This window comes from Gasterosteus aculeatus, chromosome 1 (genome assembly GCF_964276395.1).
Source record: "Gasterosteus aculeatus chromosome 1, fGasAcu3.hap1.1, whole genome shotgun sequence".
In the NCBI taxonomy this organism is placed as follows: Eukaryota; Metazoa; Chordata; class Actinopteri; order Perciformes; family Gasterosteidae; genus Gasterosteus; species Gasterosteus aculeatus.
Window position 1 is genome coordinate 16,292,164 of NC_135688.1, and position 143,019 is coordinate 16,435,182.

At 43.5% G+C, this 143,019-nt stretch overlaps 5 protein-coding genes and 5 long non-coding RNA genes across 16 annotated transcripts; 6 read left to right on the plus strand and 4 right to left on the minus strand.

Moving 5' to 3' along the window:
• Nucleotides 1-25,313: 25,313 nt before the first annotated feature.
• treh (trehalase (brush-border membrane glycoprotein)) lies at nucleotides 25,314-32,109 on the minus strand. Of its 2 annotated transcripts, XM_078105258.1 has the most exons (16): nucleotides 31,898-32,085; nucleotides 31,319-31,452; nucleotides 30,913-31,013; nucleotides 30,682-30,829; nucleotides 30,509-30,596; nucleotides 30,128-30,228; nucleotides 29,902-29,994; nucleotides 29,588-29,704; nucleotides 29,247-29,369; nucleotides 29,112-29,161; nucleotides 28,475-28,675; nucleotides 28,160-28,377; nucleotides 27,099-27,210; nucleotides 26,494-26,606; nucleotides 26,344-26,397; nucleotides 25,314-25,962 (listed from the first exon to the last, which is right to left on the minus strand). In XM_078105258.1, the coding sequence occupies exons 2-16, from the start codon at nucleotides 31,399-31,401 to the stop codon at nucleotides 25,825-25,827; spliced, it is 1,740 nt and encodes a 579-aa protein (XP_077961384.1). In that variant the 5' UTR covers nucleotides 31,402-31,452; nucleotides 31,898-32,085; the 3' UTR covers nucleotides 25,314-25,824. The 2 variants fall into 2 exon arrangements, with proteins under 2 accessions (XP_077961384.1, XP_040048607.2); XM_040192673.2 differs by having other exon boundaries at nucleotides 31,319-32,109.
• Nucleotides 32,110-32,595: 486 nt separating this feature from the next.
• On the minus strand, nucleotides 32,596-45,511 carry ddx6 (DEAD (Asp-Glu-Ala-Asp) box helicase 6). The gene is made up of 14 exons (XM_040174581.2): nucleotides 45,316-45,511; nucleotides 43,994-44,581; nucleotides 43,844-43,907; nucleotides 43,334-43,438; nucleotides 42,568-42,697; nucleotides 41,742-41,888; nucleotides 40,396-40,490; nucleotides 39,838-39,960; nucleotides 39,587-39,715; nucleotides 39,220-39,336; nucleotides 38,889-38,952; nucleotides 36,784-36,885; nucleotides 36,495-36,674; nucleotides 32,596-35,575 (listed from the first exon to the last, which is right to left on the minus strand). Exons 2-13 carry the CDS (start codon nucleotides 44,185-44,187, stop codon nucleotides 36,499-36,501), a joined length of 1,446 nt encoding a protein of 481 aa, XP_040030515.2. The 5' UTR covers nucleotides 44,188-44,581; nucleotides 45,316-45,511; the 3' UTR covers nucleotides 32,596-35,575; nucleotides 36,495-36,498.
• An 863-nt stretch (nucleotides 45,512-46,374) lies between these two features.
• cxcr5 (chemokine (C-X-C motif) receptor 5) lies at nucleotides 46,375-49,448 on the plus strand. 2 transcript variants are annotated; one of them, XM_040174593.2, is made up of 2 exons: nucleotides 46,375-46,535; nucleotides 48,207-49,448. In XM_040174593.2, the coding sequence occupies exons 1-2, from the start codon at nucleotides 46,506-46,508 to the stop codon at nucleotides 49,257-49,259; spliced, it is 1,083 nt and encodes a 360-aa protein (XP_040030527.2). In that variant the 5' UTR covers nucleotides 46,375-46,505; the 3' UTR covers nucleotides 49,260-49,448. The 2 variants fall into 2 exon arrangements, with proteins under 2 accessions (XP_040030527.2, XP_040030534.2); XM_040174600.2 differs by lacking the exon at nucleotides 46,375-46,535 and adding an exon at nucleotides 47,070-47,400.
• On the minus strand, nucleotides 49,339-69,160 carry bcl9l (bcl9 like). Of its 5 annotated transcripts, none has more exons than XM_040177651.2 (9): nucleotides 68,816-69,160; nucleotides 58,031-58,104; nucleotides 57,053-57,443; nucleotides 55,422-55,544; nucleotides 54,860-55,040; nucleotides 54,598-54,682; nucleotides 51,938-54,326; nucleotides 51,593-51,847; nucleotides 49,339-51,321 (listed from the first exon to the last, which is right to left on the minus strand). In XM_040177651.2, the coding sequence occupies exons 3-9, from the start codon at nucleotides 57,375-57,377 to the stop codon at nucleotides 50,114-50,116; spliced, it is 4,566 nt and encodes a 1,521-aa protein (XP_040033585.2). In that variant the 5' UTR covers nucleotides 57,378-57,443; nucleotides 58,031-58,104; nucleotides 68,816-69,160; the 3' UTR covers nucleotides 49,339-50,113. The 5 variants fall into 5 exon arrangements, with proteins under 5 accessions (XP_040033585.2, XP_040033586.2, XP_077961189.1 ...); XM_040177652.2 differs by having other exon boundaries at nucleotides 54,860-54,986; nucleotides 68,816-69,159; XM_078105063.1 differs by lacking the exon at nucleotides 68,816-69,160 and adding an exon at nucleotides 68,544-68,779.
• On the plus strand, nucleotides 68,095-70,738 carry LOC144410222 (uncharacterized). The gene is made up of 2 exons (XR_013468155.1): nucleotides 68,095-68,214; nucleotides 69,403-70,738. It is a non-coding gene; the product is annotated as an uncharacterized LOC144410222 (long non-coding RNA).
• A 3,469-nt stretch (nucleotides 70,739-74,207) lies between these two features.
• On the plus strand, nucleotides 74,208-78,769 carry LOC144410230 (uncharacterized). Its single transcript, XR_013468162.1, has 3 exons — nucleotides 74,208-74,512; nucleotides 78,206-78,259; nucleotides 78,568-78,769. It is a non-coding gene; the product is annotated as an uncharacterized LOC144410230 (long non-coding RNA).
• Nucleotides 78,770-78,776: 7 nt separating this feature from the next.
• On the plus strand, nucleotides 78,777-80,073 carry LOC144410235 (uncharacterized). The gene is made up of 3 exons (XR_013468172.1): nucleotides 78,777-78,913; nucleotides 79,002-79,098; nucleotides 79,968-80,073. It is a non-coding gene; the product is annotated as an uncharacterized LOC144410235 (long non-coding RNA).
• Nucleotides 80,074-80,154: 81 nt separating this feature from the next.
• Nucleotides 80,155-82,587, plus strand: LOC144410221 (uncharacterized). Its single transcript, XR_013468140.1, has 2 exons — nucleotides 80,155-80,813; nucleotides 81,154-82,587. It is a non-coding gene; the product is annotated as an uncharacterized LOC144410221 (long non-coding RNA).
• A 6,069-nt stretch (nucleotides 82,588-88,656) lies between these two features.
• cdon (cell adhesion associated, oncogene regulated) lies at nucleotides 88,657-118,843 on the minus strand. Its single transcript, XM_040187090.2, has 19 exons — nucleotides 118,313-118,843; nucleotides 106,550-106,688; nucleotides 105,087-105,362; nucleotides 104,447-104,593; nucleotides 104,131-104,274; nucleotides 103,742-104,032; nucleotides 103,389-103,658; nucleotides 99,916-100,190; nucleotides 99,315-99,489; nucleotides 97,592-97,708; nucleotides 96,813-97,016; nucleotides 96,098-96,279; nucleotides 95,299-95,404; nucleotides 94,211-94,333; nucleotides 93,761-93,952; nucleotides 91,431-91,702; nucleotides 91,220-91,299; nucleotides 89,827-90,089; nucleotides 88,657-89,330 (listed from the first exon to the last, which is right to left on the minus strand). The coding sequence occupies exons 2-19, from the start codon at nucleotides 106,620-106,622 to the stop codon at nucleotides 89,176-89,178; spliced, it is 3,345 nt and encodes a 1,114-aa protein (XP_040043024.2). The 5' UTR covers nucleotides 106,623-106,688; nucleotides 118,313-118,843; the 3' UTR covers nucleotides 88,657-89,175.
• LOC144410243 (uncharacterized) lies at nucleotides 91,966-92,965 on the plus strand. The gene is made up of 3 exons (XR_013468189.1): nucleotides 91,966-92,068; nucleotides 92,141-92,214; nucleotides 92,306-92,965. It is a non-coding gene; the product is annotated as an uncharacterized LOC144410243 (long non-coding RNA).
• Nucleotides 118,844-143,019: the final 24,176 nt, after the last annotated feature.

A 143,019-nucleotide genomic window follows, 5' to 3' on the forward strand; every position in this document is an offset into this window, starting at 1 on the left:
GTAATTAAACCTCTTCTTAAGAAACCTACTCTTGCTCCAGAGGTGTTGGCTAACTACAGACCTATCTCTAATCTTCCCTTCCTCTCTAAGATCCTTGAGAAATCCGTCGCAAATCAATTATGTGACTTTCTACAAAACAATACTTTGTTCGAGGATTTCCAGTCAGGATTTCGAGTGCATCACAGTACAGAAACAGCACTGGTGAAAATTACGAATGATCTTCTACTTGCATCGGACCAAGGACTCATCTCTTTTCTTGTCTTGCTGGACCTCAGTGCCGCATTTGATACCATAGACCATTGTATCCTGTTGCAGAGACTAGAACATTTAATTGGTATCAAAGGAACTGCACTCAGCTGGTTTAAATCCTACTTATCGGACCGATCCCAGTTTGTGCTTGTAAACGGTGAATCCTCAAAGACCACTAATGTTGGTAACGGAGTCCCACAAGGTTCTGTACTTCTGGACCGATTTTATCTACCCTCTATATGCTTCCTTTGGGCGATCTTATCAGGAAACACCGCATAAACTTCCATTGTTATGCAGACGATACTCAACTGTATCTGTCGATCAAGCCAGAAGAGACGGACCAGTTAGTTAGACTTCAAGAATGTCTTGGAGACATCAAAACTTGGATGACCGGCAACTTCCTGATGCTAAACTCAGAAAAAACGGAAGTTATCCTGATAGGCCCAGAGCGCCTTCGAAGCCAGCTGTCACGTGATACAGTTTTTATGGATGGAATTGCTCTGGTACCCAGCAGCACCGTCAGGAATCTGGGAGTTCTCTTTGACCAGGATATGACCTTCAACTCTCATATAAAGAAGACTTCAAGGACTGCCTATTTTCATCTACGTAACATATCAAAAATCAGGAACTTCCTGTCTCAAAGTGATGCAGAAAAATGAGTTCATGCGTTGTCACTTCCAGACTGAACTACTGTAATTCTTTGTTATCAGGCTGCTCTTGTAAATCTCTTAAGCCTCTCCAGTTGATTCAGAATGCTGCAGCACGTGTATTAACAAGAACTAAGAAAAGGGATCATATCACTCCTGTATTAACTTCTCTGCACTGGCTCCCTGTTAAATCAAGAATAGATTTTAAGGTACTTCTCCTCACCTACAAGGCACTTGCTGGTGAGGCACCGTTGTATCTTCAAGAGCTTGTAACACCGTATTGCCCTACAAGGCAACTGCGCTCCATAGATGCTGGATTACTTGTTGTTCCTATGGTTTTAAAAAGTAGGCTGGGGGCCAGAGCCTTCAGTTATCAAGCTCCTCTTTTGTGGAACCAGGTTCCACTTTCAGTCCGGGGGGCAGATTCGGTCAGCTCTTTTAAAGCGTTAAAACGTTCCTCTTTGATTCTGCCTATAGTTAGGGCTGGCTCAGGTTAGTCCGGACCAGCCCTTAGTTAAGCTGCTATAGGCTTAGAATGCCGGGGGAATTCTTAGGACACACCGAGCTCCTCTCTCACGCTCTCGTTCTACCATAATTCAAATTTTATTAATGCACATGACTAATTCAGCTTCTTTCCGGGAGGTTTTTTAGTGCTTTCTCCCCTATCAGGTCTCCGTAGATCGTGGTTTCTTTCGGGACCCTGGTCCTGACACCTACCGTGGCCATGCTGATGCCTGCTGCTGCCATCATCATCATCATCATCATCATTACAGTGATCCCTCGCCACTTCGCGGTTCACTTATCGCGGATTCGCTATTTCGCGGATTTTCATATTGCATTTTTTTTTTTTTTGGTGCATTGTGCTCTGCATTCTGATTCGCTAAAAACTCACTCCCGAGCCGTTCATTGCAGTTCTCCAACGTAATCGATGGTGGCATGTCGGTGTACAAGGATCTTTTTGCAAAGAAGAAAAAAGAGCGACAACAGCTGCCTATAACTATGTTCTTCTCCCGAACAAACACACCTGCACCGCGGGCTTCAGAAGAAGAGAACACTGCAGAGCGCAGTCAGGATGCAGCGGCCCAGTCTGAAGAGCAGTGAAACGGCCTACACGCGAGTCACTGTATTTGTATACATGTAATAGTTGCTAATTGTAAAAAAAAAAAAGTTTTCTATTTCGCGGATTTCACTTATCGCGGGTCATTTTCGGAACGTAACCCCCGCGATAAACGAGGGATTACTGTATTTTAGATATTAATCATATTACTGTACTCATAAACCGACATTAACCTCTCCTAAAGTCTCTGTGCTCTCCCTCCCCACAGGCTTCTGTGGATGGTGGTTCTATCTGATGATGGTTGCCCCTACAGTGGTCCTGCTGTGCGCCTGGCTTACTACTCACAATTACTTGAATCATTTCTGTCAAAGGAATTGCATGTATTATACATTGTTCATTCTGTACACATGGCATCCATTGTAGTCTGTCCATCCCGGGAGTGGGATCCCTCCTCTGACGTTCTCCCTAAGGTTTCTTCCCTTTTTCCCTCTTGTAAGGGTTTTTTCATTTTTTGGGGAGTTTTTCCTGTGCCGATGGTGGGTTTCGGGGCAGAGGATGTTGTATGTGTACAGACTGTAAAGCCCTCTGAGGCAAATTTGTAATTTGCGATTATGGGCTATACAAAATAAAATGAATTGAATAGCCCAGCCATAGGTTTAAATGAGGGCAATACGTTTTTGCAGTGCTTTGTTCACTGTTAAATAGATCTTTAAGCATATAGGGGTAGGCAAAATTAGACATTACGTTTGTCTATTTTCCATGGATACGTAATAGTAAAGATATGATTGTACTCCGCTAGCAGTCGCCGTCTGATGGGGTTGCTGTAGTAGCTTCGCTAGCAGTGGCCTGGTCTATCCTGCGGCAGGATGGAGTCCAAGCCCCAAACAACTTTACAATATCAATATTATGCCTGTTATAATAAAGCATTGATCAAATTTCAACATGATATATATATATATATATATATATATATATATATATATATATATATATATATATATACACACACACACACACATTCATTAATTATAATTATAACGAATTAATCCAGCAGGTAGTGCCTCTGACTCCTTGTAGCGAAAACTTAATGCCTAACTTCTTTTGGGCATGGTAGCTAAAAATCAGGGGAAGTCGTTGATATTATGGCTTAATAATCTCAAGTAGCCTAAATAAAATGTCTTACGTTAAGATAAGAAAGAAATTAAGTAATGTTGTGTAATCATCTTTGAAACTTCAGTTAAGATGGAACAGGCAGATTAGATATTTACTGAAGTGAGCTATTTTGGCAACAGAAAACTATTTTAGTATTTTTTTTAGAGGGGTTTAACAAAGTATTTGAATATTTCTGCATAATGTTGTCCCTGAATAGTCTTGTACCACAGACATGACAGAAAGAATCCTAATCAGATACATTTAACACTGCATATTGAACAATGGAGACAGAAGATTCATGGCGAATAAAATAAAAAATCTAAACATCTAAAGAATATTAATCCTAAGAAGCAGCTGACATTGTTAGCAGATGGTCCCAAAGGCATCCTGCATTTGATTCAACAGCCCAAACTCATTCTTGGCATTAAGCCACACGGGGTATTTCCCTGTATCAAACCAATTTAGATCAAACACATGGAGGATTAACTTGTGTTAACACTACTTGGCTTAAAGTTTAAAAACAACTTAAAAAACGCACCTACCTGTGATTAAGCAGTATTTTAACACTTGGGGATTGTATATGTTGCCTCATTTGGACATGGACCCGTCTCTTAATCTCCTCAATTTACCACCCTGCTGCTTTGCTGTCATGTTTGGAGCTAGAAGGCTGAATCTGCTTCTGTAGTCCTGAGTATTATTCTAGATACAAAGCACACATAGGCCTACTATGTGTTTATGGCCCTAAGCTTTATGTTTTGATGTCAAGTATTTTTCATTATACTATACTGACCATAGAATTACCTTAAATAAAATAATAAATCCCATCAGGTCGCCACGGGTGCGCGGTCGACCGCGGGAGCTAACGAGAAACTTGGTAGGGCTATTTTGCATACTTGCTACTAACAGTTATGGAATGATGAGACGATTCCCTCGCTTCTGAAAGATGAGAGGCTCATTGTTTTTAATAATATTGACTCGTTTTGTGCTTACGGTATGCAGCGTTGTTGTTCCGTTTGGTTACCACTTCACCTCGACTACCAGCGTTACCTAAACCGGTTGCGGAAGCTAGCATTGCCCGAAACCGGTCATTTGCAGTTTTTGGGTGGGTGTTTCGACAATCGTCACAGAACTAAAAACTGAAATGACGGTTGATCACAATCTAACTCTTATTTTGAGTGTGCACTGATATGAATATATTTTGCGATATTGTGTATCGCATTTCAGTAGTCTAGAGAAAAACGTACGTACGTGCTCGTAAACAGCATTGGGTGCCGCACCGTCTCATTCATTCACATTGCTCATGACGTCCACCTTAATTGTCCGGTTGCAAAAATTGTGGGGTTTCCGGGGTTTTTTCGGCGATTGCCACTGAGCTAAAGCTAAAATGTGTCGAGCAAACTGTACATTATTGCTCAATAATGTACCCCCTTGTGACTCACTCTCAACCAATCAGAACGCATTTCATCGCATTTCACGCATTTCATTTCATCTAACCGTATTATAACGAGCCATAATGTACTGTACCTGTTCCATATCAGTGCGCATTTAAAATAAAAGTTAAAAGGTTGCGTGACCGTTAGTTGTAATTTCAGTTTTTACCTCGAACGGTTGCCAAATTTGGACTGGAAAAACCGCAAATGACCGGTTTCGGGCAAAGCGAGCTTTTGCAACCGTTTTAGGGCAACTTTTAGCTAAAGAGGACAATTCCGGTGGACGTAATGACCAATGTGAATGATTGAGATGCTGCGAGATCTAGCAAGGAGACTTGGTATGTTTTCACGCAACGCGGTAATCATCAACTAACTTCTGGTGCTAGGCTAACGAACATGAAGATCCCAATGCTGTTTCTCTGTTGCATAGCAACAAAGCAGAAAAGTTTAACTTTTGACGGTCAAGTAACTCTCGCTCAAATTAACAATGTGTAACAATGCAGATAACCAACATACTTAACTATGAGTACTATAACTTTTCAGGAGCAGTTTATGAAGAATAATTTAGGCAACTAAAGGTTTTTTTCAAACTTTCAATCTTGCTCGCCTTGCTTGCCAAAGTTATTTGGTGGCCTATGCGTTCCCCTTCCTTTGATGACACTGAAGCCTCAAACAGTGGACTTATTATTTATTTTTCATTAAATGATTAGAAAAAAAAATCTGCACGGATAAATAAAACAGGATATTTATAGGACATAGGAAGACCAGACAGAGCAGCTGAGAAACAATTTTACTCAAACACAATTATCCTGTATTTTTATTTAAACTGCTCTCATGCCTGTGTGAATAAGTACCTTTCAGAGTAAATATAGAGGACTTCATATGATTTCCAAAACAAGAATCTTTTATTAAATCCTCCACTTTCTTCCATGCGAGCCGGTCGGACTGTAGAATCTGCGTGTCTGTCAGCGCTCCCTCCTCTAGGACTCAGTTGGGTCTAAAACTCTCCATGAACTTTCATAAATTATTCATCAGCACATATAATGTTGGCAAATTATTTTATATAGTCGGGAAAGATTCATCTTAGGTGCAGAAATTGGGCAGGGAGAAGCTAATGCGTTTATTATGCCAAGATAATGGCATGAAATACAGGCCAGGGGTGGAGAATTTGTAGGAGTGTTTATACTTTATATTCATTGGAGGGTAGCATCTGAATGCCTTGTGGTCACATGATGGCAGATGTCTTTTGAATGAAATTTGTGTGTGTGTGCGTGTGTTTGCACATGTGCACATTCACACACATACAGTCAAACCTTTAAAGGTTCTGCACATCTTCATATGCGCCTTTTCCGGTGTGGTTTCACGTAACAAATAGAACAGCCTAGTCGAGGTTTCACTCCCAAATAAATCCTGTTTGCTTTAACGGCTGTTGTTGAGAACTGAACTGAATAAACATTACACAGATACTTCTTTCTGAGTGGCAGAAAATAACATTAGGGCGAGGAAGATCTATAATAGCTTACTTAGCTTAGAAAGGCAGAGATCCTTCCTAACATTGCTAATATATGTTCCATAATGGCATGGCACTTAAAGAAGACAGGCTAAATTTCAACTCAGGGATGGCTGTTTTGTTGAAAATACGAGACAGGGACTCCATACAGAAGTCATCAGTGTCACATGGGATCCCACAGTTCAGCCAATTGGAAATAAAAGCTTTTCTTTTAGTGCTTGATTTATTTTTTGGCATTCAACTTATTTTGCACTTTTAAGAGTGATACTGTGTTTTGATCTTATTTGTCAAATACTGTACACCGCTGTTTCTGTGACCAGATTGAGGGCAACCTCCATGTTCATGAGCTCCTTTTTTTGCATTCAAATATTATACTTTCAACTTATTTAAGAAAATGATTCTTGGATTTCCAGCACATCGTTCAATATAATAACCCGATGCTGAATGCAGGGCAATTGGGGATGATAATATATTCACATTGTGCTCCAGAAGTGTATCTCTTCTGTGCCTTCCATAAATTGGGGTCAGGTGATATCTGTCACAGCAGAAAATTTGCTTTTTGCTGACAAAGTCATGTTGATTTCTTTATGGAGAGGATAGCCTAAATAAAACCAAAAACAGTCTACCAGGAGGCAGGGAGGAAAATAAATTAAATTGCCTCTCCAGAGCCCTTGTTAAGAATGAAAACCAATCAACCAACCCTCAATTCACAATCACAGCACCACAAAGACTGTAAGGAATATTGATATTAGTATTAACCAATGCACTTCCCTCCCCGGGTCTAACACTATGGAAGAGTTGCAACTGTACCGATATTTTTTTTCCTCATCATGTATTAAATAAATCATAGCTATACAATTTAAATATTACTATGCTTTAACAGGCTCATGGTGTTAGGGACTGGCAACCATAGGGGAAGGACTCAAAAGCAGACTAAGCCAAACAAAATCAGGTGAAGAATATGTCATTTTACTGAGTAGGGTTCAGTACGCGAACAGCCATACAGGCAACGGTATCCTAATCAGCAGGCAAAAGAGAAAACACACTAGGAATTGCTGGTAAGCTCACTGGAAATGGACTGAGACGAACTGGCAGAGAACAAGCGATAGACACAGACCAAATACAAAGGGCAGGGCAAACAACGAGACACAGGTAGAAACCATCAAGGAGGACCGTGCAATCACACGGGAGGGAGGTGCCTTAAACGAGAGAGACACAGACAGAAACAGAAAACAGAAACCAGACAATCAGACAGTGAAAACTAACTACATAGAAGGACTGGGGGTGACACATGGGTGTTGTAAACTGAATGAATAGAAATCCTGATGCGTGAAACCCAATCATTTTCAGAATTCATGTTTTTCATGTTGAAAGTAACCAATACCTAGTAAACAAACACATAACCTAATTCCAGGTTTGAGTGGATATATCTTCTTGAAACAGCCGCATGAGTCATTTCAGAAAGAACTAAGCTGTCAGCACTTTTAACTGTATTCCCAATAGTGAGCTTCGTGCTTGCTGGGCCTAATTTGGGAGTTCTCAGGCTTACTTACCCGTGAAATCGCTTCAAGTAACATGAGCATATATTCAAAGCTATAAGAAGAGGCAATAATAAAGTGCATAGCAAAACCAGTCGCAGAAAGCAGTATATGGAGTTTTTTTGCAGTTAATTTCACAGTAATCAGTTCAGAGAAAGACCTGCAACAATTAAATAGCATGTTGATCAATATGTGCCTCATTGTGGTTGTGCGTATGTTATAGATAAGAACAATGAGCTAGCGTGGGCCATTCTCTTAAGTTCTGAACCAATATAGTACAGTCTAATTCAAAGAAAAGGTTGTTTGGATTTAGGCTAACTCAAACTAAATAACATCAGCAGCGCTGCATAGAAAAAGACAAGATTTGGAATAACTTAACACTATTAGCAATAGCTGGTGTTGCTAAACAAAGGTCATTCAGGTGTGCGTTTCAACCTGTTTTTTAAGGCAGAAGTTTTGAAGCTCACAAAAAAACAGTTTTGTGGTCACTCAGAAAATGTTGTAGCCCTTCTGTTGACAAGCGTCTACAGCCATGCTAACGGCTCTGTAGATGCGTTGAGCTAAATGCAAACATCAGTGTGTTAACATGTTCAAACCAACAATGCTAACATGCCCATGAAAATGCATCCAAAGAGTTTAAGTCATAAAGGAACCAACTAAAGACTGACCATTTCATACATATTCAAATACAGCTTAACGAGTTACTAGATACTTCTGCTGCTGGCCTTGATCTGATGTTTCATTTTAAATCAAGCTATTCAATTTTGTGTCGGAGTTGATTACAGAGGAAAACTGCCTTTCATTTGAAGGGGATCAAGCGTGGATCTTATGTCAGACCTGAAGCCCTGCACAGCACTTTGTAAACAGATCTCATCATCATGCTCATTTGGGAAAGGTAATGCAAACAGACGGTTGTTGATACTGAATAACAATTGGGTTTGCGCTTCTTATCTGGTACACCAGCTAATAGGAGATGGCAGGGATAATTGGTTTTCTGGAAACATTACAACAAATGGACGAGGTCGAGGTAATTCTTTGGGCTTCAAAAATCAGTTCTGCATAACACATTTTCAAACAGCGCCCAAGTAAATCGGAAGTCCTGTTGAGATAACACATTACATTACAAGTCATTTAGCTGACGCTTTTATCCAAAGCGACTTACAATAAGTGCATTTCAACCAACTGAAAAGAACAAGAAACAAGAAAGTTTCATTAAATAAGCCAGTTTCCAACTTAAGATAAGAGCCATTACAAGGACACTTTAAGTGCTACAATTTGTTAGTCTTTTAGTCGAGGTAGAGTCTGAGGAGGTGTGTCTTTAGTTTGCGGCAGAAGATGTGAAGGCTCTCTGCCGCCCCGATGTCATCAGATAGCTTATTCCACCATTTCGGAGCAAGGACAGCAAAGAGTTGTGATTGTTGAGTGTTTTGCTCTCAGTAAGGGAGGAACAAGCAGTTTTGCAGATGCAGAGGGGAGAGTGCGGGTCGGGTTGTAGGATTTGACCAAGACCTGAACTGATCCATTCACAGCATGGTACGTGAGTACCAATGTTTTGAACTGGATGCGGGCAGCCACCGGTAGTCAGTGAAGAGAGCGTAGCTTGTTAAAGACCAGTCATGCTGCTACGTGTATCTACAGGTTTGTATTGTTGCTATAATGTTGGGAGTCAGGGAGAGTTTGCTGTCAAGTCTGACGCCGAGGTTCCTTGCAGTCAAAGTGGGCGTTAACACGGAGTTGCTAAAGTTAACAGTCAGGTCCTGTGTAGGAGAATCTTTTCCCGCAGAGAAGTAGTTCAGTCTTGTCGGGGTTGATTTTCAAATGGTGAGCAGACATCCACTGAGAGATCTCAGGCAGAGAGGCAGAGATCCGTGCCGCCACCTGAGTGTCTGAGTGAGGGAAGGAGAGAATTAGTTGGGTGTCATCAGCATAGCTGTGGTAGGAAAAGCCATGAGAGCGAATGCAACGCAGAGAGAGTTGGTGTAGAGCGAGAAGAGGAGGGGACCTAGGACGGAACCCTGAGGAACTCCAGTAGTAAGAGGACAAAGTTCCGACACAGATCCTACCCAGGTTACCCGGTAGGTGCGGCCGTCAAGGTAGGATGAGAGAAGGGAGAGAGCAGAGCCTGAGACACAAGTTCCTGAAGGGAGGAATTTAAGATCTGGTGGTTTACTGCGTCAAATGCAGCAGAAAGGTCCAGAAGGATGAGGACAGAGGACAGAGAGGCGTCTCTAGCAGTGTGGAGTTGCTCTAAGACAGCAAGGAGAGCAGTCTCTGCGGAATTGCTTGCCTTGAAGCCTTACTGGTGGGGGTCAAGGAGGTTGTTACGGTGGAGATAGGAGGAGAGTTGGTTTAAAATGGCACTTTCAAGAGTTACACCTCTTATCACGCTGCAAGGACTAGGGTGATAGCGGCGACACCTCATCTACCCATAGATCAAGCAGCTTAAACTATTTCTGAACCAGCGCGCTGTCAATCCTAAATGATCTTGAGTAGTGGGGGGGTTGGGAGACAAGGATGAAGACGGAGAGCCACTGGAGGCCATGAGCACCTTCTAAGAAGTCGAGGCCCGCAGGACTCCTCCACCCTTTCCCACTCAACATCGAACCCATTTCTCCTTCATCTCATTCACCTATTACCGTCCTCCTTATCAAAAGTCGTCTTCATTATAATCAGTGAAACAAGAGCATCTCGCCATCTGGAAATAACAGCTCCATATATTTTTTTTAAACTATGGACAATCTTCTATTCTGAATTTATTTAGTCACAGGGGTGCATGGTGGAAAATACAGGATAGACACGGCAGCCAAAGATTCATTTTCATCTCTACATTCAAAATCCCTCTATTTTCCACTGAGACACTGTCTTCAACAACGGCATTAACGGCTGCTTTTGTTAATTTACATTCTGGTTGAAAAGGCATATTATCATAGATCTTACACTGTCACTGTAATTATCTTTAAGAGAATTTCTGTGAGTGGATTTTTAGCCCCTGGTGTACTTTGTATGCTCTGTTGGGGCTTCCCAATACACACCAAGAGTGTCAAGTGCTTTATGAGAAATTGTAACCCTGCAAGTCTTCTATGTTAGGGACACCGTGAAGCAAACAATAGAGGACTGATTGTGAGTAAGAGTGAGACTAATCCAGAAATTGCTCCCTTCTAAAAGTGCATTTACATTTATTTTGAAAAACTCATGAAGAGCAAAAATTTCTCAATAATTTTAATGCTTCAGGTTGCTCACGCAGGTCTTCTTTGTTGTTTTGCACTCCATTGATTGTGTTTGTGATTCTACATCTTGTATAGCATTTGTATCATGTAAAAAGTATGTTAAAGGATCCTTATGTTGAACTGTTTGGGGCTGCTTATGAGGGTCTAACATCTTGGTGAAAATTCTCCCCTTCTCTACAAGAGTGAGATGAAAGGTTGATACCATGATCAAATGTGTATTGATCCTTTTATCATACTGCGGGATAGCAAACAAGTGCATTTCCCAAAATATTGAGTTATTCTTTAAAGGGAATCGTTGTGCTACAACAAAGTTATGTTTTTAGACTCTGTTCCAAGTCTGGGTTTTGTCAATTCCCTCTTGCATAAAACATGGCAATATCTTTTTGTCTCCAGTGTATAAGAACTACGACCTCTACATCCAACACCTTTGGATTGAACTTGGAACAATCCACTATATAGGCAGATCCATTTTTGGGCCAGATCCATTTTTTGGGCAATACTTGAATTGAATTGAAAAATGCAAACATCTTGGTATGAGATATTGAAGAGACCTATCGTCAAAGTAACAGTTGAATTTTGGTCAGGCAGAGAGCTTGGCCTCTCAATTTATGTAATTACAGACAGTAGTTTTCTGATCAGGGATTATGTGAATCATGGTGTGCCACTTTGAAAATAGTCCTCACTGAAGGTTGGGTGATGTTCCATTTTGCATCTTCGGTGGGTAAAAATACTCATTCTGGACCTACTGATTCTATTCGATTGATTAACTGCAATTAAACAAAAGTGTCGGAGCGAAAGAAATTGGGTACTGTATCGTCTTTTATCTTTATCTCTAACAAGATCCCTTACCCTTTTATTCAGTCGATTGTTATGCTATTAATCAATGAACTCCGGCAAATGCGGTTGAAGTTTAGCATTGGCTGAGGTTTGTTTGCCTCACTAACACTTGGCAGGTATCCAGCGCTGGTGTGAAGGTTATTTTTAATCCAAAAGGTTAACCATTTCCCGTAAATAGTTGAATCTGGAGGCCGCTGTGGCCTGTGAGAGCAGGAAATATAAATGTTGTGCCTGATATGAATGTTTATATATCTGTGCGGATGAGTCATGGAAAGTTCAAGTTGAGTTGCTCTGAAGAAAGTGCATTAGGAAATAAGGATAAGAAGTGAAGAGATCTTCTGGCCAGTTGCCATAAAGCCAAAAGGTGAAAACTATTTAATTGTATGCACTCCTAAACTGCCCCTCATACTCCTTTGTGAAAGAGTAACACTGTTGTAGCATAAACAGAAAAGGTCTCTGCCCAGTCTCTCCTCCTGGTTAATTTCCTTGGAGTCTGCTGGGCCAGCCGGTAGGGGGGATCTGACAGAGGACTTCTGACAATCCTGAGGAGAGCTGACACCGCGAGCGCCGGTCACTCCATTGCTTGCGGCCAGATTGGAAAATGCTCAGCATGCAGAGAGCAGATGAGACAAACCAGAAGAGCCAGGAGGATTGTTCGTGCAGTGCTGGCTAAGTTGGAATTGTCTATAAGAGGGACAATGCGAGAACACACTGCCACACAGAGGCTGTAATCCATAGCTCAGTCACAGCTTGCAATCAATTAAACCTGGGGCCACCACAAACTTTACTCCATTTCTTTGTTATTCATAAAATTCTCAGGAAGATAACTAAAACTGTAGAAAAAACCCCCCACAACCATAGCCAAGCAAGGCAAAGATATGGTAAAATGATTTTGTCGAAAATCACAAATGGATATATGAAGAGTAACAATGGCTATTAATATTCGGTGTCTATAAACAAGCAGTTATCACATCCATGGACAAATATGGGAATTTATGGACACAGTTAATTAAAATCCAGCTTGGCAGATTTTTCTGATATCAAAGGTGAAATGAACTCAGTCGCTGTGTGTAGCTTTTAATTGAGCGCCATTTAAAATGCGGCACCAATTGGCAGCCTGTAGCTCACATACAGTATTTCTGTCATGTCTTTGTGATCTTTCACAGCATAATTTACGTTTAAATTTAAATAATAAGCGAGTCCTCTCTTTCAAAGTCAAATTTGGAGGCCAAATTCATGCCTGGCTCTTTTCTCCACTATATCCACAATTCTGCCACATACAATTATGCTGGGATGAAGAAATACGCATGCTGTCATTTGCTCCTATCAATGTCAAATCATTTCAGAGTATCCATAAGTAAATTTTATTCAATCTAATAGATATGGTGTTTTGCTTACAAAACACAATGGTGTGGACATTTATTCAAGGGAATATTTTTTTGCCACAAAGCCTCCAAAAAATGCATAAGAGGATTGTTAAAGAATCATAGCCCAAATTAAATACAACTAAAGCCATTACTTCACCTTGAAGGAGACTGTAGTCTGAGGGAGCTTTTTTTTCTGCAGCGTAAATAACAGTCGGTCAGTATTATGACAAAACAGGATTTTTGTCGTAAGCAACAGAGCCATTTGTTCCGCAACATTGGCCTTCAGTGGTTTAAAAGAACATCTGGAGTTACAGTGAATCTTGTAGTGAATGGGCCAAACCAGTAATCTAAAGCATCCTGGAGTCTTTGATAATTCTTCATGTATCTCAAGCAGTTGCCATTGGTTTTCTACTTCCATCTGGCTTGAAAATTGTTTGCAGGTTCTTGAAACATACTTCATCTTACATTTTCATGACACCATTTACATAATCCACACTACATCATTTACATACTTAGCGGTGTAATTCATCTCAATAAATGTCAACTCTGTATCCATTTCTCACCTTATTATAAAGGTAATGCAGGGAGAGCTTTTTACATCAGCCCACAACTTGGCTAATTCAAGAAGAATGTGGTCACTGTGACTCTGAGGGTAGTTCTAACTAGCCCCATTGTAGAGATCTTAGGAAACAAGGACACACACAACACAGCTTATATTTGGGCCAGCTGTAGCTGTGGCTTTCCAAATAAGCATGACTTATTTAAAAAACGTAAACTCAGAGCCTGGAATAGCTGTGTCGGTTCACAGTAACTGCATAGGATTCTATAACTTGCTGACACTTTGCTCATCCAACGTTATCACTCTGAAATTAGATTTTAGACTATATCATTAGTGGTAGTGTTTACTGTTGGTGGATCACGCATTCAGTTATTCCTCTTATAAGTAGACATTTAATCACTTTGTCTTGCCATATGGAGAGCTGAATTTTGGTTGTGTTGGCATCTGTCTTTTCTCCCTGTTTGTTTTAGGGAAAGGAAACAGAGAAAATCATGTTAAGTACCAAAAACGTATTAAAACATGTCATGAATTCATGTTAAGATGACATTTTTATTTTATTCTCATTCTATCGGATCTCTGCAATAGAAGTTGGGAGTGTAAAATTAGCATGACAGAAAGAGTCACAATAGTCATAATTATTGTGAACAAACTAACAGAATATCCCTTTAGCTGCACGTCACATAGTTTGGCTTTAGGAATGTTGTTTGGACCAAACAAGTGATTTGAAGACGCTTTTTTTCACAAGACTCACGATAATATGATATGATTTCTAATAAAGAAATGCATTAGTTAGAGCTACAGATACTCTAAATTGATGAGGTTAATTATTACGCGATCTGAAGTATTTCCCAAAACAGGGCAGACCCCAAAATGACCACATACGTGTTTTGTTTTGAACCAAGACGTCATAGATGGAAGATGGTTGATTTGGGACTTAAAACACTGTTTTCCTACCAAGGAAAATCAAAGCTTCATTACAACCATCCTTTCAATACATTCCAACAATTGTGAACATCTCTAGTGTGTATTGAATTTCCTTTCAGTTTAACTACTACTTCTAAATTTGGTGAAGAACGTCCTGGCTTTTTTTTTCCAGGATCTCTCCCGTCAGTGCAACTCTTCTAGAGATCTAACTACAGGAACTGGGGGGCGTCGGTGGCGCGTGGAGTAGAGAGGGTGCACCACGCACCGCACGGTTGGCGGTTTGACCCCTAGCTGCTCCATGTCCTATGTCGAAGTGTCCCTGAGCAAGACACCCAACCCCTAACTGAAAAATGTAAAAACCGTGGGTTAAAAATGCAATGTAAGTCGCTTTGGATAAAAGCGTCAGCTAAATGACGTGTAATGTAACTGTTGCTCTTCTACACTTCTATCCCATTTTTTCGTCCTCTTAGTCCTATGTGACTCAATTATTCATATTCTAAAAATTAAGGGCTGAGGTTGTTTCACATTCAAATTGCAGTTAGTGTTAGTAAAAGCCCCCGAGAGATAGAGAAGGTGTATCTCCATTCTCTTTGTTCTTATTTTATACAATCACACCTGGCAATGTGTGGGAGTGGGAAATATAGCCATGTGTGGGAGTCAGGATGTGTTCCGTGCAGCCCTGGCTGATTTTCCTTCAATCTGATGGTGCCCATGTCCATTCTCTGATTAATTAAACATCCTTTAGGGTCAGAGAGTCATGGAAAGCGTTGTAATTCATCATCTGGCTCATGCGTAATGGAGTGTGTCCTACTGCAATCTCTCTCATTAACAGTGATAAACTCAGCCGCGCATTCCAAGGCCTCTCTTCATTTCGGTGGAGACAGGGGAGGCATGTCACAGGGACATGTCTTCTCAAAGAACTGCAGCTATTAGCTTCTGGAAATACAAACTAGTGTAATCACACTCAACAGGCTGTCACTTTGAAATGAATGGAACAATACCATCTCCCCACAACTTCACGGAGTTACATAATTATTTAGTAGAATGACTCCTGGGAATGTTTTCTTTACAGTGGCCTATTCCAAAGGGACACTAAATGTGCAACTTAAAGTCGCATTCCCAAAAAATATTACAAAGAATATTTAGTTGGATGCCATTCATAGCAACTTTTGTCAATACCATGCATGTCATGTGTGTCCGTTGTCTTCTTAAATGAACGGGGACGGATCCAGCGTGGACGGATACGGGAGTAAGGGACATGAAGCGGAAAAGGATAAGAGAACACCAGGACATACAATGATAACTCAGTCAACCTCGCCGCATAAGTTAACATCGGTAGCTGCACGACGGACACCGGCTCGCGGAAGGGAAACAACGAGGAGGTGGATGGGAACAGGCTCTTCTCATGGCGGCAACGTACACTACTTCTGGATCCTTTTATTAAATTAGGAACCTTCCTAAGCAAATTTGACCATTTGTCTCAACAGTGCAGACAGATTAGCTAAAAAGCGGCAAATTCAAAATAAAAACTGAAGGAAGAAAAATATAGCAAAATGTGATTGCAATTAGGGGTTAGGTTTCTTGCTTAGGGACACTTAGACTTGGGACATGGAGCAGCCATGACTCAAACCACCAATATTGCGGTTCCCAGCGTATCCTCTCTACCCCTGCACCACGACTTCCCACAGGAGCACCAAACCAGTGTGTCTGGATTATAATCTTTTGATTATAATTGGCTGCATTTATAAAGATGGAAAAATCATGTTGTTTTCCCATTGTTAATGTTGGGCTTGAAGTTTAAATGTAAAGGCAATTCCAGATGATATTTGCCAAGATTATTGAACAATTTGTTTTAGTGGGATTTGTGATTCAACCCCATACATACATACATGCCTTTATGCAGTCATTTAAATAATTTCCCATGAGCTGTTTGCATTATTGTGTTTATACCCACAATATACCCAGTGGACTAAAATGGAGCTCAATTATCTGACACGAATCGTGGTTCCTTATTTTGTACCTCATCTCGTCTATTGCAACATAATGGACACCTTCACTGTAAAATAATTAACCAGATTTAGATTTTCAGTTTTCCTCAAATCGTACAGAGTATGACGCCCATCTTGTGAAACCGATGACATATGTAAGGGCCAAAACCGCCCTGCTTCAATTGAACCTGGCGCTATAAGTTTGTACAGTTTGTTATCAAATCTTTAATCATGTTCTCACTTGTTGGTAAATGCAGCAATGTGAACCGAGGAGCACGCCGTTGCTCATTGCCTGCTATTTCTTGGCTTCTCCCGCTGAGCCGCGTAGGCGCGACTCAACCGAAACTTCCCCTGCCAGGCAGAGAACAGTCACGGAGCCCCACAGCGATACCCCTGCTGGAATATCAGAGCATCTGCCTCCCCTGCGGCTTCCCTTTCAAATAGCACAAGGCCGAATTCTCCCAGCACTGGCATTTTTCAAAGGCAGAGCCAACGCTTAGGGAATATATTATCATCGCAGCCCGAGCCCATCTGGTGCAGCAGCACCTGGGAGGGTGTTTTGTCTGACTCTCCAGCCCACACCAGTAGGTAACTCTTGCTCTGCAACAAAAAAAAATCCCTCCATCAACATGAATTTTTCATTATTAAAATGTTTTGTTTTTTTACACCTTTTCACTACCTTTTAAGAGGAAGGACAAGTAAAGGTGAGTAAGGTAAATAGTAAAAAAAGTTCTGATACCAGATAATAAAGTTGATGAATGGAATCTTAGGTTATTTCCTTGTTGCCAGTTCAAAAATCACAAAAGCTGTGTCAATCACTCATACCCTCTGATAAAATACGTTATAAGACCCAAGCAGGTTTTCATTTAGAATAGATGACAATCACTTCACAGGCAATAAAAGCTGTGAAGCTCCAATATTTCCTTAAAATGAAATACCCCTCTCTTTCCCTGTGAAGGGTGTTTTGGCAGGATTTGCTGATTACATGGTTCACATAGCTTTGACAAAAGAGGAAATTGGTTTCTTCATTATTCTATTCCTCTGGGATACAACAGGTCTCCAATGGATGAAGATGGTTTTGACCTGACCTTTGTAAATATTTAGATTTTTGCGGTCCCAATGAGGGCAATGAAACAAAGAAACAGTGACAGAAATCATCAGTGCACGTCCTTTGTTGTCTTTCTGGAGAGGAAATAAATTAGCTTCCACATCAAACGAGTTTTTTTAGGTTGTGCATGTTAATCAAAGGATGTTGTGGCTTGCACTGTACACAGAAACACTATTTCGTTCATAAACAGGTACACAAAAAGACTAATTGTGTATTGATTACAGCCAAAGGAAATCATTAATTTGCCTTATATTACACATTGATTTATTTCTCTGCCTGTAATATCAAAGTGTAGAAATAGAGGATCCTCTTTCTAAATGTTCACATCTGTGCCGGTATTGGATGTCAACTCTAGGATGCAGTCATGTGACAAACCCCCAGAAGTAGGATGGAGCTCCAGAGGCCATTCATCGTGTTCTAATATGCTCGTCAGGAAGCCCTGCTACAGGTACAGTATATCCAGCCGTTCAGATAAAGATCAACACCAGGAAGAGTATCTTCAGCCATCACAGGGACATTTCAGTCTTCTAAAGGTCCAGTGTTCCCACAGCGCGCTCAACCAGTAGAATGTTAATACTAAAAGGGTCTGTAAAGACGTATTACATTACGTGACTGCTAACCAACAAGGTGTGGGCTTTATGGTTGGGCAGCGCCCCCCTAGTCTTCAAATATTATTTTAAAAATGAGAGTGTGTTCAGGGGTTCGATGTTTAGATATATTTTTGGTGAGGGCAGGCCAATTCATTGTGTCTTGCCAGATTAAGCCACACCCTTTTCAAAGTTCATTAGCCCATATCTTCTCAAAACCATAAGAAATAAACATGATTTATATGATTCGGGGCGACATTGAACCAATAACAATTCACATACAATTTCTTGACAATCGGACACATTTAGGAGAAATAATTCAGGATTATTAGCAAAAATGTAGTTCGGCGCATTTGCATCCCATGACTGACTTTTTTTGTAGAGCAAACCCAAGAGCAAATGCCAAATTTCAAGTCAATCGGGCATCAAGAAAAAAAACTGACCTAATGTGGTAAGTTTCAAATGTCTCTGAGGCGCTATAGAGATATCTCTTTATACCCAAATGATCAAATTTTTCACCAGTCATATGCATGCCAAATTTAACTTAACTTTTTGAATATGATAACGGCCCCAAAAAGGCAAAATTTCTTAGAGAGAATAATAATTCTATGAAATACAATAGGTTCCTCTACGACTAGTTGTGGCGAGGACCCAAATAAGCTATAAGATTGTTGATCATCAAACATATACTTAGAGCTAGACGGGGGGTGTAAAGCACCTGTGTCCGCATGGGTCACTCGTCTTTCAAGGTAAGAAATGTTCTCTTCATATAAATTCTACCTTTATTAGTGGTAGACTGAATGACTGAATATTGACTATACCTGAAAAAATATCTGACAAAGCACAAAGTCGGGCCTATTTAAACACTGCTCCCTTGCAAAAGCAGCCTCGTGAGAGCGACTGAACCCTCCCGGTAATTTGATTTCCCTCCTTCTTTTCCTCCTCTCCGTCTTTGGAACATTCTTTCTCTTCCACCATATGTTGCTCAATCTTTCCTACCTTCAGTATCACGCCTCCCTGCAAAGAAATTAATATTTATCAGCCGGCCCTCAGCCATTTTTCTTGCAGACAAATTGGAGGGGAAAGAAAGTTTCCAACCAGGCACAGAACAATAAATATTGAAGTGTTTCCCTTGGAAATTTTTCAATTCGGCGCTCCTTATGTACACTGTCAAACACGCGCTCTTGAGCCATTTCTCTCCGTCCCTGTCTTTCTCTCACTCCTTATCTATCCATCTATCCCTCCCATCTCATCTGCTGCACCATCTGTGCAGCTGTAATAAGCAGGACTCCTCATGTGCTCTCTTCTACTCCCTCGCTTTCTCATCCCTGCCGCTTTTGGCTCATCTTCCTCTCCGGGCATGGCCTCCTCTACACGGCATGTTTTGCCGGACTTGTTTGTATCCCACGATGGGACTACCATGCAAGCAGTCTCCCTGGGTGCAGAAACGTCTCATACCTTTCTCTCTCTCTCTCTCTCTTTCTCGCATACACACAAACACCCACATCGTGCTGCCGCATCGAGCCCAGGCGGTTAACACAGCGCTGCTTTCATCTCTCGGTGAAAGAGTGTTACAAACATCAATGTGTTGACCCTCTCTGTGGCGTCTACAAGACGCTTGATCACCCTCAATTACTCCAACAAAAAGTACTCTCGGTGAAAAACCATCTCCTTCTCACAGTGAAGTGTGTACAACCCTAGATCTAACAATTCAAGTCTTCACCATCAGCAGACTATTGATTTGAGCCAGTCGGCACACTGACATCCCACTCAGCTGGATAATTGAAAAATCAGTGTGAAATATTGTGTGTTGTTTGAGTCTTGCAAGACGGCCAGAGACTGTGATGTGTTTGTCTTTTAACGCTTGTAATGCCAGGTAGAAGCCAAAGAAACAGTGTCCTTGGAAGATGGTGATAGGCTTTTGTGGCATCCGTATTGATTGTATGTCCACTACTCAAAAATGGCAGGGCTGGGAAAACGAGGTGTATCATTCAATAGATCAAAGACCTCTGCTGCCTCACAGTGGCCCTTTTGGGCAGCAGTCCTGGAAGGGAGAAGGGACCTTCCATTTTTTTGTTTTCTTTTGATAAATGTTATTGTCCCGAAGGAAATTTGTCTTGGAGACCAACAATGTCAGCTGTTAAGAAAGACAAACATTAACATAAAGCATACATACAGTACATCCAGAGACTGTCGCCAGCCAACAGATACATTTCACACTACCGTCATGGCAGTGTAATGTGTAATGTTTAGGTAAGATTAAAAAAATACATTAAAAAAAATAAAAGTCTTACACTTTGGTGTTCAGGTAGAGTCAACCTGTGAATGTTCTGCTCATGGATAACCACTGGTGAGTGGTCTCCAATGGATTTGGGGTCAAATACCACCACCTCCTTTTTTTTACATCGAGAATGAGGAAGTGTTTGTATACAGCTGTATCTCATGTATCGCACATGAAACCCAGGATGGCAGAAAACGTTATCGTGTAGTTGTTAGCAGTGCCGCATCTACATTCATTAGTGTGAACAGGATTGGTGAACTGACGCACCGTTGGGGGTTGCCGCTGTTCATGGTCACGGATTTCGACAAGGTCACGTTCACCCTGATCTGCTCGGTACGGTTGGTGAGGAATGAGGAATACCGCTTAGTGCAAATCCTGCTGAAATTGGGTTGGAATGCTAAAAGCTGAATTAATATTTTTTTAATTCCTGAAAATCCGCTGCATCCTCTGTAGTTTGTATACAGAGCAAATCATTTGACTTCTCTTACAGAATTTGAAGCCTAAAATGGATAAAAGGGGTGTAGTGAATCACAATATCCTGATTAATAAACTTTTCCCGAGATTCTCTTCTCTTGCTGAAATCCTACCTTGAAGGAAGAACCCAGTGTGTCAGAGTGGTTGATGTTTAATCATCTACTCAAAGATCTATTGTGGGAGAACCCCAGGGTTCTATTTTGGGACCTTTACAATTCAGTTTATACATTAATTATGTATGTATGTTCTTCACAAAGAGTGCTTGCTATGTGGCCCCGGAGCCAGATGTTTATGTTGCTGGTACGAGGCTGCAGGTAGTGTCACATTCTAAATATTTAGGCATTATTTTGTATTTTTATTCTTTTAAAAAACAGGTAAAACATGTGATAACGGTCTTGAAATGTAATCTCGTTAAATTTAGCTACATAAGACACTGTTTAACCAATGCAACGCATGCTTCAGCCTGGTATGGTTGCTCTAGTCTATTGTCGTACACTTTTCTTTTGCTGTGTATTGGTTTTGTCCATACGCTATTGTGCTTTTGTCTATGAAGTTTTATTTTAATTACTTTGTTGTTGACGGGTGGTTTAGCTATGGCTGTGTATGCATCTTTTACATTACCATAGCACTTGTCTTAAGTCCGATTCGTCTTGGTATTACAGTTAACATACTGTTCAAAAGCTGGCAATGTGACGTTTAAATTGCAATCATCAAAGTCTCCCATAATGAAAAATACATCAAATAGCAAAACTGTGTCAACCCTTCTGAGATATATCAATCCTTATAATTAGATCGATTTTTAAAAATCATCACATCAGCCTGTAAACACGCGCCACTGGTTCAGCCTCATCTGCCTGTACACGCCCACATTCAACCATAAAAGCAGTTTATTAATGCATAGAAACAAGCTGCTGAATCACAGCAACTAGTGAGAGGAATAACACTCGTTCCCTAATTCCAATCCTTAATTCTTCCATGTACACAGTTCTAAAATTTCCAATGGTGCACGAGTGTCACCATAGAATCTATGTTGACTGCAAGTACTGCTAGCGTCCTCATTTAAAGAAAGATTTGATTGGTGAACACTAATTGAACACTAATTTTCACAATGGTTCTGGGCCGGTGGGGGATAATTTGTGCGTGCGACAGTCACTACGGGGCTTTTTACAGTTCAGTACAGTTTTTACAGCCTGTGTACTGTATGCTGACACTTTGGCATAAACCATTAATAAATAAATGCAGAAAGTGTTTTTTTTTTTTACTCAAAGTCAAATAGAAAAGAAAAAGTTACATGCATCATTTAACGACTTTTGGATCAAAATTTGATGACAGATGTGGAGTGCTTGTGCTGTCAGTATGATCAAAGCACACACACACAACACCAAAGAAGCACGGTAGCGAATTCTTTTGTTTAAATGATAACTAAGGATCATTTTCTTAACTTATATTGTTGTATATTTAGTCGTGGATATTATATTCAGTAGAAGTATTTAAAGAGCTTCAGCCATTTTAAAACCCTCATACATGATACTTCTACAACATTCTAAAAATATAAGTAAATATGAGCTCAGTCGTAGAATAAATTTCCCTAGGAAAAATAAATGAAATACTGGAAGCCTTTTATGCCATTGTAAAGGTCTTACATTAATATAAACTATATTAAAGGTCTATGGTGTCTGAATTAGATATTCTGTGCAAGTCCAAATATGATACATTTAGTTAGACCATAAAAACAGTATATCCACAGCCACACTTGACAATATCAGAGAGAAATATGTAAGAGCCAACGACAATCCCCACAAAGCGATATGAAACATTTGAGAGATTCCTCAAGTTCAAGATCAGCTGAGACAATATTACATTTTCTCTCACATATAGCAGTTCCTTCCATTATATTGAATTTTAAAATATCCTCTTAAGGAGATGGAGACATTTTATTGGAACTATTTCTATAGTTATTGATTAGAAGAAGCCTGATATCTCCAGACAGTGCCAAATCAATATTACAGAGCTATCTCATATCTAGCTGTCTAATGCCTCCAGTTATCTAATATTTTCAGTTTAGAGGTCAAGGAGTGGGAGTATTCTCCAAGAAATATAACTTAGTGCAGAGAAAGAGGTTTTTTGTAGTCCTTTGTCATATTTGATTAAATGCATTACACAAGACAGGCATGATGCCTTAATGAGTTATTGATAAGAGTATCTTGATCAGGTATTGCTGGTAGCTGAGATTCACCATCAGAGGACAGACAGACTGCCCACCTGCCTGCACATCCCCCATGGTGGGTCTTCAGACTGCAGGCATGTAGGTGGGTGGGGGTGAGGATTATCCTGGCGGTTCAGAACAGGGTTCCTGCAGCACCGAGCGGGGCTTGGCACCACCGGGAGAACTCTGGATAATGAGCAGCCTTTGTGATGTGCGATGTGTGAAGGCTGAGCCGGGGAACAGAATTGAAGCGAAGGCCTCCGTCTAAAGCCACGTAGACGCAAAGCCACGCGCCTACTTTCTCTCCTCCACAAATGTTTTATGAGATATCAAACCTTTCTGCCATTCATCTTATTCTCCCACTGGAAATCAGGGAATAAGTAAAGCACAGTTAACATAGCCAGGAAATTTTAGAAAATAAATACTTGTACAGACACATGTAGAATTTTAAAGACAAACTGAATCTTGAATTTTAGATAAATTAATAAACTCCTTTCTATAGCAAATACATCTTAAACATGTTTTAAAGGAAAGATTAGTGACAATTTGCATGGAGTAGAAACTGCCGGATGACTGGGGAGGACAGGACACCCTGATCTTTACTCCCACTACATTATGTAATGCACTTGTCATTGCTGCTTAACATATCATGCTCCGCCCGTGGAACTTCCTATTCAGAAAACAGATTTATATTGTGTAATTAAAGAGACTCTTGTGTGCGGGCATAAGCACACCCAGTTTCCCCTCGTTGGCACTTAACTGCCGGACAACTTATTTCACACTTTACAGCTCAATCTCATCGACTGAACAAAACACATTCCTGCTAGAAATGGCACGATAATGTTGGAGTTATCAAAAGGAGCAGGTTCTACTTGAGTTACTGTTGTCAGCAAGGGCTGAAAACATTAACAGCTGCCTGCTGCTCAAACATCTCCAAACGCAGCAGAATAAAGTGCTGCTCATTGTGTGGGCGTCAGTTCTGCATCGGGATGAAAAGAAAAGGCTTGTAGATGGAGACTCAGAATAGCAAGTGACTAGAGTGGGATTTATTTTTGCATGGACCGCTGCACCCATTGGCCTTTCGCCTATTTAAAGTTGCATAGTCAATCTCTAGTGTGCTCTCACGCTAAGGAGGGAGCGATCCCGTGAAATCCTTGCTCGGGCATGATGTTTTTTACAGCCAAGGAAGGATGCGTTTTCTTCCTTGAGAGGCAAATTTCTCATTACTGCTTTTGGCAACCATTTGAATATCTTTATGGACTTCATTTCATGCTTGACCTGCATTTCATTGCAAATGTAGGCCAAAATGCCAAAGACAAAATGGCTAGCTTTGAACTATCAGAAATGGAAAAATCAGTTTTTATGTATTCAAGCTCAACTCAAGTGGTTCAAGATTGTCAATTTTTGCTCCGGTGTGAGTTGGATTTTCAAAAATGAACCCAATTATCTGAGAGATCAAAGTACAATATTAGCTTCCAAGTGGTATAACTATGATAGGTTTGTACTAGTCAAGAACATATTTGTATTCTTTCAAATGCATTCATATTCAGTTATATTACTACTATATATAGAACTGTTAGTAACAGATTCCACAATTTCCATGATGGATTCCAATTACTGTCACATCCAGAGATTGAAAGAAAAACGCATTAAAAGGAATCCGAGATTTCACTGATAACGGCTTAACAGTTTCCTCTGTTCCATAATGTCACAGCTGTATAACGTCCACCTGGTGTTTTTGTTGAGCACCCACAAGCATGCAGTACAATTTTTTATGTCGTCACTGTTCCGAACCAAAGTGCCAAAAATTGTTGCAGTTTCTATCCATTTTAGCCTGAGGTCTTTGTGTGACATTGTCACACTTAAGTTAATAATTGACTTATAGCCCAAAACCTTTTTAGTGAGGTCAGAGGGACCTTGAAGAGACCAAATACTAATCAGCTCAACCTTTTGATAATAACCAAAGTCCCAATTCCCTCAAGGCGTTGGTGAGATATCGCCCCCGTGAGAGCGGACTGGAAGCACGTACAACCCATAAAAATGAGGCCTCAGGAGGGGCTGCTGCCGGTCAGAAGAAGCAAATTACCTTTTCCACCAGCAACTTCATTTAAGGGTACCACATGTTAGAGGGGTTGCGGCCTTCGACCGCGGGTGCCAATAAGGACACTGATGTCGGTGGGCAGAAGTCACTTTATTTAACATGGAAGTCTCCAAGTTCCTCGGTTGATTTGTAAAGGTTAAATAACATTGTCTTGAGTCCAACAGTTTCAACATTAATACATTCCACCTTAGTTAAGCAATACACCAAGTAATTGATTTAGTTGAGTCTGCAAGGTCAGTTAGACATCAGGGATGTGATGTGAGCAACTGTGACCAGAAGGGCCCACATGATCTGCATCATCTGATATTGCCAGAGATCATTTAGCTCAGAGGATAAATACAAAAAAAATCATCAAAGGAGGGTTTTTTTTTGAGAATATTGTATCCTTTTCACTCTCTATGAAAGTTAGTCTGATCATATTAGAAGAAAAAAAATCTAGAAAACATGAAAAAAGTGAAAAATGTAGCAAGACTTTTCATGTCCACTCGTGTGTTTGAAGTCTGCCAGTGGAAGAGTGATGCAGTGCAGTGAAACCAGAAATAAAACCAAACCTCCAATACGGCTTTTTTTGCCACCTCCAATTCACTGAAGCATGAGAGCGACTGAGATGACCAGAGGCAGCACGAGGCCAGGAGACACGCTTCTGCTTCCTGAGGCGAGTGTCGCCCCATACTGGTCCAGGAGCTGCAGGGCTACACCATTGGTCCAGCCAAAGCCCAGCTACAGAGCAACACAGCAACACAGCAACTCTTAAAATTATGCTTTCAAATATACGTAGCACTTTAGTAAAGCAGCAAAATACAGTGATTGCTGTGAAACACTAAGAAATAAAACGAGTGACTAATTTCTGCTGATGGTAGGAAACCTTAAGTGAAAGGTAGACAACAACAAGACCCAACAGGGTAAGATAATTATACAAAAAAAGATAAGGAAAAAGACAAAAGAAAAGGAGATAAGAACAAAGAAGTGAGAGTATGGATTATGAGCATGCAAATGTCTTCACGTTAAGAGGCAGAAATGAGGTTAGGAGCATCGGCAGCAATCAACACAAAAGAAAGACTTTAAACAGATTAGACACCGTCAACACATGAAAGGAAATACCTGAACTTCATATTCTCCTCCACCACCGGGTTTGCCATCGCCGTTCACGTCATACTTTTGGGGGAGGGGGAGAGAATGACACATTCTGAGCCAGCTGTTGTATCACTGTGCAGCACAAGCGCAGACTTTTGGAAACCACAGATTTCTCACCTTCTCAAACATGGCTTCATATTTCAGGTACGCCAGCCAGTTAGTCTTGATCCAACGCTGTGCCAAATCAAATGCAAGTTGATTAGCATCCTTTGAAGGCAGTTTGGATAAACCTAGAAATACAAAAATATTATTTATTTATTCAAACTTAGTTTTACAAATTGTTTACGCAAAATCCCTTTGCATGCACAGGTTTTAGGGCCAAAGATGAATGTAGCTAATCATGTACCACTACGCGCACTATGACCCTTCTGTGCTCAGAGACCACTCCGTAGCAGTCAATGTAATTTATTGAATTTCTTCATTAAATTCAGGGTCAGAACTTGCGCAGCGCTAAATCCTTGGTACGGTAATTCCACAGAAGTTAAGGTAAAGGTCTTCCCCTGAGACCATTAAATGTCGACTGGATTTCTCTGAAGAATTTTGCCTTTTACCCGAATCAGACTGTTGAACATGGAGGCCCAAATCTGGGTGTACCGTGCATCTACAAGGAAGCATGTGTGCATGTATGGAGGAAAATCAATGTCAAAATCGGAGAGCGCAAATCAGGTCCACCGATCACAGTGCATTTTCAGTACAGGTTTAAACTGCTTACTGATACCAACCATGGATGAGCATGTGTTGTAGAGGAGGCCATGCATTAGGATAGTCCCACTGCTGGCCAGTCTCTCTTAGCGATGTTGGGACTCCATTCGGGAACTGCAGAGCACTACTTTCCTGCACAGACATTCAAAACCAGCAACCATAAGTGCATGCATGGATCTGAGCAGTGCGGTGTGTGCGCGCCATCTGCTGGATTTAGTGGGAACATTTTATTGAGGGTTGAGGTGGCGCAGGGGGTAGAGTGGGTATGCTGGGAACTGCAATGTAGGTGGTTCGAGTCCCGGCTGCCCCATGTCTCAAGTCGAAGTGTCCCTGAGCAAGACACCTAACCCCTAATTGCTCCCTGGGCAAAATGCAAAGCCATGGGTTTAAGGTGTAATGTAAGTTGCTTTGGATAAAAGCGTCAGCTAAATGACCTGTAATGTAATATTTTTTGTAACTTTGTAGCTAATTGGGCATCTAGGCTTTGGGCTACTGACCTTAGAGATGCACATTTAGCCATAACTCTTTAGTTAGTTAACAGAATAGAACAAATCATACTACTACTGTGTGGGAAAGGGCAAAGTGTGCTTCTAACACAGGCCGGCCTGCCTCACGTACACCATCTTTATCTCGGACCTCAGTAATCAACATAAATAAATGTACACTCGTTTTGACAAGATACACAATGTACGGCAATGCTAATTTATTGAATAGCAATAGATTGTAAGGTTGCACCTAATAAAGTGGTCACTGAATGCATCCTCAGAATATTTGATCAGGTTTTGGACAATACCCAAAAAACATTGGCGGCGCAGGGTGAACTCATTTGAACCTTCCTATATTAGTGTGTTTTATATTTATTTTCCTCTGTAAACCCAAACTTATGTTTCCAAAATACTATTAGTATCAGTATCAATTAGAAAATGTCTTTGATAATCTCCGTCCAAATTGGCAACACCTCTACTATATTGTGGTTGCGTCAGATGTCTCACATTCCGGTAACAAATCTCTAGCAGGTAAATTGGGGAAAATATGCAATTTCCAAGATGAGACCACAATGAAGACTAAGATGTCCACCAACCTTCAGATACTTTACTGCATTCTCTGCCATGTCAGGCCGAGAGTAGCACTCTGCCCAAACAGGTGCCAGGTTTGAGGGGTAAAACTCAAAGCGTTTGGAGTGTGTCATCAGGTTGAAGTCAAACCAGGCTCCCCGCTCCGCATCCCACAGCACGGACTCGATCGCCTCCACTCTGCGGGCTGCATATTCGTCATACAGAGCGCTTGAGTTGCCATCACCTGCCAGGAAACACCAGTTATGTAACACCGGGTGGGAAATAAAAGTGGTGTGAAGGCTACAGTTAGTTCCAAGGTCAAAGGCTGCCTGTGTAATCACCCAGTATCCTGTGAAATGTAGCAAGAGTCCTCTCGTTGAGGCACATGAGAGCATTGAGGTCAGTGGGCACGATCTGACTGGTGCTGGTCTCCCCCAGGTTGCCGTTACTGCCGTCGTACCCGGAAGCGTACCAGCGGGAAGTGAAATCCCAGCCTGACTCTGCTCCCGCTTTCAGATCCATCCACAGCTGCTCCTTACGCACTGAGGGCAAGGAAAAAGCATCTACTGCAACGGAGAGCCACAACTAACCGGCATCCGAAGTGTCAAATATCCAACATATTGTTTGATTTTTAAATTGCTTCAGAGACAAAAGAAAAAGGAATGTCTCTGCCAATAGTAGGGAATTACTGATGAGTTTCTATGAAAAATAAATATGGATTAAATATTGAAAACAAAATAAAGAAAACTTAAAACTAGCTGTTCAGTTAAAATTGTCAGCATTATATATTCATACCATGGTACGGAGGAATATTCAGAAGATATTTGTATTGCACAGATGATCAAATCAAAAAGATATTCCACTTCTACCAATTGGAAACAATATATTTTTTCCAGTGATATCTTTAGATCCGTTGTGTTCTCAAACTCAAAAGGTGGACTCATTCAGCCACCAACAATATAAACACTAAGAGTTTACCATTCGTGAGTCCTTCAGCCAATTCCAGATCATCTGTGTAGGATTCTGGCCTATTAAAAAAAAACAGTAGGCAGAGCCGTATACACAAAACCGAAATTGTATTTGATTGTGTATTATATTTATTTTAGAGCGTACCTGGGCAAGTCCACCTGCACGTGGTACCGGTTCATCAGATGCTCCGTTCCATTTAGTGGCACCCTCACAGACCGGTTGTGCATCCAAAAATTGTACTCCTGCTCCAAAGCCGGTAACGCTACTCTGAACCAGGTTCGTGCAGACAGCAGAGATAGAATACTTCAAGGTCCTTAAGATCGGCACACAACATGAAACTTGGAGCGTCTCCTTTTCATATCAGAAGCAGACGAGCGTTGAGGTTTTGTTGTTTAATCTGCTTTTTGTCTGTTCTGGGAGAGACTAGAGGAAGCTGGAGAATGACAACATGCTTGGCAGGACTTCAGCTCAAAACTAAATATCACCTGAGGAACTCTCTGTCCTTGGTTGCTCGATAGTAGCTCTCCACCATGAGAGTGAGGAATGGAGGCTGACTGCGCCTTTCATAATAAATCCGCCCACCGTTTGGAACGAAGCCATATCTGTAGCAGTGATTGAGGAAAAAAAAAAATGTTATTTCACAAATCTTAAAACACCAGAGAGCTCGCTATCCAAAATGCACAACCTGCGTTGCTGAATGACTTCTTCAAAGTGAGCCCCGGCTGAACTACATGCAGCGAGCTGGATTTGTGTCTTCTTTTAAAGTGCTATGAAAGACTAAATGTGCTTTGGGGCTTACCGGTTAACGAGGTGGAGGAAGTTCTGTATCATCCCGCGGGCCGTGTCGGTCATCTCTGACAGCAGGAGCCCGTTGATGACCCAGTAGGAGTCCCTGAGGGGCACACAGAGAGGCGGAGGTCACTGTCCCAGCAGAGACGGGCCAGGACAGGCGGGTTGTCCGTCCTCACTGACCCGGCGCGCCTTCATTCTCAGACGAGAGCGCGGCTTCGTTGTTGTTCACTCACCAGTAGTAGAGCTCCCTGAAGCGGCCCCCGGGAACTACCACGGGGTGTGGGGTGTATATTTGCGAGTAGAGTTCTGGCTGGTCTCTAACACCTGCACTGATCTGCAGGAGAAGTCATTGATTTTATTCATCAACAATGTCGTTCTTGATGAATCAGAATCCTCTCAGTAAATCATGTGGTTACCAAGTCATTTAAAAAGATGAACATTGATTTTACTAAAGCCCATTTGCCAAATGACAAAATGCTCGTTTGGTCCAAACGTACAGAACAAAACCAGAAAAGATTTTCAATCTACCAACTGTCCAAAATAATTTACAAAATGACTGGAATGATAATCTGAGAAGGTGTGCGACGTTTGGGTCTTGGAGCTCCATCACTCACCTTTCTGCCGAGCGACTTCCACAGTAAATGAATCTTTCCTGCCCACTTTCTTAATTCTTCGTCTGCTATTCCTTCCAGGAACTTTGGCCTGCATTTTAGAAAATAAAGTCACGTCAATCAAGCAGACTCTAAAAACCCGTCACTGTGCTACGTGAGTATTAACTGGTTCCCACTTGTCATGCCAGTCTGGTGGAGTCCACGACTCAAACTCTGTCCCTGGTTTCTCAAAGTATGCGTTTAGGAACTCCTTCAGTTTCGCAGGCGCGACCATCTGGTTCGCAGATTCATTTGTAAGGTTGCGAAAAGCAGACAAAACCACATCTGGAGAAGACACAAAGAGCACCCGCAGCAGCCAAGTAATGAGGAAATGACCTGGAACAAAATAAACGTACCGACTGACTTACCAGGAGATTCCCTCAGCTTCATGTCAACAAAGTACTTGTCATCGTCGAAGAATTTGGCCATTTGCACTTGATGCAAAATGGGCCCACGGCAGTAGATTTGACTGAAATTAATGTAAACGGTTGTTAAACAGATCCGATGTACTAGTGTGCAAGTACAAAGTCTATCAGCACAATAAGGTCATGTGGGGGCAAAGGTTAGTTTAACTCTTGCTTTGAGAATTCTATGAAAGAAAAACCGCAGTACTCTGCCCGCTATTCTTTCCCCCTCATTAGTAAAAGTGTAAAGAATCAGACGCTGAGGGGTTCAGCGGCATATTAACCAAAGCTTCATTTCTGAATCAACATTAAGAGTGATCAAGTGTCCTGTATAGAAAAACCTTTTGAATAACAGCTTGTCATTTCTCACCTGTCACATGGTGGTGGAAAAGTGTTATTTACACAGGCGAAGAGCGCCACCAAAAAAAGGCTAAAAGGTCCCAGCGAGCGCATCTTGAGCTTTGAGGGTCCAGAGTAAGAGTGAGTCTGCGTTCTGAGGAACGCCTCCAGGTCAGAGTTGATATTGCAACACATCAGATTAGAACCACAGCAACATCTGGATATCAGTCATTTTACAAGGAACTGAAGTGCTTGCAAAGCAGAGTTAATTTTGGCAGCTATTTTTGATTGTCTTAAGACGAAAATGCATTTTAGTTTTAGTCACATTGTCATTTAAACTAGTTTAATTAGTTTTAGTCTAGTTTGTCGACAAAAACTAGACTAAAATGTAATTAGTTTTAGTCACATTTAACATTAAACTCCTTTTCTTCCCTTCTCAGGCCCAGGGACCCCCTGTGTTGTCTCTACACTTGGTTGTCCATTAGATGTCCCTCCTAGGACAGGTCTATAGCAGGGGTCGGCAAACTTTTAGACTCGCGGGTTTTCCTCCACCTGCTCTGTGCCGCCACGTCCTTCACCTGCACTGCGCAGTTCTATCAAAAGGATTTACCTGTCACGCCAGAGAACAGAGCAGAAAGGTCCGACAGTCTGTTAAACGGGTCTTCATGTTTCCGTGAAGCAGCGCGGCTTCAGCCTGCTAACAGGCAGCTAAACAGAGACCGCTGAGCTAAACTAACGAAGCCACATTCAAACCTCGCCGAAGCGTAAAATAGTCGTCGCGGTCCGCAGTCGGTGCACAAGAACCACCGCTGCACCGCTGCGAGCGTTATGGGTTCGTGGATGACGTCATCATGACGCGTTAATATTCAATTAAATTCATTTTATTTTGTATAGCCCAAAATCGCAAATTACAAATTTGCCTCAGAGGGCTTTACAGTCTGTACACATTCAACATCCTCTGTCCCGAAACCCACCATCGGCACAGGAAAAACTCCCCACAAAATGAAAAAACCTTCCAAGAGGGAAGAAACCTTAGGGAGAACGTCAGAGGAGGGATCCCACTCCCGGGATGGACAGACTACAATGGATGCCATGTGTACAGAATGAACATCCGCCGTAGGGGGCCGTACTTTGCGGAGTATTGTGGTCAACATTTGTCTTAAAAGTTAGAATAGATTTAGTTAGTTTTTATGACTAGTTTGTCACGTCTTCGCCTCGTTTCGGTCATGGAAAAAAGGTCGTTAACGAACATTTTTGGTCATAGTTTTCGTCGACGAAATTAACTGTTGCAAAGGACAACAAAAACAGTAAATTTCAGTGAGCTTTATTATCAACAAAACTTTCAATAGAATCCAATAATATTTAAGACATTTTTCAAACTCAAGTCCAATTTAGCATCACTGAAAATCTTTCCAATTAAACAACCAAATTTTCATAAAATAACAACGGAGTCTTTAATTATTTCTTAAACTTGGAGACTTTTAAACAAGGTTAACTCCACTTTAACGTTTCATTTGAAAAAGAACTAGGGCAATTTTGCAAACCTTTGTATATCCATTAACATAACTTTGGAACTTGATTGTATCTTGTTTTATTGCCAAAAGGCTCCTCCCCATATTATTTTACTGATGCATCAGTTCTAAAAGAAATCCTCACATCCTCAACAGCAGGTAAGCGGCCAGATTATACACAAGATGTTATTGTTTCAGAACCATCGAGAGGGGACGAACATGTGCATCAGGGCAGCAACGGCATCAATTTAGCCACCCCACAAATCGGAAAAAAAAAAACACCTTAAAGAATGAGACAATAAGTTACTAACTAAACCAATTACGTTGCCATTCAAGGGGCAAGATGCTCTTGTCTCAGTCTTTAAGGTTCTCACAAGGCAGCTGCTGGCAGTAAAGCAGCATGCCATCAAAAAGTAGTACTACATTACATCTTGAGGCATCGTCAATTTTTTGCTGCGCGAGCATTTCGCTGCTTCACTGCCAGCGGCTGACAACAGGCAGCTGCCAGGCTCCTGCGCCATTAGATCCCTGCTCACTCAACTAATGTTTCACTTAAGTTATAATGCGTTTAAGAAGGCCCTCCCGCCCTAACCAAGCCAAATTAGGTGTACACGTATTCAGGGGACCAGAGTTGAGAGAACAGGGATCAGTTCTAACCAATGAGAAATAAAACGGTGACTTTTTTTTAAAACTGATTAACAGTCATTTAAAAAAATTAAATGTGCAATACTACTTCTCATTGGCTAGAAGTCTAGAGAGCATCTCACCATAACAAAGGGAACCGTGTCTGCAAAAAGATTTCCGCTGATCAATCGGGTGGTCAGAGGACCTAAATGCAGAACAAGGTTAATATATTGCATAAAAACGCAAGAAAATATATTCCAAAATCCGAAATAAACAAGGGCAGAGAAAAAAAGCCATGAACTCAGCAGTCTGAGGTGCCCACAGTATTTTCTAAACAAGCAGTCCGACTAATTGTATTATGCAATGCTTTATGCCAATTTCCCCCTCTGCCATTCATTGTTTTTAGATCTGCATCGCACTTTTCTCCCATTTGGGCATTATGGGTTTACAAAAAGCAGCGCAGTCAGTGTAATTACTGAACCATCTCTGTGCAGCCCAACCTGCGCGGGTCGCTTTTAAATTGAGCATCTTGTGCGAGCTGGTTTTAAATCAAGCCAGCCAGCCAGCAATGCACGGAGTGGATTCCTGCTACATTTTAGGTCAGATGGTTCATTTTGATGCATTTGGCAAAAAATCTTCAAAAAAGGGGAAGGGGGAGGGCAGAAATGCACAGCTTCCTCCTCCACATTTGAAGTGCTGTAGCAGCGCTTACTGAGCACAGCACATAACAGCCAATACCTCCCCTGGAAAATAAAGTCTCTGCCAATTTGGCTGCACTGCGAGTAGTACTACTACATGATAGAATATGGTTCTCGTCCAATAACACCAATTTCTACAACAGGATATCTTCGAGTGAGTCTCAAGGGTCGGTTTCACAAGTTAAGGCTGGTGACTAAGAATTCATTACTCAAATGCACAAGATTGACAAAACTGTCAGTCTTGACTGAACACTTTAACACTGATAGCAGGAGAATAAGGGCAACAATTGTAAGGGCTAAAGATTATCAGTGAACTCTGCCTCCAAAATAAATTTCATGCACAAGCTCTTTAAATGTTTTAAATTCCAATAAACTCTGCAATTTTTAAAATCATAAATAAATGCACAGGCCAATATTGCAGATCAAACAAAAGTTAAGAAAACAGTCCAGTGCTAACAAGGTGGGGGAGGGGCAGTTTGTTGGCCAGCCTTTTGAATTTGTTTAAAACAATCTTAAAATGAAGGTATATACACAGGATTTAAGGTGCAGCCGACATGTTGGCTACACATCTCGCAGAATAAAGTATGGCCATCCATAGGAAGGTGAAACACAGGACGAAAAAAAAAAAAAAAGTGTTCAACAAGTAAACTCCACCAGAACAGGAATCCTCATGACTCGTAGCGCTGAGAGGCTGCTCCTTCGTATTTAGTGTGAAGACAGGAGGAAAGGTTCTGGGTATTTTAGAAGCACAAGCTTCCACACGAGCCACTGGACAGTCTGGCTGTCTCTTGGAACAAAATCCAGCATCTCTGTCCATGGAACATCCAAGTTCGTCAGCCAGACTGAAGTGTGCAGCGAAGCCAGCAAAGAAAGGTCATTCAGACCGGCTTCCCTCCTAATTACCTCCATTCTGTCGCAAATAGATGACGAACCAAGGAAAAAGAAAGCTATGAATTCACCTACGAGATCGGACATTAAATTAGAGTGACAAATTTTCAACTAGGCGACCGTGAGTGGTGTGAAGTGAGCGAGATGACGGAGAATGAAGGGTTATTACTTTAGAACGAGTCGATCTGCTTGTTAAGGCACTTGATACAAATTGGTTAAAACTTCCCAAAATAAAAACATGGAGAATTGGATGGTGTCATATAGCGGTCTGTTGGTGCTGGCTTTGCAACATTGGTGGATATGAATCTTCCCAATGTGCATGGATACATTTGACTTGGTCCCATGCTTTCCTCCCGGTGCTTAGGTCTTCAGGTGTGTTGGTGCAGCTCAGAGCCCTTTAAAAAGGCAATTGAGTTCTTTCTGAAACGCGTCCAATCAAAATACAGATTCCTTATGGTGGCCTCCAAAACAGGAAGACTGACAAACTGTACATAAATGAAAAACGAGAGCTCCAAGACGGGGGGATGAAGGGAAAAAAATACAATGGGGAATCGAGGTTGGACTGATCTGTAGAGAAGAAAGAACCAAGTTAGTTGCTTGGAAAAATGTGTGTCTTGTAACTCCTGATGCATTAGAACTCAAAGTTATGAATAGTCAAGAATTGAATAATTTCAGTATGCAGGCTGAATAAAGTGTATATGTACAATTTGCATCCAGGTAAACTTCTCCACGTAAACTTATAAACATAAATCCACTTGATTATCTAAATACTAGGGTCAAATATCAAAGTTAACTGCATTAAAATATCTTCAATTAACGCGTTAACAGCTTTGTTTACTTCCGATGTGCGTTGACCCCTGACACAAAACCGCAAACCGCCGTGTGCTGCAATCAGTTAGATCACAGAAAGCAAGATGGTAGCTGAAGATGGAGCTTCTTGCATTGGAAGTAAAACAAACAGGTGCTACATACAGCGGAGAACTGCAGAGGAATTCCTCCACATGTCAAACAGTTGTATGCTAAGCTAGCTGCTAGGTTACTTCCATCTCAACATTAGGATTTGCATCTAGAAAAAAAAAAAAAAAGAAAATCCTAGTTTTAATTTTACTCATGGAAAATCTTGTTCCAGGATTCTTCGGGTTACAACTTATGTTTCATGGTGCTTTGAGAACTGCCGTCTCAAAGCACGGAGGCCATTGCTTATTGAACATTTGACAGGTTTCAAGGTGTTAATAGTCCTCTCCCGGAGCTCGCCATTACACGGCACGGCTGTAAATGCACAAGGTAATGACCGTAATAAAGGATAAATCACCTGTGGTTGTCAGTGAGTTTTATCAATGCGCCAGCAGGCTCAATAGCGGAGCACAATAATATCTATTCTGACTTGTGTGGTAAAATTGCCACACAAGCCAAATTGCTGAACCAACATCAAAAGACAGGAAATTTGAAAACGGGGTAAATTATGCTGAGCGGTGCGTGAACTCACTGGCTCATGGCTTGATTTCTTCACCACTCTCACTGTGGTACTCGGCCACATACAGGCTCTTGTCGATGATGCCGGGGATGGGCTTGATTTCTGTTCCCAGCTGCTCCTCAATCCCTTTTAGGTTGAAGCGATCATCATACGTGATGAGGTTGATGGCCAGACCCAAGTGTCCAAAGCGGCCTGGATATTAGAGGTGTGAAGGGTCAAATCATCATTTCATCACAATCTTTGGAGTCACCCTAAAAAGTATTACACTGCACAGTTTAATACAAGTAATATGGGCTCTTACCAGATCTACCAATGCGATGAAGGTACGTTTCTCCCAGCTTGGGGAAGTCGAAATTGATCACAACATTCACAGCTTGTATGTCAATTCCTCTTGTGAAGAGGTCTATAAGAAAAAATAAACCAACATGAAATCAGGAGCAAAAGGGTACGAGTCCGCCGAATAACAAATTGAGGAACTGCGTCAATACTCATTTTCTACAGTATTGATGCACAGGAAGTAGCTGGGCTTTCTGCTCTTCTCTCAGAGCTATTTATTGCTAATATAAATCAAATACTAATCTAATCATTTAATGTATTCCAGTATTATGACAAATCTACCACAAACCAAACCGAAGTGTAAACAATACGTACGTGTGTGTGTGTGTGTGTGTGTGTGTGTGTGTGTGTGTGTGTGTGTGTGTGTGTGTGTGTGTGTGTGTGTGTGTGTGTGTGTGTGTGTGTGTGTGTGTGTGTGTGTGTGTGTGTGTGTGTGTGTGTGTGTGTGTGTGTGTGTGTGTGTGTGTGTGTGTGTGTGTGTGTGTGTGTGTGTGTGTGTGTGTGTGTGTGTGTGTGTGTGTGTGTGTGTGTGTGTGTGTGTGTGTGTGTGTGTGTGTGTGTGTGTGTGTGTGTGTGTGTGTGTGTGTGTGTGTGTGTGTGTGTGTGTGTGTGTGTGTGTGTGTGTGTGTGTGTGTGTGTGTGTGTGTGTGTGTGTGTGTGTGTGTGTGTGTGTGTGTGTGTGTGTGTGTGTGTGTGTGTGTGTGTGTGTGTGTGTGTGTGTGTGTGTGTGTGTGTGTGTGTGTGTGTGTGTGTGTGTGTGTGTGTGTGTGTGTGTGTGTGTGTGTGTGTGTGTGTGTGTGTGTGTGTGTGTGTGTGTGTGTGTGTGTGTGTGTGTGTGTGTGTGTGTGTGTGTGTGTGTGTGTGTGTGTGTGTGTGTGTGTGTGTGTGTGTGTGTGTGTGTGTGTGTGTGTGTGTGTGTGTGTGTGTGTGTGTGTGTGTGTGTGTGTGTGTGTGTGTGTGTGTGTGTGTGTGTGTGTGTGTGTGTGTGTGTGTGTGTGTGTGTGTGTGTCACAATCCAATCAAGGTGCCAAAAGCCTCCCATCACTGAAACGCAGGGCAGCAGACCTCTAAACCAGACGCCTTTGTGCACATAATACATTGCGTTACTTCCTCTTGACAGTTAAATACCACACGCTTCACGCGACAGTCCTTTGGGTTCCTTAGTAGCAATGGGTATAATCCATTTTTGCTTTTGTTATTAATGTGAAGTAAAAAGCTGGTCGTTATGTGGTAGTTGGTTTTAGTACGGCATAGCTGTATCATTTAATTGTTGAATTGCCACAATATTTCGGTAGCAATCATTCAAAAAAATGTCTGCCTTTTTTTAATTTAACCATATGTAGTTAGAGAACATCCCCTAGCAAAAGTCCAACACATCAAATTCCCAAATTGTGAGGATTTAGTTCTGTATATATTTAAGTAGCCCAGCAGTTGTATCAACCTTTGTAAGTAGTCAACCACCACAAAGACCATAATATAAAATAGAAAGTTACAATCAATAACACTATGTATCGTCAGTTTTCTAATCAAACTGGATGAATTTAAATAAAAATAAATGTTTCTCAATTCAAATTGCACACATGAATACATAAAAATATCTCTTGAAATAAAGTATTAGATTTTAGGAAATTATTTTTTCTGCTGCTTTAAATTAAGTATTCATGGTGAAGTGAGGTCAGCCAAGGAAACCATTATATTTTCTTAAAGAATAATGTGCAGAAAATTTGTGGTTGATGTTTCATAGTGGTGCTTGAAATAGTTTGTCTGGAGTTGCGATGCCAATTGGAATAAACTTATTTGATCGGTTAAGTGGCCTCACGCGAGATGCTCTCCAATGTAATTGTTAGTATGTTTCCTGGACCACCGAATGAGTGCTGGGTGGCTAGAAAAGTGTTCCGATAGAAGTGTGCCTTCAGAATAAGTTCAATTATCGATCTGTTTTAGGTCTAGCTACATTGGCGTCTGGGTGGAGAACTGGATCCCGGTCCAGTCATAGGTATCCTGGGCCTATTAGGCCAAAAGATTCACTAACCAACCCGAGCGATTCCGGCTAACGGCTCTGCTACTTACCAGTGCAGACAAGATTCCGGCAGAGGCCGTTTCTGAAGTCGTGGAACACACGGTTGCGATGCTCCTGGAAAGCAAAAATTTTTTTGGGTGTTTTGATTGCTGTGGAAATAGGTTACAAGTCTATAAGCTCCATTATGTTTTATGAAACATTTGACTATAAAAAGTACAAGCTAAGCTGTACAACTGGGAAAAAATTTGAATATATTAACTTTAGTAATGGAAGACATCCGTTTCCCAGTCTTCGAACATGAACCAGTTACATTATATCCCTGTTTGAAAACTTCTTGTAGCTGGTAGAGCTGGCATTTCAGAGGCAGTACTTTGAGCTGACCTGTCTCATCTTGGCATGAATGTAGAAACATGAATAACCAAGTTGGGAGATCTTCTTTGCAAGGAGTTCCACTCTCTGAGAAGAGTTGCAGAAGATTATAGACTGGTTGATCTGGAGCTGTATTAAAAAAAGAAAACAAATACTTATTAAATTAATGTTGGAATTACAAGGATTCCATCTACATCTTAAATATCAAATAAATTTGCATTTCCAAAGTCCAAAAAAAACAGAACAGATTGACAGATAACTCCTATATGACAGCATCTGCATTCAAATAATCAGTCCAGTCGGCATTCTACAAAAGTTTTAATGACGCATTGGAAAGGTTCTAACACAGGGTGACAAAGTGCAGACAGTCACTACTTACCCTGGAGAACAAGGTGTTGAGGCAATGGACTTTTTGCCTTTCAGTTACATAAGCGTAATACTGGGTCACACCCTTCAGTGTAAGCTCCTCCATCAGGTTTATCTCATAGGGCTTCTGCAAGTGAGCGTTCTACAAACCAAGGGAAGACCGCAGTGGTTCTATTTAGGTGGTCTGACGTATTATGGTGACAGATATTAGCATGAACGAAATTATAAAACAAGCACACAAAAGTGTCAATGATAAGTGTGTACCATGAACTTCTGAACGCTGATTGGGAAGGTTGCAGAATAGAGCAGGATCTGCCTCTGTTTGGCCAGGAAGCTCAGCATTTCCTCCATCATAACCACAAAGTCCTGAGACAGGAGTTTGTCAGCCTATTGAGCAAAGAAACACAAGGGAAGAGCACAGCCATTGAAAGAACGCTTCAATTGTAGTAAGGCCACACTTGTGGCCTTACCCTGGCTTACTACTCACAATTACTTGAATCATTTCTGTCATAGGAATTGCATGATTATACATTGTTCATTCTGTACACATGGCATCCATTGTAGTCTGTCCATCCCGGGAGTGGGATCCCTCCTCTGACGTTCTCCCTAAGGTTTCTTCCCTTTTTTTTCCCCTCTTTTTTTTTTCATTTTTTGGAGAGTTTTTCCTGTGCCGATGGTGGGTTTCGGGGCAGAGGATGTTGTATGTGTACAGACTGTAAAGCCCTCTGAGGCAAATTTGTAATTTGCGATTGTGGGCTATACAAAATAAAATTACTTGACTTGTTCATTGACATTGGTCAAACAGAATGAACATAAACTTACTTCATCAAGAACAACCATCTGCACTTGATTGACTTTGGCCACTCCTTTCTTGATGAGGTCTAGAATTCTCCCAGGAGTGGCAATGACCACATGTACTGTAAAAAATGTATATAAAGCGTTGGCAAAAAATATATAAGATACAGCAGATTCTACAAAAGAATGGCAGTGTTAGGTAGGGCTGCAACAAATTGATTAAATCAATGAAAATTGATTATCAAAAGTGTTCATCAATTCATTGAGGAACGCAATCACTACACCACCCAATGAGTCAGATACAGAGCTAACAAGCCCTCGTTTTCAGACTAGACTGAATTGTTTAAATTGAGTATTTAAATGTATTTCTTTGAGTAGCATTAGGAATGTAAAGAAATCTTACACACACATCACAAAAGTTTCAGAACAACCGCCTTACATTGTGGTTTTGTGATGTAGCTGGTGAGTTATAAAAAATCTTTTTGAAGGATTCCGTGCCAATTTCAAAGTGGACAGTCCCTACACTTCAAACCAAAGTGGATGTCATTCCAACAAGAGAATCTTATGAGAGGCTGTTTAGGACTCAATGTTGAGACGCTCTCTCACTCACTGAGACACTCCAACACGTACCAATAAAACTCTTCCATTCACTACTGAAATGCGCGCGCGCACACACACACACACCCACACAGTAAAACTATGCACACGCATATATAAAACATACATTTATGTAATGCAATGTATATATATTATTTATTATGATGATTTCGATTTGTATTAACTTGTTACTACTGAAGTTCAAAATCCAACATGTTGAGTCAGCATTTTAATTTCTAGCTATTGTAGGGGACTAAAGACCAAATCCACGGGACCCTTTAAGTGGAAGGGGCATAGCTCTGGTGACACGGGGGGTCAAAAGGGAGCAGGAAGTGAATATGAGATGCCTTTTTGTTTCCATGCTCCTTCACTATGGTAATAATCGTTAGATTAGTCAAGAAAAATAGTCGTTACATTAGTAGATTACAAAAATAATCATTCGTTGCAGCCCTAATGCGCGTGCCTAGGTTTACAGAGTATGTATGCATGCGTGAGTGAGTGAGTGAGTCAGCAGTGTGTGAAAGCATTTCAATAGTGAACGTAAGTATTTCATTAGTACGTGTAAGTGTGTCAGTAGTGAGTGTCAATAGTCCTAAACGGCTCCTCAGAATCTCATTTGCTTGTATTAAAACTAACCAATAAGCTGTACACTTACGGCCTTTGCTGAACAGGCAGTTAAGAATGTGAAGTAGCATTTAAGATGATGAACACAGCATTTGGTAGGAAAGCAAGGTTTCAAAACATCAGGGGCACAACGTGTAGATTGTGAAGTTTACCAGTTTCATCAAGTCTCATGATGTCATCACGTAGGTTGGTTCCACCTGTAGTCGCCATTACCTTTACTCCACCCATGTGTTTGCTGACCTGGATACTTATTTGGCTTACTTGCAGAGCCAGTTCTCGGGTCGGCACTATGACCATAGCTTGAAACAGACACACACACACACTTGTGATGAGTCACACGCATTTACCCTGGGCAGGCCGTCTTAATTTGGCAACTTTGACAATCAAGCCACGCATGCACACGTTGTTTGAACATAAGTGATTTAGTAGAATTTTGACGCATTAAGAAATGTTTTTGTTTTGTATTTTTAAAGAGTCCTGTACATTTATTCTGCCATGTTTTAACTAGTGATGGTATAGTTACATAATTTATTGCCTTGCTGACAAAAATCGGTTTCATTAAATTTTTTATCCTCATTTCAGTGATACATCCCTTTAGGTGTCCCCTTAGGTGACACAGCATTGGGCACCAGGTATTAGTTTCTATTAATTCCAAAATGACTATGTTGAAGTATAGATTTCTTTGATTTCCAAAAGCAGGGACTAGTCTAACTAGAGACAAAGGGCGGAAAGTTTAGATAAGTATACAAATATGTTCATGCATGAGACCCATTGTTAGACACCTAGACTAGTGCTTTTAGACAATGTATACAGTGCAAACAAAGCCATTCTACAGTCACTGATCAATTAATTATTGTTATGCAGTCATTTCAATTAAAGATTCATCCAATTTTATTCACCATCAGAAAAATGAGCGCCTGACTAAGATGAGGAAAGAGTCAAGTGTCCTCCGCTGCAGCAGAAAATGCGCTTCCTCACCTTGTATGCAGTCCCTCTTGAGGTCAATACGTTCAAGTAAGGGAATGAGGTAGGCTCCACTCTTCCCCGTGCCGTTTTTGGCTCTGGCCAAGATATCTCTTCCTGACAGTGCAATGGGAATGCTTTCCTCCTGTACAAAAATCACCAATGACCGTCAAACACTAGACTACTTTTTACAGATGGATAAATACATACCTTATTGTGTTACAATTAGTGGTTGACCAACCACTATTGCCACGTCACTAGTATAATAGATTTTAGTAGAACTAGAGGGATGGAGCATTGATTTTCTCCTGCACAAGACGACATAACTCACTAATTGCTTCTGTCCCTTTCTGTTACTGTGCTCCATCAGCAATAGAAAAAGAGTACTTGCCAGATGGAAGACATTGAAACTAGAGGTGCTGTGCAGCATCATCTTTCACATAAGATACGTTAATACAAATAAAGCAGATTAAAAAATAACTACAGTAAAATACAAATTGCTAAGACATTTTAGATTGCATAAGTTAGTCATCAACTTAAATTAGTTACTATTGAAGTTAGTTATAAAACTAAACTCCAAACTAACCAGATAGAAACTGATCCCCGTCGTTTGGTTTTATTTTGAACTAGACGCAAGAGATATTTAAAATCAGTTCTGGTAACTCATAGTATGGGAATAACAGCCAGTTATTTTCCAATGCACCTATCTCTAAAATGATGAAATTAGGCACCGTAAGCACTAAAATGTTGAATGTCAAATCTGAGTAATATCTGAATGTACCTGGATTGGAGATGGCTTTTCCCAGCCCATCTCAAAGATTCCCATGAGAAGCTCCCTCTTTAGGCAATAATCTTCAAACTCGTTGCCTTTAGTTGCAGTCACATCCTGTAATCATGACGTCGATTAATTAGCATTTGATTAACAAGATCCGATAACAGGCTTAGAAACTAATGGATTATGCTCTGACAATTAAAGGGAAGGCAGGAAAATATTAAATTAAACTTTCTCTTACAGCTCAATAGCCGTGTTAACACAAAGCAAATTTAAATAATAATTTTCCCCGTGGTTTACAATTAAAGTATACATCATTAAAAGTAGCCAAGCTTAGTTGGACTTGCTAGCAGGTCCTGTAAGGCAATACTCATCAGAACTTTCTGTACTTTTATGAACACTGAAAAATGCTTTCAAAGCAATAAAATAAAACAAGTTTGAGTAATCAAAATATTTATCCAGTTTCTATTTCCAAATTGAAAAATTTCCAGCATAACCAAAGAACCATCTTTTACAAACCGAAGTTTTCATCCTCATGTCTTTCGGGGGCAACTTCAAACTCTTCTTCCAGTCATCTCCAGGCCTGTGGATGGTGAGGTCTTTGTAAGCAAAAAGCATGGCACAGAACGGCTGCTATACTTTTGGCAACACGCATATCTTATAACTTACTTGACAGCATTAGTTGTGAGGGCCAGTTGGGAAGTGCCGTTGTTGATTGCGCCTTTCATCTGGTTGAGTGGCTGTGGTGGAGGGCCTGCTCCACCTCCACCAACTGCTACAACAGGCTTAACCGAGCCTCTGAGCTGGACGTTCTGGTTGGACAAGCCCAGAATCACCGGGTTCTCCGTCCGGGCGGTGCTCATATCTATGTCTTTTGTTTCAATAGCGATGGAATCTTTTACGGTGTTTAAATGAAGTCTGCTGCAACCACTTCAAAATAAAAGGCTGCCCTTCACTCTCGAGACTTTAAGGGTTATCCAAATATTAAATTGTTCAAATCGTATCACGGCAGGTTCAACAACGTTGCAGTTTTGCGGACATCAAACGTCAAAATAAACAAATACCCCATTTAATGATCAGATATCTTGTAAATGCGAATTTCTGAGGTTCAGTTCTTTACATTTCAATAATCTGCCATGGTCATATGGAATATCGTAGTCCAGAGGCCTTAGCTGGCTGTCACTATGGGCAGACTGTTTATCTAGCCATGTTATGTTCAGTCAATTAGCCTCTTCTTCCTCTCAGGTTCCTTCAACCCTGAAAAAAAAAAGACAAGTGTTAAAACGTCACGCACGTCAGTTGTGTGGTAAGACGCAAATTCCTGTATTCAGAAGGTATATACTTATAAAGTTCTAACTTCGCTGACAAATGACTGATAGAAGGGTTACATTGATGGCCTTACGTCCCATGTTAGCCGGCACATTAGTCTTAACCATTGCGAACAATATGAAGACGGGGATACGCGGAAAGTAACGTTAAATCATACACATACATTAACGTTATCTGTATGGTTACCACTATTATACGACATGTGAAGTTCAAGTGGAAATTATCTCAACTCATGGTTGACTAGGAACATGTAAGGTACGTTAAATCCTGTCTTAGTAGCCAACGATAGAGGGGAACCCGGCTAATGCTACGGCTAACCACCGATATCTGGCTAACTGACGTTAGCACCCAACGCGGTAGATTCGGGGTAATGTTACGCGGCACCGGTAAAAACGTTAAAATGACAGTTTCAGAATGTTTTAATACAGTGGGCCCGTCATAACGCTAGTGCAACTGCGAACTGACACATTTCCCAGTCTGAGATAACAAACAAAACTGAATATCCACCATCAACCAGCGCTAGTTAACGTTAGCTAACTCCGAATGGATTGACATGCTAGGACGGCTAGCAAGCTAACGAAATGGCTAAGGATGGCAAACGGTGAACGCATCTGGTAAACAACTAGCCACGGATACAACCTATTTAATGCGCATGCAATTACCTTGGATCACTTCAATAATTGGTTCTCTATGCGGTGTTTGTAAGGTGTACAATTTTTCTTTTAGCCGACTGCGAAGAAGTCTTGTCAACCAAACGTTCAAGATGGCTTCCACTCGTATTTAAACCCGCCCCCATCCAACCAAACAGCTGATTTCACTTCAAATCAGCGAATTATCCGCAGGGGACATTTGTTTTCTTCAAATGTAAGTGACTTGGACTGTTGTATTGTGCTTACCCTCTATTTATCTCTATAGATAGAACTACCTGGCAAGTGCAGATGAAACACAGCCAGCGTGTGTCTCTCCACAGGTACACGGACGGGTGAGGTAGCTGGATTACATTGCAAGATAGCTCTCCTGTCCCTGTCCCCCAGCATATATACTTCTGCCTTTTATTATTATGATTAATTAAACACAAAAAAAACTTAACGATTATTTATATTATTTGAAATTATTTCATTTCATTAGAATGCATTGAACTGCACTCTATGCTCCATGTTATACTGTAACTAAGTGTATAAAGCCTACTTAATAATTACAACAGTCAGGCATTTAAATATATAACAGCTGAGAGCTGTTACATAGAAATAAACGGTGGAGGGTTAGTTCGGCATAGCTTTTCTAGTTTTATACTTTTTCTTTAATGACTTCCCATACCCGAATGTACCTGCAAACAGCTGCAGTAGCAAAATAGTCTGTAGGATCAAAGTTATAAAGTTATAAAGGGGTTTATCTTCTTTTTTCATTCATGATGCAATCAAGGAAAACAGAACTGAAACCAGTTACAAAATCTGCAGGGATATCAGTGAAACCATCACGTTCTGGTTGGTAGTCAGGATGCCTGGATGTGGTATTCATAAAATATTTGTGATTAGGGTCTTTTTTGCAAAAAAAAACTACATATAAACCAGACCAGTTTAGTATGATTGCCTCTTGCTCATCCAAAGCCAATGTTTGTTGTTTATTTTCACTCTGACTTGCATTGCTGCTCTGTCATGCTTACTATGGAAAGCCATATTTAAAGCTTTTGCCTGATTTGACTGGCTGTTTCTACCCAACCCACCTCAGAGGAGGAATTGGCAAAGCAATTATAAGCTGCAGCACTAACAGGAAGTCAACGCATATTTCAGCATAGTGTAAGATGTAAGTGTAAGCAGTGAGATTTACATTCAAGTGACCAAGATTTACCGACATGGCTGTTGCACACACCCTTGTCTTTGAGGTAAGACATAATTAAGAAATGAAGGGAATGGTAAAATGCTTTAGATGCTCTTAAACTCCTATTTCAAACTATGTATCGTTGATCATAGTCTAATTTAATTTTATACATGCAAATTTGGCATTTGTGTGTTTTCAGTTTTTGGTTTGATAAACTTGAAATAGTAGTTTGTTTTTGTGAGCAAAACAGTAGGTCTTAGGTGGGATTGAGTGGTTAAAATGCTCTTTAGCGGTGGTGGACACCTTCAGCAGTACAGCGTAACTCTTCTAAAAATTTCTAAAACTCTGCGTCTGACATTTGGAAGTTTAGTGAAGTTTCTTTCTATAATTAAGAACAATAATTGACAACAATATGTATTTACATGTCTTTAAGTTGAGATGAATAGGGAATACCCTACTGTAGCTTAAATTACTGAAGCATGAAAATGACCTTTAACAGACACAGGTTTGCTACATAGGGTGTGATTCTTTCCTGTTTACTCACCAGGGAAATAAACAACGAGGGGGCTCAATGTAATACATCCTATATGTTCATTAGAACAGAAGGATACTGCAGGGTGATATATTACATCTTTCTAATCCCAGGTGTCTATAACTAACACCAAAGGGATTTAAAAGGAAAAGGTTATATTATTTTACACTATTGCTGCTGTATGTAGGAGATATATGATCTTTTTGATGATCTATATATAAATCAAATGTAAAACCTTTATTTTCAAGAACAACAAGGAAAAAAGAGGAATTGGCAAAGCAATTATAAGATGCAGCACTAACAGGAAGTCAAATTTCAGTTTATCAGCAGTGTAAGATTTACATTCAAGTGAAGTGAATTTAGCGACATGGCTGTTGCACACACCGCTGTCTTTGAGGTAAGACATGATTAAGAAATTAAGCAAATGGTAAAATGCTTATGCTCAAAATCCTATTTCACACTATCAATCGATCATATTCTGATTTAATTTAATTTGATATGTGCAAATTTGTTCTTAGTACATCAATAATAGCATTGACAGTATTGGCAGCAATAGAAGATGACACTGTTTAAAGTTGAATAAAACAAATGTCTTGTTTATAAGAAGGGGAACTGTTATAGAAAAGTACAACAGGAATATCTAAATAGGATTAATGGATATTTAACAATTCTATATACACTTTCTTATAGAGAAGTTCCATGACAAGACTGGAGTAACTGGCACAAAGTACCTTCTACTAATATTAAATTGGAATACGATGACATTCAAAAGTGTGTATTCCATTTTTTACATAAACTAATGAATGTTTCTACGATGTTAAATTTAAATAACCCTTTCTTTTTATATATATAATGCCATTATTTAAGGGTAACTAAGATTTTAATAGCCTAATTTAATAAAATGATTTGCCTAAAACAGCACTATGTTACTTTTAAGGGGAAGTGAAACCAATCTGGCCTATTTCCTGCCTAATCATTTGACTGAAAAAAAACAGAACAATGAAAATCAAAGCAGTCCTTTTAAAGATAAGACAAGCTAAAGCAATGCTTCCTTTTTTTCATTATTGAAACATGGATATTAGAATTCAACCCAAACTCTTTTGAAGGGGACAACGGGGCATCATTTCACACACACTTGACACCACATGATTCTCATGCTGTGATGTTATTAAAATGACCGATTTCCTCCTTTATATTTTACAGCTGTACACAGATGGGGAGAATTCGACATTTGAATACAATTATGGAAATGACACGGCCCCTTCGGTCTGTGATGACGAGGGGATTTCCCTGCGGACCTTCCAACCTGTGCTGTACAGCTTGATCTTCCTGCTGGGGGTGTCAGGCAATGGTCTGATGACAACAGTCCTCCTGAGACGACGGCACCACCTGCGCATAACAGAGATCTACCTGCTGCACCTTGCCTTGGCGGACCTCCTGCTCCTTTTCACGTTTCCTTTTGATGTAGTCAATGCCGCCGCCGGTTGGCTGTTTGGGGAATTTCTCTGCAAGCTGACGGGCCTGGTGCAAAATCTTAACCTCCACTGTGGGAGTTTCCTTTTGGCTTGCATTGGGTTTGATCGCTATTTGGCCGTCGTTCACGCCATTCCAAGGATGCAAAGTAGATGTCCGAAAACAGTGCACCGAACATGCATTGCACTGTGGCTGGTCTGTCTGGGGTTATCTGTACCGAATGCTGTGTTTCTTTCTGTGAAGGAGGTCGGAGGACAGGTCTCCTGTTTCTATCATGATTATGGTATCCATGCAAACAACTGGGTTTTGACCAATACAGTGTTAGATCACGTGTGCTTCTTCATTCCACTGGCCGTCATGAGCTATTGTTACGCAGCAGTGGTAGTTACATTGTGCCGCAGTCAGAAAAGCCAAGCAAAGCAAGGCGCAATTAGACTGTCTTTACTTGTCACGCTGGTCTTTTTCTTCTGTTGGCTGCCATACAATGTCACCATACTGATCAAAACAATGGTAGACTTGAGCGTTATCTCACAACAGGCCTGTGAACATTACATCCTACTGCTATCAGTCCTCGATGTGACAAAAAGCATCGGCCTCTCACACTGTTGCCTGAACCCTTTCTTGTATGCCTTTGTTGGGGTACGTTTTCGCCAGGAGCTGATACACTTGCTTTGTGAAGAGGGATGCAGCAACGTTTGCTCCCCTTTTCTCCGAGCCCAGGGTCATAGTCGACCATCCATTTCTGACAGAGCAACGACCACCAGCACCATGCGAATACAATGAGCTTTTGTAAAATGTCAGATGAAACTAAGATCCTTCCGTTCTACAGTGATGCATTTGTACAGTAATGATGGATTTTAAATTTGCATTTTAAAAGACGTTTTATTTAACCAGTCAAGAAAGTTTTGAATCTTTTTTTGCTTGTACTTCAGCTACTGCTTATTAAATTCAATAAAGAGTTCATAAAATATACAGCAACTGTGTCCCTTTGTCAGTGTTCGTGCACAACAGTAATTGACACAAGAACCGAAGCTAAAACCACAGTAGAGATCAGCATTGTTCTATTTTTAGACTTCTATTAAAAACAGTTATACAGAACAACTGCAAACAATCACAAATTGCATCTTATATACAGCAAGTATATATTATATATATATATGTACACACACACACACACGTCAATATATATATATATATATATAATATACATATATAAATATACATATATATATATAATATACATATATAAATATACATATATATATATATATTATATATATTATATACATATAGAATTCCTTTGAACAACAGTTTGGTAGTTGAAGAAAAAAAAAAAATCAATGATATTAAAACAAAATAGAAATTGGAGGCACTCCTCTGCTGACTGCCACTCTGTTCCAACAACAACAACAACTAGACACATCTTTGTAATTTACATATTTTACAGTATTTTAGAACATGGCTTCAAATGAACTGTATTACAGTGCTTTTCATTATTCCATTTCTAATCAGTTGTACTCCATAAATTGATGGTCTTTTCAAATAACTGCGATAATAACAATGAAAAAAACTGGACACAATGGTAAGGTCGAAGCGGACACTTTTTTTCTTTTTTTCCAAGGTTTGTATCAACTGGATCAGAATGGCATATGGGCCATACCACCGGGCCCATAACCAATGGGACTGTCCAGAGACATTCCCCGTTGTCTGAGCGATTGGGGGCCCATCATACCAGTTTGTGGGTGGGACGGGGCCATCATCGGACCCTGGGGGGACATGAGAGCGCCCTGGGAGACAAAGGGATCCCCTGGAATTGACATGCTTCGCTGCTTAGCCTGCATCATCATAATGTTTTGCTGTGCCATCAGATTGTGTGAGTGCTGCTGGGAGGACATCATGCCAGGGTACGGATTGGAAGGATGGTGGAGAAGGCTGCTCGTCATCATGGCTTGCTGTTGCTGTAGCTGCTGCTGCTGCTGCTGCTGCTGCTGCTGGGGCGCCATTCCTGTCCTTCCCATCATATGTCCAGGGTGGCACATGGGACCCATGCCTGATCCGGGACCCATGCCCCTGGAGCCCCCCTGAGGAATGCCCATGTTTTGGCGTATTCCAACGTGTGAGGGGTGAGGCGCCAGCTGCTGTTCAGCCATCATATTCTGTAGATTTGCCAAGTGGGGGTTGGATGAGGGGCCGCTGGTGTGTGGAGGGACAGAAGAAGACAGCTGTTTGAGGAGCTGCTGCGGAGTGGGTTGCTGGGTTAGGGGCCCCTGATGGGGATTCTGATGTGGCTCACTCTTGGGGAAATACTGGAGAGTGCTACTGGGCTTATCAGAAGGAATGATACGGGAGAGGTCAAACTCGGGGATCCCCGAGTGACTGGGTCGTATAACTTCACTTAGATCCGGGCCGTCCCCCATGGGCAAAGAGGCAAATGAGTCAGAGGGATGAGAGTGGCGCTGGTGAGAATGACCTTTTCTAAGCAGGCTAAGGTGTAACTGCTGTGGTGGTAGAATATCCTCATTAGACTGGGAGAAATGATTTGACATTCCTCCCATAGGTGAGTGCATTGGCCCGAGAGGTGGGTGCTGGATGCGAGGAAAGCCCGGCATCTGGTTCTGGGATATAGGCGAAACGTTGCAGCGCCCCATTCCATCAGGTGGACCTCCTCCTATCATGGCGGGCATGCCTATTTGGTTCGGCGAAGAAAGCACACGTCCTGATGAGTCATGTGGCAGGTGTTGCGGAACTTGGCTTACAATGCCCATGGGGCTTTGCGGATCACTGTGGGGACCAATGGAGCCCTGGGAGACGAGTATCTGGGAGGTCTGAGGGTTCCCCATGTTTCCTGGTGATAAAGAAAGGCAAGCACGTGAAACATCACACCACTGATTGCCTTTTGTCAATCAATCATACAGGATGTACTGATTTGAGGCCTATTCACCTTCTCAAGCAGCTGTACTACATTACAAGGGTTTAAGCAGAGCAAAGGTTTGCATAGAAAGAAAATAAATAAATCATAGAACTAAGATAGAACACTATTATTCTACCGTTTCCTTCCACACTGCCAATGTGTATAAATTGTCCTCTGTCTATGACAATGTGTCGTTGTTTCATACCTCCAATGCTGACACCAGAAAGAAGAGGTCGATCCGGCAGCATCTCATCATCGGAAGTAGCAATTGTTTTGATTGCATCGTGGTAGAGGGGAGTAGAACTGGGCATGGCATACTTGGACATCTGGGACATGATGAGAGATAAAGGATTCGGAGCTGGATGGTTCTCGGGAGAGGAAGTGAACGTCATACCAGGATTCATAGAGCCTGGCTGGCTAATTGGTGTTGAGTTGGAACTCCTGGGGGGAAGTGATTGGCCTGCAAAGAACATTAAAAATAATTGATTATTATCAGCAATACATGGACAGCATTAATGTTCATCCACTGTCAACTTGACTTTATTTGTACCTGTCTCAGTGGAACTACTTCCTCCATTGCCCACTACCTTCCCACTGGTAGGACCACCTGGACTTGGAAGAGCTGCTTTTGGAGACGCCCAACCTGGAGAACCCACAGCCAAGGCAGGGGACTTGAGTTGTCCAGGTGAGGCAGACGGGGAGTGCAACCCTAGGTTGGAAGACCCCATTATCTGAGGAGACTTCATGGAAGAAGAGGAAGCAGTCCCAGCACCAGATGCAGCGGGAAGAGTGGTGTGATGCCCTGCAGAGGCTATCTGTGAGGGGGACTTCAGGCCTGGAGCAGAGGGAGAAGGCAGAAGTGGAGATGGCTCTCGGTTGAGTGATGGAGATTTGAGCTGATGAGGACGAGGCACTAAAGGAGAACTCCTGGGGTTAACATTGATTGAAAGGTCAGAGGGGTGCCTGGGCCCGAGGTCTACTCCCCTGAGGACTCCAGTCATCGGCATATGACTAAGCCGGGACGTACCTCCCATTTGATTATGACTTTGCTGATCAGGCCCAAACATCTCATGGCCATGCTGCTGAAGGAAGGGCCCATCCCCCTGTCCTCCAGAGAAGGGACCATGATTGGGAAACTGGAAGGGGCCATCAGGTCCTGGAATCATTCCCTTATTTACTCCTCCTCCACTGTGCGAAACTCTGATTCTTGAAATCTCTCCCGGGCCAAACATCTCACCTAAAGTTCCCCCTCCAGCGGGACCTCCTCTGAGCTTCTGAGTTAGCATCATCTGCTGTTGTTGTTGCTGCTGCTGCTGTTGCTGCTGAATATTCATCTGTGGGTTCATGTTCATTGCGAGGCTGCTCCCTAGAGGAGAATCCACAAGGTCTCTCATCTGAGGACCTCCTCCAGGAGAGCCTATAATCTCCCGTGAACCGGGAAAGTCCATGGGATCACCTCGAGCGGAGGGAGGACCCCGGACCATTCCCAAATTGTGAAATTCGGAGGCCCCGGAATTATCCATTATTCTCGAGCCCAGGTTGCCCTGTTGCTGCTGTTTAGCTAATCTGTCAAGTTCATACCTGGTGAGCCCCTGCATCTGCCGTTTCTCCATGAGGAACATTTCCTCATGCGTTAGCAGATGTTCTGGGTCACCTTGCAAATGCTGAGGAGGTCTACCAGGGTAGCAGCCATGAAATGGAACTCCACTACCTATGTTGTTTGGCATATCATCAAGCCAAATCATCCCTGGCCTGGTGGGCCTTTGGGGTCCTAGACCCTCCACTGATAAAACACCCCCTTTTCCACCAGGAAAACCACCTCCCCCAGGTGGCCCTCTCTGCATCTGCCCTAGGAACCTTGGGCCACGGGGTCCCTCTTGGTGCATTTCTATCATTCGTGTATTTCCACCCATTCCTCCTCCCAACATATTGCCAGGACCCCACTGCTGGTCTCCAGACTTGCTGTGGTAGGGAGGAGGGGGTCCTCTCATCATCATCGGACCTCCTTGCATGCCGATCTCCGTCATCATTCTTAAGTGCTGCTGATGTGAAGGGGGTTGTATTTCCTGTTGTCGTCTCTTCTCTTGGTAGTATTCGTCTTGAAGCTTCCTCCACGCCACTTGCTCTGGGGTCAGCCCCTCTGGTCCAAGCATGTGACCCATGTCGAGCCCAGGTGACGACAGCTGCTGATGTGGATGTTGTGGTAGGTTATGGTGAGAGTCCATGTGGGGTCCATCGTGAGCAGGTCTGGCAAGGGACTGTGTTTGTGCAATGATGGACTGCAGCGGTTCTTCATATTTCTTCATCCCTCCCATAGAAGCCAGGGCTGTCGACAGCATACTACCACCACTGCAATTTCCAGAACCATTGTCATGGTCCTCCTGAATAGCACTCCTATCAGTGTTGTTGTTATTATTAAGGTTGGACGAGTTATTACTAGCATTGTTGGTGGAGGGTCCTGTGTCTACAGGGCCTCCACCTGCCCCACTGCGCAGGAGCAGCCTCTCTATGTCTCTCAGCGTCTGCAAAGAGCGCTCCCGATGTTCCAACTGCTCTTTGGAAAGACCGTCCATGTTCCCGGGGCCACTCCTCTGGCCTGGATCCGCTTGTAGGTGTGCAGAAAGGATGGAAGGACTCCCCGAGGGAGAAACCGTAGCAACTGGAAGAGACATACCGCCTGCACCTTCCCCATCTCCAGCTCCTGGGCCTGCAGGATTGGCCATGTTGCCTCCCTCGGACCTATGGCCAGGTCTGTTCTGAGAGGATTCATTATCGGAGTGTCCTGCTGATGACGGGGTGCCTGCAGGTTGCAATGGGCACCCAACACCTGCAGAGGCCGGCCGGGGAGTTCCACATTGCGATTTAGGGGTGCCTGTGGGTGGAGAGCTGCTGGAGTTTATCTTTTCAGATGGGTTAGCAGGCTTCCCTGATGAGTGGCCCTGCAGTAGACAAAATAAAAACCATTACATCCTGTAAATGGTTAGCATTTCAAATGGTAATAATTGCAGTTATTTTATCTTACAAGCATTTAAACTCGTAACGGAAACGGGGTACAGAGAAGTATCTGTGACCAAAATAGTTAAACAAATTAACTCCCATGTATACTTTACATCCATGGTCTTAACTGTGAAAGGAACACTTGTAGTCCTTTATGGACTAAACACAAACTTGACATCGGTTTAATGTGACGCTGAGCTGCGGATGTCTGACCTGCTCCAACTTGGGGCGTGAAACATTTTGCTGGTGAAACAGAAGAATGGAATCAGTCTGTCCTTTCATTACCGCCTCTGCAGCACTGTTAAACAAATAGGGCAATCATATCATTTCAAATATCCACAGCTGTATACAGTGTTATACTGTGGATTGAATCATAATGCAAAAAAACAAAAACAAATAAATGGTAAACAAGGTAAGTTGATGCGATAAAGACAATTCAAACATCTCCAATTCTGGCCTACAAAACACGTCTCACCTGTTAGCGAGGCTGGTGGTGAAAACGTACACCACTTGCTGTGAAGGTTGAGGCGGCTGCTCTGTTTTTAGCCCCGGTCCAGCTACGCATCCCATGACTGGTCCCGCAGGTTCACAAGACAAGGGCCCTGCAGACAGGCGATCAGAGAGCCCTTGAACAGGAGCGGCCAGCACACGTTCTCCTGTGAAAGAGCAGCAGCACTCAGGTTTAATTTGGCTGCATTTGTGTGCTGGCTTAAAATTGCAATACTGGCACAAATCTTTTTGGCTAAAACATCCAAACACTAGATGGAGCTAAAATACACGTCAAGTCATATCAGTGGCCAGGAGCAGCACTGCGATCCAAGCTCCAATCCTCTTTTAGTGTGTGTGGATGTAGATCTGAAAACAGCTACGGATAATTAACGGCTTTAGCCGGTTGTTTTTTCGGAAAATGAAATTGAGTGGGGGGAGGGGATTTCTACGTGTAATCAATACAGCCGTCAAAGTCACAATGGCGCTATTGTTAGCGGGGAGTGGAACTGGCTACAGGTTTCCCCCTCTGTGGGGATAGACCGACTCACGGTGGTTCGCAGTGTGTGGTTTGTCTTCATCCTCCTCCGTGTCAGGTCCAGAGCACCATTCATCGCCACTGTAAGGTTGTTTCTTCTCCAGAACGCAGCGCCGCTTACTGCGCATAACACCCTCTGGAGGATAATACACACAGACATATCAACTGTTGGGCAAAAACTGGTGTGTTCTATCATTTTAAAAAAGGGGGAAATCCATCGTCCACATTTAGTCAAAAACATTCGCTTGAAGCTTTTATATACCAAAGTAGCCCAAATTGCCTGATAAATATATATATTTTGTAAATAAATCAAAATGAAATATTTATTGGGAAAAAATAAACACTACACTTTTTTGCAGCTCTACTCATCTCTGTATTGCTTTTATTTTCTTTATATATGCAGCACGCTAATTACACCTTTTTGAGAAGCGCGAGCTGAAGCTCCTCACATGGTGGAATTATGATCTGCTGCAGAAGTATGCATGTAGCAGCTTTCAGAAATACTTCAGCAATAGAAGAGTAGAACAATTTCTGACAGCACACACAAGGCCGGGTTTTAACTCTAAACGGTGAAACAGGAAAGAAGTGGCAATATCCTTGATTACGGTGACACATTTAGATAACCTTTCTAAACAAATCAGTAAAGATTTTCAAGGTCCATTGCTCAATGTCAAACTGACTTTGTGGCGGACAACTATTTTCCAGCAAACACATGAGCTTGGGAAAGAACACAATTTAAATGTACAGTCGGAAGGAAGGACTGTGACGCAGAGATGTCGGCCTTTATTGCCAACACTTTGTGGTACAGCACAAACAACAACATAAGAAGAAAACGCAAACATGTTCACACTTTGTCACGACTGACGTGATTTCAGGTTTGACGGTGGAATGACTTGAAAGTAATAAGGAGGAAGGCTTCGGTTTGAATGAAATGCACTTCTACAAGCATAAATTAGAGAAAGACGCAGAAAGAGAGGGTGAAAACGTGTGTGTGTGTCGAGGCCAAACAGACCCAGAAGAGATTTCCAGAGCTTTCACTCTCAATAAGCCTCCGACTGTCTATATATTAGAACCACGCCTCTTCTTCTGCGTGTGCATTTAAAGGTTTAAGTCATGACAGGAAGCCCAGACGAGTTTCACAAAAACACACCGTCATCCACAGTCACGTGAACACACCAGCAAAAAAATGCAAATCAAACACTTCGTTTGGCACAAACATATACAGAGACAACCAAAACTACTTTAACTCTTTCCACCCACCCGCTGCCTCTGCTCCAATAACGACCTCTTTGTGCTTACTAAGTTTTAGCCACCTCAAAAGCCGCCTCTACCTCCGAGCACATCAGAATGCCAGATGCCGTTTCCTGAGAGACGCGTCACGGCAGCATGCTATCAAAAGCCAGGGGGAAATTCTGATGCTTTACTTTAAAGGTCAGGACATTTCAGCGACACAGAAAACAAGTTATTCTGTCCTCTCAGTCCGAACGTTCACTTCCTGCTGTGGAGGAGTTGAACGCATTCAATCTGGTATTTCGGGTAGAGATTTGCCTGATAGGAAGATGAACTTCAGCACACCTTGAACAGAGACACGCAATCTGTACGTCCCAGATTCTGTCTCCGTTTTGTCTGCGTGTGAATGCTCACCTCCTTTAGCGTCCGTCTCGAGGGCTTGAGGAACAGCACTTCTCGACTCGCTGGAGTCGATGGAGACGCTCCGCTCCCGCTTGGATTTGGTTTTCTGCATGCCTCCGACGCTGCTCACCGATTGGCTGACAGCCTTAAGTCCAGGGTTGCCGGGGGAAATCTGGTTGGTTTTGACTCCATGGTTTCCGGCAGCGGCGCCCTTAGCACCCAGGTGCCCAGCAGCTCCTTGCAGCTGCTGGGCCTGTTGGTTTACACCGGGTAATTGGGAACGGCCATCACTGGTGACCGGCTTGCCATGATTGGCCAGTTTATTGTCCGGGTGCATTTGATTGGCTGGTGATTGAGGTGGAGGTCGGGTGTGAAGAAAAGTTGTTGGTCGGTGGAGCTCACACTGATGAAAAAAGAAAAATCAAGAGCATTAGTCTTTCAGAATAGAATTCTGTACCGGGCCCCACAGTTTAAAGACAAATTCAGATCATTTCTCTACTCGGCCTAATAAAGTGCTGCAGGAAGCATGAGTCTGCATTTTGGAGATTCCAGACCCCCCCATCAGAAAGGCAGAGATTCTGTTTAGAATAAGGTCTGTGGTTATCACAAGATCATTATCACAAGGGGCTAAATCAGACACCTTGTGAGCCTTGTTGTGTATACTTGCACTTACACGACCGTGGTGCAGTTTTTTTGTACCCATTAAACATGCAGATTGCGCCAACACAACAAAAATCATAAAAGCCTTATTTGTGAAAGTTAGCTGTAGGTGTTTATTTTCTGAAATAATTCAGAAGCCTATAGAAAAATCCCACTGGCTTTCAGGTGAGGGAAACAAAGCGCTAATAATTTCTGGGTTTGGCCTTACAAAGAAAAGAAAAAGACATCCATGCAGCTCCTCTACACAAACCTCAAATTGTGCATTGGCTAACAACACACTCTGGTTTCAGTTTGTGTCTTTCGCGCAAACTCTTCAGCCTGTTCACTCACCTCATCTCAACCCGACGCTCAGCTGATACATTGCCATGCTGCTCTCCGGGACACTTCACTGACCACACATGTACCTGGGGGGACGACAACAACAGGGTATCATCAGCCGTGGAGCCAGATAACAACCTTTACAGTTGGCGCTATCTCTTCAGTAAGTGCCCTCAGCTCAACATCAGCTTCATGAGCGCAGGCGGAAAAGATTGCAAGAGAGCAAAGGCCAAAGAGACAGAGAGGTGACTGTTCCTTTAAGGGAAAGTGAGCTGGGGGAGGAACCTGCAGCCAAGAAGCAGCTCAGCAGTGTTTTAGGTTACTCCCCCGACCAAACACTTTGCAAAGCACAAAAACCCCACCACACATTCCACAACACTGTCTGCAGCAATGCCCGTCTCTCCCTGCCTCTATCAGAGACTCGATCGTTCACACTTGGAAGCACAGGGAGGCAAAAAAAAGCATCACCTGCTAATTAAAGATTTGAGTTTCGGGCCTTCTCGGACACACCAAACCTTGGGGGTTTATCCGCGTTTATTTTTAATCTATTTCAGTGTGACCTGAGAGCCCAGATAACGACACCTCAGCTCTACAATATCCAATTGTAGCTTTCGTGGTAATGTCAGGGAATAAAAACATCAAACGAAGTAAGATTCAAGCACAACATCAAGAATGGAGGAGCCTTCCCGAGCAAATGACGCTTCTCTCTGGGATCAAGTCCATCGCCGCAAGCCGCCGCCCTCTCGACATCACCACCTGCCTGCGTCTGTGACCCCGGCCTTCTGATTTTAACCTTTCACCCTGGGCTGTGCTTTTCAGAGAGTCCAGTCTACCAACTCGTACACCATTTTATACAACAAAAGGTGCTTCGCACTAAGCATTAAGGCAGTTCTTCAGTATCTGCAGGTCTCAACAAGAACCTGCCACACCTGCTGGTGGTGAACAATAGTTGGTAAAAACAGTCATCACGGTTTGTTCAAAACCATCTGGCCGAGATACTTGTCTGACATGAAGCAATCCTGAGTAAACATTTCCACTGGTTCCATTTTTGGCAGATGACACAATCCCACCACTGAAGACCACGCGGTTTGGTCGCTCAGCTCAGCTGTCCTGCTCTTACAGAACCATGTGTGCCACTCACTCAGCTTGACAGGTAACGGTAAACACAGCGCTGCCATTAGTCATTAACCGACGCCGGCTCATGTCAGCACGGGGAAAAAAGGGGTCTTGTTCGTCGGGCTGAGGAGTTCATCACTCATTAACTCAAATGGGGACAGTCAGACGTCGCTCCTGTTGACAAAGTGTGACTCACTCGCTCACTGGGTGACGCAGAGTGGAGGCAGAATAATCACGGGGCGAGTCGACCGACCTTCGAGTGGACGGTAGAGAAAGGCTGGGCCTATCTGAAGACCAGTCTTGGTAGAAATCAAGGAGAGTCACCCAGTCATTTCGGCTGCAGCTGACACGATCCACAGGGGAAACCCCAGATGATAACTTTGAAGCCAATATCCTCTCATCCAACGCTTTGCAAACCCGGAGTGAGGCCTGGCTAGCACATTGTCCCCAAGCCTCGTCCCGGGAATGGAGCCTGTATTTAAGTAAGCGGCCAGGAACAGTACAGTGACTTTAGAGCAGCAAAAGCCTCAGCTTGGATGGGTTTTACGCACGGGTTAGAATCTTTTTTTAAGGTTCTGTGAAGTGAATGAAGTTGATTGATTTAAATCACACTGACTTTAATGAATTATATAAAGTGTAATCTGTTGGGGGAGAATTGATCTAATTTCCACCACATAATCAATGTTGTTCCTTGACCTACTGGAGGAGCAGACAAAGCGCTGGCATGACTAGCAACTGCTGGTGAGCACATTAATATTTAACTCAATTATTGTCACAGGTCTCAAACAAAGCAGGTTTCCCTGTTCAAGCAAAGAAATGCTATGGACCCATTGGTGTTTCAACATCTGGAGAAGATTGCTTCAGAGCACTGCAGACAAGAGAATAAGATCCAACCACCATGTCTTGTGTGAGTTTATTTAAGATTAGACCTGTTGACGCGAGGACTGATTAATAACAAATCCAGTACTCTGGGAGTAAATGTCATCAATTTGAGTCAGACCTTGATTACAAATGCAGGTCATCTCTGTTCAAGTGGTTGGGCAACTTCTCAAAACAACTGGTTCCACCAGTGACAACATGGGTGCGTCGGGTGCGGCAGGCTTTGAATTTCTTGTAACGTCAATGCGTTTTTCACCTTGTGAGTGCGTATCTTCATATTTCTATGCGTCTGATCATTTGCCACCTTGAGAGCATCACGACTACGCAGTCGGGACACTTGAGTAGATTCATTGTGACAAAAAGAAAAACACTTGCTCGGGTCAGGGCCGCGACGTGGTCCTCTACCGCTTTCTACTTCACCCACCCATTGTGAGTCAGTCACAATGACGGCAGGGTGGGTGAGGTAGAAAGCGGTAGAGGACCACGTCGCGGCCCTGACCCGAGCAAGTGTTTTTCTTTTTGTTTTGATCATCAAAAGCCAAACGGTTTGTCTGGGTTGTGTAGTGTATATTGAACAGCAGTACAGATACAAGCATCATCTCACTTGCGTGTTGAGTGCTTACTTTTTAAGAGAAAAAAAAAAAAGCTTCAGACACACCTGGAGAACCAACACCACACCTAATGGTGCAATCTGCAATCATCGCAACTGACCTCAAAGCACGAACTGACCGAGACACCACATTATGGTGACATATGAAATCAACACGGCTGCTCTGCAATTCATCTGCAATAAGGTCATAAAATTAATATTAAAGTCCTTTGAAGGAGGTCCCCCCCCCCCCCCCCCTCGAGCAGTCGCGGCTTCCACTGAAACAAGGTTTCATTCTCAGTCTAACTTCTGTGTTCTTACGGTTGCAGAACTTATCTGGACTCAGACGCCAACAGCAGGTATTTTTACAAGCTGCCAGAAAAAAGCTTAAACTGGATGTGGAATCACCATTTCATGATGAAGTTCATAGATGGATGATGGATAGATGGATCATGGATTGACGTTACAACTCCCATCAATAGCAAAGCGGTACCTGACCACACGCGCCCCGAGGCTCCTTTTACTGGTGGTCAAGCTGAGCAGAGGCCGCTCACAAAGAAGATATTTCCAAACGGCATTCGTCTTCCTCCCAAAAGCCTCCAGATCTTAAAACTCTGCTTAGTTTTGTGCATAAGATACACAGTGCTCTTACCCAATGATGAACGAAGCCAGCCCAGCGAGGGTCGGGGGCTGTGTGCTGGCAAAGTCAGAGTCACAGGGCAACATTTAATTGCCCTCAACTTGTTTGGATGCATTGTTTCGGTAATGTGCCAAATGCCATGCAACATCTTGCACATGAACTAACTAAAAAGGCTCCACTAGCGTTCCTTTTTGGAAGGTAGCAAATGGTTTTTAAAATCCTGAGAGGAAATTTGCATTAAAGCCAAGATAAAGACTAGACATCCCTTGTGTTCAGACGGATGCTGGTGGGAGGTTGCTCACCTGTTTGGACGCGACCATCTAGAGACAGAAGGGACATGCCGTGGTGTAAATGAGATAAATAATATAATGCTAGGTTCTTTAGGAAAGGTAACCTTAAGACATGTTGTGATCTGACGGTGGAAAAAAATAATTGTTTAATATAAATAATACTGTTGGATTTTCACATTGCCCATCGTTGGGTCAGATTCCCTGTGAAGCTATTGAAGGTAAGCAGGTCGATCACAAACTCCTCCTCATCTCCTCCGGCGGGGCCTCAAAAGCTTTGGCTTTGTTGCCGCCTCGACCTGCAGACGGAGCGCCGGAGGGAGGCGGAGAGCTCCCAGCCATCTTGCTGCGTATCGTCTTACACAAAGAAAAGCAAGGTGTGTGACGTTAAAAGCAATGCGTTTATGACACGCAAAATGTCATGCCGTGCACACTCTTGCCAAAAAGTATTCAGTTAAGAGAATCCAGTCAGGCTGACACCTGTTGATCGTGTATGGAGAAGGAGCCAGCAGGGAAAAACGAGGGCTGATGACGTTCCCTGATGTGCACGGTTCTTTATAGCCTGTGAGATTAAGCCTTGTTAAGCAGTCAACAAAACATGCTGCTCCCGTTAAAAGCAGAGTTAAGTCTGGGAATAGGCTGTTGCAAAAGGTGAAATAAACACATTTTTATTGGCACAAAATGTCTACATTTTCCTTTCGACATTTTCGCAATTTGGTTTGGGAAAGAAATTCAATTTAAAACGGGCGACCTTGTCCAGATGCGTCCGACCACTGCTCCAAACAAATATTTCAATGATTTAAAATCCTCTGCACATGGTCCATGATTGATAGCACATAAACACAAAGCCCTGCTTGAACATCAACGGAACAAACAATACTGTTCTCAGGGAGCGCATTGGCTTTAATTAAAGTCTAATTTAAAGTAATTTTGGAAAAAGTAAGGAATGTGTTTTCTTAAATGTTTCTTCAGTTGACCATCCAGGAATGGTGCATTTTAACACAATTCATTCATGATTTGATTTCTAGATTTCATTGTGAATGCCAGGAAAATGACGTAGCATCCGTAATGCAGGTCAGAATTTATGACTACTGCGAATGTGTGTGTGTGTGTGTGTGTGTGTATATTCGACTGCCTACGGTAAGCGGCTGAGCTATATAGTCCCACTGGGTCACAAAGTGCCCTGTATTTTTAGAGCGAGCATGTATTAATAGACCCAGAGAGCCCCGAGAAGTTGGGGCCACGGGTGAGAAAAAGAAATACCAAGCCAAGTCCAAAACACAGATGCCACAGGGCTGCTCTGTGGATTGACACCAGTAAACACTGCGGCCAAAGTGTTTAACAGAACTGATGAATGAATAATGTGTATTGCAGCTGCACAGAGATGCACAGTTGAGACCTTTTTGACAGCAGCCAGTTAACATGGAGTCAGTCAGATCGCCAAAGAGAAGGAAAAAGAAGTCCAAGGTGCTCGGACGCTTTGCCCTTTCACTCAGGACGAGGCCCCGCTAGCAGGTATGAATGACGGTAGACAAAGAATGTTATAAAGATAAAATGGGTCTGTCAAGTACTTCCTCGGCCTACATCTGATATCACGGGGATCCAAGGCCGTCACTCCCAAAGACGAGTTGGGACCAAATGGTCGTTGCAGGGAAGTGCATCATGGTCGCAAAACACCCAAATTCCTTCCAGAGTCCTGTATACCTGCAGTGGATCTTCACATTTGGGTTCCTGGATGTTTGTATTACAGCTGACTTAAATCTAATCTAACTGAATTGTTTAACTGACTAGAGGGAAAAAAACAAGAGCCGGTTTCCTTTTTTACCTCATTTATGTGCAGGATTTCAATAATTAGTTCATAAACAAGATTGTGATTTATTAAAGGTTACTTTTGGTGGAATAACTTTAACATAAGTTGATCAAAATGTGTTAAATCTCCTTAGTCAAAGTACTGCTATTTAAAAATGTTTCCATGCAGCCTTAGTTTGTCACAACCTAAATATTATGAGTGTTTTCCTTGCCTGCTTTTATGTTACACACATGTAACGTATCTAGCTGCTTAACCAAAGCCCAAAAGTTGTCAGTCACCACCACAGTGAAACAGACGTACTACAGACTTTATTTCACTTCAAGCAGTTTCTTTACCTGTACACTTTACAAATGTTATGAAATGTGACATGACAGACCACTTTCATGTTAAGTAACCAAGACCCTACTAAAGCAGCTATAAGATGAACGCTGGATTGGAACGCACTGTGATAAAGCACAAAGTAACGCTATGAAATCAGGGGTCTGAAACAGAATAGCGGCAACAGAGCAACAAACAGCCGGTGTTTTGGCAGGTTCTTAAATTAGAATTGTGAATCCAAAACTTAAATCTGATCATCTTCCGATAACACAACAAACAGCCTCTAATGTGTCATCTAAGGTGAACTGGCTGAACAAAACCTGCTGCACTAAATTCACTCAAGGAGGGAAAGAAAATGCTTCTGTCTGCGACTATTGTGTTGCAAGAGTTGAACTGATTAGCACAGCAGGCGACTTTGGAAAAATCAACAAGGGTGATGACGGAGGAGCTCAGCTAGGTTTAAAGATGTTGAATCAGCCGACTTGCACTCACGGAAAACCAGCTGACAGCGATGATGTGATGCGGCCTCCAGGGGACAGCCATCAGTACGTCGGGAGTGATCACTGGTGCCGGCACCCAATAAATCACATCCGGCACCACTTTCAGACCGTTTCACATTTTGCATTCTCCAGTTAGAATCACAGAAGACCAAAAAGGTAAAAAAAAAAAAGAAGAAGACAGAAATTCCCTCGTGGGTACAAAGTGACCACTGAAAGGTCACGTAATTGGAAAGCGCTGACCGTGCATGTCTGAGAACATGGCGGCCGATTACAGATCATGAACTGATTTTGAGGAAAGTGACGGGAGAGAGAATCTTTCTTGAGGCAGTAAATAAACAACTCAGACCTTAGAAGCGAAGCAAAGATTATATTTGTATGCTGTCAGCAAGGGAGGAAAGGACACAACTGGAATGAGTCTGCTAGGAGTGTTAAAGACAGGGAAACGTTGTTCATGGATTATTGACCACATTCGACGCTGTGGCCACATCCGTTTCTTTCTTTTTATAGTCTTCTCTTCCCTCCCCACTTATCTTCAATCACACGCCTGTTCTCTTCTCCCAACGTGCACTTCGTTTTTCTGCGGCCTGGTGTTGTAGGAATGCACAAGTGTACACACGGCACAAGAGGTTACTGCAGGTCAGCACCCATTTCAATAAACACCCAGGAATGACACGGTCTCATCGGTAAAAAAAAAAAAAAAGAAGCAGTTTCTACTTTTGGGAGATTTTAAACCACAAACTTGGCTAAATCTGTATCGCTCCCAACTCTCACTACAAGTCATAGGACTTGTTACGGCTCAACTGCAGTGCATTGTGGGACAGTGCACAGGTGACAGCCAACAAAGAAAAAAACATTGAGCACAGTAGGGGGGCGGGTGCGGGAGGAGGGTCGGGGGGGTGGTGGCAGGTTGCTGTGGTAACAAAACATGTCACGGGGCTGAGTAAATATAGGCTAACCAGTAGGCGAGGTGCAGGGAGAAAGGCCACAGAGGGGAGAAAAGAAAAGGGGAAAGTGAGACATTTTAGAAGATCAAGGCAGTGATGGAAGGAACGTAGACGAGCCAAGAGACGTACTAAAATATGAATTGATTCCTGGGAAAGTTGCGTGTGCTACGGTCAGACTGGATATCGCATGTGTTTGTGAAATATGTGTCCAGCCATGGCGAAACTGGGACGGGCTTGGAGCTGTGGGCATTTCACACGCGATTGATTGGCTATTGCAGTAAGGGAAGCGTTAAGAAGACTCCGCGCGCCTAGTCTTCGGTTTTTGGCCTCAGCTCGGGGGACAGGGAAGTACTGGGCTCATTTTGTACAGAGGGTCAAGGGTTGTATCCTTTCCAACACATTCTGGGAAAAACGCCAACTAGAGCGAGGGGGAAAAAAAAAAAAAAAAACTGCTGAAACTGCTGCTTCAGAGCAGACGACAGAAGGCCGGCACAACTGCACAGAAGCAGAAGGCTGATCGACAAAAGCCACACAGTGTCAAACTGAACACACACCTACCAGGCTGCTCCAGAGAACCCCCCCCCGCCCCCCTCCTCCCCAATCTGTCCCATCTCACACCGTGTCTTGGTTTCTCCCCGTGTGAGAATGCACTCCACACAGAGTGTATCACGCGACGTGAGAGTTTGTCGAGGATGTTCTTGTGCATCTGAATCGTTGCACGTTGTCCCCCCCCCCCCCCCCCCGGGGAGCGGCAGGGTTTGTACACAGCAGCTTCTGGCCACGACAACGCTGAGCAAACCACAAGAGAGACCAAATCGTTGGCCTAAGCATGACCCGGCCTTAGACGAGCCAGCAGCCCGGCATTAAACAGAAGGACTGGAGTTAGAGTTAGTTGCATCTACCCATGACGTGGCTCCAATACGACTCATTGCTGTACAGAAGGTGGAGAAGGTAGAAAGGGAAACGTCAGTCCTGGGCTAACGAGAACAGCTGAAAGAAAACCACAGAAAGGGGAAGACGCACCGGAATAGCTGTTGAGATGACCGTTAACGAGGAGGGAAATTACCTGCAGACTGTTTGATGGCTGATTTACAGTAAAGGTACTATGATAGTTTGTAAAGTAACCAGTCAGATATATATTTTAAATGTTTTTTGGTCAAAACTTAATGATGTATTTCCCTGTTTGAGTCATTCATCTGCAGTCAGAAGAAGTTTCAAGTCAAAGACTCACATGTATCTCATTGATTGGATATTGGGGCAGTACGGCGAGTCAAAACAAATCACGATTCCTCTTCTTGTAACCACGATAAATACACACTTGGCTCTGCTTTTTAGTAAATCATACACTATCCTGTGAACACGTCAGCTTTGAACACACAAAGAAAGAGCTTAACATCACCAACCCAGTGGTACTCCATTTGTTACACAAAGCTTTCCCAGTGCAAGGAAGTGCCGACAAACAGAGGGAAGCATCTCTCCTCTTGCGTCCATTGGACTGTGATCAGTACCTGAGGGTCGAGCACCACAGTGTTCTCATAAAAGGGGCCGAGACCTGCATGCACACAAGGTCACGCTGTGGTAATTAAGGTACACACCCAAGACAAACTAACGTCAAAGTGCCTGAATGCAAGGCCTTGTGCAACTAAATATATTAATGCGATTCAAAAAGGTTGAGGACCAGCAGCCGTGTGGACAGAGTGCTTTTGTCCACAAAGATTGCATGTAAAAATATGCAAAAGATAAGCACAGAGAAAGACACACAAACACGACAGACACTGGGGCGCTAAAGGTGAATCCTAACACAAGTGTCATACAAAAAAAGAAAAGCTTGGAGTAAATGCTTTCTATTTGTGGATTAGAGCGGTGGTGCCGTTGTCTTTCCTTACTCGTCCTACAAAGTCCAGAGCTTAAGTGTCTTCTGCCGTGTGGAAACATTCTCGATATCACATTATTCTTTCATAGCGGTGCTCGCTGTAACTCACCCCCCAAAGTTCTCAGATCACCTAACCAGATAAAAAAACACTTTGTCAGCAGCGGACCCAATGGCTCTCTGCTTGCACGGAAGCGGTGTGCGTGGACATGCAGTCGCTGTGCCACGCTTGTTCCTTTCTAATCAAGGACAGAACCAAAAAAAAAGAGGCAGGAAATAGACTTTTCAGTCACACCCAGAATCTGTCAATCAATACATGTAGGCGTGCATTTCAATCTGCTGTACATTTATACAAATTAGCCTTTATGCTGTTACAGGGAGACTTATTCATTGTCACCTGTTGGTCGTGTTTTTAATTTAAGAAAAATCTACCAGTGTGTGAATCATGAGCACTGGATGGAGTAAAAACTGAATTTGGCCTATTAAGCCCTGTCACACTACACAGTGTCCATTATTTATCCACAACAACGCAATTGCCAGGGATCTCTAAGGATACAACTCGTACAGAAACACAAGTAAGCGGTGGACTTTCCTCTAAGGGAAAAAAAAGATGCTCAGAAACATCTTGGTTCCAGTGGAAAGCAGCGTACCGTAACCCTGAAAGACAATTCGGATCAAGTTGCAAACTCTGTTAGGTGCTATATATAGCTCACCAGGATATTGTAGATACACAAACAGCATGGAGCTCCTGTGCACAAACACACACTCACAGTTAAACAAGAAGGCTTGGTAGCTAAAAGAGAAAAGTGGAGTATCCGCCTACGTGAACGGGCTCGAGTGCAGCATTGTATCAGCATATTCAAGGGGCTGAAGTGAGCACAAGAGGGTAGGATGGACACTTCACAGCCATCATAAAACCGTCACATTCTCATAAAAGGGAAAGAGTCGTTATGCTATTCACATTTTAAGAACGAACTTTGACCCACAAAACGTGCTACGCCTTGTCGGGTCGCTTTATAAACTGCCCGGCGTGTCTGAGTGTAAGTGACAGCAACATAACAGGACGTGCCCGCTCACGTGGAATTATATATATATATATATATATATATATATATATACACACACACATTTTCAATTACACGCACATCGTTCACCGAAGGTTCAATTAAAGCCAACCTCGACCAGAGTATCAGGACAGAGGCAGATAGCGTTGCGCATTAGTTCTCCGGAGTGACAGCGACAGGTAACGCCGTCGTCGTCACGCAGTCGGTCTCCTCTCGACGCGCTTTAGCCGCTTAGCTCGGAACCATTCAAAACGTTGCATCGGCTGCGTCTGTCAGATTAGCTTCCCGACGAGCGCGTGTACACACAATGCACGCGTTGTCAGGTTTTAACCGTGTTCGTGTGCGGCACGTGAAAACAACAACAACAACAACACCACAACGTGGAGCAAGCAGGGCATTCTGGTGGTGGGGAGTGTAGGTGGCACATGCCCCTGGTGTGAACCCCGACGCCCGCGAGCTGCTGCGCCAGCCGGGTTCCACGGGCTAACTTAGCATGATGCTAACTCACGTCCGCGCTAGGCTACTTGCTCGTAAACCGCTCCGCGTTGCCGTCGCCGTCACGTCTGCAAAGCGAACCGCCGCTAGCTAGCGGGATTTGAACTTTGTTAAAAGGCTCGCTAGCCACCCGGGCACTTCATTTTTTATAAAAAAAAGGGAAAGGGAAAGTTACACGAGTACACGCGCGTCAGCAGGACGGCTCTGAAACGCAGCTAGCGCGCTGCGGCGGCGGAGGGGGGGGGGGGCAGTGTTTTGAAAGGTTAGCCGTGTTCTCCAACTTACCGCCCGCGTGAGATCAGAAGAGGCCGATGTCAGCGCTGACGGGCCGGGTCGACATTCCCCGGAGTGGCCGCCACCGCTTGCGGCGCTCGCCCGTACCGCTGCGCAAGATGGTCCCGTTCTCGTCGTTTGATTTTAAAAAAGAAGCAGCAGCTGGTGTCGTTTGACGGCAGAGGTTCAGCCGGCGATGAGCACCGCGGCGTGTCGCGGTGGTAAGTTTCGGTTTGGAAATCAGAAAAGGGGACGCGTCACCTTGCAGCGGTTCTTGACTCCCACTATCCGCGCTGTAGAAGCGCAGGACGTTGCGTTTCCCTGCGAGTCCGTATCGCTCCCAGCCGCCCAACGATAATTAGCGTGGCCACACGGGCATCCGTATGTCACCGTTCTGTCATTCCGGACATCTGTGCTGGCTCAGCCTCGGATACTTAGAGGCTATAAGAATAAATAAATTACTTTAAAAAAAAGTATATATATTTCATATTTCTAGCCTGGTATTTTCAAAAGATTGTGATACCTCCACCCGCGTATTAAATTGTGTCGTTGTGATTTAAAAGGCACTATAGGCTCATCAATCTCATTTTCCATCGCAGAGCACGTCTTTGATGGACAGCGTCCTGTGGCGGAATTAAAATGAGTAGAAGAAGTAGAAGAAGAAGAAGAAGAAGAAGAAGAAGCCTCTATGAAAGCACTGTTGACTGAGCTCGCGCGCCTCAGGTTTGGGGAATTCCGTTGATTACTCCCTCTGGTGGTTTGGGTAGCAGAAGTAGGCAATTGGCAGCACATACTTTCAAGTCAACTTGGAATGAAAAAGGCCTTTCTTGCAATTACACAGTCTGCTTTTCTAAGTTGACATGGGGAGAAATGTTTCATCCAATTTGGGTAGCAGAGCCCTTGCGTTTTACTGCAGTAGTTCATCGAGTTAAGACCACTTACACGGTACTTCTAGAAGCAGCAGTAGTGCTGACTACCACTTAGCCCCACCAAAGCAATTGTCATGGGAACAAATTTTATTCTTCAGGTTGAGAGCAAATAATAAAATGATTTTATCCCACATGTTGCAAGTATTTTCCCTTGCAACTGTTAGCAACACTAATTGTGTAAAATGTAGAATGAAGCTTTGAACAACCCATAATATAGTTATGGGAGGGAGCTGCAATTATTTGTACCTAGTTTGTAAGAACTAGATCACAAATCTGCAGTGGAATACTGTTCAAAATGGAGCTGTGAACATATCTCAAACCACACAAGCACAAAGGATGGGCGTTAATCAACCCGAGGAAGACCTAGGACACCTGTTGGCATCGGACATTTTTAATCATTGAGTAATTTAATAGTCAGAGCTGGTAGATGAGGCCCAGGAAAGGGAAGTTTGCGGTCCCCTGCTGGAATTGTTGCCCACGCGACCTGACCCCAGATAAGTGGTTTAAGATGAGATGAGTATTTAAATGGCTTGAGATTTTAATCATGTCATCGTAGAGATGTGCACACTACATAATTCTTTCATCATATGTTGAATCATAACGGGCATAAGGCTCATTGGTGCTTTTATTTGCTTAAATAGCTAAATGTAAGAATAAGGAAACAAACCTTTAAGCTATGTGGGAGATTTTGTATTGCTTGTAATCCAAATAAAGAATATTCAGCTGCATATTCTGTTGATTGAATATTCTTAGGCTCTAGACATCACTCCCATGAAATAATCCAGCCCGAAGAGGCAAAAAAAACAGAATAAACAGCCAACAGAGAGACTACACTGCATTATAAAATGCAAAAAGATGGAGTGAATTCCATCCCACTGTTACCCCCTGAGATATGCTTTATCTGAGTCCATTATTCTCTGCTGGCTAGCAGAGGAATGAGCACAATTAGGTGAGGAAATGAGAGGAGAGGAGGAATTTGGACTCTGGTATTTGGAAAGAAAGAAAATGAAACATTGGAGGAAGGTCAAGAGAACATAATAAAGGAGCAGTGGGGAATGAGAGGACAACGGAGAGAGAGAGACAGGATGAGAAAGTGAAACTATGTTGTCATGGAAACTGGCATGGATCTGAAGAGCAAAACAAGAATGTAAATTGGTTCTCCCTTAGGAAATGTGATGGCGTTAGAGGGAAGAAATAAGCAGGGAGGTGTATTTAGAAGAGAACCTTCAATAATATCATATGCAAATAAAGATATTTGAAACCAAATGCTGTGTATTGGTAATGGTGATTACAAACCTGTGGAGCTTTAAAAGTAGGGGTTTATATTAACTCATCTACATATTACCGGCAGACATAATTGGAAGAAGGAGCCCTGATCTCTTCAGGTTGAGCAGTTTAACTACTATTTTAAAAATGTACCAGTTTGGGAGGTGCACAGGTCACAGTTGGAGGAAACTACTAATAGGGGTAAAGAACTTGTGGCTCGGGTGCTACTGCGTCCCAGGAAGTCATTTCCAGGTTGACATTTAGTGGGTAAGCATAGCGTTCTTTTCACACTTCATTCAGAAATATTATAGATGAAAATATCAAGCCAAAGTGGCGAGTTTATCAGCTTTAGAAAGCCACCTGTCAGCGGGTCCAAGAAGTCTATACAGACCCTTTGGGTAGGGAGCAAAAGGGAAAACGTTTTCTATACCTCCTCATTATTTCTCCCCTAACCTGTGTGCTTCATCACACTGCCATAGCCTTTGCCAGCACTTTGTTCTCAGAATATTCCTCTTTCAGCTGACTGCTCCAATCCCATCATTAGATTTGAAGGTAGTTGATGATAGGAATGTTGCCAAGAAACTAGTGGTTTCCGTGGTGACAAACACTCGCCATTGTGTATTGCAATGTAGGGAGTAAAGAAACTGGGTACATCTGAGGACAGCAAGTTCACAACAGACAACAGATCCTAACGTGTGAGATCTCGCTCCATTAATTCACGCAAATTCAACTATTAGTGATGCAATACACATGTTTGTGCACAAAGAACATATCTAAATTGTATAATGTCGTTTCATGCTGCATTTCGTCCATATTATTTGCAGAAAAGGCTGTGCACCCATTTATGAAAATGCCACTGTTAAAACACTGTAGCCTTAGCCTTAACATAAATCACAGCATTATCAGTCATCATTTTGGATCAGCTTTAAAATGACTGTAGACAAAACAAAGCATCAATGATACATCAGCAACTGACATTAATAAATAGCTTGAATGGCTTAATAATCAGCATCCATGTACAGCTTTGTTTGTTGAGTCAGTCTGGCTCTGTGTGTGTGTGTGTGTGTGTGTGTTTTTGGTGAGATGCTTATTGTAATTGGGGAGAAGCGGTTGCCGTGGCGGCTGGTGCAGGCACTGATGCACAGGATTGGTATCTAAATCTGGTTTCCCAGATAGGCAAAGTCAGCAACAATCATGTTTTCCTCTTGCCCCCGCAAAAGTCTTTGAAGGAGGACAGCAAGCAGACACTGAAATGACAAACTGCTTTGAAAGGGAGGAGGCGGAGCCAGGCCAAGCACTGATGGATGCTGAGCGGGTTTTCATCGATAAAGGTTTGGTCAATTTGCTGTTTGACATTTTTAAGCTGCCAATGTTGCAACAGGAGGCGAATCTTTCAGTCAAACTGCAAATGTTCTCATCCGATCTGAAGGTTGTGATGTGTTGAATCGACTCAACTGTGTACACAAGGTGGTAGTGTTGATGTGGGGCGAGATGAGCATCTAGGTTCTTTTGAAATCTCTGCAGTCTTGCTTGTGTTCATTAATAAAACACAAAAAGAGGTTAAAATTGCCTATCTTCAATTGGTGCAATGAATTAATCTAATTGAGAAACCAAGTTATAACCCAAATACATCATACCTTAGGTAAAGATTAGAACCTCGTAGGAGTATGTCTAACATTATTAGCCCCATAAACCCCCTACGCTAAATGAACCCCCCCATACCATAGAGCATAGAGCAGCCATGGTAGCAGAACACCCATGATCCATTAACGTTGAGTTGAGAAAGCTTGCATAGTAGTAAATTCACTAAGTTGAGGACTAAGCAGTACTCCAAGCAGCAGTCGAGCAATGGAATTTGGAAAGTATCCAGGTATAAGTGGAAGCCATGTCGACCATAGTGTTCTCAAAGAGGTTTGAAGGTCCTTGACGAGAACGAGTCCCGGAGGGACGGCAGATTGCAGCCGATCTCCCTCTCTTCAGATCGAGTGATGCGCTGCCGCCTGCCCTTGTCCTTGGTTGTGGCTGCAGCCGATCGGTTTCCTTGCTGGTGGTTAAAATTAAATAAACACTACCCCTTTTTTTTATCGTACTGGTGGTCAGAGTCATCTTCTCCTGCTCATGTTCGAATAGGAAGCTTAACCACACAACATGAAATCTCTTTTTTCATTGTGGGCAACAAACACAAACAGTAGATGGCAGTAGAGCTTCACTGAGGAATTTGAACAATGTCCACCGATCACCTCCTCAGTGACAGCTTTGCTTTGCTCAAAGACATGGATCACTGGAAAGCAGAAAAGGAAAAGGAAGTTAGGAGAATATTTATGTCTGACTCCAGATGGCTTTTAAAAACTGGCAGATTTCTATTTAGATTTTGCTTTAACTGCCATTTGGCTGCTGTGTTGGCAAAGCCTTCCTAATGCTCTGCAAATCATTTCAATGGCACAATAATTGTTTAGTCCTTGGCTATTGGACAAACTTTTCATCAGTGGATAAAATTAATTCACAGTCCACAAACCGATATTGAACACATTGAAAACTGGTGTGTGACAGTGACAGTAAAGCAAAAACGACAGTATAAACAGTATTCTGTTGTCAAATTTGACTTTTTTCTTTTGCAGGACAGCAAAAAGGAAGTCTGTTTTATGGTAAACAGCAAATAATTCTCTGTTTTTATAATAAATAATTACACTGATAATTGTACTTGTCTTTAACTCACCTCAAATAAATCCAGTCAATCTCAATCTTAATATCCCAATATTGAATTGGCATGTAAGAAGCCTACAAATCAAAATATTGCCGCACGATAACCTGCAACATCCGAACAGTTGCAACTGAATGCGTTTGCATTTGTGAGGGTAATGGGAGACACAGAGCAGGCCGTGCCTATGTTCATTTAACGGGGCCACATGAGGTGAGGTCCTGCTCTATTTGCGAATGGAAAGCTTGACCCTGAGCAGGTTATGGGGACTGTAGGTGTTGCTGTGACCTGTTTCAGAGCTCTGAACGCCTGGCGTGGCCCGCTCATGTCTCATGGTGAGCGTGGACGCGCATGTGGCCGCGTGTCTCCCTTTGAAACAGTCAGAGCCCAAAACAATCTGGATCCTATTAAACCGGTTTGTATCTTTCCCCTTCTCCCCTCCTGGTCGCGCTGTCTGTTTTTACTTTGTGTTATTCATATTCGCAACCCTCCGCCCCTCCATCCTCAGCATCCCACAATGTATTTTGTTTGAGACTGCTGGGCAGATGTTTCCGTGGTGCTTATACAATCCGGGTTCAGAAATCTGGATTTTAGGATTGATTGTATACTATAAAATGTAAAACGAGAGACAACCATTTTATTTTATTGATCCTGGAAGAAATCTTTGCCCCAGCCCACATGACAGAGCAGCTGGCTGAGAGTGGCCTCATCTGGAACTGCCATCAGCTGCTTGTTAAATGCAGTGTGCAAGTGGAGCGGGAACACGGCAGCATGCGGTCTCAGCCGATCCACAACCAGACACTGGGAACTGTGCAGGTCAGAGTAGTTTACTTACTTAGTGTGTTTGTGTGAGTGGCTGCCTTTGGGCTACACGCCTCCATGTTGGACCGGGCCGGGATCTAGAATGCGCTTCTCTCTGAATCCTGGATAGGTAATTGATCCCAGAGGGGACACTCGACTTGCCAGCAGCGGTTCATATCGTTTCTATCTTTTAGACAAGCCCTCTACAGCTTCCAGATGGGGAACGCACTTTGGAAGTTCAAGTTTGTTTTTGGAAAAAAAAAGTATAATGCTTTAATGTCTCTATCTTATAAAAGCAGGAGGAACCTGCTTGAGTGTCACAGGATTTGTGTAACTCATTGGCTATGTAGATAGTTTGTTTATCTTTGTTGTGTTTGTTTACGTGGCAGCACTGTGTGAATGGAGGCGTGCTGGAGACAGTGTCAGTGGTTTGGGAAGAGGGTTGAACTTGGGTAACGCGCCCTGAAAACAGCTTTGTGTTCTTGTGTGTGAATATTTGGGAAGAGATGGAATTATTAACAAAATATTAATCTATTGTTTTATATTACATGCATATATTAGGGAACATTATAAGTAAGGTGTTGCTTGGTCTGGAAATTGTTCTGCACACACAGAGCTTTCCGGCATGCATGTATACGCTTACTATACCGCAAAAAAGGCCGTAGCGCCAATATTCTAAATCAAACTATTCAAACAACTCTTCAAACTCTATAAATGAGCGTGTAATCCAGATTGGGAAACAACGATATTCTACATTCTTCGTTCTCCGTTTAAAGCTAAATACCAATAATTGCTGTTCCAACTGTGACAACATAGGTCTCTCTATACTCATAATATTCATTGGGTCTAAATAATGAGAAGAGTAACAAAATTACAGCCCATTTTACAGTCACCTTTCCCACCCATAAGTCCTTGTGACCTCCTTCCTAAGTATCCACTTTACGAGAGGAATTGATGGTGGGTTTTAACCTTTGTCTTACGTGGAAACATCTGTCACATGTTACACTGAGGTGTCAGGGATTACAAGAAACTGTCCAGCAGAGTCATAAATATAGATGAATGACAAGTATATTATTCATTAAACATCTTTTCTTTTTATGTTATGGTTCTCAATGCAGAGATGACTCAAATCAGCAATCATATTCATGTGCATTGACCACTACTTTAAAACAAATGTTATCTTATCAGTAACAGGCTCCTTAAATATACCTTAAGTACATAAAGGGAGTTATGGACGGAGTCGAGGTCATAGTTGTTTCAATTAAGTCACTATGGATTATAGAGATATTTCCTCTCAGACTTTTTAATCTGAAGACGTTGTTTGGTTGACAAATTCATGTATTCTTGGTTAAGTTGTTAAGTGATTTTTTTTTTAAATGCCTATGCATTTTTATGCTTCGTTTTGATATATAAAAATAAAAGTCACAGAACCTGATTCAATCTGCATATTAAGCGAGCTCACAAGAGATACTGACCAGGCCTGAGAAAGTGATTGCTGCCTTTCTTGAATACGCAGGCGAAAAGTCAGCCAGCACGCTGCACGTTCACACCCCAGCTCGCACAAATTAGTGGTGCGCTCGTAAAGTACAAACAGAATTTTTTTTCTCCAGAAGACGAAGGAGTTAAATCATGTTTGACAACTCAATTACACCAGTAGATACAAAAAAGTGATTTTACTCTCGCGTTTGAAACATTTTTGAAGCAACCTTTGGGTTTATGGAAATGTCTCAACGTTCAAAGTTGAACGTGCCACAGTGTTGGTTTCTGTTGAGTGAGTCCAATTTACTGTTGTTTATTACACATCTGGTGGTTTCCCAAATGCTGTAGAAGAAACAATTTCAACAACAAAGCAAAGGCCACAGCAAAGTGGAAAGTGTCATCCGACACTGAAGGGAAATGAAGTACACCTGGATCTCTGCACGTTTTAGCCCAAAGGATTTACATTTGGTTTGTTGTCACATTGATGGACACCAATGCAGATTGAGTAAAAACGCATGCACATCATTATCATTATCACTTTTGCAAAACTCTATGACAAATGTGATGTTCACTGTAATGGATTATTCACAGAAAGAAGTTACTAAATCTAGCAACGTAAATATAATAAGATAAAAATAAAAATATATAAGCTTTAGGTGTATTTCATTGATGTTTTAGACAATTAGGCCAGCTGGTCCTTCATGTTTTAACAAGTTGTGCATTTAGCCAGCAGTTTAAACAACAATAATCATGTAACAAAACTGGTATGGTATTTAAAATATAACCTTTACCACCAGTCTAAAGACCATTCCATATCAAGGCTTACTCAACGCACATTAGACAAAAAAAGTAAATCCTCTTTCATCTAAATAGCAGAATTATCTGATTCCTCAACATCGTGTGCAGTACATACCGTTTTGTTTTCCGAGATTTGCTCACTGAAAATCACAAAAGTTATAGAACATGCTCAAAGGACGTAAAGATCCAGCTGGGTGTGTTTCAATTATTAGTGTGTGAGAAAGTGTGTTCAAAAAGAGTGAAGCGATGGAGTATTGCTTTGCTGCTTCTTCTTGTTCTCTTCCCTCAGCTGCCATTGGAGACTCTGCCTAACAGAGGCCTATGACAGACCACCTGCTCAGAGAGGATTGTGGGCACGAGCTACTATATAATAAACAGCTGAACCAGGAGCAGTACGGGGATCCCGTGGGGAGAGAGGCCGGAGAAGGGTGGCGGTGTTGGTGGGGGTGGAGGGGCTCGGCTGGTCCGGGCGAGGCGGTCTTGTGGAAAGGGCTGCAGAGGTTGTGGCTGCATGTGGCATACGTGTGTGCTACCCAGGTCCTGATGGACAGTGGTCAAGTCTACGCTCAGTTCATAAATACTCCACGCTACATTAGCTGCCAAAGCCTTTCCACATGTTGTTTGCAGAAGGCCTCCATGGTGCTTAAACTCCAATCCCCATCTGGCTCTTTCCAGGTCAATTCGTCCAGGACTTCACACACGTTCCCTGACATGGACCTGCTGGGGGGATCGCCGGGCCCTCTGCAGTCTCATGGTTTACACACCCAACCTGGCAGACCAGCACACTGTAAAAAATGACCACAGCCCGACTGTGTTCAGGGTTTCACTGTGTCTTGACATTGAATCATGAAAATGAAATAAGACTTCTGTCAGCTGAGTGAGAACACTCCCGATCGATCCAATGCGGGTTGTTACAGAGCCGTCTGAACACAATAAGAGGTTTGTTCCACTTTTAGAAGAAGAACACTTAAGTCAAGTAAATTGTTTACATGAGTTCAGGAACCAGTTCAATTATCATAACCTGATGAAAGATTTGTCATCTTGTTTTGAGGACAAGAAAACAATAATAAACTAAAGGACTTGCTATACAGTAAATAATTACATATCACTTTAATATTCCACTTAATCATTTTATGACATTATGTAAGCATATTTTCAAGTGAACTTACACTAAAATTGCAGCTGGGAGCGAAAACCTTTCTACATTTAACAGGAAGTTTTTCAAATTTTTTTCAGGGTCTTTACTGTCTTTCTAATGCTGCGTTTCTCTCTCTCGTGGCCTTTTTGCTGCACTTGTCCACCTGTAGCCTGAGCTGCTCTGGGGGGTCGTTCAAACACAACGTATGTCAAGTCCTCATGTTGCTTTCGCTTTGGTTTGTTTTTTTAATTTAAAAAAAATACTAATACAAATTTTAATTTTTTTATTTTAAGGTGGGTGATGAAGCTGCGACCCTCCCTCCCTCCCGAGTTGGGGAACCGAACCATGTAAGTGATGGTGAAATGCACTCTAGTTTGACTGTCTACATCCCTTTAAAAGTCAGTCAGCTCATCCATTAATAACTACGAAACCTTGTCTCAGTTATCACAAAGCATCTTATTATTACAATAAAAAGGATTGTACAGTTTTTACGCTAAGCTAAGCACACAGAGCATTATAGCGGAATTTTCTCATCAAACTCTCGAAAAGAAAGTGTTTTAAAATATTGGTCTGCCTTTAGCCACATGTATGTGCGATGCTATACTTTTGATATATTTTGATGTTTTCACTATTACAACACAATGTTCTTTTAAAGGTTCATGAGAAGAATGGATTTCCCTCCCACACTTGACATGTGTGCATGGCTGCAGGACTCATCTGTAACTCGTGGGGCTGCGTGGTGGAGAGAACGCCCCTTCCTGCTGCCCTTGTCCCAAGGCCAGTCAGCTGTGGCTCTGATCTGTTCTGTGATCCAGGTAGTGGGCTCAACAGGGAACCTTCTGCAGAGGAGGCCAGCGAGGAGACGTCTGAGACGTCTTAGATGACGGAGCCAGCAGGGAAATGGGGGTAGTGCTTTACGAGCAGAAGGCCCTGCACGGCCTTGCTTACCTCCGCTCTGCTGCCTGCCTGCTGGATGAATGATGATAGAGCAGAAATATACGGTATGCTGGCTAATATATGTTACCCTGTCTGACAGTATAGTACAACAGCCTCACGATGTGTGGTCTCTGCCACAACTGTCAACCGAAGGAAAAGCAGAAAGGAGGAGGAGGAAACTGCACAGCTGGAGCGAGTGTGAGATGTATGAGGACGGCGGGGCAGAGGACAGTCACACTTGCAAATACGAGTAAGTCAACATTGTTGGACCCTGGATAACTCTGATAAGAACTGAGTTAATAAAATAAACACAGTGGCTGTGTGGAACTGCTAATCTCAATCTCATTAGATAAATGGAAACAAACACCCTCACTGTGAGCCAGGACTATTTTTTTTTCATCCACAGACTGAATCATCTGCTATTAAGCTTTAGCAACACATTCCAATGCAGGTGGTCCTCTGAAATGAGAGGTTAGCTTTGCCTTCGACAATGCCAGAGGTAATGACTGATCTAATCACAGGGCCCGCTCACGCAACCCACCTGTTTTGCCAGCTTTGCCTTCACATAAAGCGCAGCGTTGCCAAGTGCTCGCAGCGGGGGGCGGGTGGCACATGTTGGGGTGGCAGTAATGTGTTACCCAGATCCCTATGTAGTCCCAGCTAGATGTTGGTCTGGCTCCGCTCTTTCATCTGCTGCCAATAACGGAAAAAAAAAAAAGTTGTTTCAGCTCGGTCTGGCTGGATCCACTCAGTGGGGCACTGGGAGCTTTTACAAGGGCCAGATAAGATGCAACCCATGTTCCTACTCCCCCCCGCACACACACACCACCGCCACCACCTCTACCAAAGCCAACCAACACCGACCACCATACAAAAGATTTTGTTTTTCAACGACTCACATTTTCCAGCCGCTTGATCTTCCTTCTGAAGTAACCAGGCAAAAAATCCGGCAGGCGGCCGGCAGATGTGGCAGGCCCTTGTGTACATGACTGCATTTTGGTCCGAACAGGACGTACTGCTCATGGCTTGGATATTACAGCTCGGTGTGGGAGCTCCAAGTCATGATATTGTCATGATTCATGATGTCATAAAAGGCTCATACTGGTCTCTTTCTTGTAGTTGTGCAGGAAAACCTTTTGGACAATCACACTGGTACAAGCGACTCTCAAAGGTCTCCTTTTATCTTTTTTTTCACTGTCTTTGCTTTTTATTTGTAACATTCGTTGTTGCATTTTATTACATGTGTCCTCCCAACAACAGCCTTCTAACCCCCCTCCTTACTAATTAGAGCCTTCTTTCTTAGTCTGGTGTTGCCTCCATCCAGTAAGTGCAGAAGTATGGGTTACTACTGGCGGCTGCTGCCTGGCACTGCTAATGATGCTCACGTTTGTCTCCTCCTAATTTAGTCTAATCTAGAGTCTCTTTGCTTTATACTTGTGCAAGTGTCCTCTTGCAAATTTTTGTCCTCCGCATGTGTCTATGCATGTGAAAAGGTCTAAACTTAAGCAACTGACTCTTGAGAATGTGATTTGTATTTAATTAGGTGGAATAGTTTAATTTCTGGTTGGAAGTAATTGATCTTTCTGAAAAGCCTCCACTGGTTTACTCAATAATAGATGAAGCGACTGCATCACGCGGACACCCTACACCAGTCTCAGGTATGGCTATTAGCCCAGTCATGAGTGGAAGAGCTGGAGAGACCGCAACACCGGGGGAGGGGGGGCAGACGCACCGATGAATAATTCAAGGTGAATACAATGTGGTTCAAAAGAATTCTCCGTGTTTGTCCTTCAGCCTCGCTCAGTCACCCTCAGTGCGGATAGGAGCGGGGACACGCGTGCACCTCGCTGATAGGCCTTAAATAGCCTCCCAACTTCACGTTTCCAGTTGCGCTTTTGCGGCACAGGATGAGGATGATCCACCTTCGCTGCTTGCTCCTCTGCTGGATGGCTGTTCCTCTACAAGGTAAAAGATCATTGTACTTTAGCTGTCTAGAGACAAGTTGAGGCAAGTTTCTCCCAAATTATTGTGCTGAAATTGCAGCCAGAGGGATGTAGATTTGATCCATCGAGTGGGCCAGAGGCAGATGAACTGCGAGTGTATTTAATTATGTGTTGCCCATCCTCAGGAGCTGGCGCAGTCCATTCCCAACAAACTGTGAGGTCTTGTAAAAAGACATTGTACTAAAAGACATCAGACGATACTGAGCTGGTTGGGGCTAATTTTGCCGTTGCATGAAAAATAACACGAAAGCTCTTCTGCCATTACGTTTAAAGTGACTGACTCCGTCTGTCTTGCGTTACAGGTCTGGAGATATTCGACCCAGAGGAGGTAGAATACATTCATTCCAACACCACAGCGACAGTGGGAGGCTCGGTCGTCTTGGACTGTGGTTCCACCGTGCCCACTATCTTCATCTGGGGATTCACCAAACAAGGAACTGATAATAATGTAGCAGTGGCTTACAACTACGGTCAAGGCCCAAAGATACAGTCCCAGTCCAGCCATTTAGGCCTCATGCAAGTGCAGGTCAACACCTCTGCTTTAGTCATAGAGGAGCTGCAGAGAGTTGCAGAGGGGATGTACACCTGTCAGGCTTTATACGATACAGACAACGGGGCAAAGATAACTTTCTACTTTACCCGACTGGATATGGTGGATGACTGATAATAAATCAGTCGTTTAAGAAGTGTGCTGCAAAAATGTCCACTTTTAAGCTTCACGACCATAGTGTACATCTTCAAATCTTCCCTTTTTAAATTTTCCAGGATTTGAAATATCTTTCCACCCCCGACTAGGATTTAATGGATGTGAATGGCAGTTCACCAGTTGAAATGTAGGTTGTATTTGTGTTTACTTTCCTCGGGAAGTTCCTGCCTGGGTCCAGATTATTAAAAAAGTCCCTGACCAATAAGTACAGCTGAGGGAGTATCAATTGGCCAATCAGCAGCAATAGCGGGACATTGTTGAAAGCTGTTGTTGAGCAGTTGTCAAGCAGCGTGCCAGAACCAAGAATTATTAATGACAAGAATGGACACACCGATACAAACATGGACACTGCTATTGATACGGTTTTAAATTGACTTTAAAGTACTGATCAACACTCTGCTTTCAAGTCTGGAAACAATAATGGAGATATGGCTACGAGACGCCAGGTTGAGTATCATGGTACAACCTGAGTTTGAAAGATGGGAAAGGTTAGCAAAACTAACACTATATACTATAAAGTTGTGTTATTGGAAGTATATGATCCAGCAATATTGTACCTTGACGCTAAACAGGGTATTAGAAAACGGAAAATGTGAAATCTGATTTTAACCATTTTTTTATTGATCTGTTGATTTTGTTTTTTTGTTTTTCTTGTCACTCCTACAAACAATACTTGTGATTATTGCCTCAATGTTTCAAAGTTTTGGTTGCTGTGAATAATCGGAAGACCTCGAAGTCTGCAAGTTCGTCAGTACTACTATTGTCTGAAAAACAATAACATTTCATGCTGTTGATAATTTGTACTGTAATAGGTTGGAAGCAGAAGTCAACTCAAACGCAAAACCTGAGCAAATAAACCTCAAACCACATAAATACCCAAAGGCATATTTAAGAAAATATGTTTCTTATTCATTTGGACGAATGGAATTTTGAGTCACAATGAAACAGAAAGTTGTTGCGACAGTAAAATGTCTAATTTTCTCCAAATGTTTGATTCATCACGATGAACAAATAAACTGATGTAACTCGACTCCACATTGTCAAATCTATTCCAAATTTCACATAATTGATGAGACTCCAGTCTTGAAGACATCTAAGGTCCAATTTTAAATCATCATGCCGCCAGCTTCTGGTAATTAATTAATGTCGAATTGGCTTCTCCGGCTTCCCACAATTAGTAGGTAAACAGATTCAAGTCAAATTTGTTCGACACCTATATAAAGTGTAGCTCACAAAGCTTTTTAATTATTGGGGAATATGGCGATGTTACGACCGGATAATGGCCCTGAAGCCAAACGCACGACTGCTTTATTTACCAAAGGACACAAATGAAAATCACTCTCAGCGGAGGAAAAAAACCTATACTAAACCTAAGAACAAAGAAAAGGATCTAGAAGGTAAACGCTAGGCTGAGGAAGGAAAGCAGAGGCTCAACAAAGTACAACAAACGTAGCAAGACGGACATGGCTAAGCACAGGTTCCCTGTGACATGGGACAAGACGAACTGGCACAGGACAAGTGAGTTACGTGACGTTGGTAACCGATGTCGTGTCTTTAAATACACAAAAACACGCTACAATAAACTGCTCTTACTGGTAACTTTAACTCCCCACATACGTGGAGCCCCCAACCCAGACCCAGACCACGTATCAATGTACCAAACGCACATTTATAACAAATACACAAGAAGCAGCTCACGTTACCGGGAGGCAGCTCGTAGTTATTAGTGAAAAGTCACTTTAATGACTGGCTGAGACGGTTTTATATTCGTTTACACTTCATATCATGAACAGAAATGGATCAAAGTGAGCTCAGGTAGACAAGTCAACAACTGACCAACTGACAACTGAATCAAATAAAGAAAGCAATGAAAGAAATTGATTAGTATACACTATATTTATGGTCAGTTTTCAAATTGAGCTAGATGTCTAATAGATATTGCAATAAATAAAATAAATGTAACTTATTGTCTCATTGTAATTACAATAGGGGCTGGATTTAAAAGATAAATACATAACAGAAATGTGTTAATGTTAAACCAACATCAAATCCACCAAATTGAGAAGCAATGGTCTTTATTCTTTGATTTTGCTGTTGCAGGAAAAATATATATAATTATCTCTGACTACACAACACAAAATTAAGCATTTCTACCATCCGCAGCCTTATAAAAATACAAATAGAAAATAGAAAAAGTTGTTAACAATCCCAGTAGCAGCAGCAGCAATGAACTACATCTTTGGTTAGTTGACTCAGGATGTTCGGCTACATCCTGTAATACTCTGTGCAATCATACTTGCTTATGTAGTTTATTTCCATGAACAGCACATTCTTTACAGTAAGCACTTGAACACATAATATCAATTTAAGATTAGAAAATGCATCATGATCAAGGGGAAGGTTCCCCAGGTACTGATCTGCTGCAGATTACCGATGGCCCATTCGACAAACACACCTTATCAGTGAGTGTTACTTTGTCGAGCGTCAGAGCTGCGTTGCTGCTACAAGTCTCTACACGCAGGAATTCCTCCTCTTCCTCCTCCCATTCTTCTCTCCACGTATCTTCCCTTCCTGTCCCCTTTGTGTAGTCCCTCTCCCCTCACATCTCTACGTTTCTACAGTTAGACGCTGAATCTTGTCAGAGTAAATTCCTTTGCTGTCGCCGAATCAAAAGAAGATCTTTCCTGAATGTTTTCCCTCAGAGGAGAGTTTTTGATCCAGATGTCAACAGTGTGTGTCTGGAACAACACGCTCAGGCTTATGTGACCGGCTTGATAGTGTAACATTAATCAATTAACATTAAAAAGTGGGTACAGTCTTATCAACATTAAAATAATAAATGTTTAAGAATATATACTAAATAAAGTAAATAATACTTACTTGATTAAGGCATTTGGTTTGAAATTGAGTTGTGAATTGGCCTGAAACTATAGAGGGATGGACAATAAGGACAGAGAATGACACGCAGTGAGTGTTGACCCATCAAAACACAACTATTAAATTAAAAAGGACTGGAAGGCGTTTTAGGTGGATACCTTTTTTCAAAATGTAATTTTCATGTCAGGCCCCTTCTTTCGTTAACATAAACAAAACATAAACCTCTTGTCAGCTGATGTCATTCACATAAACTGTCTCAATCCAACTGCTGCATTCATTGAAGGCTTTATTTGAAGATCGACATCTTAGAAGGATCTGCAAATTCATTCAGCACTTTTATTTCAGATCACCTGAATAAACGGGCCAATGTGAACAATTATTATTTTCCAGCAACAAACTATCAATTTTATTGTCCAACATAACATGATGAATAACTTTCAAAGTGCTTCGGTTTCTAATTTAATTTGTCAAATGACTGACTCCCGTCAAATAAAGGTCCAGATACTGAACTCCTCTATGAAACAAGTGTGTCTTTACTACATTGCACGGTTTATTAACCGATTTGAATATTAATTGCAACTGCAATGAGACCCGATTGACGGTGGACAATTTAAGAAACGTTAATAAGGAAGGCCTTCAAGTCTGCAGTCCAAAAAATGAAGACCGTTGCTTCTCATTTTGGTGTATTTTTGTTGTTAATTCACATGTTCTTGTACTTTAAACTGACAGCACTTCAACTTCAGTGAGATTTTTGAAAGTATTTACTTGGAGTATATTTGAAGTATGGTCGATTGGTAACTGTGCTGCTCCGTTCTGTGTATGTACTTTTTCTCAGGTCTGGCTACGTTTGCTTCAGTGCTTTTTATACGCAGAACCCTGGTAGATACCATAATATACGTAAAACAAATAGAGGTGCTGCTTGTGGGCATCTCAACGCCACCCGTTGGTTTGTGCGCTGCCGCATGGAAGTCTCCGGCTCTGCATTCTTGCATCTTCGATTACGGCAGTCGCCATGTTGTGCTTTTTGACTCAACTAACTATATTTGCAATGCAGAAGAGCGGCATAGTAGCGCTGTATCATTTACTAAATTAACATTATGGGGCCCATACAGGGGCCGCTGGTCACAAGTTTGCCAGGCTTGTTAACATCCAAGGTCCGAGGATGTCCACAAACTCAACAAACAAATGTTCACAGAACGTCAGCATTATGTGACAAACAGCATCAAAATTACAGAATATTTACACTATTTGGTTTACACTTGCTATAGAGCAACATAACGCATGTTTGCGCGTGTCCTCTAGCACCACTCTGGAAGTATTTGCAGTACTACATTTCCAGATTGATAAACTCCACGCTGGAAAAATAGCCTTGTCGTTCCCTGCCGCACAAACTGGCGTCCCACCACTAACTCCAACGTGCACAAAGATGCGGAGGCCCGTTTCGTTAGACGCCGCTTTCCTTTCCGTTAGTTTTCTGAAAAAAATGATTGATTACCGCTGATTTACCGTTTCTTCTTTATTCTAATTGCCATCCCATTGTGTTGTTCTTCTTTAAGTGTATTACACTGAGCCGTTACTTCCCTGCTGTGCGATGTCACTTCCAGCAAAGCGTGAGACGTCCAGAGCAGAGTGACACGTCTCAACATTTCAAAGCATATTGCTTGAGGCTGCAAACTTTCTTTCCTAAATAATGTCTGGGAGACATTTAGCTCATATGAATAGTGACAGAATCCTTACTTGGAACAAATGTTGTTAAACAATGAATTGATTGCCCCATGTTCCATGTCGAAGTGTCCCTGAGCAAGACACCTAACCCCTAATTGCTCCCCGGGCAAAAATGTGAAAAAGCCATGGGTTTAAAGTGTAATGTAAGTCGCTTTGGATAAAAGCGTCTGCTAAATGACCTGTAATGTAATGTACAATCCTCACACCATTACTCGGATTTGTGCAGATATTCTGTATAATATACAGTGTGATTTACTTTTTAACAAGTGTGTTTCTCTGAATCTCTCTCCAAGTGCAAATACCCTTCATTTCATTTTGAAAGTTGGCTCAGGTCAACCGATCCGACCCACCCGTCAGCGACGGGCTCATCGTTGATCCAACATGGTGTGATTCTGTCTGTGTTAGCAGAAGGAAAATGGGTTGAGATAAATGGATGCAGCTGGAATAGGGATGAGATAGCGTGTCCCTGATTACACACAGCAAGTGCAGTCTACAAATGCGCCAGTGTCAACAGCACGAGGTAGAAATAGTAATGAATAAAAAGCGGACACGGCGGTAACACAGAGACCGCGAGTCTCATGGAGCATAAGGAGCTCATCGTTTGCAGAGATGTGCTGGAATGCCGTTGAAGTTCATCCAACCACAACGTGCTTCATTTGAGGTTTGTGACATCTCAAGGATAAAACCGCCCGACTGAAGCAACACACTGGCCAATTCATAGGCATTGCATTGGAATAATGGTGGGCGGGGAGGGGAGAGGGACTGGCGTTAACAGGTCGGCTCTGCAGAAAAGGGGCAGAGAATTCCAGGGAAGACAATGAGCTTTCTTGTTCCTTTGGGCTCCTTAATGAAGGGCCGTAGTTGCGCGGCTAGAGGGTGCAGGCCGGGGGCCGAGGCACAGTGCCGACTGATAGATGTGGGAGACGGAGGAGCAGCTCACTTAGAGACGACCCTGCCCTTATCTCCTCCTCATCAGCCTGGCCTGCATCTGTCAGCATCCCCTGTCCCTCCCCGGACCATTTCTCTTTCCTCTGCAGCTTCATTTCCTTCCCATTGTTCTGTTCCTGTTTTTTTCTTCTTTTTGTTCTTGCTGGCGGCAAGACAAATCAGAATGGACTCTGGATTGACCTGTTGCATGGAAGTATCAGAAAAGAAAGATGGAAACTTAAAAGAGGCCGTGTGATCTTTCTGGGTTTTGTGAGTTTAAGCTTGAACGAATCGAGCCTAAAAATAACAGCAGGCGGAAGAGGTTACGCCACGCCTCGGCTGCGAGTAAATCCGGGTGCCAGGAATATCCTGTATGCCATCAGGGGGAGGAGAGAGGCGCTAGGCGAGCCGGGGCCTGAGGAACGGCAGCCAGCTCTGGCACAAACGCAGGCAGACAGGCACCAGGCGTGGAAGGCCTGCACCACAGTCTTCCTCAGTGAAGCAGGGCCAGCGCAGTCATCTGCGCGCCGCGATCCCATCAACACCAATCAACCAGCACGTCATGGAGATTTAAAACAAAAAAAAAAAGAAAAAGAAAACAACATTGTGGGAAAAATGGGCTCTGCTAAGACAGGCTGAAACATGAGAAGATTATTACAACTTGTTTTATGAATGAGTGATCTGTTATTTTTAAGCAATCAGGCGCATCACATCTTTTGAGTCATTCTCACGGCAGATTTACTCAACTCAATTCAGCCGCTTTCTGTGCCTAATAAGCCTCTGCCCATTTACAGCCAGATACTGAAGCAACACCAGAGAACTTTTAGCAGCTCCAACTGGCAACTAAACCTTCAGTTCCCAGAAATCATGGAACTGAACTTAATCTGAGACAGATGGTCAACCATCCCAATGTTTGAAAAACTTGTGTATTTCGTCACCGAGACCGATCATCGATTCCTTTGATAGAATGTTCAGTTTGTGAGATTTCTGTTTGCAATTGAAAACAGGTTTGTTTGTAATACTTGAAAAAAAGGATCCAGAAAAGCCTTTTGTCTTTCAATATAAAATTTCACTTAATATTTTTAATAATAAACGGCTAACTTTGTTAAGAAAATGAAATGGCAATAAACTGGAAGTCGTGGCGGCAACATAAATGCCACAATGACGCGGCATTAGCTGCCACCATTTCACCATTTGTGTGTGTCACCACAAAATTCTAAAGTATTCTGTTACACACAGCAACACTGTTTTAATGCAACCGTCCTATTTCTCCAACAGATTGGGGCCAGTAGGTGAAAAAAGTGCTCTCGAAGCAACAGTGCATTTTGCGTTAAGTGACGAGCTATCAAGCATTCACTGAAGCAAAGAGCAGCAGCCCTTAATCTGAACAGTGCAGGGAGTGTTCACCCCATCCAGGGGTCACTGCAGTGTAACAGCCCATCAGAGAGCCACTTCAAAGGCCTGCCAGAAATATCAATGGGTTTGGACCGAGGCCGGGAATTTCACTGCAGCGGTAATTCATTGCGCGCCGCGCATGACGGAGGGAAGGGAAAGACATCAAAAACTCTTGTTTACTCTTCCGTATCTTCTCTTTATATTATTACAAAACTTTACACGGACAATTGCTAATCTCCACACTTGAGTGGAACACAGATGGACCAAACAACAACCAAAAAAAAAGTATTTCTCATCCAAAAAGGCATAAATAATATAAAAGACAAACTTGGTTTTACTTTAAAACAGATACATTCATATGAAATAATATTTCACTACTACAAAAAATAAATAAGAGTTTTTGATCGTATGAGAGTCTTCCCCAAGTGGGACGTTGTTTCTGTCTTTGAGCAACTTCTCCTTTGCTTTTTGGATTTCACTCTCAGTGTCTTCTAGTCGCTCCCTTTTCACACTTTGTTCATCGTAGCTCGGTCCGTAGAACGTTTAGTGTCCTCGTCACTGTAACGCGCAGTGTCTCTGACTCGCCCATCCTCTTCCTCAGAGACATTTCCATCCCTGTCTCTCATGCAGCCTCCTCTTGGTGGTTTCTGGAAGCCCTTCACACTGCATGAGAGTGTTTGTGTGTGGGCCTTGTTCAGACCTCCTGTAGGCCGGGCTGGATAAGCTCGCCTGCCAGGCTGCTGCGGGAGATCCAACCAGGCTTTTCGTCACAGTCCAAGTCTGGCAGGCCAAGACTATCCCAGCACAACACAGGCCCCTCCGTGTCCATGCACTCCAGCTCCTCCTCAGCTGCAGAGAGAGAGTGAGACTTCAAATTAAAAAAAGAGACCAGAACAGATGCTGGTGTGGCCCACACTGTAATTTGTGGTGATGTTGCATTCTTTGTCTGCAAACAACATGAAGATTGGTAATGACACAAAAAATGAAGACTAAAATATAGAGAAGAACTGTGAACCCTGAAGGTCCAAATGTGTCACTGACTTTTCAGCTGTAGAGTAAGCAAAAAAAAACCCGTAGCTTTACTACAATCGTCATGTGACCTTTGTCCTCTGTATTTAGATAAATAGTAGCACTACTAACAATAAGAAAATAATTGCAAAATTGATCTTTATATTTTATTTCATAATGATGCTATTTATAGACGTTTTTATTAACAGAACAGGCCTGAAATTATAGAACAAAACAGGAGGTGTTGAGTTGCAGTTCTGTGCTTCGGTAGTGAGTAAACAGAAGGAGAGAAAACAGACGGAAATACTGTTGGCGTTTGGTATAAAATGTGTCTCACCAGTGTTGTCTGCTGTACAGTTTTCATTGTCTCCCACCAGACAGCAGGAATGCTGTGAGGTCGAGGATTCGCTGTGCTCGTCTGGCAGGCACCCTGCGTCCGCTCCCTGGTCACCAGAGTGCACGTGGCTGTCAAGGCCGTGGCACTGCGACGAAACCTGGCCCAGAGGCACCATCTCCAGACCGTCCTGCTGGCAGGGCGCCACGCGATGCATTACAGGCAGAGTGCCGCTGGAGAAGGTGCCATTGGTCTTGTTGTAACATCTGCTCAGAGACAGAGAGAGATGGAAAGAAAAGTGAGACATGTGTTTATAAAAAGGTGCTGCTGCATTGATGCTCACCCACTGTCAACACTGCCTTCGCTTCACACACCGTTCTGGTTCTTCCTCTCGGCAAAACTGTAGTAGTAAAACTGTGCCTAAATACCCTAAACCAGTGGTCCCCAATTGTCAGGGACCCCTTTGAAGATATAGGGGCAATGTAAGACCCTCCCAACGTCACCCGCTACTAATACTTTTCCAATTAACAGTTTTCTGAACATAATTTAGATAAAGTTACCTAAAATATTAAAGTTGGGAGATGTGTAAGAAGGTATTTCCACATGTAACAGAGTTTTTCAAACCATTTTATCAGTGTCTTTCTGATGCTGCGGGTCTGGCTACCTCCCTCTCGCTTTCCCTCTCTGCCCTAAACAGTGTACAAAACGATAACACATTGGCGCACAACTGTTTTCAACAGTCCAACTGGATTGTAAAAGGTCCAGTATCACAGCCTCTAAATAACTGGGACACATTGTGGTTTCGCTCCCTCTGTGAAGTCTGTGAAACCCAGAGAGTTGCAAGCATCCAGCTTCACCGTGTTTCACTGAACTCCGCTTCCCTCTATTGGCACATGATTGGATTGTGACCACACCCCCTCTTTTCCCAGCAGACTGAGGTAAATAAACACAGCGCTCATTAGGTCTGCTGGCTGGGTGCACACAGGGTAAACTGTGATGTTGGAGACCCTTGAGTACATAAACAGGACTCGCGGGAAGGGAAATCTGTGTGTGTGTGTGTGTGTGTGTGTGTGCGCTAGCACTCTCTTACTCATTCAAGCATTTTATGAAATACAAGTGATATCACAATATCAGGTTCATCTTTGATTTTTTCCAAGGTGGAAAAATTGATTAATAAATATTAAATAAAGATAATTGAGCTACCGACCATGCACCCCTGTAATAAGCATAAAAAAAGGATAAATAACTTGACTACAAAATGCTTTGCAAGTGATCCCCAGATTACGTTACTGACTTCTTTTGTGATTTCTTAAAAAGATAAAAACCTACAAAGAATTGTCCCAGATATCCACACAGAGCGAAACATTTCGCACAATGCTGAATGGAATGATCGTACCTGTTGTTGTTGCAGAGGTTTTGACAGCTCATACAATCAGACGACTCTGTCTGGGAGAGCGCGGTGTACATGCCTCCACCCTGACAATGAGAACAAACGGCACATTTAGCCGGATCAAACTGCATCTGCTGCTGTAAAATACCTAGTGTTTCAAAACTAGAATGTCGTGCATGCGAACAGGGTGTCAGTCCTCCAGGTCTGCAGCACTCACATTGTGGTGGTGGTGGTGGGGATGAGAGTGCTCGCAGTCGCGGGGAAGGGTGCCATCGTGGTTGTGTGGGAGGCCCGGGGAGAACAGGTTGCCGGAGCCGTTGGGGAGTTTGTGGTGGAGGTGGTGGCACCCTTGGGGCAACATGGGACCACTCAGCCCGTAGCCACCGTGGACGCCCCCATTGATGCGACTGGTGCCGGACAGAGTGGTGTACTCCAGCATGTGGCCATTCATCTCTGCGGGCTGGTAGAGGTAGCCTGGAGGGTCGTACTCTACAGGGGGAGGAACAGAGGTGGAGAGGAGAAAAAAAATAAAATTAGCCAGAACAATAATAATTGTAAACATAACCAAAATGGAAAGGTCCTGTAAAAGAATAGTTTACTTTCTTGTTTTCTTGCACACACTTTTTGGGTGGATGATAAAGAGGTAATTTTTTTTTGTGTGAGGGGTGGGACCTTAGGACCTGGGAGCCTCAGCATAGGGAGGCTTAAACTCAAGGAGAGCCTCTCCATATAAAGGAGATCCCGTGAGAGTTGAGCAACTCACGTTTGTTCTCGTTGTCCGGCATGTGCTGAAGTCTGGGTTGCTTTGTTTGTTGCTCGCCAGTACCGTGTGGGTGAGCAAACCGTACTAAGGAGGTAGGTTGTGCAATTTTAATCTACATCCTGTAGGCCATGGGGAAATTAATATAATGTTCTTTCCTATGGTAGAAGGTCAGACCTGAACCAGACCTGGTGAGCCCAGGGTCCTACCGGCTGGTGCACAGGTGCATTGGGCCAAGGAGGTAGGAAGTGGGGCTTGCAAGCACATTATGCGTTTTGTAATGAGAAGGATGATGGGTACTTGGTGATTAATGGCGGTTTTGTGCATTTCAGGCTGAACGCAGTGGTCAGCAGGACAGCCACTGCTCTTTTTCTCCGACCATAGTTTTAGTTTAGATTATGCTCTAGTGCAGGGGTCTCAAACTCAAGTCAGGTACGGGCCAGATGCAGCCCACCTCGACCGAACGTGGGCCAGACCATTATGGCCGACGGGGGGGATGACACTGACTGTCCGACCGGCGAACGGAACGGTCGGCGCTGGGGTGGAGGTTGTAAGTGGCTGCTAACAGCGAGGTTGCTACAATATAGAACTCGCGGGCCGCACTAACATTACACTTTCATATGAAGGCGGGGGCCACAAAATATCGTCCCGAGGGCCGCAATTGGCCCGCGGGCCGCTAGTTTGAGACCCCTGCTCTAGTGCCTCCATCTTGCTCCCTCTATTTATAGAAATAACACACTGATATTGTGCCCTTTTGATGACCGTTGCTTCCCCCTTCCCCACTTCTATTGTGTTGTGTCTTTTAACCAGGATCAGTAATCGTATTTGAGTGTGTTGGTTTGTAGTGTTGGTTATTTTAGCCTTTCTTAACAGTGTGCAGTGTTTTTATTGTTAGAAGTGTCATTGTGCCCCCGGTCAATCACTACTGGTATAAATTATTTGGATGTGGTTTTATAAAGTTATTGTTTAAATAAAAGTGATATTGCATTGTACACGCAGAAGCCTCTGTCTGTCTATGATCTACCTCGTATGGGGTTTTTGGCCAATAAGATAATTGAATTCAGGGTCTCTCCCCTCCAAAGAGTGGCGTTGTCACGTCTGGATACTATTCCCAAAGTATTTTAAGTGTCCATTAGGTCACATTTGCATTTGAGGAGCCACTTTTCGGAGCCAGATTTCAGCCTGGTCATTGCAAAGTGTGTCAAGTACTGCAGTTTGGAACTGACAGTTTGCCAGAGTCTGCTTAGTCTTTTTTTTATTTGATCTTTGTCAGATATCCATCATCCATGTTCTTGAAAAGCAGCTTTTGTCAAGACAATAACACTGCACTTATTTTGTACAGCGAGAGAAATAGGGAGGAACATTCCTGCCAGTTAAAAAACTAGAGAGCTTCGTCATAATGAAAGTAACAGCCATTATAATGACTTAGTATCTCCAAAGAATGATTTAGTATTTCAAAATAAGAACAAAGTATTACCAAGTCATTATGTTGAATGAACGCATTGTCACACAGAGAGTTAGAACCGGTGATTCAATCTGGTCTTTTCCCAAAATCTATAAAACTACAAATCTCAAACCCAAGCAGTCTTGTAATGAGTCTATTGAACAATTGCAAAAACACTTTTGCAACCAATGTGGGATCCATACATACTAACTCATTTTAGCTACAGTAAGTTAAAATGAACTAAACACCCACTATTTAATGGAATGTTTTAGAAGACATCCGAAATGTCACACTGTCAGCTGTAACTATGCTTCTTTCATGCCAGCTCTGTCTGTACACTCACTGTGCATGTTGTTCTGCTGACGATTCCTCCAAAGACACATGGCAATGAAAGCCAGCAGGATGAGTACCATCACTCCCAAAATGCAGCCCACAATCAGGTACAGGAGTCCTCCGGGTGGGCTGGGGGTCTCCGGCTGGTGAGGGTAAGGCGGGGTGACGGGGTGCTGGCTGGGCGACCCCGGGGACTGACGTGCTGCAACAGAGATGGAGGTCGGAACGTGAGGAACAGCTTTTTCCCCCCGATAGCAACAAAGAAAAATAACCGAACTGTAGAATGCAAACCGGTGTTGTTGCGCTCGTAAAACTCTGTACATTTATGTTGTGTAATTATGCCCATTGTACCCATCATTAAAGTTACAGCCTTCGGAGAAACATGCCCGGACTTTTGCTGAAGTGGAGGTTTGGTTGATGCACGAGTCTTTTCTTGTGCAGGACAGCTTTGTTTACTTACCTCTGGTCTCACAGATCATGACGTTGCTGTATTCGCTCTCTCCCCCATCATTAAAGCACTGCATCTTGATATCGTAGGAGGTCTCCGGTTGGAGGTGTGCAATCATGTGCCAGTGTTTCACACCTGCGAGGGCAGACAGATGAGGCATAAAATTGTTTAGAGAGATGAAAGAATATAATTATATATATAATAATCAATATAACTCAATAATCAGTAATCCCCTCCTTCTCTTCACCTCAGGCTCGCTCTGTCATTCAGCCCTTTGTCTCTGCCTCAGTCCCGTCAGTGTTAATCTACGTTAGGTGAGGTCCATATATGGCAGCGACATATTTGTCCTGGCTTCTCTCCAGTATTCCTCTCTCTCTCTCTCTCTCTCCCTTTCACTGTCTGTGTGTCTCTCTCTCTCTCTCTTGACTACTACGTGTTTTGGAATCACATGAGACGCCCATCTCCAACATGGAAATGCTACAATTTAAACAGATGAGGCAGAAAATTGTTTTGTTTAATATGAGGTTTAATAAATCACTGCATTAGTGGGAACAATAAAGAAAGCTTGTTTGTGATCTTTTTTGACAGGATTTAGACGATTGTTGGATTTAAGCATTTACTTCTTTTGGCCTTCACCAAATCCCCACTATGAGGACCAAAAGTCCTCATAGTGGGGACGTTGTGGAAAACTACAAATTAGGAACACATGAGAAGAGGGTTGGGAGAACGGAACGGATGTCCCTCCTTCCCTTTTGTACCAAGCTCCACTGTTTGCATTCTACCCAGCAACCAGAGCCCCTCTTCCCCGTCTGGGATCATATTTCAGCTCTGGCAACCATTTATTAAAAACAGCCTTAAGAAAGCCCTGCACGCACAGCACTCTCTATAACTCAAACAGCCAAAATGCCCCTCCTCACTACACCCCGCTCCTGACAGTGAGGTATCCATTACCTTCTCACCTCCCACTCTATCTGCAGAGCGGGAACTCAACATTCGGGACCGGACAGGGAAGTCGACAAACACAATCCAAACCAGCCACACACTCAAATCTGCAGTCGAAACAAAGATGTGCAAACATTGAAATGTGCCTTTCCACTCACCTTCGACGATGTCCCTTTTGTAGTCGCTGTCGTTGTCGCTGTCCGTGGGGCGGTAATAGATGTAGAAGCCTTGGATTGGAGTGTTGTTGTTCGTGGAGGGGCTATACTGGATAGGGGCGGAAAAAAAGATTGCGCTGAACAACAGCAATCTGGTGAGCAATTATTATACAAAGAGAGGACATTTTCCGGCAACTAATGGCGGGGATTGTTATCAGCAGATGTAACAGACTGCGAGATTGTGATTGCACTGTAGGAGACTGTCTGGGGGGGAAGTAACTGTGGATAACTATCTGCAGCCACAACTGTGGTGAGGAGGAGAAACAGATTTTTAGAGAGCGGAATAAAATGTGGAAGAAAAGGGCCTCAATCTCCATTGCAGAGCAGAGCTTTAATCAGTACAGCCGCTGAGTTGAAGGTCTGATTGACAACCAGCAGCAGCAGCTCAAACCCAGGTGAGCTGGCTGGAAAAGACTAAGGACAGTAATCGGGTCCACGCGGCAGGATGCAGGAATCAGGCCGGTAGACTTTATAAATCTGCTCCTAGACCACAACCCCTTCACATCCAAAACCAATAACTACAACACGTATAGTTAGTCAGCGTTAAAAGTTTGACAATTTCAAAAAAGTTATCGGTGTGCTTGTGTTTCTCGTCCTATCTCCATTTCAGCGTTTTTATCCGCCAGAAATCGTCAATTAACTTGGCGAGTACAACGCACATATTGCGGACAGGAATGATGACCCAGAGCTGCAACTTCCTCCACTGGTCTCATGGATGCCGGATGTCCGCGTGTGTACTCACGGTCCAGCGCAGCATGATCTGCGTGTCGCTGATGGCGTCCGTGGAGGAGATGTGAGGGCCGACCACAGGGCGGTCTGCGATGCGCGGACTGGCTTGTGGCACCTGGTACGGCTTGGAGGGGATGCTGTGAGGACTCTCGCCGTACATGTTTATGGCTGCCACGCGAAACTTATAGGAGGAACCTGCAAGAGAGAAACAATGATAGGGGCATTGTCACAGTGCCGTGGTGCTGAGGCATGACTTTTTATAACCGGCTATTTAACAAGAAATGATATCCAGCCCATGGTGATACCCGGATCCGCTTTCCTTGTCGATTGATTTTAGTTATAACATTTTTTTAAATTTAGTTTAGAGGCTCTAAAAACGTGGAAATAAAGACAAAGCACATAAGCAGTCAATAGTGCAACAGATAGAAAAAAAGGCAGCAAGCAAATCCCAGAACAAATACTTTTATATTTTTAGCATTAGTTATATTTCAATGGACAGTCAGAACAACAACTACCTGCACAGCATCTTAATTACTTGAAATGTAAGAGACCCATTTTATGGGCAGTACCAGCTTAACAGCTCGACAAAGATTACGTTAAAAGTTCATGTTTGGACTTGCACATAGCATCATATAATATTAGATAAATAAACCCTTATCTGGGCAGATGAATCATGTCATGCTTCACCGGACTGTAGAGAAACTTTTGGAAACACGTGAAAAGCTCACCGGGCTCCAGATTGCGAACTTCCACAGACAACTTGAGAGGCGAGATGTTATCCGCAGCCACCACCCACTCTGCACTGCGCCCGCGTCTGTACTCCACACGGAAAGCTGTGATCGGGGACCCGCCATTGGCTCTCGGGATCCAGGTGACATACACCGAACTTTCGGTCGCCATGGAGATGGTGGGCCGGTCGGGGGCCTCGGGTACTGGGAGAGAACGAAATGACAAATAACCTTTTGAGTTGTCCAAACTGCAAATCCAATTAAAAATACACAGAGAACTGGAAAGCATCATGACTGCATCCAAAATCATGTGAGGATGGAACAAGTTTACAGAGAAAGAAAGAAAAGAAAAAGAAAAGAAAAAAAGGCGCAATGACGTGGAGGAATGTGTACTTACTGCCTGGGCTCTTAGCCACAAAGTTACAGAGCGCAGGAAAGAGAGAGAGAGAGAGATGGAGAAAGAGAAAGACGGGTTAGTGAAAGACAAATGTGAGTTTCAGTAAAGTAGGCCTGCTTGTAACGCCGGTTAGCATGCACAAAAACACATCTGACCCAAAGGTTGTGTGCAATCTCACAGCTTTGTGCTTACAGCATTTTTCATCCAAAGAGTGTTACAGGGTGTCGACTATCGCGTCACTGTTTGTACTTCCAAGTGCAAAGAAACAAAGCAGACCACATCTGAACATCAAACCCTGAGATGTATTCAATGTGGGGTGGTCATAACCTCCAAAATACCTACAGGTCAGCTGCAGAGACGAAACAGGACTTTGCAGACGTACCTCTGTCGTGTATGACGACACCAAAGTGTGTGTTGGTGGTTTTGTCCTCCGGAGCTTTAGGGGGCATGGAGATGACAGGAGGCTTGGAGGGATTCTTGCTGGCGGTGGTGCTCTTCTCTGAGAAAAGGAGAGGAAACAAAGCGGGTAAGAAAAACAAGGCCCGACAAGCCTTCAGGGCTATCAGTTCCACCAAAAGCACCCGGAGCCGCTCCGGATGTCGGCTCTGAAATTTAAACTTTCCTCCTGGTTTCCGGAGCTGTTTTTGTAAAGGGGGGGTTTCAGGTTTCCACTCGACAACGCTGCCGTTACACTTAGCTGTGCTGTTGCTTTGATCAGCGCGTGATACTAATGCCGACCTGGTTCAACGCTTCTCATCATTGTACTAATTGCAATTAATTCATTTTAAAGTAAAGATTACAGAAACAATATGTTTTTTATTGGTTTGTATTTTTTTTTTTTTTATAGCTGTAGCTATCAAAGACGATACCAAGATCATGTCCACTCTATTGCTTTTGGGCATTTGTATATATTTAGGGTTTTCACTTTAAAAATGATCATTTTGATTTGGGATTTTATTCGACTCAAAAACATATTCATATTCACTGTTGCACAAAAAATACAGTTAAATGACTAAATGCCATTTAGACCAAAGTAAATTACCGTATGACCGTATTCAGAGAGGTTGCATTGTTCTGGTGAGTTCTGGATCTGGACACAAGTGTCTTGTTTTGGACCATTTGGTATTTGTTTTGGTCCATTTTGTAAAGGAACCAGACTCGGGATGCAATCATATCTGTGGTTTCTGGCAGTAGTTTACATATTCTTGACCAGTGACATTTAGTCAACTGTGTTGTGGTATTGTGTTATTATTTTAGGAACATTTGCGGTTGTTCTTGTTTCTATTTGTATCAAAAACACAACAAACTCTCTTCAAGTCATTCATTATAACACTGATCATTACGATTGGACGGGGTGATACGAGTAGTAATTTAAAGAGACAATCAGATATAGGTTGTAAAATAATATATTTAGAAATAATCAGTCATTCTGTAGTGAGGTAGTTCATATTTGTATGCTTTGGCGTATTCACTCCACGATCTGTTGTATATGCTTTTATTTCAGTTATTAACCTTTCTCAGTCCACAGAAACTGTAAACCATTTTCATTTTGCCAAGTGCTTCAGCCAAATGTTGGCGTTGTTAAAAATACTTTATTGTCCTTCCTCTTTATCTTGAGATTATATAGGTTTTCCCTGAAGGTAAAAAAATAAATATCACCCAAAAGCTCAAGTGTATTCTCAAAAAGGCAATGTGCTCTGCATATTGTTTTGATTCTAATGAAAGTGCTGTTGCTCAAGAATAAAACACATTTTTTGACTTTGCCTCTGGTCAATTTCAGCCTGAATATCTGTTTCATATCTGTGCAAAATCTGGAGGTCAGACACAACCAGATGCTCCTTTACTCAGGCGAGATGACACCAAAACCTGACATTTACTGTTGATGCTTTCGGCAGCTGAAAATGTTCCTCTTTCTATCGTAGCTGTGTTGGAAAAGTGGTGAAAGGGGGTCTTCCAGTGGTCGGTAGTATCCGCGAAAACCACAAGAAACACTCGACCGCCTGACGCACACAGGCATTGAAGTTACATTGCCGTCAACGATTGCTTCAAACAGTCTGAGTGTTTGTGTTTGTCTGTGTGTGTTGACAGCACGTGCTTGGACTGACCCTTGCCGGTGCGAAAGGTGAGCATGGCCGGCTGGCCCTCGCCTGCTGAACTTCGAGCAACCATCAGCACCTCGTAGAGACTGGAGGCCTCGAGCTCGGACAGCCGCAGGGTCTTCTCGCTGCCGGGCACACGGACGGTGTGCCAGTTCCCCACCACCGTACCCATTTCATCGACCTGACAAATACAAAACACATAGCAAAAGATCACGGAGGGAAAAACTAAAATCAACTGCAAGGGAACAACCCACAGGCTGTGTTTGGAGCGTAAATAACAGGGAACAGATTCAGAATTGATCCCTGGGAGAATTCTGTCACAATTTCCTACTCCAGCAGAACTCCAACACAGCCCTCCTGCCAACAGTCTTAAACCGTATGCTGCGTTTAATAGTCAGGAGTGAGCTTTTCACTGAAGCAAAGATAAAATAAACCAACCTTCCAGTCAGTTCAGTTCCTCACCTCTCATTATTTTAAAAATGTAGTCGTTTTTTTTATTTAGGCAAAACACTCTCGGAAAAAGGTATAACGTCTGTGGTCGGACGTTTTTTTAAGGACAAAAGCATAGAAAGAAGTGAAACATGGCAGCGTGCACTTTTCCTCTTACCTTACGGTATTTGACAAAATAGGCGTTGATCGGACTCCCTCCATCCCGCCCCGCCCTCCACTCCAGGTCGTACATGTCGGGCTTGTGAGTCTGCGGCGGACTGGTGATGATCGGCGCCTCTGGAGTGGGACGGCCGCTACTCCTGTCGGCCGGCAGGTTGAGGGCGTCGCCTTCGTCTTCGGCGAGGAAGCGCTCGTGGCCCTCGTCGCTCTGCATGGGATGCAGCGACGGTGAAGCCTCCGGCAGCATCGGGGCAGTGGAGCCCAGCTGGGGATCTGTCAGGGAGAGGAATCAAGGATTAGCTAAATATAACAAGAGTGACAAAATTGCTGGTTTATTCCTCCTTGAAAGGAAAATGTTGAACAATTAAATAAAAAAAAAATTAAAAAACAGGTTGACGATCAAATAGTTATGTTGTTAATCTGTCCCAATGTGTTGCATTAACAAGTATGTTTGTACATACTTGCACCTAATTTACATACATTATACTGTGAACCTTTGAACATTTGTGCACACAATTTAACAGCTACACATATTAAAATATGAAATTATATAATTTTTTTATGATAGTATTGCCATTTTTGTATTGATGTTTATCGACCTGTACTGCTTTATCTTTCAGTTACTAGGTTTAATATTATGCACCAGAATGAGGTTGATTTCTTGTACGAGAAAATATATTTGGCATAACATAATATACTTAACTTCTTGTAGAATTTTTCAGCTCTAAAATGAAATTAATGGTGCTAATATATATTTACCCTCACTTAAGAAAGCACCATGTGATGAAAGCTGAAACATGGAAACAAAGTTACTCAGTCAGGGACTAACGCAGGTGGCCCGACACATCCACAGAGGACAAGCAGTGCTGGAAAGTTTTGCATTTGGAACAGGCCTTTCAATCTACATAAAACAACACGAAGAACCTGGAACCTCGGCAGCACGACACAATCATGCTTTGTTTGTTTGTTTTCTCCATTAAATCTTCGCCAGAAGCGGAGCGCTCCACCTGGGCAAATCATGCAAGCAGGGAGCCTCATGTGGGCTGACGTCGGTCTGGCAAGAGCCACGGTGGAATTTTTCACAGACATTCGGTGGCCACTGACCACAAGCAACAAGAACAGAGGTTCTTGTGCTACTCTTGTACCGTAGAGTACTATAATTCAATATTAAAGCCTTAACAAGTGAGAAAAGAGGTTAAAGCAGCAAGGCTTGCCACAAGGGTGCAGTTTTGTGTTGTTTTGTGCGAGGCACTGCCGCGTCTCTTCTTTTTGTAAGACCAACAGGCCGGGAGCTGGTAACAGTAGACCTGATCCTGGGACTGTGGCCAGCTGCCACACATTCCACACGCTAACCATTAAAATACCGGAGAGAATCAGACTCCAACACTACAGCCAGTCCAACCCCCTCTCCTGCTCGCCTCCCCTCACCACAGCTCTGACTCACAGCTTCACCACAGCACGGACTCCTTTTCCAGCAAACTGATACAGGAGGAGGCAATTAAGGCCACAGCATCCTCACCGTCCTCAAGGAGGGAAATGACAGCTTGAGTGAGTGCTGCTGCACCTGGAGAGAGATACGCCTGCCAGGTCTTTCCCCGAAAAAGGTAAATCTATCAGAGATGAACACCTGGCAGAAAATGGGGTCACCAGCAGACGAGATGGACAATGGAATTTGTTTCCTGTTTTTTCTAACAGCTCTTTCTTGATACGGCGAGGAGGATGTAGGTGTGATTATGGCTGCAACTAATGGTTATTTTCATGGACCATTCATGATTTATCATTTGGTTTAGAAAATTCCCAAAAATGATAAAATGCTCATTTTCCAGACAGTCAAAACCCCAAAATATTCAACGAGCAAGAATTTGTCAAAAATAATTAAAAACATACTGGATTAATAAAATTGTGCTTGACATATTTTCTATCAATGAAGGGATCAAATAGTAATTTCAGCCCTTTTTGTAACTGTATTCGGGCTGCTTTGACAGGTGGGAGCTTGGAGAAAACAGCCAATCGCATGCAAGAACAAGGACGCCACACCTTCCCTGTGGTGCACCAGACTCAACGGATGGGGTGATGGAGATACCGACGCCAAACGGAAAACCCAACATATATAGGAGTGCTATCTGTGATGAGATACTATTAACAACAAGCTACTCATAGCAATGATATTGTTTAGTTCGAATGGGCATCAGATAAGCACCGGCGCCTGGTACCTAAAAGGCAACAGAACGCAGGCTGACCTCAGAGGAGGTAGAGAATGCCTCTGCCGGGCGTACGAGGCTTATCGGTTTCATATTTTGTATACATCTGCAGCCAAATATATTAAATCTCATTCTTCTACATGTACTCCGTGGATGGGGAGCACATGTTTTGCAGTCAATCCACATGATCCAGAGTGGGGCCCTGGCATAGAGTGAGCGGCTGAGGAGGGAGAAGAAGGGAGACTTGAGGGAGCGCAGTGGAGGAGGTGGGAGTCGGGGGGGGGGTTGTGATGTGTTAATAAATAAAAGCCAGTTGTGTATGATGTTGACAGCTGGGTGGTCTGGTCCTCGTCATAACCCTCTGCAGCTACTCCTTACATTCCAGTGTCCGGGGGCTTATCCCCGACGGCGTGCACAAAGCTCACTCTCACACTCAGTTCAAGGCTCGGGAGGAGGACGGCCTTGGCTAAGCCTCTTCTACCGGCCCTCAGAACACACACACACACACACACACACACACACACACACACACACACACACACACACACACACACACACACACACACACACACACACACACACACACACACACACACACACACACACACACACACACACACACACACACACACACACACACACTAAAAAAGAGTGGACCCGCTGCAGATACTGTATGAGCAGTCGCACACACACACACAGCCGCTAGCTGTGATGTCTTAACCCTTTGCAAACTATTTTTGAAACAATTTTACAAAAATTTAACAATTCTCAAAAGGGCTCCTCTTGTATCTGCAAGGCCTCCGGTGTGTAAGCAAAAGTCCCATTGTTGTTAGTTGTGATCTAACTGTGTACACAGTTAGATGTGGAGCAATGAGGAACTGAATCCAGTTTAGGGTAATGTTGGAAATTGAAATCAGGAATAATCTAGTTTATCAAACAAAAAAGACAAACTCAAGTTCCTGTGATATTTGAATGTGCCTTGAATCTGCCTTATAAATGATTTGCATACATTTGGCATTTGGGTTCCTGTCAGATGAAACAGGCTATTACAATATGCTCCCTTTGGCTTTGAGAGGCATCTTTCGACATTTTAAAGACTAGATCCAGAGCAAATAACTTAACATCCCCAAAAAACTGGCACATCTGGCACAAGTCAATCGTGTCTGCCTGTCTTTTGAGATCACTCTGTGGGTGTCAAGGCATTCAGCAGGGAAAAAATATGTATTTGTCATTGATAAACCTGAGTGGGTTTAAGATGACCGATACATACATGATTGCGTCGTCAGGATTCCACATGACTGAGCAGAGCCGATCCCGTTGTCCAGCAGGCACTGAAACAAGCCCTCGTCCTGCGGCGTCACATCCGAAACAACAAGTGAGGATCCAGAGACCTGGAAGCGCCGCGATGGGGCGATGGGGTTGGCGTTGAACAGCCAGGTGACGTTGGCGGAAGGGTTTCCTGTTGCCACGCAGCTAAATCGAGCCGAGGAGCCACGAGAGACAAACTGGTCGGCCGGGCCCTGCGCGATGGACAGGGGCTCTGCGGAGGAGAGGAAGGCGTCACCATCGGGAATGTTGAAACAAAAAACAACCCCCCACAACACATTCTTGTGTTTTCCTTACCGAGAACATTAACGGTGTAGTTAGCGCTGGTCACTGTCCCCTGCTCGGTCTCAGCAGCACAGGCGTAACTCCCTTCATCACTCCTCGTCACCGCGACAAAGGCGAGGTTGTTGTTGTGCCGTCGTTGCTGAGAAGCAGGCGTGACCTCCTCACCGTTCTTAAACCATCGGGCCGCCGGCGGGGGGCTACCGGACACAATGCACTCCAACGTCAGTGGCTGTGACTGCTGCACTGAAACAGTTTTTGGGGCAGTGGGGTAAACTATCCTCACTGAGGGGGAAGAGTCCGAATCTAAAACAAACAAATGAACCACGTTAGCAGACGATAAAGGAACTCGCCGCCGAGACGGCACAACCTCCGAACGGTAGATGAAATGTTGCCAGGCTTACGTTTTACTGACAGCTTGGTGCCATGGGACTGCGTGACAGTTTCCCGAGTAACAGGGTTGAATGCGCCACATTTATACATGCCCTGGTGCTCGTCTGAAACCGAGATAATCTGGAGGTTTCCAGACGGAAGCACTAAATAGTCATCTAAAAAGAGATGGAGAGAACCGCGTTAGTGAACACAGTATTCCACAATATCTACAAATAAAACGTTAGTGTGCACTCAATCATGTGCACGTGAAGGGTACGTGTGATTTTAAAAGTGGTGTGAATAGTAAAGTAAAAAACCTGGAGCGACTTAAGACAGAGCGAAACAAACCTGTTGACACTTCTATCCGCTCCCCTCGCACCCTCAGCCTCGGCAGGGCCGGAGGGACGCTGTGCGGTAGAGGACACTCTATAAGAACAGAGCTGCCTTCCTGCACTGACAACGACCGCCGTCGGCCATCCTCGTATTCTGATATTTCTGCAGCGACAGAAGAAGAGGAAGCCTTCAGTTAAACTCGCATCAGTGCAGAACATTGGACATTTAACACGGGCAGAGAACAGGTCAAGAACCGAGGCGAACAGCGCCGCTTGAGCCAAACGGTTTGTGTTGGATCACTTGGTTTGTTTATTGTTGCGGGAGGCGATTCTATTCATGTTTAATGCAGCTCCAGATCAGGGGTGACTCCAACAGCCAGCGGCATCACAGCAGGAGTATAACACACTACACAGGAAAGCCCAAGGCTCATTAAGGATACCGGTCAAGAGGCATTTGGACGGGTGCCCGAGTAAGAACTCCCACAGCTTCCTTCCCGCTCCGCCACTCGGCAGCAGGCAGCCGTGGACGGGCATTCTTTCTAAGTGTCCAACACTCATAAGATAGCCTTCCTTTTACTCAAGGCAACCCCCCCCTCCCCCTCCCTCTGCTTTGAAGTAAGTAGTATGCACGGAGGGATAAAGCTCCGTATCCGTACCTGCTATGGCCACACGAGCGTGGCGGCTGGCGATGGCCCCGTGGTCTAAGCGCGCCACACACTGATAGACGCCCACGTGGCCGGGCTGAAGGGAGGGGATGATAAGGGAGTCCTCGTGGATCTCCACGCCAGGCACGGTGTCCCGGCCAAGGGGACGGCCCCCGAAGCGCCAGGAAACTATCGCCGATGGTGGACTCGCTAAGCAGAGCAGACGGGCAACGGAGCCTCGAGTCTGAACCAAGGAGGCCGGCTCAGAGCGGAAAGAGGGATATTGAGCTGGTGGGAAGACAGACAAGTTTCAATCAGTCATTTTTCTTAAGCGGAACAATGCGACAGAGGTGCTCAAAGAAAACCCAAACCCACACTTTACATTTTCAGGTGCATGGTGCTATCATGAATTCCATTTTTAATCATCTGTGATCAAATTTCCGCAAATTATCTTTTTATTTGATCCTGATTGGTGAAGCAATTTGTAAAGTATTTTACAATTACAGCAAAATCCTCATTTAATTATGATGAGGATTTTGAATTTATTGCGTGGTTTATTTTATTTATTGACGGTCTGCATACACGGGATGAGTCAGGGGCACAAACAGCCACAGCTGTACGTAATAACAGCGATTGGAGAACAGTCGGTGAAATTGATCGTCTTTGCTCTATTCTTTCTTTTCCAGGTCTAACGAATAGGCACAAGATAGTAATTCTCTAGGAAATCCTCTTTTATAGAAATTTATTAGAGATATTGTGATACACAATTACGTAAATTGATAAGCAAATAAAAATACAAATATTTGAGTGTGTAAGGGAAGATTAGAAGATTGCATGTAAATTGAGATTCTTGTAGAAAGTAATTTTTTTTCATTTTCCATTAAATGAGAGAATACATACTCGTCATTGTTTCTAAAATACCCCTCCTTTGTAAAGTTCATTACACAGAGGTTAAGAAAAATAGGATTAATGTGATTATTTCATATAGACTATGAATGTATTTATTGAATTACCAGAAAATATTGTTTGCGATAATGAATTACCTAAATACTGAGGCCATTCAGGCCATTTCGCTCAGCTCGAGGCACAAGTATTGATATGCAGCGTATTTCTACATACTTTTGCGGCAATTCTTTGCGTGGAAACAATAACTGTTTACATACCTCATGAAAGAGAATCACGTGTGCATGTGGCTTTATGAATCTATGCATATTGTCTTACTTAGTGAGATTCCTCACAGAGTTTATGCCTCAAGTCCAATCCGTTTTAAACAAAGCAAGGATAACAATGATCACTTTAAAAGCGGCAATAATTGCAGGAAACTCCACATCCATTTGAACACATCCAGCAGACAGTCATGTTTATGGCCACTTACTGAATGAAAGTCTAATATTTATGTGATCTTTGTTCGGTCATCACTATGATACACATTTGCTCCATTGTTACTATAGAGACCTACTAGCACCGCAACTTACATGTGCAGCCGATAAGCATGGACTGGCTGAGACACAGCACAGTGGACAGGAGGACCCTCAGGCCACTGTCCATGATGCACTTTGACCCCTGCCAGCAGCCGCGTTGCCCAACGTGCACGCCCTGGTCTGTTCAGCAAACCTGCAACACACAAAAAAGAGGAGAAACCCATAAAACCACAGCTCTGTATGGAAGCGTGACAGCATCTGCATGGACAAAAGAAGAGGCGAGATGGAAATAAAAAACATAAGAAGCTGCAGGAGGATTTCAGACGTGGATCTGAGCAGAGGGGGGGGGGGGGGGGGGGGGGGGATCAATCGAGTTCCAAATGATTCCTGTACAACAATCCTTCTAATCTTCACGACACATCCGCTTTACACACTCCTTGATCTCCACCTCCCACCTTCTCCAGTGACCCCTGTTCTCGCCCACATCAGTGTCTCCACGGAGCCTGGAATGTCCAGTCTCTTTGCACCCCCCCACCTCTCTCTCTCTCCCACTGGGCCACTGAGATCTCCCGCTAATGGAGTGGCCGTGGAGAGACTCACAATATCACTCTCTTGTCACACTGTGTTGCTTCCTCATAGGTTCACTGTAGCCTGAAGTGCAGGCCCAGACACACTGGAGGGCACGTAATTAGGAGCATTCCTCTATGCTTTTCAACCCGACCCCCTCCGACTGCAGCACCTCCTCCTCCTGCTCCTTTCCTGAAGAGTAATCCGGGCAAGCTTTGATCCAAGGTTCCTGGTTGGTTACGAGGGTTTGAGCCTGAGGACGGCGGAACAATGGCTGTCCAGCTGTGATATTCACACTGGCGCTTCGGTGGCTCGCGGACGTTCGCGGAAGGGTCGACCTGGCCTGATCGGGTGGGTCAAATTAAAGGATGATGCCTGGGTGGGATCGGTGAAGCCGAGCAGGTTTACCTTTATTGTGCAACTTAAACATTGTTTCATCTGCTCGACGCTCAAGCGGGTCAATTTCTTTAGCCTCCTGTCAAGGCTCCAGGTAACAGCTTTCAGTAGGGCAGCGATAAACAAACCGTAATCTCCATTAATCCATTGATTAACTTTCTGTTAAGGAAAAGGGGAAAATTTTCCATCACAGTTTCTCAGATTTAGTCAATTTTATCAATCTAGAAAAAGCAACGGTTCGCTTGTTAAAAGCTGTGAACACACGTGAGCATTTTCTACTGATTATTTGTTCCTCGATGATCTCTCTCTTTAGAGGCCTAAGAAGAGGCAGGAAATAATAAACTCTCCCAGCTCCTGGCTCACGCCCCCTTCTCACCCTGAGGTCAGAGGTCATAGAGCAAAGAGAGAGGGTGGACCAGCGGGTGTCTGGCGGCCCTGGCCCGGCCTTCCGAGGTCACCAGCTCTTTCGGTTTCACTCGCACACATTTCACTGTTTTTACACGCATTACCAAACAGCCAAAACCAAACGGGTGGTTGAGTGGAAACATAAAAAACAATCACGCCGCCTCATTCATTTCTGCTTTAGCCTGACTCAACAAAAACAGATATTACGTAATTCGAAACTGAGGATTGGAAGAATAAAATGATGATCCTCACGCTCTGCACTCGGGCTCCAGTGTGATATGTGCATGCTCATTTGAGCGGATCAAACCCACATCTTGCAGGTTGGCGTTTCTCCGTATCACACGTCGCAACAGGCCCTTCACACTACATCAGTGGAAACCATCTTTCTCCCTCCGCTAGAATAATGATATATAATTACAATAACAACAGTGCTAAATAAAATGCAGCACAGGCACAATGTACGATGGGAAACCAGAGGCGACTGTGCGACTCCCTCTCCGTGTCGTCCACCTTTCAGGCTCTTCTTACTTCATCCAGTCACTTCCTCCCCGTGGGCACAGCGGTTTGCTGCCGACTGGCTGCCCCTTGTGTAAACACACAGACGGCTGCCTATCTGCCGCACCGATCGGGCTCAGCGAGGAAACACGGGGGGCATCATTCCTGCTTCTTGTGGATTTGGCCTTCCGCTGACTTCCGCCCCCATCGAGGTACCTCGTTGGAGACAGACATCACGAGGATATCTTGTGTCCCTCATCACGGCCGCCCCGATGCTGGCAGCGCCTTATGAATGAAAGGGTAAATCCCGCTTTTTCCTGAGCAAGACGCCCCGGAGAAAAGCTGGAGCGGCGCTTTGACAGAAGGGAAGTCTCCGTCAAATGAAGTCTAATCGGCCTGAAAGCTGTGTCCTCTCGTCCTTTGTTGATCTGCGGGACAGCCCACGCCCTCACTGCAACGCTCCCCTTTCTGAAACCCCAGACTACGCTGCTTAAGTGAGAAAAAGAAAATGTGTGCAGGCCACATTTCCTCCTCCTCTCCTGAATCCGATCTTTCCCTCCTGTTTTTGCACTTATGTTGTAGATGCATGGCCCTTCTAAAAGTGGGATTGAAAGCTATACATTTAAGGAGACATCCACCATTTAAACATACCCCGGTTAAAGCTGATACACAGACACAGGCACAGTGTGTGAGGAAAAAATGAGGTTAGTGTCGGTCGGTTCAAGTAGAAAAGTTCCCATTTGTTTTGTGTGTGGGGGGGTTGACCCATGTCTGTTTGGGAAATGTTTAACTGACGCCTGGCTTAAGTGTGTGAAAGCAAAAAAAAACTACAGCAATCTTCTGGGGCAGCTTCTGTCCCTTTTTTAAGTCTTTAAAACCGAGCTCTTAATACGTCGTAGTTTAGCCGTCCACCAGGATCCACAGTAAAGACGCAGTGCTGAGTGGCAGGACCTTAACTTCTGCACCTTGGGAGTAACACAAAACGCAGACACCATAAATCCCCTGGTAGGACAAGAGGGATTCCTGTTGGTCATAATGGAGAAAATAAAAACACACTGACAGGCCGCCCTCAGGGAAGGGAAAGGAGTCGGAGTTCCGGCGAGAGGGGGGGGGGGGGTTAGCACCTGCGCTTCTTGTTGGCCTCCTCTCTGCAGGAACTACTTAAGCCCCATCTGCCCGCATGTAGGGCCAGCCCATATCCCTGTCGTATTGAGTAAACAGGGACAAAAGCGACGCAACGGAGCATCAAAGACCTGGAGGGAAGAACAGGTCACAACTGGTGCTGCTGACTGAGGCGGCAGCCGGGCCTCTCGCTTCACAACACACAGCTGAATAAGAGTCACCGGCACACATCGTCAAGCAGCTCCAACGCTGATTTGATACCAATCAGCGTTGGAGCTGCTTGACGATGCTGAGAGGGGGGGGGGGGGGGGCGGCGCCGCCTCGATATAGTGGTAGGGGAAACACTGCATATAATTACAATAAATCTTCAAAAGTTTGAAATAAAGAAGTTCAGGGAGCGAGCGGTGATGTGAGAGACGGTCTAATCTGACCTGTGCGCTAAAGCTGATTCACATGCTATACCCCCGACCGGTCTGCACCCCCCCCACATATCTCATCTCACGCATTCTTCAGCTCCACAGAGAGAAAGAGGGAGATGGACATATAGAGTGGCGCACACACACACACACACACACACTCACAGACAAGGGGGATGAATTCAAAACAAGCAGATGATCGGAAATGGGGAGGGCATGTGGGGGCATACGAGAGAAAAGCACTCCGGGAGAGGGGTAAAAGGAGATGGGGGTAAAAGGAGGTGAAACATTCTCAGGGAGGTGAAAAGTCGCCCCGACTCAGTTCTCCTCCCTCTCTCTCTCTCTCTCTCTCTCTCGCTCTCTCTCTCTCTCTCTCTCTGGCTGGGAGATGGACGTACAGATAAAGGCTGAGCTCGCATCCACGTCTGCCAAAACTGATTGATGATTTAGCCCAAATACATTCAGCTCAGCATAAAAACTCAGGAATAGTCTCCCGAGAGAAGGGACTCTATGGGACCATTATGGGCTTCTTGTGTTGGTCTGGTGCGCCCACTGAGGCCGCCCCGGGGCCACAGAGGAAAGTAATGAGTGGAAACACTGGGCCTCTGGTATGGCCTAACGCCGTCTGATTAAAGACCAGGGCCTTATTAAAAATGGGACCAACTAAGAGAAGGAGAGTGAACGTAGAATAGAGAAAGAAAAGACAGGATTTGGAATCAAATAAGGGAATAAGGAGGGGAGAGAAGAGTGTGCTTTTTGTATCAATGACATTGGACAGCTTTAGGCTGCCTGACTTTGTGCGACTGGCTGCAGAAAGTTAATGTCAAGCTCACGCAATAAATCATCTAAACTGCGTACGACTGCGGAAAACAAATGAGATGCATCTTCAAGGACAGGGCGCTTTTCAGACACCGCTGACTCGTGTCCGCGGGAGGATGGAGCACCAGCGCTCCGGGAGGAGCAGGGTAACAGCGGGGTCAAACGGGTCCCAGAAACCCGCAGACGCCACAGCCCTGGCAACACGGCCGTGGTGTGGGATCAGAAGGGAGGAGGGATAAAAGGAGAGGCCCCCGGGGATCAGACAGTCACATCTCACAATGCCCTGTTTACCAAGGACACACACCCACCCCTTCCCGTCACCCCCCCCAACATTACCGCTCACCAAAGCCGAGCCTTCCAAAGTGCCAGGGCCGGGACCTGGGAGACAGCGCTAATTCTGCCCAGAGGCTTGTTGGCCCAGGACACAAACAGAGGGCTGAGAGGGGGGGGGGGGACTGAATGGTACAGTATGTAAGACCCATCTTAATTGGAGATTGTTCTGCGTTGCCTTGTTTTTCCTGGGAATCCGTGGGGGGGGGAGGAAGAGGAGGGTGGAGAGGTACGGTTGTTTCCCAAGGTCCTGAACAGCGGGATTAACCACAGGGGCGAAACTCAATAGTGGCCTCGGACACTGGAAACAGATCCCCGGGTATCGCCAGCATACAAGGCCACCTCGAGACCTTTTGCAAAGCGCATGTAACTAACAACCCTTCCCCATTGTCGGAGCTCCATGGCCCCTTCCGGCTGATTTCACAGGCCTTTCAGCACACAGGGCTACGTCTGCTCAGACGGAAAAAAAAAAGGTAATTCTGATGGAAAGGAGGAATGCACAAGAAGGCCGTCTTGCCCGCAGGCAACGCTGATCTCCAGCATGTGCCAAGAGACGGATTCATCACGCCAGAAGAGAGGGGAGCTGGGATTGTGCAGCCGCGGCACCAGAGGAGAGGAGGCAACACACTCGCATTCCTCAATATGGGCCTTGATTAGAGAGGTGATGGGAAAACAGGTTAACGCAGGGGAGGGGAATGATCCATTGCCAGAAGCCCAGAGAATGTCCGCGAGTCAAGACACTATCTGTATTTTTAAAAAGGGCAGTTGTGTGGGCTGTGATCTGATCCAGCTGCCCCCCCCCGACCCTTCCTCTCCTCAGTTTCTCGTCCCGCTCCACCTCTCCTGGATTCATCACTGCCCGAGTCTCTACGGCAACAAGCGCGCGAGACAACAGTTTCTGCTCAGTCTCCTCCTGATGGCTCCCTGGCTGTGGCCCAAAAGTACTTTCAAACTAAAACATTTATTAAATAATATAATTTCAAACATCTGCTACCAAAAACAATATGACAGCGGGTCCAAATAGATACTAACAAAAGCTTTTGCAATGTCAGTATGAAAAACAAACCAGGACGAAAACTCAACTGGGCTGCTTTCGGGCTGTATGACTCTTCTTTGTTTGTCACTTGAGAGGCGTGAGAAAGAAAGTACACACAGAAAGTATTTTCATTTCTCAGAATGACAAATTGAGTCTGCAAATACAACGCAGAAATGGCTCCATATCCACAGGGGGAGGATTTATAGGGCTGAGAGCGTTGCCTGAACTCCACAGCCAGCCGCTAGTACAAAAACAAACACATGGAAAAAGGTTAAAATATAATTAGTCTTCTTCGCCCAATCCACAAATCTCTTGCAAAAACCCAAACAAACAAACTAGCCGCTTTGAAAGAACAAGTTTGTGGATCCAAAGACAAATATGCAGTCCCAAACAGAACGTGTAAATGATTTATTTGGTTTGCCGAAATGTTTATCCGTCTCGCCTTGTAACACGCCGCGCTTGTTGTGCTGCAATGGAGTGATCACAAAACAAACTCGGCGGCGCTACGTCAACACACTCGAAACGTCTACGTTTCCACTTCTGGCTCTCAGTCAAATTGTAAAAACCTCTGCAACCTATTTGGGGGCTGCTGGTTACTGCAGGTTTGAAGGTGAGACGGGCTTTTGGCAGATGACGCAGCTCTTTGATGACGCCAAGAGAAACCTCATGACAACAACAAAACACAGCAATAATAGAGACAACGTGGCGTATGCCGACTTGCTAGTGTTGAAGGGATGACAGTGATTAATAATGAAAGTCAAGTCAACCCAGAGACGCATATTGCGCAGTATCCCGAGCATCCGCTGCAATCCAGCATGGAACGACGCAGAAAGCCAGACCAACCACACCTTTCATTCTTCCGCCACTCGCTTTGGATATCTTTTAGAAATAAGGGGTTCCATTGCTCCCCAAGGGGCACGTCTTGGAGCAGGAAAGGCCCAAAATGGCACCCACAACCACAGGGCCAGATGCAGCAGCAGCAAAACCCACACCGCCTCGCACTCTGATCTGGGAGGAAAACAGCCCTCTAAACAAGTAGCCCGTTTGTCAGCTGGAGGAGAGCGCCAGCCTCTTGGTTAGTCCTGCTGATTCTTTCCAACGACACACACATTCTGGTCTGCAGCAAACCCGTGTCAGATGGGACTTATTGGTTCAACATTTGAAATAGAAAGCTGCGGTTGCTCACAAATTGAAGAAGAAAAGACTCTCGGGGGCCCAGCGCTGAGGCGGCGAACTAAGTCAGGCACATCTAGTCGGGGCGAGTTTCAGGAAGGGAAAAATAAATGGATCTCGCAGGAAGACGCTGAGGATGCAAAAAAAAGAAAAAAAAGAAATCCCCTTCAATGTTCTGAAATACATGTGAGGGTCCAGTTCAGAAGTTCAGTCAATGAGATCATCCATATAGGGCTGAAGAATCATTGAGGACACAACACGAGGCCGCAAAACAATGGCTCTCATCATGCGTTTGCTTTTGGTGAGAGGAGAGTGTTGTTTAAAACGCCACGTTGAACGGTCCTGGAGAACTTTTTTTCTCTCTCATACACGTAGTGTTCTGCTTGTGAGCAATAACAAAAAAAAGGCATCTTCAGAAAGTTAAAGAAATGCAGAGGGCTTCCAACGGCTCGGGACCAACAAAGTACTTTGCAGTTAGTTTCTTCAGGTCGACCAGCAGTAAAACATCAAGGTCTCTATCAAAGTGTTTCCTTCTGTGTCACTCACACCACGATTGTCCATCTGATCTTGAGCTATTTTTACAGTGTTTTTTTCGCTGTGTGCTATTGGTTTACATTCCCCTTACCCTGCTGTGAATACAGACATAAATAAATATAGATAAATATACACATTTCTATCATATTATCAGAAAAACATGGCATCTGCAGAGAAGAAGCAGACCTGCTCGCCCTGCCTATCTCCAGCCAGCACGGCTTCCTCCCGCTGCAAGTCGGTGGCTGGCTGGAACATCTGCTTCTGCTGCTTCAAAAAATGTTTGTTTGTCTTTGCAATTACGGCCCGATGTTTTTCATTTCATTTCTCAAATCTCTCGAAAGTCATTAACCAGTTTCGGGTCCTTCGAGAACTCAATATGACGCATCTGTTGAAAGCCGGCGTGTACGTCGCGCTGCAGCCAGCTCACCTTTGACGTGTCGGAGGAGTTGTACCGGAGGAAGCTTGCGGCCTACGTGGAACCTGCTGGAGTAAGATGCTTGCATAGTAAGGCGAGTCAACGCCAGATGTTTGGATAATCTGTCAGAATAAGAGGGACCGATTGAAGTCCAATGGGGATGGATCCCAATGAGAGACAATACGAGTTGCGTGGTTGAAATAATGAGCTCAGAGCAGATAAGACGTGGTACTAATGACAGCTTCATCTAAACAAGGGCGACACCTTCAGCTACCGCGTTTGCCTTCACAACCTCCTCCGCAGAGCTTCAAGTTTATCCAATTCCACTCACAGCTTCTCGCCCCCGAATACATTTAGGGAGGGTGAATAGAAGCTTGCTTTTTGTAGGCGCTGCAGCTGCAGGGTGCGCTCACCAACCCGGCATAAACCTGCCCATCTCTCCCGTCGACCCCCTGCTTGTGGCTGCTGGGTGTTGTCAATCCGCACCCTCTGGCTCCTTCAACATGGGGGCCCCTTTGGCACGCTGCCCAAACATCCCCTCGGTCCATCCGATGGGGCCCGAGCTCCGGGTCTGTCCGTCTCGGATGGGGAACCGAGGGGCTCGAGAGTAAAGGCTGGCGTTAGAAAATAGGGGAAAAAGACCGCAGCACGACTCAAGCCGTGAGCAATAAGAGCACGAGGAAGGTTGTGTGTTCGATGTGTCGAGAGTTCCACAACTGCAACTAGCTGCTTTGCATAGAACGGTCCACTAAATCCTGTTATAATATACGAAGGGGCTGACAATAATTTGACATTGGAGATTTAGAAAATGTGTAAGACTCAATTAAAGCTGTCAAAATATTTTGATGATGATGAAACATATGGTGGCTGCTCAAAGTTTGGATTTTTCTCCGGTTTTATGACTCTCGGAACATATTACTCAGCCAAATGTTGATCCCTTGGACCAATAATATGACAGATTACTGCATGAAGCAAATAAACAACCAAACTGTGTGATTTAGGCTTCAGGGCCAGGACTGAGGTTTGCTGTCTGGCTTCAACTGCGCACGGCCTACGGAGAATATGGGAGGCGCCCAAAAATACTTTAGCCCCCCAATTAGACGCACCCTCTCCCACCCACTGACCTCCAACAGACATGCATGCACTTAACCAGCACTGGAATACAGCTAAATATATGGGTGCAACTAACCTCTATTTCATCTGTTATCCAGTTTTATTAACGGTCGATTAATTTCCTTTTTTAACAAAAAGCGTCTTCATTTTTTACTCTTATAAAATCTCACTTCCTAGTTTTACCTGTAATGACACCTGATCGTTACCGTGGAAACCAGGTGTTACCTCAACCGCTCCTATTCAACAAACATTTGTCACCGTTGAAGCACATGTGGTCGTGTGATTATAATACTGCATCAGAGAAATCAAAGGAGCCATTATGAGAGCAGCGGCTGGCATCATTACACATGCTGCTTACGTTCAAATTGCCCACTTAACATAGTTCTTCTACAGCAACATGTGTTTATCATTAGCGAGCACCCTAATGGCTCAAGCATTATTCGTGCTGGCTAAATGGCATAGTTGCGCTTTGTTTGGTTCTATTCTAACAGGCCACTAATGGTTTGTTAATTTCCCTACGAGTCACAAAAAAACCCTGAAAATAAAAACATTTGCAGAGTCTCTGTCATTGTCTGATTTAAATTGTATCACAAAAACACTGTGGGGAAAATCCCATACTACAAACACACCAAAAACTTTTTTATGGGTTAATTTTGCAGTCTGTTCTATAAAGAAATATTTTGAATATCAAAGAAAAAATATTTTCCCATGTAGCCAGTTGTAAAGGATGCAAAGTAGTAAATGGAAAGTAGTAAATAATTTAGTGTATCAAGTTAGAATAAAGCAGGTTGATGTAAAGCAGCCGCTTGAAAATATAAAAGAAGACAGAAAAAAAAATCTTCCTGGAAAAATCCCGGAGCAAGTCTGTGTGTGAAGACTCAATATTAAAACGTGAGGGAGACTTTCTCCCTTAAAGCAAACGCCGTCAGCATCCGAGCCTAAACACAAAGAGCAAATCTCTGTCAAAAGCTCACCCAATAACCAGGAGCCCTAAAAGGATTTGAAAGGCATCGGAAGTGTCTTCTTGTCCCCCAACCAACACAACAATGCAGGGGCAACCGTTTGAACTTGAAAAGTGTTTTATCGGAGTGCAGTCATGTGTGATGCGCCGACTGGATGTCATGCGTTCGAGAGGGATTCAAGACTTTGTTCTCGATAACTTTTAAGTATTCACTTTTTGGAGCCTCACCCCTATGTAACCAAAGTCCCTGTGAAGCTCTGATGATAGGGGTGAACAGCAGACGGGGGAAATTACTGGAGGGGAATAAGTGAGGGAACTTGTCTGTGCAGCCACGACATTACGATCACTTCCATTCTGGCATCCTTTTTTATTTGAGCTGCGGACGACCAAAAGTCTCCTCTTGGAAATGATTGATGGTACATTAAACAATCCTACAGTGATGGCTTCTTCTGTCTGCATGTATAGGGTACGACGTACGGTACCAATCAAAAGCTTGCACAATTTCTCATTGAATGACAAAATGTGTCCAAACTTGACGTGTTTTGTACTAGAAAGAAAAAAAAATTTCTGCATTTCAGCAGATTTTTTTAAAATAAAAAATGATGAATGCAATCATTTTAACTCACTCCAAAAGCGATCAAGTAGCGAGTTGTCATCCTCGAAGTTCCTGGGGTGCAGCGGTGCAGATCACAACACAGCAAGTCGAATAAGTTTCCGTGCACACACACACACACACACACACACACACACACACACGCAGTGTTGAGCTGCTACAGAGGGCATTTTTGACACATTGATAAAGGTTTCTTTTAAGTTATTTTTTATTTCCCACAGTAGAGTGTGAAATTCAGCCAATAAGAACAAAACCAAAAGCGGTTTCATGATCTTGATCCACACTACGCTCACACATCTGCATCTTTACAGTGGTTTGGAAGATTAACCTTTCCCTCCAGAGTTTTATCATTTGTGGAACGAATCCCAAATCGGTAAACAACGACACTGTCAGGCAAGCTGGCAGGTAGAGCTGCTTCTGCAACGCTATGCACAGTAATGTCATTACATGCCAGAATTAGAGCAGTACCAACACGGATTTATTAAACCAACATTAACGACACCTGGGGCGGATTTATCTAAAACAATAAAGCCTCTCTGTCTTTGATAGGAGAAAATATCAAGTATTACCTACTGTTTTTGCACGCTGGTAACTGTGGCAGAAAGCCGGCCCCAGAAGCAAAACCAACCATAATAAAAGAGTAAGTTTAGAACAAACTAATGCTTTACTTATCTCCAGTCTCACCATTTATGACCGTGATGCCTATGTGTCAAAGGAGGGACATGTTTACCATTTCTAAAAAAGCCCTTTCATCCCTCAAAACTAGAAATGCAGCCGCAGGCCATCCGTTTTCAACTGGTATGTTCAGTCAAGTGTTTCTGCCTCCAGGAGCTGTTTGCCAAACAAATATTTACGGCCTTTCTTCGATTCCATTCAGCTCAGAGGCAACAGGCTGCACCGTGTCAACATGCATAAAGAACGCGGGCAAATTGCTGGATAATATCGATAATCTGAATGTTGTGGGGGGAGAATTGTTAAAGCATTCAGGGGTTTTTTCCTCCGGTTTAGTCTGTGGATTATAATAAGAAAAAAAAGGGTGAACGAGTAAACTACAAAATCATCTTCTAAAACACTAACAATCTAAATTCCCAACAACCAAAAGGACGTTATGGAGCAAACGTGTGACAGTAGTTTGTTGTGTGTATGAGACGTCGTGCGTGACGTGGACGGTTCATTCATGAACACAACGTTGATATTTGAACGCGGGCGCCCTCGTTCGCCACACGGCGCGTTTCCCCTCCGCTCCCGACCCCAAACAAAGTTACGAAAACACGCTAAAGTCTGCTCATTTTCCTTTGTCGCTACCGGAGAAACACACAGCCGGCCCGGTGAGCTCACAGAAGAACCCCCCCCCCCCCCCCCCCCCCCCCCCAAAAAAAAGGCACCGCTCCACCGGCCCGGGACTCTCCCCGTGCTCCTTACCTCTATCGCGGGGGGGTGGAAGCTGCGAGCGGTCGGTTGAATCAGCGGCAGAGCAGCACATTCTCCTGGAGACAAATCCGTACGGGGCCCTCCATTAGACACGGGCTCAAAGTGCGAGACGACGGGAGCAACATGAAAACAGACGGGAGGTCACCGGAGGGAGGAGGGGGGGGGCGGCGGGAAGAGAGTCTTCAGAACCCGCGCGGCACAGCGCAGGATTCGGGGCCGCGGTGCGACAACTCCCGTTGGTGGTGGAAACGCGAGCGGAGGCAGTGGAGAGAGGGTTTTTTTTTTTTTTTGGTCTTTCTTTCTCGTGGGAAGTTTAGAGTCCGCGTCTACGGTGCCGGGCTTTGTCACGTCCCGCTCTCGCCGTCTCTCCGGCCGCCCCGCTCTCTGAACTTGTCCCGCGGTCCGCTGCGTGTCTCTGCCGCCTCGCGCACACACGCGTCTTTGAAGGCAGCGTCGAGTTGCTCAGCAAATCATGGCAGCGGCGAAGCTGGTCATCAAACCAGGAATGTCCCACAGCTCACTGCGGCTCCTGGGGAGGGGAGGGGAGGGGAGGGGAGGCAGAGAGGCGAGGGGGTGAGGGGGGGTTACCCATATAGACGGTGCATTAACAAGTTTTACAATCTAACGAGGGGGGGAAAAAACGTCCTCCTTCCTCCTCTGTGCCGCCTACCCGAGTGACTTATTGCTCTCATATAAAGGTCAGCACACCTGAGCGAATACTTCAATGTGTTTCCACTTTACCAACATCACAAGAAAGGATTTAATAGCCACTTATCAGTACCTCGAAAACACATTTTGTCTTCTTTGAGTTTAGAATAATTGATTGATTGGCTGAAAGGTTCACATACCGCTGTGGATTATCAAATTGAAATCTTTAAACATTATTAAAAAAGGGACATTTTGGTGAACAGTTGTCACGTATACTGGTTTGCTGGGATGGGATAAAATAACCATGTTGTAATCTACATTAAACTTATCTCATGCAGGCAGGTGATTGTCATAAGAAAACCTACCGCCCTTGAAAACGTAAGCGTGTTTCCAGGAAACTTAATCCTCGCGATTGAGATCAGCTTGTCGTGAACACAAAACATCGGCTTGACCAAAAAGTAAAAATCTACCCCAGTGATTGCGCCTGTGATAGCTCCATCGAATACACAAACTGCCTCAAAGCCAGACAGGCAGTTCTTATTTTCCTGCAGAATACACCGTGCCTTGTAGATCACGCCGGCACTCACAGGGCCCATTGAAATGAATTAAAGTAATGTGGGAGGGGGGGTGTTTAAAGAGCTAATGGCTACAGGTCATTTCTGGCATCAGCCCTGTTGGTTGGATGGGTTGAGCGTTGGTTGGCTGCAGCTATTTCCTCATTCACAGAGCGAGAGGCGGGGGGGAGAGCGAGCCGCGAGTGTGAAACAGTCTTCTGTTGTGCGCATGGGCACGAGTAAACAGCGTAATCATCTTTTGAGGCGGTAATTATGTGCTCCAGTGTTGGCAGGCCGGGCGGTGGGCCCACCCTGCTTCTGACAACAGGTGCAGCTCACCTCCTAACGGAAGGTGTGATCCAATCCCATCCAAGGCCGGGTCCAACCAACGCGCGCCTTTAGGTTGACAGGACCAAAACCAACAAACCAGAAAACCCCTGACACGGGAGGAGAGGGAAAACAAGATGGAGGAGGTGGTGGAGACGGGGACTGATGAAGGACGAATGATTCACCTCCGTTTTTCACAGTTTCTGGTTTTCTGTCATTGGCAAGTATTTTTTCTCATTAATCAGCACCATATAAAATGAAAGCTTTAACGTTTGTGTTGCTATTCTTTACATTCCTTGGTTGGAACAGTAATGGATGAATTATTAATGGATGATTGTGGCTGAAAACTCCTTTCATGTCTCATTGGACAGTACAGCCCACTTTTTTCCATCATTACTAATACAAGTGATTAATTTCGTTCAGCCCTTTGATAGCAAAATTGCCCCCCTTCTTCCCCATCTCTCCCCCCCTGCCGCTTTCTCCCTCAGGTTCAGCAGCTTGTTGGAGATGGCGACGGAGGCTCTGGGTTCAGAGGGGGGGGGTGGGGGGGGGGGTGATTGGACACAGTCGCATGTGAAATGCCAGAGAGCGGCGAGTCCACAGGGAGCAAGTTCTACCCACAAAGGGCCAGGGAGGGTCTCGGTGGGGGCCCGAGGGGCGACCGAGGAGGAGAGGCCACGCTGGGAACCAAAGCTGACAGCGCAGACACTTCTCATCCACTGGGGGCTCGGCTGTCTCTGGCCCCCTGGGGCATGTGCTCACTGGAGGAGCTGCCAGCCGAATCCACACACTGTGGATCGGCGGCAGCTTCGGCGAGCGGCAACACTGAGCAAACAAAGCGGTGGTGACCTCTGGCCCACATTTAACTGATATGAAGGCTTGGCCATACCAGTGTTCGTCAAATGTCAATAGACTACGTCACATTTAGCACAAGATGACATGAGGATCCTGCAGAGGCTGGAAAGCAAAAGCAGTTTAAAGTTTATTCATTCAAACGCAGACTTTCGTCATTCGACGTCCTGTTTTTAGATGTGAAAGGAGAGGGGGGGGGGGCAGGAGACCTGCTAACAAGGGCTTTGTCTAAATCCGCGGACTGGGCTTGTTCGGTGTTAGTACCCACAGCTTGCTGTCCTTTGGTCGGAGGGTAAAATGCCTCTGACCACTGTCAACAGAGTGTTTATGACCTGCAAAGCCGCTCTCGGTTGTGTTGACTCCGTCAGCAGGGGCCTGAGGGACGCCGGACTCCCAGCGCTATTAAAAGACACTTTCAGATAACAGGGATATCGTCCCTTTGTTTTTCTGTATTTGTGATTGCATCAGCAGGACAAAGTACCCAAGCTTGATTGTTTTGTTGTGGTTGTAAAAATCTGTCAAATTTAGAGGGTAAAATGCCACGAACAAGCATTTGGAGCCCATCTTTTCCTTAAATGTTTAAGCAGGAAAACAATCTTTGCTTTTTTACATGCTGTATATCTGACAACCAGGTATACGCAGTGCAGGTTTGTGCCTTTCTGTGTGTCTGGCCTGCGTTTGTGTGCGTATTCGTGGATGTGAATGAAGAAAAAGAGGAAGAGAAATGTTTCTCCATCTGGTTTCTGCATCACCGTGCTGAGATCCCATTAACCATCGTGGGCTCTCTGGGAATTTCATCAGTCTGTAACATCTCACTTATTCACACGTCTCTTTGGGCTTTCCTATGTAGAACAATCCCTCCTGACACTGCGGTGACCCTGCACATGCTCTGGCCATCTTTAAAGCTTCCTTCTTTGGTGATAAACTGTATAGAGCATAAAACTGTGTGAGCTACAGTTTTCACACTCACTGTTTTGCCGAAGTTGTCCACAGCTCATCGGCCACTTTAGGTAAAAGGTTGGACCCCATTTTGCCTTCAGAACTGCCTTAATTCTTGGTGGCATTTTTGTACAACTGCCGATCACTGGCTATTCTCTCCTTTTTGGACCATTGTCTGTAAACCCCAGAGATGGTTGTGCTTGAAAAGTCCAGCCTGTCTGCTGCCACGTTATTTAAATCCCCTTTCTTCCCAATTCTGATGCTCGGTTTGAACTTCAGCAAGTTGTCTTCACCACGTCTACCTGCCTAAATACATTGAGTTTGGTTGGTGTTAACAATCAACTAAACAGGTGTACTTAAAAAAGTGGCCAGTGAGTGTATATAATAATAGAAAAACCAAAATCTGATACAATAAAAGTAAATATATCACGTGATAACTTTTTATAACATGACACTTATCTATGAACCTAGAAACTGTTCAGAGAACAGATTCATTGAGGAATTTGGCTCATTTACAGGATTTGATTAAGTTCCACTTCATGCTTGAGCTGGTTATTGAGACACGGTGAGCTTCCCCCTCTTATGGTCAATGATATTGTGATAAATATTTACACAAAGCATTTTAATATGCGAGGGGTTGTACAGAGGAAGAACGATTCCAACCTTCCCGGGGGAAACAATTTCTTTACAACCCCACTACCTATGTACGAAAAAACAGATCATACTGCAATCCAAATCCCTTATTTCGTATAATAATGTAACAAAACCATAACCAACCCATTTTGTAAGTACTGTAAGTGTATAAAATGGAGCAATGGAAACTGTTCTGCCACTCGATGGTATATCATTTCCACAGATTTATAAATCGTACGGACCTGTTCTTCCGGTCTCATGCCAGTCAGCACTGATGTGAAGCTGTCGTGATATAGCATTCAGGAGTTGATTGTAGTGGGTATCTCGGGAATAGTGCAGGAAGAGGCCAAAGTGAAATATCATTCCTATTAAACGCGGATGTTTCCTGCGGTCCCACGGGTTCATGACAACCTTGTGATTTATGGTGCAGAACTGGAGGGGAATATCAGAAGCTGCCCCAAAGCTGCACACAAACATGTGTATACCAGACTTAAGCGAAACTGATAGTAGGCTACTGGTTTACACTCAAACCAAGGCAGCTTTGGAATGAATGTTTTGGTTTGTTGGAGTAAAACAAATGAATACTTAAAACAAATATATCCGTATTGGTTCTCTTTGGTGTTTATTTGCCTGCGTCTGGGAATCCAGCGGTTATATGTGTAAAAATGCACCGCTTGTCGCAGTTAACTGGCTTTTCCAGCTTGTTCCGAATGGCATGAAGTGATGTAGAAAATGAACCAGATGAAGAGGATTACAACCTGAAACGGCGTGTGCTTATCAACTCCCGCAGCACTGGAGTGTAACCATGGAAACAGGAAGTGAGAGGCAAGCTTCCAAGATGGCCACCAGCTTGTGAATGGACGCATTCCTCAACGGCAGGGTGTCTGCTGGAGGGAGGAGGGGCTAGCATGTGTGTTTACTCCGAAAACGGACTATATAAATAGTAACTGCTGCTGTTTTAAGGACTTCCTGTCACTAGGTATTCCATAAAACAGTAGTTAAATAAACAATCAGTTTCCCATTGGGGCGGCCTTGTCTATACTGAAGTGAGGTCTGCTGCGGGTTCAATCCAGGACCCCGGTGTGTGGATTTTAAAGTCCCAGACCGGAGTCATGGAGCTGTTTCAGGTCACCACACTCTCTTTCACTCGCGCCCCGTCTGGTCATATAACCTCAACACACACAGACTGAGTCTGAATTCCGCAATCAGCATGTTTTTCCTCTGACAAGTAGACTACCTTCTCTACTGACTTTTTGATGAGTTGTCTTCATTGTTTTGTTAAGCAAGTTGGGCATGTGGAGGTGCCCTTCTGGCCATTTTAGTGTAAATATTAAGGGCGTTTAAAAGGTTTTACCACAACGCATTTGATTTGAAATAAAACAATTACTATTAGATTAAAAAGGTTGATTTTTTGTTTTAATTTATATTTATGTTATTTACAACCACTCTAGGGCCTTTTAAACTTAAACCCCAGGCTCATTCACTTTAACAAGCAATAAATCCTGCCTTATAACATATCTCATATATCCTCTCATATACCAATTAAATATATTGAACGTTTTTGTTTGTCTGCATTGGTTTCTCCTTTGTCTATAAAAATACCTCCTCTTAAAACACTTCCACACTATTAGTTCTTTACATTGAATTCTCTTTTGGAAGAAACTTATTTATTTCTAAAATGGAGATGGGGGACAATCACAGCAGTCATAACTAATCATATATATTATTTAGTTTGTAAAAAAACAATTGGACCCAATCCTTCCCATAGCGTAAAACAACATTAAGTCGGCCATAATTGCTGTAAACAGAAGGGAATCTTGGTTACCTCCCCTGCACACACACACTAACACAAAAACACGTACAAATATATTTCAATCCGCAAATATACAAATATCCAACAGCTGGCATTGTGAAGAAAGACACCATCCATCATGCCGGCTGTTTTAGACATGGCCATGAAGCTGTCAGCATACATTCCTCACCACAGCTTTTGCAGAGCATATTTGTCAACCTTTAGAGGAGTGCATGCCCAAAATGTTTGGATGTTTAAACTGATCTCATTTTGGCCTTTGGACGTCGTTGGCATCCCCGCAGGGACCGTAATGACCCACCGACAGTGCGCTTTGCTATCATTGAAGACCATAACCGGTGCAATGTGATCTTCCGGAGGATCATGCTTGTCACGGTTTGGGTTCATGTCTGGTTTTATTTTGTAGTTTCTTGCCTCTGTTCTCCCTGGGTCACGTCACTTCCTGCCTTGTCCTGTCTTCCCCTGTGATTGTCTGTCATGTCATGATTGTTTCCAGCTGTTTCCAATCACCTGCACCTTCCTAGTGTATTTAAGCCATGTGTGTCTGTTGTCACTTGTTGCCTCATTATTCCATGTTAGTTGTTCGTTGTCAGAAGCCCTTGCCCATGTTCTTGTCACAGTTTTCTGACCACGTTTTTGCTGTTTTGGAGTTTTGAGTTTTTGAGATTTTGACTATTAAAGTCCCTTTTTGCCTCCCAATGAACTCTGCGTTTGAGTCCTGCCTTTTTCCCCAGCACACCTTCCTGAGAATGCTTGTTTGTTTTCAGAATCTTAAATGACGATGCAGATATTTGAGAATCGAGACCAAGGAAAGGATGTCAGGGTGTGATTGAGCATGCGCTGCCCTCGTCTTTTTATTTTTTTTGGCCTGTTTCTCTCCAGACAGCGCCCTCATCTTAGGACGAGTATCACTTTTGTTTGTGCGTTGCACAGGTCAACTACACCATCCAGTAAGATAGCGTCTATCTGTCTTCCGCTATTTCAGATGTGGAGCCTCCGTCACAGCCGCCAGGAAGGGCCCAGCGCACAATCACTGTAGAATATCACCAGATAATCACAGTGGAGCCGCAGGAAAATGCACCGAGAGTAAACAAAGTGTATTGATTCATGTTTTGTCTCTACCAAACTACAGAGACAACGCTGACCACTATCTTATCAGAAATTTGTTGGGTTCAGTCAAACTCCAGAGGAGTGACTCCCCCTGTAACAGGATAGGCTTTTGGGAAATTATGTGAAGTGAAGACACTGATGTCTTCATGACGTTTTTTTTCCTCCTGCCCTGTAATGCTATCTCACCTAACTTTGTCCGTCTCCTCTTTTTCTCCCCCTCATGCCAAAGAGACAAGCTTGATCCGTGAACAATCTGCTCCGTCCCGCAGGCTGCACTCCCCTTTCTGTTCCATAAATTGCAGCTCTCATGGGGACAGCTGGGAAGACAGTACAAGTGGGAGCCAGATAAAGCTGTTAAAAAAAGGCTTCTGCTTCAAATTAGGCTTGCTGGACAAAAGTCCCTTCGACCCCTGTATCCCATTTCCACCAGCAGCTTAGAGGGACACTGGAAGGTAAGAGTCAGGGCCTTATGTGCCGACGCTTTTGCGCCCACTTCAGGCGTATTTATTTTGTAACGTTTGCGTCAAAGCAATGGTGAGGTATGTAAAAACATGCTGATCCATGATGGAAAGAGAGAAGGAGGTCCATCCAATTGCGCCTTTAAATGCTCTCAATGTGCGGTGTGCGGAGAAAGGCTCCGATTACCTGATGTATACTGAAGTATCATGGCGAGCGTTTTCTGCACGTTGGCCGTGGCGCTGATAACACCACGTTTGCAAATGTACATACACGAGGCCCTGAGAGTGTTAAGGCCAATGAGGCGGGTGCCACTGTACTTGTGGTCTCCTGATCGGGGGCCGAGAATGAGAGTTTACAGTCCCGTTAAAAGCAAACAAAAACCTCTCTCTAAAGAGGCATGTTTCATGCCCTGTGTGCTCACACAGTGAATGTCCAAACCCAGCAGGAGCTCAATGGACCTCCTCCTTAGCCTGCATGCGCTGATGGAGTTCACTGCAGCGTTGTATACTTAAATAAATATAAATAAATAAAATATGCAGTGAAATAAATTCATAGAATGCATTGTGTCAACACATTCAAAATAGCAGGTTTATTGCGTGGCCAATTTATATAGCAAGTACTAGCACGAGCAACACTAGCAAGTTAGCAGCTTATATCATTTTTTGCAAAACCTCCTCGAAAAATGGTCGGCATTAATCATGATCCAAATACAAAAAAGGGGTTGCACCACAACCAATATTCAAACTGTAGCTTTAGATGCTCATCTTTAATTTCAGTGAGAAATAACTAAAACTATGGTATGATTGGTTTCTGAGTGTTTGTTGAGATCATTAATATTGGATCTAATATATCTGTGAAACGTACTACAGGCTACACTGTATCATGATGAAGACAGGGGGAATGAGATGGAAGACAGAGAGAAAGAAAGAGGACATATTTGGAGGGGAAATCTTTGGCTCTTAGGATGGATTGATGGCCCAACAGAAAACACACCAGTTTCACATCTGTGATTCTGGACTGTTTGAGGTCAGGCGGGTTAGGCGGAATCAGGCTGATTTAGGTACAGTGACATACCAGCCTTAAAATGGCTGCTTAGGTAATGGCGGGTTGCCCTTTGGGTGCTCATGGGGGATTCCAGTCAGCAGGTCAGGGCAGCGTGGCTAACACGACCCTTAGTTCCCCCATCTCAGCTGTCATAACAAGCTACACATGACGCCAGTGGTTTAACCACCTGCCTCCCGCTCCTCCACATGCAACAATGATTTTTCTGAAATCTTATCCAAAAGAGTGTGGATAAAGTTGTCTGAAATTTGTAATAATTTGTAAATTGACTTTGATTTTTAAGTTTACAGTAGTCTTACTCTTAAAATACAGAAATATAAAGAACAGTGAATAGTTCTGCTATAGAAATCATCATCCTCATTACTAACCTTACAGTAATTTATTTTTTGAGCCAGTGTGTCACAGAGTCGGTTCATGTCCTGTTTTATTTTGTAGTTCCCTGCCTGTCGTGTCCCTCGGTTAATCTCACTTCCTGCCCTGGAGTATTTTCCCCTGTCAGTGTGATAGTCTGCCGTGTCCCTGATAGTTACCTCCTGTGTCCAATCACCTGCACCTTCCCAGTGTATTTAAACTTGGTGTATCCCTTTTCTCCTTATCAGTTCTTCAATGTTAGTGAATTTTGGTGCTGGTCTCTATTTTGCCCATAGATATTTTGTTATTTTACTTTAAAAAAGTCTGCGTTTGAGTCCTCCCTGTTCCCTGTCCCTGGATTCCCTGTGACACAGAGAGGGTTTAAAACCCACGGTGGTTCATTCCCCCAGACACCAAAATGTGAAAGCGGTCCAATTCTGCGCTTGTCACAACTATTGAAGAACAAGACATTCCACTTGGAATTTGAAATAACTTGTGTTCAATTTGTTCAAGCAGCTTGTGCTGCATATTATAAACATTTACTACCCATCCAACGGCACTAACTCTGCACACTCATAGTGCTGTGGTTGCGCACATATATTTACTTTAATGAAAGACTCTCTTCTTACAGTATCTGTTTGTAGACCGAGAGCTGTCAAGTCAGGATAATTTAAGAAATAAAGATATAAATACTAGTCTTTTGGAAACACTGTGCATTAATTTGTCGGCAGAGGACATTGATCATGCTGCACGTTTGTAGAAAGGAATGATTTTACTTTTGCACATGAAGTTGAGAGGATAATCATAAGAATTGTATGATATGATAATAAGTATTAAAACTCATTTTGTGGAAAAGAAATAATGAAGTCCCAACAGCAATAATCGCATCTGATATTCCTCAGTGCTCTGTACAGATCATTCACATTGTCTTTTTTTTCTCGCAGTAAGTTTTTTCCCTTGTCTTTGTATAGGTGGCCTCACAAAGGTTACCTGTCAACTTGTCCCAGAACGAGCAATTTGGTTTACAGGAATTCTCTGTGACTGCACATCAATCGAGTTAATCTCTTCTGTTTTAATCTGGCTCAGGGATATTAAGACCAGCCTTTGCGGCCCCGGTCACATCACCTCTGACCCCTTCTGTAATCCGCCTCTCCCATCAGCTCATTAAGCCCAGGCAGTTCACACCTCTTGCCATGTTGGGCCCAGCTGCGTCTCCCCAGTGCCCAGGCCGGGCCTGGGGTGTCAGGAAAGGCTGCCGGCTTCACAGGCACAACACAGGCCCGGTCTCTGATCTCTGCTGAAAATGCTATAAATCACGTAGTGGAGGTGATGGTCCTAAGTGCTCAAGTAGCCAATAATACATGTGGAGAGAATGAAAGGCTCTCGCGAAAAGTGAGCCTGGACTGGTTAATGAGGTGAGGCTGTTGTACTTTACTAATGATGGATGATTAGGAAAGGGTAGATGGAGTGATAACAAACGTTTAACTGCAGAGCCGCAGTCATGACTGTTTCGCAGGAACAATAGGCACCACAGTGCTGCCTTTTGCTGCATAAAGATGCATTGTGTTCAAAATCAAAAGTCAGCTCCAAATTACATCATCATGCCTTATTCATGAGTTTGCTTTTAAATGTCACGGTTATCCACTGCTATAAAATCTCTCTGCGGAGCAATTATACAGTGAAAAGCTCTGATGGAGCATCAAGGAAAACTGATTTCCTTGGGTAACGTGAGTCTAATAATGCAATAAACTTGTTTTCTTTATTATGAAACCCTCACACTAAGTTGTAGATACACAGTACCTGTCGGCTTCTCAAATGGAAAGGTTTACTGCTTTTTCTGTCTTTGTAACTGTATTAAATATTTGTGTTTGATTCAATTTATCAAAAAAATAATAAACACATTCTGAAAAAAAGTTTTTTCATTGGTGCCCTGATCCAAGAGACTGTAAACCTTGGGAAAACAGGAAAAAAAACTAGAAAACTTTTATGAACCTTATGGCTTTTCTCAAACATCAAATCAACAGACAGAGCCACGTGCCTCTCAGAGGGCTGCAACACTACACACACTATCAAACAAACATGCATTAATTCATTATCTGGACTACCCAGCTGCAGGAAAGCTAATATTGTGGTGGGTGACACGTGTGGATTAGGAAGCAGTATGAGTGTGAAAGAACTTTCTTCAGAATGTTATCGCACCACAAAGTGACGCCCCCCCTGCAGGATAACCTCTGGGGTCGACCCAAAGCCTGCTTTCATGATGCAGCCAGGTGGGACGTAACATATCTGAGGAGTGAGCCTAGTCCTTATTTCCTACATTGAAATGCAAGAGGGGATACACGATTACAAATCCCACCTGTTTTTATTTGTATTTCTCATGCTTTTACTGCACGTTAGCCAATGTAAGCCTGTCATACTGGCTATCTCACAGCCACTGCGTTGGTCACGGTTAGAATTGGTAACATCGTCCCAAATTCCTTGCAGAAGCAAAGCACCTCCCCCCCCGGTCCTCACGGTAACAGTTAACTATGTTAACGCTTTTGCCATAATTTGCACTGTTTGTGGTATTTGCACCGTTAGCTGCAATGCACTGGCTGCCACTTTGAGAGCCGCTGTAGCGGCCATTGAATTGCTAACATTCTCAGGAACAGAGCTTTTTAATGCATTGCTCTTGATGTTTGCAGTAAAATAAGTGTCTTATCCCTGACAAAAACATGTACCAAAACCCCCAGAAAAGCAACCTACATCATCCAAGTTTTGTGAAAACATCATCTCAGTTTGAGAACTGTTTTCTATCTAGAAAAGGAGAGAGGGGGGAAAGACAGGCAAAGAGAAGTGCAAGCCTGACTAGATTAGGAAAGGGCCTGTTTTTCCTCTCTATGTCAATGCACTCCTGCACCACGATAGATAGATAGTGACGGCCTGCCAGTTGGTTTTCATTATATCCTGTTTGCCTCAGAACTACCTCCCTTCCTTCCACCCCCTCTCAACTAAGCACACTTCCCTCTGAAAGAAGGGTACAAAATTGTTCCTGAAAGTGAAAAAAAATTGCCGGAGGGGATTTTTTTTCAATGTATTTTTCTAATATCCTCTTCAGACTTGAAGTCTCCCCCCATGCCTTTTTTCTTTTAAGTAAAACTCTATTATCTTCCCCGTGGGGGCTACGCTGGAATGCTGCTTCAATATAAGATCTGTACCTTTGCATTCTCTGTAATGCATGCCTATGTGTGCCCAAATGGCTCTCCCCGTGGGGGGAGAGAGGAAGGCAGAAGGGAGGAGGCAGGGAGTATTCAGTAAGGGATATGGGAACAAGGTGCAACTATGCTTTGTTTGTTGCCCTCTGCGCATACCGACGCAAAATTGAACAGCAATGAAATAAGTCACAGATGTGCATTACTGGCTCAGACTTCAATTGTCTGCAGTGGAGGTCAAGGTGGAGGCCTGGTCTCATTGTATTAAAAGCTGGATGGTTTGACTCACTCTCCCCCCCCTCCGCTCTCCCTTCTGAGGGACTGTTATCTCTCTAACATGCTGAGCTGCCTGGATGCCTGGATGCCAGCATACAGCGCACCGATAACCACAACCAGAACATCTCCCCTCATAGGTCTCCTCACCCTGTTCAGCTTGAGTCACGCCATGCTATACCTACGGGAGCGCCGAGCTTCAAAGAAACTGAACTCGCACATGAGCCCGAGCCACAGCAGGAAGATTTTTAGTGGATAAGACAACTCCTGTCTGTTCTTAGAGAAGCATTGCCCTTTGACCCTTTGGCTTTAACGTTGACAAACTGAACTGTTCATTATTTCAATCAATCAGAGATTCCATCCCGTACACGCCACCTGCTTTAAATCACTCGGCATTAGTTGCTTGTCTCTGCATGGTTTGGAACAGCAGTGTGCGACAAAAGGTGTAAAAAAAAAACACAGATATTTTAATCCAAGTAAGTGGAACGGCAAATAGGCCAATGTGTTAAACACACATCGGCACCAGGCGCCTCAGGGACATGTAAATTACATGTAATGTAATGTAACATTTCCAACGAGCTGTTGATGCAGATCCCAGTAAGATAAACCCTAAAACTAAATCAGTATATTATTTTATTTGTTGTTGAGTATGAGTTGTTCCAGGTCAATATATCATGAACTGAACAGTTTCGTCTTCATTTTGATGTTGGCATATAAAAACACATGGAAGAGAAAGGGAACACCAGAAGATGGTCCATATGGCCATTTTCTCTGCAGCTTTAGCCAACCAAACGAGGGACATAATGGGAACTGTTTTAGCTCCAGAACCTGCAGATGTTTCCAGATAGCATATCGCCTCCAAACTCAGCTTGAAAGGGCTTGCGTGTGACACAGGACCTTCAGCAAGCATTAGTCTCTTGATGCAAGGCAGAGTCATTACCAAACCACTATATGTACTCTTATCTGCTGTTACAGACAAGCAAAAGATAGAAATAAAGAGCCACAGAGCTATTGGGACAGGAAACAGGATAACTCAAATGACACACACTCAAGTAATCCTTACACTAATCACACTAATTAAGTTGCTCAAAGGGAGGTTAGGTCTTAACAGCCTTGGGCATCTTTTTTTCCTTTTATCTCGGGCATTAAGCTCTGTTAGGGAAAAGGGAGCAAGCAGTACCTCAACAAGACTGAAATGTCTTTAAAACTCAACCTAAAATGTTGTTATTCCTAAAGGTTTTATATTGAATGCGGGTAGATTTGCTTTTTTCAGCGATGACTTGCAAAAAGTACCCTCACTTTTGTTGAAAACGTCTTTGGGAATTTGGCGCATTCTTGTTTCAATTGTTATATTAAATAATAGCAATAATAACCACAAGCAGCATAAGCTGTTCATTTTCTTTTCAACTAATTTTTTGCAGCAATTTACAGAAGCCTTATGCACAGGTAATGGCTGACTGTATTATTCCAGCTGCCAAAAGTATCACAAATGCTATGGATATCAGGGAAGTAGCTCTATGTGAATTTTGTAATCTATTGTCAACAAGGTGTAGAGCTGTGACCCCATGACAAATTTTTTAGTTTGTCAATAGCACCTTCAAGTGGATTCCCACATGGTCAGTGAGTACACATAATACATGCTATAAGCAGAGAGGAAAGCATTTATGTTTATCTTTGATGTAAGGAAGCATAAGTGAACGGCTCAAAGTGTGAGTCTGGCTTTGAGAGTCACCCGAGCGAGAGGAGTGTGTTGTGAGCCGGTGGGCCGGTGGGGGCCCTGGGTCAGCAGCTTGTGAGTGAGAGCTGCTGGTGCTGTGAGACCGTCCTGCGGTGTGAGAGTAGGGAGCTGGAATCATCCGAACCCCCTGCTGTACCTCCAACATCTGCTTGGTGGCATCAACCAATCAGAGGAAAGAGCTTGGAGCCGCAACGAATCGGCCAGTGCAATGATCTTTTCAGAGAATCCTGGTGGAAGGAGCTACAACAAAAGCCAACCCCCACTGCCCCGAAATTCTCCCGCTGTATCCACCCTCTCCATCCTCCCCACAGCCTTCTGGCTTTGATATCTTAGACCCCTGCGTCGAAGGATAGCCTCCTCTTTTCATACCCGCTCACAGACCCCACATCCATGCAAATAATCCCATGGATCATGACAGAAAAATGGCCAAGGTTTTAATATCCTGAGCATGGTTGACATACATCTACTTTCCCGTTTGAAAGATTGTTTGGGTCCTTTCTTTCCGTAGAATAAATTGGGACATTCCCATGCTGGAATCTAAGGGCTTTGCCGGGTGGGGCGGCTCGCTACCGCAACCTCAGCGCTCAAACTGTCCATCTCGTTCCTCATCTCTTATTTAGACATTCCCGCTCGACGCTGAGATAAACAGCCTGAGGATACACTGGCAATGTGCAAGCACATAGACAGGGCAACAGCAGCTTTCCAATATAATACAACCACAGAAGACCACAGAAATGAATTTCATGCATTATAAACCTAAAGAAAGAGTCTAAGAGATGCTGAGTGACGTGGCTCTCTCTGAACATCTGAGGAATTGGCAGAAAGGCAAAGGGCGGATTGGGTTATGCAGAAGGTAATTACGAGATGGAGTAATGGAGGGACAGACCGGAGACACAGGGAAAACATTGAATGTGTAGCAAAGGACCCGTTGACACAATGTGCACCCGCACATGGATGATATACACTCCACTCCGACGATAGACCTTGACCATCTAGAATTACACTGTGCTGAAATACGTCCACACAATCGCCTCTTCAGGCTCATATGATTCTGTTGTTTGCCAGTAGGACTTCCAAATATGAAATGTTGAGTTCTCTGCCAAAAGTTGCCACATTATTGCCCATGAATACTGCACAATAGATATGGGATACCTTGTTTTCTCTCTTTTTGAATATCACACTTTTTCCCTTGATGATGCCAACAGAAAACCTGTGCCATTTTCATTTAGAGGTGAAAATGGCACCTCTAGTGAAGCAGACGGGAAGGGTGAGAGCCCTTTGGTTCTTATTTGATCTTTGTAAACTGACCCAAAGCAAAACATCTGCCACACTTGATCAAATTAGCAAGTAAGATAACCTGAAACTTGCTTCACGAGGATCAACTGATTGAATCATAATTTGTAGAGTGTGCAGGTTTTCTCATTGACTGTTTTTACTTTGTGCGATGTCTACAAGCGTCTCTCAAGTGATCAGGCTGTCATCAAATAAGTCGGCCGTTCTGTGGCTCTGGTTTCAGAGCAGATGTTCCCGGGTATCGGGGATCACCTGTAGAAGCCCTGGCTTCCTGGCGGGGCCAGCTGCCCTCCTAAAACAGGTGCTTAATAGCTATAAAATCAGGTTCGACCAGTTCATCGTTACCACTTGAATTTATGCATTAGTCGATCCTCAGACCTTTCATCCTGTAGGCTGTCAGCTCTTATTTATCTAATTGGTGTTACTGGTGAAGAGGCACTGACCTGCCGCCCTTCACTCCCTCCCCCGGCTTCCCTCCCTCCTCCTCCACGAGGCCCCTGCCATCTCAGCAGCCATCAGACCTCATGTCTCCAGCTCCACGCATGCAATCCCACTACTTTTATGCACCTCTGCACATTGGACTCTGCTTAACCCCTGGCGATGAGCCTCTGACTGAAGGGGGCCACTGGTCTGGACTTTCTGAGTCCAGTTTAAAGGCTTGTCACATGCCAAGACCCCTCTGCAGTTTATTGTGCTTCAGGCAAAGTTTTTGCTAGTGTGAGAAGTTATCACTGCACAGCATGCTCCCGCGTCTCTGCCTTTTTGATGAAACGCTCCACAGTACGAGATGTGAGCTATTTGTCCTGTTGTGCGCATTGGAATCATCAGCAAGCACATGAAATGAAACCCGCTGAAGCAAAGTTGAGATAGGGTTTGCCCTATGAACGAACTCCAAGGCATTATTTCCAGGTCTCCCATGTACGAACTGCAATCTACCAACTCCTGAGGATGAAGGAATCCAAATTTAGTGAGATTGACAAAGTTAGAAAGACGCTTACAATCAGGAAGCGTGGAAGGTTGAGAGGAAGAGAAGCCATACTTTACTGCGCCTGCGCTTAGAGGGAGTTTCAAAATCGACAAAGCAGAGAGGACAAGAAGAGGGGGGGAGGACTTGTTGAATGCCTGAGAAACGAAAACCGGCTCGCTGAAAGAGTTTTAGTAAAGTAGGCACAGTGGCTGGTGGGTAATTTATAGCACAGAAAGGCTTGTAGGGTGAAAAACATTATTTTAGTGGCCCCCACATCCTAATAGAAGCCAGATGTGAAGGGATTAACAAAGACCATTCCCCCCTTCTCTTTCTCCCTCACTCCCCTCTCTCACCCTCACTCCCCCTACTGCCCACCCCCCAACCCCTCTCTAGCTGGAGTCCCTACTGTCTCATTTTCCTCCACTCTCTCTTTCATACTCGATCTCAGGCTTTCCTCCGCCACTCCTGCATATTTGTCTTTGAGAGTGCTAGATGCACTGCGAATACGAGAGCAGTCAACACTCTGGTTTTTGAGGTGAGACCTGAGGTGAGCGTCACTGAGCATTTCTGAACAGTTCTTTGGTTTATCTCCGCTCCGCTCATGTGCAAACAGAAGTTCTACGGTGTTAGTTTCCAATAAGTCAGACGGCGTGAGGGTATACGCTCATTACGAGCACAGTGTCCTTTCAACGTCTTTTGAAAAACGCTGGCATTGACCTCACTTACTGGAAAATCGCGTGACTAGCAGGCAAATAGCAACTTGCCTGACTAAAAACTCTTGTGACAAATACCTTACACGACTAACAAATTTAAGGTAAAAATGTCAACATCTTCTTTTAGTTTTGCCCATAACACTAATGCTCTTAGATGAAAGTCTGATGTTTGTATGACCAATCCACCTCCCCCCAAAGCCCATTCTCCCTTAGCATACCCTCATACACTTTATACTAATTAATATACTCCTATGGTCCACTTATGCAGCAGGATTGTTTATATTGGAGTTTATTGAAAGGCTGGTGCCACTAAATGGGGCCTTCATAGAATAATTTATAGTGCCTTAGGGCACTGATCCCTGGTCTGTATTTGACGAGTTGAACAAGGCCTTCAGGACGTAATTTGTTTTCCCAGTACATTGAACTCTAAAGGCTACTAGAAAGGTATGATTATAAAGTAAAGAGATACTGTTGCAATTTGGCACCGGAATATCCGAAAGCTCCTCATATTTGTGAGCCTCTGACAGCATCACAAAAGCCAATGGGACTTTACCTGGCCCGGCTTCGAAGGCCAACAAAGCCGTCAAGCATTAGACAAGCATTAGACAAGCCAAAACCCAAATGCTTCACCAAAACACAATTGGATGACAAAGCAGGACACATGTTTCAAGTTGGTTTGTGTGCATTAATCACTAAAATGTGTTGAGCAAAATAGCTGCCAATGAGAAAGTCCTGTATTCCTTCCAGCCGAATGGTATCAGTTCCAAAGTCAACACATTATGCAAAATCAATAACGTCATTTTCACTCTTGCCTCAGCACTTCATCACCTAGGAATAGAAGTTCTGCAGCCTCAGAAGACATCTGCTGCTGGGTCGCAGGGTACCGAGTCATGACAGGTGTTTCTGGAAAAGTCTTCTTTGCGCAAGGTTTTAATTCATGAATAATTCACTGTATGTTTTTAGTTTGTGTGTGTACAACTGTTCTTGTACACATCGTTGTGTTTGTCTTTAGCTGTACTTCTGTCTGATGGAATATGTGTGTGTGTTTTGGTGTGAAAGCAGCAGGGGTAGAAGCTTAGAAGATGGTAGAAGCTCAGAGAATGACAGCGTGTCTGTGGCGGTCAGAAACTCCAACCCTCTGATCTCGTCTCGGAGTCTCTTGCCTCCCAGCTGTCTGTGCGCCTCTGGCATCCTACTCAGCCTCTCGGCCCCCCGCCCGCTCCCTTTGAAGACGGCTGCCCAGGATATTGAAAGCTGTTTTCAAAGAAAGACAACAGAGGAGGGAAGAGCACAAACACTGCAACAAAAAAAAGGATTGTGTGAAAAGAGGTTGATGGAGAGGTTGGAGGTTAAAGGGTTGTAATATGTTCTTCTGTAAAGTGGAGTCACAAAGGCTCATCAACCTACAGGTGTGAGTGTAAGGAAACTAATGGATGCATTTACTAATCAGATACTGCATTTATGTATGCGTAGGTATGGAATGATATAGTGTAGCTACACAAGCTTAGAAAGTTCTGAACAATAATAGTACAGGAAGAGCCATATTGGAAAAAAAGCTCCAAAAAAGAGATGAAATGTCTTTATTATTCCACAATAAAATTGATGCAAAACCAATAAAAAAATGATAAATAAAACTAAATTAGCATTATTATAAAAAATAGAAGCAGTATTAGATGTTATGGCCAGTTGGCATGGAAGAGGCTGTGGTATGTAGTGCTTATACAACAGATACACTGGTCCTCTAACCTCACTGCCATGGGGTGGAATCATTCTTACAGAAAAGTACTTCAAACCTTCCCTCCTAACGTGTCCGAGACAATACGGAAGTGTGCCAGAGCGCCGGGGTTCCAGATGTTCTGCTGAGGTCTGTGCTGGAATAACAATCTCTCGATCCACGTCTCAGAGGACAGGAGCCGGGCGCAGGGCAGATGGTTGTGTGGTTTGGCTCAACAGCAGACAGCTCAGAAGACGGGCAAACAAACATTGACGGACAGGTGGGCGTCACAAGGGTGTTGAGCACCTTGGGGTGGCAGTCAGATGGAAAGCAGAGAATTCTGATTGGCGTCTTGGCACCAAGCGTTAGACCAGCAACCCGGTCTCACAGCCAACAATAATGTCTGCCCAATTAGATCTGGACTGGACCACGAGACTGACCAGTTGTTCCAGAGGGGAAAGAGCTTGGGAAAGGCTCCTGGTCAGGACTATAACGTCTATAAAGACAGCAGATGGGTTAACAGACTGTTAAAGAACAAGTAGAGAGTTTGGTTACTGTTTAATGAGTAACTCAGTGTGGTATTCTTTCAGCTTCAGTAATAACCAACGAGATATCAAAGGGTATTGAGTGCAAATGAGAAACCGAAGGGAACACAAAAAGTGGATTAAACACAACAAGAAATATATTAATCGGTCAGAGACTTCCATGGAACTGAACATTGCAGACAACAGTGCAAACGTATTGGAGGGTGGATTTTATGAAGCCACTTTAAAAAGTTCAAGACAAGTTCTCTCAGTGGCAGATGAATTCTCTCCATGGATGTATTCTGTCCGCCTGGATTTCTCTCTTCAACGCTACACATTCAATCGTGAGCAGAGCAGCGTGAGTACAATACTCCGCTTCTACAGTTACACTGTAGCGCCAGATGGGCCAATATATTTGCAGGGGCAAACTATTACATTGCTAAATATGAGATGGGGAGTATGTATGAAACCCCAAGTATGAAACCCTGTAATTATAGAGTAATCCAGCCTGAGGTGGCGGAGCGTTTATTCACCCAACTTCCCCCATTCTGCATTCACACAACAGATTTTCCTGGCGCATGTTACCAAGTCTTTTAATAAGTCTTTTTTGTTTATCGACAATGAGACGTACCGTCCTTTCTACCAACAGTTGCATCAAGATTCAGACCTTAAGCAGAAATTGAAACCCATGTTATGTGATTTTCCAGTGTTAAATGGAAGAAATTGGATGAAATCCTTAGATTTTTATGATATTATCGACATTTTAAACTCGGCGTCCGTCTGTAACTTTGTAACTCGGCCTCCAGTGGGAGGTCACGAGTACACAGCATGCAACCTCTTATCACCTTCGGATGCCTTTTCCTTTTCCAGCTCCCTCCATATCCATAGCAATGGGTCCGCAATGGTGAACTGAAGAGGCACACCTATTCAGACACACAGAGAAAAAGCATATAACTGACTTGAGAAGTGTTCACTCGGACTACAAAGGAACACGTGCAAACACACTCACGCTGCTGCGCCGAGAAGACCAGAGGGAAACAGACACAGCGATGAAACAGATCCTCAGATATGTGTGGTGTTGAAGAAGGCATCCAATATTTAATCTCAAAACAGCTCTTGACATTTCAAAACTCACAACGACTGTTTTCGTGTTGAAATAAACAACTCAATGTTTGGTGAAGTTCACATCCTGCTGTGAGTTGGATCAGAGAGTCAACGCTCACATGCGTCTGCTGGTGTTACCAGTTGGTTTTGGACTGGAGACGGAGAAACATTCAGGCTGGCTTTGTTGAAAAGGCTACAGCTCACTAAATAGCAGAGGTGTCAAAAGTATTCACATTCATTACTCAAGTAGAAGTAGGGTTTAAAAAGACTCCTGTAGAAGTATCGACTCAAGCTTTTTACTTAAGTAAAAGTATAAAAGTACTGGTTTCAAAACTACTTAAAGTATAAAAGTAAAAGTAATAAAAAGGACAAACTCTTAATGCGTAACCTCGCTCACACAACACGTCAGTCCGTTACAATGTGATCAGAAGGTGCCTGCAGATCACGTGACCTGTCGTTGGGATGGTGGAAACAACAACAACAACAACAAATGCATCTGACTTAAACAGATAAAACCACAACCCATTTTCCAGTGACACGAGTCACACACACGTTGTTCGCATCGATTCGGTAGACTGCAGTGTCTCCCCCAGGTTTACTACGTCATGGGGGGGGGCACCCCTGTTTATAATGATGGGAAACACTAAACTGGCAGCCGTCGGTTATCAAAACATCGGCCAAATAACCAGTATGTTCAGGCTTCGTGAGCAAATACAGAATCCCTTTGTGTTCATTTCCAAAGCCGCATTAAGACACACATCACTTTATTTAATACGCTACTTGCAAGTCGCTGTGTTGTGCCAGACTCTCAATAAAACATTTAGGACAAACCCCTGGTCATGAAGATACTCATCTAACGTTACATGGAATCTCACTAAATACCAACTTTCCAAAGACCACTTTTCCCACCCGGTGTCGCTCCGATCTGCAGGCGCATCGCGGAGAAAACCAATCGGGTGTCTGGATGCTAAATGTTTATATTCTCATCCAAACACAATCACATGCACTCTGTCCGGATAACGCAATTTATCTAGGTTTATCTAGGTTTTTTGTCTTTGTGTTTTTGAACTGCGACAAGTCGGAAGTAACGAGACTGTTTTTAAAATGTAAGGAGTAGAAAGTACAGATATTTTCGTGAAAATGTAAGGAGTAGAAGTAAAAAGTCGTCTGAAAAATAAATACTCCAGTAAAGTATAGATACCCCAAATTTCTACTTAAGTACAGTAATACTTTGTTACTTGACACCTCTGAAACCATGACATTTAAAAAAAGTGCTTTTTAGGTTGCAAGGCACCAATGTCAATTTTGGCAATTGGCTAGTGTTTTTGTTGTTACATTTTTCACAAGGCCATCATTTTATCATGAATTACTGTATAATTATCATATTGGGTGTTAATCTTATTATATCTTATTATAACAACGAGAAACATTTAGAAAAGAAGTCAAGAAGCAATTGAAGAATGAGCATGATCAATATGCCTGTTTTGTTTCCGCTGCCATCCACATCTCCTCCCGTCTCTAACCATACGCTTCGTGACCTGCATCCCCAGGTGTGGAGGTGAGGGGTCAAAGCTTTATGGTGGAGCCGGTGGGGGTCGGGACCTGTGCACTGTGGAATTTGGGTGTCACCATGGCAATCACAATTGGGCTGTGAGAATGACAGGTAACCCCTGGGGGCTGTAAATAACAGATACACTCCCATACTTATGGGAAGGGGCTTGAAGCCTGGTGTAGCTCAAAACAGGAAATGAGAACAAGAGGCAAGGACAGGGAAAACAAAAACAGACAAATGGGGAGAGATAATTGCATTTGAGCAGCAAAAGAATGTCAACAGCTTAAGGGCGGAATCTCTCTCTCATTAAACTCGTGAAAAGTATGAATTCAATGCTTTATGAGCAATCTTAACCTCAGCTCCGGTACTACCGTCTGTCAACATTTGGATTAGTGTTCTGTCTGTTTTATTTTGAGCTATAAATCACAAAACAGAGAATTGGAGAAGAATTAAAGGAAAAGTATGCATTAAAATATGGAAGACAAGTTGATAAAATGATGAAGAAATAAAGAAAATTGCAGAGGATGCAAAGACAAAATAAATAGAATTATAAATACAAAAGAACATTAAACTGGATGAGAGTTTTTTCGAATTTGGTAAAAAAGACGGCATATAAGCATATTTCTTGGGAAGGGATTGTAAACATTACCTTGGGGCAAAGTGAGGAGACATACGCTTTAGAAAAATACTTTGCTTATTTGATTTTTCAATATATGGAATGAGGAGTGGAGACCAGGCAAGTTGTTTAAACGCGTTTGAGAAGCAAATGTAGACACCAGCAACACTTTGCTTTTGGCCGAGGGATCAAGAGACGTGTAAGTAACGTGTGATGCAAATCGATCTTCTGCAGAGTTCAGAGGACTCGTCTGAACCAGCGCACATGGCGGACGGGTACCAGTGTTGAGGCAGAGGGCGCAGGAGGAGGAACGGTGGTCATCTCCAAAACCCCTGAGCTTATGAGTGCAGAGAGGACGGTCATACACTGTCTGCTGTACTTTTGAGGCCTGACTTCATCTTTCCTGAAGCCGGTAATTATTGAAAAACCAAAAAGTCTTATGGATATAGAAAAAGAGATTACTACTACACATGTTTCATAAATGGACATGATTAAGTTATTCACAGGCACCGTTATGTCCATTAGATTTGTACATTTATTTTTAACTCAATGATTAGTGAAGTTCCCGTTAGTGAAGTTCCATTTTTTCTTATTTTTTCGAAGACACAAGGACACGCGCAGCTGTGGGGCAGTTATTGATCCGTTTGAACTATCCAAAATACAGCTTGAAACTGGATACTGCAGCTCTTTCTGCACTCTGTCAGTTGATCCAAGAGAGAATAAGGGACTCAGGTGTATACAAAATAAAGAGATGGGTAGGAATGCCCATCTCTCAAAGAAGGGAAGGAGGGGTGAGTCCTCTACCCACCCCCAGGGTAGGTCACAGTCTCTGACCTCTGACCTGCCTCTGAAAGAAGGGAATTCAGGGGAGGGAGAGGGAAACATGTTTGAGCAGAGCGAGTAGCGGAGCACCAGGGGGAACAAAGAATCGACACAAGCAGCACGTCACGTAACACATCAACTTTTAAAGTAGGACGGTCAGAGGTTTTAACAGTCCTCAATAGGAGACAAGGGCTTTGCAATGAAGTCTCAATTTAAAGCACGATTTAAAGATTTAAAGACTGATTTTTACCCCACATCATAAATGTAACCACATATACATGCAGTTAAATAGCAGGGCTTTTATACTAATGGTCAGTTCCTTCAGCCTCTTTCCTGTTTCTTTTTAGAAACAAACCAAGCTGTCATCGCTTGTCTGAGTGATGCTGATCAGTCTCACTCTGTGCTGTCCAGCCTCGGAGCCACTTTAGAGGTTTGTTCATCCCTGTTGTTCTTCACTTTTCTTCTTTTAATTTGGATTAAAGGGCCTGGGTGACCTCTTACCCCTCCTACATCTGTCTCAGAAGGCATGTGCCCTCCAGATGTGGACGTTCCTGATTCCCAGACAGAACAAATCCAAGCAATTCAATGAGACAGCAGTAGATGGCAGCGCACAAAGTAATGCAGATAGTAAAAAAAATCTGATTGAAATGTTGGGATGGAATGATTTTTCTTCCATTTTATGTTCAACTGTAAAATAGACACTTGATTTGGGAATGTAATCGATTTACATATCAGTTTTAACTTGACTTTTGTGCTCTTACACACTTGTATGACCAAACTAAATATTAGATCACCTTCTTCAAATAAGAATGGTGGAGCACGGAATGAATAAGCAAGCGTAAAATATGATTTAAAAACTCATAAGTTTTTAGTTAAAACCAACATGATGATCTAATATCTTCCAAAGAAAGTTAGCAACACTATGTGACTTCTACCCTCCTGCTCCAGATGTACAAGGTCAACAGAAACCAGCAAAAGATAGTATTGTGCATGTGTTTTTGTTGTTCCGACTGGACCCATTCAGCAGCTGTTTATAAAAATATTACATTCATACTGTTTATCACTTCAGACGCTGAAATAAATCTGTTTCAGACCAATGGTATTGAGAAAAGTGGAGTTGGGTGAAAGTCCCTGAATCAGATTTGTGGCCTGGATGCTCGGAATTCTGTTCAGTGGAAAGTGTTTCTCAGAGGCTGCGTATTTGTAAGCGTGCAAAAATAGTTGCCCAATTTCCCCAGGGCAAAGTGGTTGAAAATGTATGATACTGTTTCCTAGGCAGATAGGCAATAGGCAGAGAAAAGAGAAAAATGGAGAAACATTTGGAGGGAAACAATAGGATCAACTGGCGTTCCTGGTCTGTTATATGAAACACTCGCTAATCACACAAAGTTGCACGGAAAACCTTCAAATTTCATGTAAATTGTTGGTAGATAATTGCACACCATG

Coding starts and splice junctions, on each gene's coding strand:
- ddx6 (XM_040174581.2), bottom strand. CDS start 44,187: ATGAGCACCGCCCGGACGGAGAACCCGGTGATTCTGGGCTTGTCCAAC. Junction 41,889..42,567: donor CAAGAGGGACTGCATACAAG/GTGAGGAAGCGC, acceptor GTCTGTTTCAAG/CTATGGTCATAGTGCCGACC. Junction 39,961..40,395: donor AGATGGTTGTTCTTGATGAA/GTAAGTTTATGT, acceptor TTTGCTCAATAG/GCTGACAAACTCCTGTCTCA.
- cxcr5 (XM_040174593.2), top strand. CDS start 46,506: ATGGCTGTTGCACACACCCTTGTCTTTGAG. Junction 46,536..48,206: donor CACACACCCTTGTCTTTGAG/GTAAGACATAAT, acceptor TATATTTTACAG/CTGTACACAGATGGGGAGAA.
- bcl9l (XM_040177651.2), bottom strand. CDS start 57,377: ATGCACCCGGACAATAAACTGGCCAATCATGGCAAGCCGGTCACCAGT. Junction 55,041..55,421: donor ACCACACACTGCGAACCACC/GTGAGTCGGTCT, acceptor GCTCTTTCACAG/GAGAACGTGTGCTGGCCGCT. Junction 54,683..54,859: donor ACCACCAGCCTCGCTAACAG/GTGAGACGTGTT, acceptor TTTGTTTAACAG/TGCTGCAGAGGCGGTAATGA.
- treh (XM_040192673.2), bottom strand. CDS start 31,482: ATGTGTTGCAATATCAACTCTGACCTGGAGGCGTTCCTCAGAACGCAG. Junction 29,370..29,587: donor AAGGACAGAGAGTTCCTCAG/GTGATATTTAGT, acceptor AACCTGGTTCAG/AGTAGCGTTACCGGCTTTGG. Junction 26,398..26,493: donor ATGAAGCCATGTTTGAGAAG/GTGAGAAATCTG, acceptor CTCCCCCAAAAG/TATGACGTGAACGGCGATGG.
- cdon (XM_040187090.2), bottom strand. CDS start 106,622: ATGGACAGTGGCCTGAGGGTCCTCCTGTCCACTGTGCTGTGTCTCAGC. Junction 97,709..99,314: donor CACCTTTCGCACCGGCAAGG/GTCAGTCCAAGC, acceptor TCCTTTTCTCAG/AGAAGAGCACCACCGCCAGC. Junction 90,090..91,219: donor AACCTCTGCAACAACAACAG/GTACGATCATTC, acceptor GTCTCTGAGCAG/ATGTTACAACAAGACCAATG.